Here is a 126,488-nt window from a genome sequence, read left to right on the forward strand (position 1 = left end):
AATACCGGAGCTTTGAGACCGGGGCTTTGAGACCGGGGCTTTGAGACCGGGGCTTTGAGACCGGGGCTTTGAGACCAGGGCTTTGAGACCGGGGCTTTGAGACCGGGGCTTTGAGACCGGAGCTTTGAGACCGGGGCTTTCATACCGGAGCTTTGAGACCGGAGCTTTCATACCGGAGCTTTGAGACCGGAGCTTTCATACCGGAGCTTTGAGACCGGAGCTTTAAGACCGGAGCTTTGAGACCGGAGCTTTAAGACCGGGGCTTTCATACCAGAGCTTTGAGACCGGAGCTTTAAGACCGGAGCTTTAAGACCGGAGCTTTAAGACCGGAGCTTTCAGACCGGAGCTTTCAGACCGGAGCTTTGAGACCGGAGCTTTAATACCGGAGCTTTGAGACCGGAGCTTTAATACCGGAGCTTTAATACCGGAGCTTTGAGACCGGAGCTTTGAGACCGGAGCTTTGAGACCGGAGCTTTAATACCGGAGCTTTGAGACCGGAGCTTTAATACCGGAGCTTTGAGACCGGAGCTTTAATACCGGAGCTTTGAGACCGGAGCTTTAATACCGGAGCTTTGAGACCGGAGCTTTCATACCGGAGCTTTGAGACCGGAGCTTTAATACCGGAGCTTTGAGACCGGAGCTTTAATACCGGGGCTTTGAGACCGGGGCTTTGAGACCGGGGCTTTGAGACCGGGGCTTTGAGACCGGAGCTTTGAGACCGGGGCTTTAATACCGGAGCTTTGCACCATGGATCCGATGAGAGAGGTTGTATCTGGACTATGGTCTTTGTAGGGTTAAATTAGTCTTCTCTTATGTCCTCCACATGTAGTGTTGAGGTCTTACATCCCTCCCTCAGCTGTGCTGCTGTTGGCTCTGCCTTGAATCTCTGTTTTTCATTCCCAGCATCCACCTGTCGGCTCAGAGGTTAGGGTTCAGGTCAGGGCTGTATCTGCGCAGCATTAATGCTGTAAGAGAGCATGGTATCTCTAAAATCAGCTTCTATAGAACTATTCATAGTCTGCAGCTTTTAGCGTCACATTTACTCTCATTTTAACTGGAGAAACCAAAACCATGCTGGAGACAACGATGCCGTTACATCATGGCGCTAACATTGGCGAGCGTCAGCAGCCAGCATGGCTCTGAATGGTCCTCCTTTGTCTGAAACTAAAGCCTTTGTTTCAATAAAAGGGTGAATTTTAAACAATAAATCAGTGAACCCAGAGAGGCGGATCGTTCTAGACCATTTAGGGCAAGCAGACTGTAATAACGGCGTAGTGACATATCACAGAAACAAAGGAGCAGACTCAGCATGGAGCTTCATTTTACATCAGGAATCATCTCACACGGCGTTTTTATGACGTCTAAACCATCTGTGGCCGTTTTCTGAGCAGAGCTGCACGCCGGGCTCAGCGTGGCGCTCACGTTCAATTATAAGACGGAGGCGTTTGAGTGTGGAAACACAAACAGCTGATGGATGTGGAGATCCTGGACTAGAAAGACTGTCAGTGATGTGAGAGAGCGCCATGAGGGCCATCTCTGCCAGCGCCATGAAGACGGTGATGGGAAGGTAAACACAGACGGAAGAGAAGGTTGAGGCTGAAACTGTGAGATAAAAATCAGAATTATGATTCAAAGTCTAAATGATGAGGTCCTGGTCAGCATGGTGAGAGCAAATGTTATTCTGGGATGATAATCAGTCTGATTTCCGCTCCATAGTCAGGATCTGAGGTTTTGGGTCCATCCGGTCTTACGTGGTCTGCTTCAGTCCTGAGAGGTCCACTTCTATGACTCCAGGGGTTTTATTCAAACGGTACATTGTTGTCCACTCTGATTCAGGACGGTTGAATATCTGTTTATATCAAAACTATTCCTTTATTATCTGAAATCATTGACAAGTATTTCACATGAATGACTTTTTCCTCATTATCACAGTTTCACCTTTATATCCTAACTATGGGCGGGGTCATTCCCCACTGTGGGCTGGTGACATCACCAGTCCATATATTAGCCCCGCCCACGTGAAACCCAGCCAGGAAAGAGGTGAAAAACAGTCTAAATCAGGGCTCATCAAGTCCATCTGCACAAGGGCCAGATCTATTCTCCGCAGAGACCCTGGGGGCCGGACTTTCAAATCCACAAAAATCAAAGAAATATTTGGGTCTGGTGAAATATTATTGTAGTAGTATTTGTAATGTCCAAAACTCAGGACATTTTAGTCATTACCAGTGAGCTCTATCCCATAATGCAGCAGGCCACAGACAGTCCTGACAGCAGAATAGGCGGGCCGCTGAGAATCCCAGAGAAAGGGTCTGTAGTAGTATTAACTCATGTTTGACACTTTAACCCCTTTTTGATACTTTTTGCCCCTTGTTGTCTCCTTCACCAATTTTTGCTAGATTTGAACCCTTTTGAACAACTTTTCCTGCAGGTTTCATCTCCTTTGTGCCACTCTGATCCATGTTTGCAACTTTTATTCTATTTTTGCCACTTTTTTACCCCTTTGAATTAAATTTTTTTTTTACATTTTTGCAACTTCAAAACCAATTTTGCCACTTTTAACCTATTTTTGATACTTTTGCCTCTTTTACACAATTTTTGCCATTCTTTAACCCATTCATACCACTTTTTCTGCATGTTTTATCCCCTTTGTGCCACACTTTTATCCATTTATGCCACTTTTTAACTCCTTTTCATGACGTTTTTTGCACTTTCTTTCTTTTGTAACTAATTTTTGATACTTTTGCCACTTTTTTTTCCTATTTTACCATATTTTGCCATATCTTAACCTCTTTTCACCACTTTTTCTACCATTTTTTTGTCCCTTTGTGCCGCTCCACAACCCATTTCGCCACTCATCAGCCATTTTTGCTGCTCTCTAACCCATTTTTCACCACTTTATCTGGCCATTTTATCAGCACTTCTGCCAACATTAACCCTTTTTAAATCTCTAATTATGACAGTACGTTTCTGTAAAACAGATCAAATGTTGAGTCTAAAACTATTTCATATTAATAGTTTTGGGATGATTTAACAGCTGCAGACATTTAAAGCCAGAGGATTCTCTTTAAACCACAACATCTTCTTTTCCTCCTTTTCTGAATTTAATGATCTTTCGGGGGCCGGACAGGAAGCTTTGGGGGGGCCTGATATGGTCCCCAAGCCGCCAGTTGATGATCAGTGGTCTGAATCCAGAATCCAGTCACATGTAGATCTCAGTGTTTTCACATGTTTACAGCGGCCAGATTCACACATTTCTAGAGTGTTAGGACACAAACTTTGGATTTCACTTCACAGGGACTTTAATGGTCCCCAGCACCAGTCATCTTTAACCCTGGGGCAACTGCTTATTCTCATGAAATATAATCCAGAGATATTACTGGCAATGCTTATGTGACCTTAGACTTTCAAACACACTAGAAGAAACACAAGGAGACGCTCTCAGTACCTCTGATGGTGAGATCATGAGTCAGCACAGAGAGCTGCAGGCCAGGAGGAGATATAAGTTTACCACACCTGACCCAGTCAGCCACACACACCTGACCCAGTCAGCCACACTCACCTGACCCAGTCAGCCACACACACCTGACCCAGTCAGCCACACACACCTGACCCAGTCAGCCACACACACCTGACCCAGTCAGCCACACACACCTGACCCAATCAGCCACACACACCTGACCCAGTCAGCCACACACACCTGACCCAGTCAGCCACACACACCTGACCCAGTCAGTTACACACACCTGACCCAGTCAGTTACACACACCTGACCCAGTCAGCCACACACACCTGACCCAGTCAGCCACACACACCTGACCCAATCAGCCACACACACACACCTGGCTGTGCACTGATTGATCACACTCAGTGAGTCAGCAGGCTGATCCTCCTCAGCTTTCGATTTCGGGCTTTTCAAGTGTGTGAGAGTGAGCCTCCCCTAAGAAGAGCTGATCCATTCGATGGACCCCGACCCACAAAAATGATTCGAATTTTAATAAAAAATTAAACAACATTTCAAACATTTATGTCTAATCTTTAAACATTTTTAACATTAATATGTTTTGGATATTTTGGTTTGTAAATGTCCTTTAACATCTGCCTTTCCCTCTTATTCAGTTAAAATGCCATTAAATACCCGTTTTCATTTTTTTGGGGCCATTTAAAAACTTCTTTTTGCTTCTTTTTCTCCATTTTTTTCACTTTTATCCCATTTTGCCCTTTTAAATTACTTTTCATTATTAAATATCCATTTTTTTCAAAATTTTTTAGCTCATATTTGCATATATGAGCTTCAGGGGAGGCGTGAAAAAAGAACCGTGACGTTTTTTTCTCAGATTTCAAACCTTTTATACAACATCACTGCCTGAGGATCTAAATGATCCAGGATAACAAACCCTCATAATTATGAACTCATATCTTAAAATGTTGACTTTTTACCTCTTAATTGTCATTTTTTTGTCCTTGTACGAGGTCATTTTGATCTTTTATTTCATCATTTGTATAAAGAATCATTCAGTTCACTAGATAATTCGCTTCTATATTCCTATTTTTCTCCCTGGCATGAACGGTCTTCCATAGTGCTGCCGTGGAAACCCCTAGAGCTCTGAGTCGTATTTTCAGCCCTGAGCGCGGTCTGCAGGCGCGCCCCTGAGGATCCCTCAACATGGCCCCCCCTCCGGTCTGAAAACACACCGGGCAGAATCACACAAAGCAACAGCCTCCTATTATCCCCTCCACATCCTCGGTGGAGCCGCCTTCCAATTAAGCCCAGGGCCGCTGCTGAGGCGAGATAACAATGAAGAACATGTTTCCCCTAAAGAGCTCACTAGAGGACCTTTATTACCGTATTGATATCTCGTACATGTCACCGCTGCCCTCAGCCGCCTGGCAGCACGCCGGCGCCGCTCCTATCAGCAGAGCGGCTGTAACTCAACACAAGAAAAGCAGCAGGACGCAGCGTCAGCTTTAATGGGACATGCTGTAATTAGTGAAGAGCTGCAAGGAATAAATATGAAATATGGTGCAGGACTCAGGCTGCACAGACAATTAAAACACATGGAGTACAAAAATGTTTCTCACAATAAGAGGAATGGACCAGAACGTCTACAATAACATAAAAACACTTCATCATCATCATCATCATCATCAGTGGTAGATTAAATAAATGTAGAAAAACAAACAGCAGTTACACATTTCCTTCATGAAACAATCTGTGAGACATTCTTAAACCAGCAAACATTTCAGGCGAAAAATAAACTTCAGATTGGATTTTTCACACGCAGAGAAAAAAATAAAGTGTTCAAGTTAGCTCACGTTCTGTAGCACCACACAGTTATTTCATCAACAAAGTGACACGCAGAAGTCTGGTCAAACAGAAAACAGAGTGGTTAAATCATGCAAATGTTCAGTTTTAGTCCAAGATTTAGAAAGATGGAGACTAAAACAGGATTTATACTTCTGCACTGAATCTACACAGCCTACAAGTCTGCACACGTGTCTGCGTAGCTCTGCAATACTCCACCTCAACACTAGGGGGCTGTATTCATCCCAAACCTCCACTGTTTGGAGGTCAAGGTTCAGTGTGTGCAGTCACACCACAAACACGCCTCCACATGGTAGCCACAGCCCTACTAATTATTACTAATTATTATATTCTGTCATTTTAAGATTATTAGTAACTTGGGACCCCCTTTAGGTCCCTTACTGACCCCTGACAGTCCCTGGACCCCACTTTGAGAATCGTTTAAATTCAGGATAATCCTCAATGAGTCTTAGGATAGTAAAAACATATGTTTGATCCAAAATAGAGGCATGGCTCACCAAGACGACTGCTTTCTGGATATTTCTCTTAACAGTGTCCAGTCCTGTCACAGACTAGAGAAAAGTCCTTACATAATGAGTCTATGGAGCATGCCTGGTTACCATGGTGACCAGGCATGCTCCATAGAGGAAGTTCAGCTCTGTGTTGCACCTGTGAGTGTGGTACATCTGATGCTTCTGTCTTGCTGGATTTTTAGTCTTCTATTGTTTTCTATGTCACAAACATCAGTATTTCTATTTGTTAGTGGGACTTTCTGCAGCAGCATGCTTCGTTCTGTCATGCTCACCTCCACGGCGTTTAAAAATCCTGATGCCACAAAGTACAGAAAGCTTTCAGCGAGGCATCAGTGACTGGTGTTTTGCTGATTTCTGCTACCTATCGAAATGTGCTTCTTTGCATTTGTGCACATGGGTAAACAGGGTGAGGGATAGACTCTGATATGGATTCACATCATCAGAACACCAGCTTATTGAGCCACGTCTCTGTTGCTTCCTATTCCTTGTTGTTTCTTTTGGAGAGTTTATTTTTAATCCACAGACCAAAGAAAACCATCCAAAAAGTCCAAAAACTTCTCTCAGTGGGGTTTGTGGCTTTTAGTGCTGCAGGTATCACTGATGTATGACATGGCTATGATTGAGGCTACGTTTACGCGACAACGTTTTGCTTCGTTTTCCGTTTTCGTTTCCAAAAAGTTCCACGTTCATACAGCATCATGTTCAAAATAATCTCCGTTTACATGAGACTGCAGGAAACACCAGAAATGATGTAGTATACATGCCAGGCCAGTAGATGGCGGTGTGATTTTTGTGCCTGCACCAGCGACGGCGTATGGGTCAAGTCAGAATCTGGTGCAGGCACGAAATACGTCTCCGCTGATCCAAGTAATGGTGAGGTAAATCAACACTTTGTTGAAGTACAGTTAAATTCAAAAGAGTGAGGAGCATGAACAGTACACTGGTGTCGGCCATCTTTGTTTTGTTCTGGGCTTCCCATCCGCGCGTGCGTTAAAAGCCTACTCGCATATGGATATTTACTGCAGTCGCAGTGCGCATGTCCATTTCAAGAAAGTGCCGGTTTCCCTGTTTACACGGAGACAGAGACGGGGGCGTTTTGAAAAACATCCACTCTGGAGCCCATTTTAGAAAAGTTCAGTTTTCAGGCATCAAAACGCTACAAAACTTTTGCGTTTTCACTCTAAACATTGTCGTGTAAATGGGGCATGAGTAACAGGAGTCACATGACATGTGGGTATGGGATACTTGCTGAGAACAGAGAATTAACATCAATACACAGGACAAGGGGCGTCCCAGCTAATACGGGACATCAGTATTCAACAATACCTGCCTACATGTGGACTGGGCTCAGATTCAGTGCAGCAGTATAAAGGAATATTAATCCATGATTATCGTCTCCAGGACTCTTATCCATGTTTTCCTCTAAAGAAACTCAGAGTAGTTTAATATTTTACAGTGAAAACAGGATAAAACAGGAATTATTGCAACTTAAAGGGGTTTTTTTCCCAACTTTTAAACTTTTTTGCAATTACAGAAGTTTTCCTGTGAAATCTCAAACTTCTGTGCAGAAGATTGAAGGATGTGTGATAGTGGTTGCCCTCAGCTCCGTCTGACAGGTGGTCCAGACTCTGGCTGCAGGTCAGGAGAACAAAACAGAATTAAAGCACACTTACACGATTCATAAAGTGTTTTAGTAGCTGTGTAACATTTCTGACTGCAGTCTGAAAAGTTCTTTTTCTTTTCTGAGAGCTTCAGTAAGACTCAAAGTTGAACAGACACTCAAAGGCACCTTTAAATAACGGCTGGCCAGATTTACAGAGACCAAAGGAGAATTAAAGGGACACTGAGTGCATTTACATGGATCTGAGATTTTAAACATCCTGTTTTGTGTCCTGGGGCGTGCAAATATAAACCAGATTTAGGAAACCTGGTTTTGCTTCTTGGAGAACTCAGAAAATAACAGGATACTGTGGCATGTAAACGCTGACTACCTGTGCCAGGTACGGCCTCAGCAAAATGACGTCTCGGCGAAACAAACATGGTAGCAGCAGTGGAAACTTCTGGAGCCATGGAGGAACAGAGTTTCATCTTTTGGTTGTTAAAGATAAACTGAAACTGTAAGCTTAGATGGGATATCCCATGTTCAAGTTTTCCTGTTGTTCTCTTCTGTCTCGATTCTTTAGCCCAGTGGTTCTCAACGTTGGGGTCGGGACCCCCGACACCGGGAAGGGGTCGCCACACGCCTTTTAGGAAACTAAGAATATTTTTTGCACAACTTGAGCCCATTTTTGCTTCTTTTTTGCCACTTTAAGCCAAATTTGCCAAATTTAAACCTGTTTTCATCACTTGTTCTTGCCAAATTTTGCCCCTTTAAATACATTTTGTGCCACATTACTCCTATTTCTGCTGCTTCTTAATCATATTTTAATGCCTTTTCTGCATATTTTTTCCATTTTAAGACATTTTCATCACTTGTAAACCCTTTCCATTACTTTTCCCACCTAATTTTGCTTTTGTTGACCGATTATTGTCACTTTTAACCCCTTGTCACCTAATTTTATGCCTATTTTGCCAATTTAACTGTATTTGTCATGCCCATTTGCCAATTTTTAATCAGTTTAAAAACACAATTTTGCTTTTATAACACTGGCTATTATTCAAGTAAACAAATGAAATGTGGTTATCACAAATTTGATAAAATTAGACCATATTTTTGCTGACTTCATGGTCGCTCCCCCCTCATGGACGACCTTGTCTGCAGATCATTATTCTTGATTGTGTATGGCTGTGTTCAACCCCCTTCAGGTGTGGGGGGGGGGGGGGTCTCTGGCACCTCTATTTTGGGGGTCACAGGCTGAAAAGGTTGAGAACCCCTGCTTTAGGAGGATGCACCAGATCTGCAGCCATGTTGGCTAACTAGGATTGAACTGAGCGAGTGTATGAGCAGGTTTCTGTGTGTGCATGAATATGATCAAACCTAGATAAGGCTGGTGGCCATGTAAATGCACTCCTCATGTCCCCGTCTGTGGACGGATAAAAAGGTTTTTCTAGAAGCTCTGCAGAGAAACTGAGCGGACCCTCAGAGGTTCGCTGTCTCGCTCTGTGAGTGAAGGTTTACAGTAAATGGATGCGGGGTCACTCCTGCAGAGACGGGGTCAGACAGACGTCCATTTCAGATTCCCCAGCTGTCACTGAAGTACTGATCCTCCTCTTCATCCTCCTCTTCATCCTCTTCTTCTTCAGTCCCGTTTTTCATCAGGTCATCATCCTGTAACTCCTCCTCCTCTTCCTCCTCTTCGTCCTCTTTGAGCTGGGCAAGCATGCTCTGTAAAGTGGCTTTAACGTCCTGAACTTCCTTCTCTAGAGACAGTAGGAGAGAGTTAAGGAGGAATCTGCAGACAAACACATGAAAACATCAGAGGTCACAGCATCAGATCTCTGAATCTGGATATGATGTAGATTATTTCATCCCTGAATCACAGAAACCAAAAACTGATCATTTAGTTTGATCTGAAATCATCAATAAACCAGAAGAAGAGTCAGCAGTGAGTCTGGAGGTCAAGGAGGTCATGTGATCGGGGGGGTTTGTTGGTTTGTTGGTTTGTTTTTTTAGTTTTTTGGTTTGTTCGCAACATAACTCAAAAAGTTGTGGACAGATTTTGATGAAATTTTCAGGAAATGTCAGAAATGGCATAAGGAAGAACTGACTAGATTTTGGGACTGATCCAGATCACCGTCTGGATCCAGGAACTTTTTAAATGATTCTGTACTATAGGGCTAAAACCTGATTTATGCTCCTGCGCCGTGTCAACGGCGTCACGACCATTCGAAATTCTGCATCGAGGGAACGCGTCGCTCTGTAATTCACTGCCATGTCGCCAGGGGGTGTGGCTGTGTGTGTGGGTGTGTGTGTGTGTGTGGGGGGGGGTTTGTGTGTGTGTGTGTGTGGTTTCACACCCGAGTCCTTGTTTACCTTCTGGTCATGGCGACCGAGGTGGAGCAGGTGTTTGCAGTTGGAGCTCATCAATATCGACGTAGAAATTCTTTAGTTGCGCAGGCGACAGGGAAGACGTTTGCGGAGGCGGTCTGTGTGACCACTAAACGAGTCGAGGCTGAGAACGGGTGAATCTACCTCACTGGTTCAACCACTGAGGGGCCTGGATGGAGAAATGACGTTTTGAGCAGACCAATCACAGCCCTTGCAGTCCGCGTCGCAGCGCTGCGTAGTTAGGATTTTTGGAGGTGCGCGTCAGACTACGGTGTAGGGGTCTGCGTCGACGCAGAGGGCTAAATCAGGCTTAATGGTGGAGGTCTGCGCTGTTACCACTTTACACCAGGAGATGGCAGACATGAGTGACTTCAATCCCAGCAGCATTTTTGGGTGTTTCTATTCAAAGTTTTGGAGTTTATAGAGTTTAAAAGACGCACGCCCGGTCGAGGAGAGGAGTCTGAGCGTAACAGAGAGAAAGACAGCGAACTGTAGCGAGAATACTCACAATGTTTAGACGACCAAAGACGAGCATAAAATGTGCGTTGGTTCGAATCCAGCGGTCTTGTTATAATGACAGAGTTGATAAAGGAATGTTTTCAGAGGATTTTTAAAATTTGATCCAGACCACCCCCCTCTCTCAGGGCGTCCCGCTCCTGCTGATTACAGTAATGACTTTACAGAGAAGATTCCAGAGATAGGAGATCTCACAGATGTGTGATCAAATGTGACTCTGGGAGGAAAATAAGAAATTGTAGGATGGCCGGCTTCAGTCCTGGTGTATTTCTGCTGGAAATAAAGGAAGAATTCGTTGGCTGAGAGGACAGAAAAGTGTACAGGACTCGAACACGAGTGCCCCCTATTTTGACCTGCACAGCTTCTCTTACCTTTATGGTAGCTACACCTGATGCTTTTCAGCCAATCAGCTGCCAGGAAACTGAGTCAGGGCAAAGTAGAGAGAGAAGAAGACTAATGTAGACTAGATGCAGTGTTTTATGTTCATTCTCCCCATGTGTGGTTTAAACCAGCATGGATCATCTGTTTTAATACGCTCACAGCTAAATGCAGTAATGTCAGAATGATTTCAGGAGTAAAGTAGACTTCATTCATGTGGCGATGCTTCCCAATCCAATGACAATTCAGATTATAATTCCAGGCATGATGTGGACGTTCCATAGCGGAGCAGGGTCTGGGACTGTTTGGCAAACGTGAATGAAAAGCGAGCAGCAGACAGACATGAGGGGAACTCTGACACGCCGTGGTTGATGGAAACCACACAGGGCAGCTCCATCCTGATGGAGTCATCAATCCTCCAATTTGGCCTCCAAATGGATTAGAGGGACCGATCATGGAGTCATACCTGATTTAACCCCGTCTGATTCACTATTCATGAGCTCATCCAGCCTGTGGAGGTGGAGCGGGGACCAAAGACGGCAGGCCGCCCCGCTAAATAATTCATAGAGCGGGGATGAAACGGGCCGGAGGCCGTCATCAGTAGGGGGATTGTTTAACCTGCTTAGAAACTCAGATTAATCGTGCGAGTGTCCGGTCTAAGCGGCGAATCAGAGAGACGGCAGATGGGACCTGATGGCTGGTTTTCCTGTCTGAATGGACACAGATTGTCCTCATTCATAATTAAGCGGCTGTTAAAGAGAGAGCCATGAATACTGCAGAAGGTTCCAGACCGCTCCAAATGGGACAATCATGACAATGAGGTTCTGAGTTATGCTCCAGACCTTCGACGCTGGGCTCGGACTACAGAGGAGGGTGGCTTTGGATCCAAACGCCTTCAGACCGTCTGGGAGGAATCTGCTCCTAGTGGTCAGATTTTAGAGTCCTGACAGCTAAACGTCTCCTCCAGAAGGGCCTCTGTTTCATTTTGACATGTTATTTTGTTATCATCTATTTTATAAGGATCTATAGCAGGGCTTTTCAAATGTGTGAGAGTGAGCCTCCCCTAAGAAGAACTGATCCATTCGGTGGACCCCCACCCACAAAAAGGATTCAAATTTTTAAAAAATGAAACAACATTTCAAACATTTATGTCTAATCTTTAACCATTTAATCCAGTTATGATGCCATTAAAAACCCCTTTTCATATTTTTTTGGGCCATTTTACAACTTCTTTTTTCCTCTTTTCCCCATTTTTTTCCCAATTTTATCCCATTTTTGCCCCTTTTCACATTTTTGCCCATTTAAGCTACCTTCCATCATTAAATATCCCTTGTTTCCCACAGTTTTTTTTTTGCTCATTTTTGCGATGTCTTTTTGCCACTTTTTCCCAATTTTTGCCACTTTTATCCCATTTTTTGTCCGTTTAAACAACCCTTTGCCATTACATACCACTTGTTTCCTCTTTTTCATACCAGTTTTGCCACTCTTGACTGCTTTTTGCCCATTTTAGTCACTTTCCACTCATTTTTTTTCACTTCTCACAAATTTCTGCTACTTTCTGACCATTTTTCCACATTTCTCCCCATTTTCACCCATTTTTTTGCTGCTTTTTGACCATTTTTGCCACCTTTAACTTATGTTTATTGCTACTTCAAGCTCTTCTTTCCTCTATTTACCTCTTAGATTGTGGCTCTTGCAAAGGTATAGTCAGTAATGTGGCTCTTTGGTTGAGTAACACTGCTCTACAGCATAGTCCCTATAGTAACTATAAGTCTATCCATTTAGCTCCATGCACAGCAGAGGTTAGGAGAGAAAATCACCTTTTCTCTGGATTATGGTTCCACGCCTCCCCTGAAGCTCAGTGGCGCCCCCCAGGGGAGGCCCGCCTCACACTTGGAAAACCGCTGATCTATACGACTAAACGCAGATCTTCAGTCATGACTCACCAAGAGCAGAAGAGGCGGCGCCGTTTAGATCTCACTGAACATTCTGGCACCGAAGCAGAAACCAGCCAATGAGAGCAAGGCTTTCCTTCTTTGCGTGGTTATTGGACCAGGATGAGGGCGAGTAATCCGGTACTGAATGCAGCATCATCCCACGCCGTTTCAGATCAGTGGTTCCCAAAGTGGGGGCCGAGACCCCTCAGGGGTTAACAAAGCTAGGTAACAATTACAGTGTAGGATTTATCGTACGTATTCTGTTTACGATACGACTTTACTCTGGTGATAATTGAGCTCAGGAGTTAGAGGAGGTTAAAAAAGAGCTGAGAAAAATGAAACAATGGTTTGATGTCAACGAATGATCTATGAATCTAAATAAAACATAATGACGACTTTCAGCAACAGAAAAGTATAAATGATGAATTTACCTGGAGGCTACTGACATTCATGGAGTAAAGGAAACTAAAGGTTTAGGTGTTGAGGTTGATGTTATAGACCCTGCGTCCACGTATGAGGACGCTACATTCTGGCTTTCCTATATTATAGCAATCATTTTTAGAATTAGAATTGATGTCATAATTGTCTTAAACGTCTGTTCAGGTTTGAGGACTTTGATTGAAATGCTGGGATAATTTGCTGTTTGGATATTTTAGGAAGTTATCAAAATATTTTTATGGAAATTAACAGGATATGTTTGTATAGTTTGGAGGGTTTTGTGGCTCTGAATTTATTTAGATTTTTTTAATGCATTTTCATGGGAATATGGGAAATTATTCCCAAATGTTGGGGGAATTGGATCGGGAATTTGGGGTTCATAATTGTCATTAGAAATTTTCAGCATTTTCCTTAGAAAACTGTCAGGGGTTTGGGTCTTTCCATCATTTTCAATGGAATTTTGGAGAATGTTTTTGGAAATTTCTAGAATTTGCCAATAAATTTAAGGGGGAATTTACCTCAATATTTGGGATATTTGCTTGCAATTTTTAGGGATTAACTTCTTTAAACCACTTTTTTGCCTGTCTTATCCCTTTAGTGCCACTCTTTTATCCATTTTTGCCACTTTTTGTCCATTTTTGCTGCTTTTCATCACTTTTTCACAATTCTTGCCACTTTTAGCCCATTTTTGATTTACTTTTTGCCCCTTTTTCCTCTTGCACTAATGGTTTGCCACATCTTAACCTCTTTACACCACTTTCTCTGGCCTTTTTTGCTAGTTTTAACACATTTTTTAATATTTACTATTAATGGCTGAGTAAAAACAGATCAAATGTGAAGTCATTCTAAATTTGGATATGAGTTGCTTTTGGGGAACGATACTCTTTAAACTACATTTTCTTTTCCTGCTGTTCTGAATTTAATGATCTTCTGGGAGCCAGACAGGGAGCTTTGGGGGGCCTGATTTGGCCCCCGGGCCGCCAGTTGATGATCAGTGGTGTAGAGCATCATTGGGACGACTCTATAGTGTAGCCTTTAGTAACTATAAATCAGTTTACCCCATGCACAGCAGATGCTAGCCAGCTCAGCCTCACACAAACGTTACAGATTGACGTGATTTTGCAGCTCTTGCTCAGTTCCAGCCTCCTTGCATGGAGGGCAGGGACTCATTACGACCCTCAGAGACAGGATGTTTGATCTCTCCTCGCCATGGCAACAGCAGCATCATCCCTGCCCTTGTTTCTGTTCGATTTCCTGAAAACAACAATCCTGTCGTCTCTTCAGCGTCCTCGAGTGTCCGCGCTGCTTCTTATGAGCGTATTGACTTCACAGAGAGATGGATGATGGGTAGGAAGCAGATCGGCCCGCTCTGATATAACGTAGACAGCCGGGGGCTGGACTGACCCCTGACAGCACGGCGGGCGGACGGCGTGAATCTCTAATCAGATGAGAGAAACCGTCACGCTGCTCTTCAGAGCGAAGGACGCTGGGTTTAATTCAAACTAAATAAACATCTTCATCAGATTAGGAGCGGATTTCTGGACGACTGCGTCCACAGAAGACAAATGAGGCGCGACACTAAAGAAATGAATAAAAATCCAGCAGGTTAGGGGACACGTTTCCTCTCGCCAGTGCTGAATATTGTCCTCTCTGTTGGTCTCAATAAGCCGGCAATGTGGAGCAGAAAAGTGGAGCGAGAAAAACACACTAATCTATTTCCAATCAGCTTTCTAATTAGTGCGGAAACTGATGTATTGTGACCTGTAATCAGCCTCAGCACTTTCATTTGAGTCATTATCATGGATATTGTAATTTCCTCCAAGTGGAAGTGGGCAGACGGAGGAGGAGGAGGGGTGAGGAAGGGTGAGGAGAGGGAGGGTCAGCAGCTGTATGGACCTAAGATATGACAGGAGCCGAGTCATTACAGCCACATTCCTCTATCTGCCCCCCTCCCGCTCTAATCTCAGGCGGCGCTGACTGGCAGGCGGCGCCAAGCGGCCTCTAATAACCTGGCATGGACTTTTACCATTTCATTTTCCAGCCGGCACGTCCCACCTGTCAAGGAAAAACCCTCTGATCCCACTTTATCTTCAATTCCCGCTCTGAGCGGAACCATAATGTCAGATCAGACGGGTTGATTTTTTTATTCCTTGAAAGGTAAAGTCACAGGAAGCGAGCATCCGTCAGAACGAAGGTGGTTATGGCGCTTAGGGAAAACTAGGTCCTGAAGACGGATGAACACAGACATAAACACAAAGGCAGAGAGAGCAGTTTGTATGATGTATGTTCCTCTTACAGAGCAGTGAAAGGATATGGGTGAGGGCCTGGTCCTGGTTCAGGATGGCCGTCTGTAATTCATCTTCCAAGGTCATGAGTCTGTCGCTGATCAGCTCGCAGCGCTCCGTCAGGTCTGCAGCCTCCGACTCTCTGCAGACGTCCTGAAAGGGAAGGAAATGGGGTAAATGATGGGTAAGAAGGCAGGGTCACAGCCGGAGCTGGGTTTGGTTCCAGTCTGCCATTAGATTTCTCTGTCTAACTTCTGATTGGTTCATTATGTCAGTGAATGCACCAATGAAATCAGTATATACTCCAGTGTTACTCAACCCTGCACAACCAGAGAGCCAAATTAGTGAAAAATACCTCTGCAAGGGCCACAATCTAAGTGGTGAAAGTGGCAAAAACAGCTTAAAGAAACAACAGAAATAAGTTAAAGGTGGCAAAAAGCAGCAAAAATTAGGAGGAAAAGTGGAAAAAGGGTCAGAAAGTATAAAAATGGGTGAAAAGTGACAGAAATGAGTTACAGGTGGCGAAAATGGTCCACAGTTGGAAAAAATGTGGCAAAAAAATGAGTGAAAAAGACAAAATAGGCAAAGAGCAGTCTGGCAAAAATGGGCAAAAAACAGGAAACAAGTCGTAGTTAATGGCAAAAGGACGCTTAAATGGGCAAAAAATGTTATAAAAGTGGCAAAAAAGGGTTGAAAAAGTGGTATTTAATGGCAAGAGGTAGCTTTACTGGGGAAAACTGGCAAAAAAATTGTGAAAAAGGGAAAAAATGGGTAAAAAAATGGAAAAAAGGGGTATTTAATGGCAAAAAGTAGCTCAAATGGGCAAAATATTGTGAAAAAGGGCAAAAATGGGATAAAAGTTGCAAAATGGGTGGAAAAAATAAGCAAAAAAGTAAGAAAAAAGCGGTATTTAATGTCAATGCTTAAATGGACAAAAAATGTTATAAAAGGGGCAAAAGGTAGCTCAAAAAACTGGGATATTTAAAAAAAGGGATATTTTAAGTGGAAAATTAGGGAAAAGTGGCAAAAATGTGTGAAAAAATGAGCAAAAAAAAGTAAAAAGTGGTATTTAATGGCAAAAGGTAGCTTTAATGAGCAAAACATGTTATAAAAGTGGCAAAAAAGGGTTGAATCAGTGGTATTCAGTGGCAAAAGGTAGCTTAAATGGGTGAAAAGTGGCAAAAAATTGTGAAAAAGGGAAAAAGTTTCCCTTTTTTAAGGTTTTCTGGGGGAATAATATTTAAAATGAAGACATAAAAGAGCCACAGGTTGAGTATCGCTGCTATTTACCCTCACACAGATAAAGTAGGACATCTCAAACCTTTAGGAATAAGTCTAAATCATCACGTTTCATGTTTTCAGGTCTTCTTGAGCTGCGATGATTAATGAATGAGCAGAACGGGAGCAAAAGTGCAGAAACTTTTCTTCAACACTTCTTATCTCCAGTGTTTTTCCTCTGCTTTTTAAATTTTAATCCCAGTGAAGCTCAGTCTCAGTCTCCATCATTAGAGCTTTTTATTTACTATGAATTTTTGACGCTGATTCAGCACAGGTCGAGACGAGAGGAGGTCAAAGGTTATGTCAGGAGTCACGGTGTCGATAATCTGTAGAAGAGCGTCCCTGCTCTGGTTTAAAGGTCACATATTTGACCCTTTAAGCCGAGTTTATATCGGTCTCAGAGGTCCAAAATCATGCCTGTGAAGTCTGTTCATGTCTAAAACCCCTCTGATTCAGCTGTTTCTGTGTCTGTGGCTTTAAATGTTACCGAGCTGTCTGACTCCGCCCCTGACCACGCCCTCCCAGGAAATGAATGTGGCTCAATGGATGTGGCTCTCCTGATCCTCCTCCCAGCTGGCAGCTGAGGCAGGAGGAGAACTTTCTTCCAAGTGGAGAGGGCCAACCCAACCTGGGGGCGGGGCTAACTCCCCACATGGCATCACGAGGGGAAAATCCGAGAACGGATTGTTTCAGGACACATTTACTGAAAAGTGGAGATTTTTGTTAGAAAAGCCTGAAAAGTGATTTTTGCAGAACATGTGACCTTTAAAGCCGACATAGCTTCGCTAGCCAAATAGTTAACGTTACGTTAGCTTTAGCTTGCTCTGACAGATAACAGGGTTTGGTGCCGAAGTCTAAAGCAGGCTGGAGGATGGTGTGAGGCTGACTGTGTGAGGACGGTGGAGATGCTGAATGATGGAGGAGCAGGGTGCAGTGGGGCCATAATTAGAACAGGCCCCTGTGCAGACATGGTGTCCCAGTTTCTTCACACTTATCAAGCAAAGAGAACACAAACACACCCAAGAGTACAGACTCATTCACAGCAAACAGACACGGGTGTGTGTGAACGCAGACCCAATGTTCTGATCAGAGTCTGACTCAGAGCTGCAGGTAGAAAATATCAACTCCCTGCAGCTCTGAGGTGTCAGAACAATCACTGGAAAGCACTGTGGCTGCTCTCTGTCCTTAATAACACTCCTCCTCCTCCTCCTCCTCCTCCTCCTCCTCCTCAGGATGATGTAACTGCCAGAAAGAAATGTACAACAACAAAAAGGCCTGAGGCACAATGAAATGTTGGACTTCTCCCTAATGCAGTTAATGAATTAAGTAAGACTGGAAGGCAGAGCAGCCCCAAAGATGAAAGATTTAAAGCAAACATGTCTGCGCTCCTAAAGACAGTAGATCCTCTGAGCTGTTTGTTTCTCTGTTTGTGGAGGTGAGCAGCGTCTTTAGCAGATAAGAGCTGCGTGTTTGTGGAGCTGATTGATTCTTTGCTTTTCAGCCTCCGGTCAGCGTCTGCAGAGTCGATACACCCGCAGGACTGAAAACAAACGCTCACAGTGGCGACAGGCGCTTTAAAATAACCACAGGCAGGACTTTTCTTTGTGTGCTCCATGTTTTCAAATGTCAGAACCCTTTTAGACGCCGTCTGCTTCCTCTGAAAACACAGCTTTACATTTAAACATCATGTCGGATCACATAAAACTGTCATGCATGCAGGCTGGAGGTGTCTGAGTCAGATTCTGCCCGTAGTAAAAAGTAAAAGTATTAACAAGATAACAGAAAAACCACATCATTACACTAGATTTGGAATAAAAGTGGATTTCAGGATGGGATCCTTCTCACAAAGGCAATCAGTGCCATGCACGAGCACATTTAGACCTAAAGTCCCGTCTGACTGACCGGTGTGAGCGCTCCATGTAGGACACTTCCACAGCCCTGGCACAGATGGAAGGCTTGGACTTCAGCACAGTAAAGGCTCATTATGCTTCAGCACAGACGGCCACACGGACAAAAACTGATGCAGAATCATCCGGTGCATTTATACCTGGCGCTGGCTTCCTCTTCACCACAAACTGATGTTCTCCCAAAAGCTAGGGGGCAGTGTCTTCAAGAAACACATCTGTAGCGTGTTTAATGCCATTTTCACGTCTGCCACGTCTGTAAAAATTTCAGGGATATGCGCGGCCACATGAAAATTGGTGTTTCTTAATATTTGACATCACGTTCAACGCGGGGACACACGCGACCTCGCGGATGCGTCAAGTATAAAACAGCCTTAATATGCAGGGAGAAGGGGTTTAACATGCATGTAACGTATCACTGATACCACAGTTCTTCTCAACAGTCATTCTAAATGAACAAAAAGCTGTAAAAAGGAGGGAAAATGGGGAAAAGTGGCGTTTAATGGCAAAAGGGAGCTGAAATGGGTGAAAAATAGCAAAGAAGCAGGAGAAAAAGTGGCTGAAACTGATGAAAAGTGTCTAAAGGAAGTGGTAAAATGGGCAAAAAAATGTAAAAAAGAGAAAAATAAAGGTAGACAATTAAATTTTACCATTAAAACCTACTGTACACGTGTGGGAAACAAACAGGCTAATGTGACTCAATGGTAAAATTTCTGAGGTCAAAGTTTAAAGAATAATATTTTAAATTAGGACATAAAAGAGCCACAAATCATCACAAAGGAGCCACATGTTGAATATCACTGGTCTAACAGTTACCAGGGAGGACATGGCCTCTATAGGACCATCTCAGGAGGACTCTGGCCTCTGTAGGACCGTCTCAGGAGGGCTCTGGCCTCTATAGGACCGTCTCAGGAGGACTCTGGCCTCTATAGGACCGTCTCAGGAGGACTCTGGCCTCTATAGGACCATCTCAGGAGGACTCTGGCCTCTGTAGGACCATCTCAGGAGGACTCTGGCCTCTATAGGACCATCTCAGGAGGACTCTGGCCTCTGTAGGACCGTCTCAGGAGGGCTCTGGCCTCTATAGGACCATCTCAGGAGGACTCTGGCCTCTATAGGACCATCTCAGGAGGACTCTGGCCTCTATAGGACCATCTCAGGAGGACTCTGGCCTCTGTAGGACCGTCTCAGGAGGACTCTGGCCTCTGTAGGACCATCTCAGGAGGACTCTGGCCTCTGTAGGACCATCTCAGGAGGACTCTGGCCTCTGTAGGACCATCTCAGGAGGACTCTGGCCTCTATAGGACCGTCTCAGGAGGACTCTGGCCTCTGTAGGACCATCTCAGGAGGGCTCTGGCCTCTGTAGGACCATCTCAGGAGGACTCTGGCCTCTGTAGGACCATCTCAGGAGGACTCTAGCCTCTATAGGACCATCTCAGGAGGACTCTGGCCTCTATAGGACCGTCTCAGGAGGACTCTGGCCTCTGTAGGACCGTCTCAGGAGGACTCTGGCCTCTATAGGACCGTCTCAGGAGGACTCTGGCCTCTGTAGGACCATCTCAGGAGGACTCTGGCCTCTGTAGGACCGTCTCAGGAGGACTCTGGCCTCTGTAGGACCATCTCAGGAGGACTCTGGCCTCTATAGGACCATCTCAGGAGGGCTCTGGCCTCTATAGGACCATCTCAGGAGGACTCTGGCCTCTATAGGACCATCTCAGGAGGGCTCTGGCCTCTATAGGACCATCTCAGGAGGACTCTGGCCTCTATAGGACCGTCTCAGGAGGATCCTGGACTTTCAGAAGGACCTTTATCTACCCAGTGAAACCCTCATGTCAGCAGCACTGATGCTGGTCATGGACTTGGACATTTTCTGCACTCTTGATAATCGTTTATCCGGTCGCCCACAGATTAATAAAGAGGCTTTAGTTCAGCCCGTCTGAATGGGTGTGTGGTTTTTCCCTCTTCTGTTTTTAAAGCTCACCTCCCAGCAGGTCGAGCTTTCTGTCTACATTTGTGAGTTTCCTCTGTGAGGGTTTGGGGTTAGATTCTCTTCAGGAAGGTTCGGTGAGTTTTCAGGGTGATTCAGGGATAACAAACAAATCTAGTGTGGTGCCCTGGCTGAAAGAGAACAATCAGAGAGATCTCAACATCTCTTCCAAATGTCCTCCTCCATCTTTTCACTCATTTTTCAGCGCTGTCCTCCACCGTCCCTCCTCTATTATTTATTCAAATGTTTTACATCTCATTGTTAAAATGCTTCCATCAACAAATAAATGAAGAGTTTTTATCCGCTCTGACAGTTTAAGTGTGCATAATTTGTCACTAAGTGTGAAGTGGAGTGGAGAGTGGTCCGTCTATACTTCTGTCCCTGAATGCATCATCCTCCTCTTCATCCACAGAGTCTGTAAAAACACCAGGATGGCTTTAGTTAGAGTCTGAGTTTATCCAGGCTCTATGGTTTTACACACACTCGGAGAAACCTGATCATTCTTATCCTTGTAAACATGATCAATAATTCTATCTTATCCTTGTGCAGATGGCCTTTATTTTTGATCAAACAAACATGCTGATTTAAAATCTGAGAAAAACAGATCACTGGGTTGTCTACATGCACACTGATGAATCATTTTATGATTTACCTGATTATTCAGGTCGTCGTTTAAAAAGTAAAATGTGATATGGTTTATCAGGTATGTGGTAAAAAGCAGCAAAAGAAGAGAGAACAGAAATCCTGCAGATGTATAAGTGCAGAGAGAAGCAGCCTTTTTAAAATGAAGCCCAGACAAGTTTTCTATAACCTGAAACGCTCAAGCTGCTTCATATCTCCATTGCATGAATGTGTTTCACATTCATCTGGGAAAGCTCCCATAGAAAAAGTTTGGAAAGGCCAGGATTAAAAACAAAGAAACAAACAAAAAAAAAAGGAAGGTGATTGGACGGTCACATTCACTGCAGGCCAATCAGATCGAGGGGACTAAATGAGGTAGACATGCACAGCTGCAGGACTAACCTGAGCTCTGCAGACAGGCATGGCTGTAGTTTATGAATAGTGGAGGTTGTTGATGGATAAAATTAATGCTGAAGCCAGAGGGAGACGTGCAAAAACATCTTTAAGAAAAAGAATCTTTCAGTGTGGTTCTCTGCTCATACATGAAAACATAAACTAGGGCTGGAAAATTTATCACAAATTAGATTAAACTGCACCACGGCCTGCTGTAATTTTCAAATCACAGAAGTTGTAATATTTCTTTAACTTGAAATGTGTCAAAATACCAGTTTAATAAATCACTTTTTGCAGCAGTAGAGATTTTATGCAGAGTATGCAAACATTTAAGTGTGATTTTTTAAATAATGGTTTAGAAAAATCCTCCGTTTTGTGTTTATGGATGTTTTTCTTAATCAAAATGAGTGACATGAAATTTATAACATAAAGCTCCACCTCCTCCACCCCAGCCTCCTCCTCTATAGACTGAAGCTCCACCTCCTCCACCCCAGCCTCCTCCTCTATAGACTGAAGCTCCACCCCCCCCCCCACCTCCTCCTTTATAGACTAAAGCTCCACCTCCCCCCCCCACCTCCTCCTTTATAGACTGAAGCTCCACCTCCTCCACCCCAGCCTCCTCTTTTTAACTAACTGTTATACTGACAGTTATTGTGTAGACAGGAAGTTCAACTAGACTCTTCCTGTAATGATCACAAACTCACGCTGAAGCAGGCTGGCATGAGAGCAAACACACATTTCCCGTCTTGAAAAGCTTTCAGTGCTATTCTTTGCTCTTTATTTCATGAAAGTGTGGTCCAGATCTGATGAAACTACTCCTATACTTTAGCTACATCATAGCTAATCACTCTACCGGAGGCAGCCATTGCTACTAGCTTCCAGTGCCATGAAACCCCGACTGCCGCTACTGCCTCGCTCTCCTAAAATGACGCCGATTGGTCAGGTCCAGGTTTTCAGACCAGGTTCATTCATTTCAAACTGGAGCTCTAGGAGGAGGATTTGCCCGAGGACAGAGACAGAGTCTGACCAGTCTATCAGCTGTGCAAGGTTAGTTTACATACTCAGCAAAACAATGGATATTCTTGGCAAAATACCTCAGAAAGAGTCCATAAAAATGGTCGAGGTGGGGTTAACAAAAAGTAATAACAGGATGAAGCATAGAGACTAAGAAACTAGTGGGTCTGATCCACAGAGATGAGCAGATTTCAGTGTTTTCTGAATGCACTTGTTTAGAAAACACCAACAGAAGGTCGTATGTGAACATGTCAGATCAGACATATCAGATTTATTAATGCCATAAAGAAGGAAATATGTTTATCTGGTACTCCACAGCTAGCTCATCCCCTGTGATATCAATGAGGCAGCTAATGTAAAGACTAAAAGGATTTATTAGAAGTTTCCTCTCGGCTCAGACTGATTCAGCGTTAATGATAGCCTATATCCATAAAATATGAGGTTAAGGAAGTCCACCAGGATCTAATGTTATTAATGTCTGTGTTCTTATTTAGTGAGGGTCGGTGTGACGAGGGAAACGTGAGGACACGGAGAGGATAGAGGAATAATTAGTGGAGATTTAAAGGAAAAGGAGCGAGGTTAAAACTCACTCATCAATCCCCTCTGAGTGGACGGAGCAGCAGCTAAGTGGAAATCATTTACTTAAAGTCATTACAGAGAGGAGAAAAGGGTCAGACGCTGAGAGGACGACATTCAGGAGGAGATTTAACAAAAATCAACCCGAGGATACCGACAGCATTTTAGAGCCACCATCAGTGAGACACTAAAGGCCATGTACGAACATGTACGTCCTTTTCAAACGATGTTACCGTCACTGCTCATGTACTTCCACGTGTCCTTTACGTTGGCATGGATGATAACCAGTACATGCACGGGGGGGGGGGATGACAACAACAAACTCAAAAACAAACATGACGACTGTGGAGGAGGTATTGATAATGTACCTCTGCATAAAAGACAAAAATGGAGGCAGCGTTTCTAACCAACTCACACACCTTTTCCTCAAAAAGTTCCTCCACTGTTATTTCTTCTTCGTGTATTTCATTATTAGCCAGAAAATGATTTAGTTATAAATCTTTAGGAAGAACACGACTACTCTACATCCACTTTCAGAAGTTTCAAAAACTGCACTGGTGGTGTTTTAGAACCGGGTAGGAGTGCAGACCTCTAATGTAAAGCTAATATTAGGAACATCTGATCATGAATATCTTAGCTGGGAGGGGTTTGTAGATTTGGGTTATTAGAGGCTTTAAAGCCTGGGGTCCAAACTGGTTGGTCGAGACCCAAAAGTGGGTCACAAGGCCATTTTCAGTGGGTCGCAGATGTGCCTGGAAAAAACATATGACAGAAATCTATGAGGGGCTTTTATTTTGAAGGACCTGTCTCCATCTCTATCCTTCAGATCTTTTGGTCCAGCTCAGAAGAAATATTCTCTAAAAACATTCAGTTATGATTGAGGAATATGGATTTTGGACTCTGATCTGCCTTTAGAAGGCCGTGGTGAGTCCTGATGCTAGAGACCCACTGATTTAAAAGAATCTGCTAAACTCTACGTAATACTTCTAACTCCCTAACCTTTTATACAGCGCTGAAAAATGAGGATTAATGAGCCCAAAGAAATGTCAATTCCATTATCAGACAGGTTATTTTACCCTGGGACCTTTCCTGTAGAAACAGGAGCTTTGTCATGTTCTGTTTCCAGGTATAAATGTGTACAAGCATGAATTTAAAGCAGGAGTGTTGTACGGGGACAATCCTGTATGAATACAGCGAGTTAAAAGGCTGTCAGACCGCAGATCTCTTCATGTAGATGAGTATTGATCAGACACTCAGAGAGGCGGCAGAGGTCGTGTTTAAGTTAAGGTCAGATGATGGATTCTCGCGGATGTAAGCAACACTTTAATTACAGCAGAAACATTCAATAACAGACAGAGAGAGTTACCTCAGGCTGATTCTCCTCCATGCAGAACAAAAACTCCTCCAGCTTCTGCAACAGAAAGAGAAAACAGTCACAAACCTGCTCATGAATTATTGAAAGTACAATTATGTCGGCTGTGTTTGTGGCCATAATGAGAAGAGGCTGTAATTATTCATCAGCAAACTGACGAGGAGGAGATAAATGAACAACGCTGCACGTTTCTTTGTTAGCATCCAAAGTGTTTAATTGTACTTTTTTAACTGGGTAATTACTGCACCTATGGGAGGAGAACGTATTGTCTGCATCTGCAGGGTAAATACATCAGACGGCACAGGAACAACGGAAATGATCAGCAGAGTTTTAATTATTCTAAATCAGAACTGCTGCAGACGTGAACACAGCCGACCATCTCTGACCCCAGATATCAGAGCGTTTAAACATGCATGTCCAGTTAAAATAGTTCACACTGGATTTTAAAACCGCCTCGTCAGCAAACTTAGATTTTAAACTGTGGATGAGATTCCAGTAAAAATGCAGCAACAGTTCTCAAACTATGGCAATAAAAAATAAAAAATTAGTCTTAGTCACACTACAGGCAGTCTAACCCAAAACACCAGAAATATGTCAGGACCAAAATGGTGTTTGTGTGTGATTTAGACCGTGTTTATCTGGTGCTGTCATACTAAGCCCTGAGCTTTTTTAACCATTTAGTCTCTCCTAGACTTTTTGTCTTAAAACATCGACTCTGTGGTGCACAGTCAAGCTCTGAGCATCCTTCTCTTCAGGACGACTCGGGCTTTAAGAATATGTGTGCTGCAGTAATGTCACTGGAATTTTAAAAAAGTTATTGGACTATAAAGACAGAATAAAAAAATAAAAGGCAATTAAAAAGGCAGAGAAAAGCAGAGAAAGGCACAGTAAACTATAATGACTACGACTTTTTTGCATAAAATTGCTCTCCCATCTCCAAAAAGTTAGAAAATAATCATTCTGAGGTAAAAAACAACTTTAAAATATCCACATATTTACAGAAAAAGTCCTTGTGCTTCTCTGTATTCACGTTATTTGTGCCATTATTCAAAGCAGGTCCTGTCTGCAGAGACACAGAGGGACACATCACAGGCTCTCTGACTCTGTCTCTCCATTGTGAGCTCTTCAGGCTGTCTCCACCAGGAGTAGAAGTGTAAAGATATGCATAGTTTGACAAAGCATGATGCAATGGCGTGACAGACCATCACAAAGCATTGTGGGAAAAAAAATGGTGGTTCTGGGCGCAGATGGCTTTGTGGTTTAAGGCTTGCCCCGTGTACAGAGGCAGCCAGGGTTCGGGTTTCCCACTCTATTCACTGCTCTCCTCTATAAACAAAGGCATAAAAGCCAAATGATATACCTTAATTAGCATGCTAAACTAGCAGCAAAAGCGATCAGACATGGATTAAAAACGGATAAAAACATTTTCAATATCAGATTTACGGGTGTAGGTAAAATCTCTGTAAAACCCTCAGTAGGTCACCAGAGTTCCAGGCTCACTAGAGAAGCCCCCATAAGGACTACAAAGGCGTGGATCACTTCATTAGGACGGCACAATGGCTGGCTGCAAGAGGACAAACAAGTAAGAGGCTAGGACTACGGGTCCTTTAAATAACCTCTGTCTCTATGGCAACGTCAGTCTCAGAGGGTTAAAGGTCATCTGCAAAAAGCTGACATTTTAGTGCAACTCAAGCAATTATCAATGGATCCATCCATCCATCCATCCGTCCAGCCATCCATCATCCATCCATCCAACCATCCATCCAACCATCCATCCATCCATCCATCCGTCCATCCATCCATCATCCATCCATCCAACCATCCATCCATGCATCCATCCATCCATCCATGCATCCATCCATCCGTCCATCCATCCATCCATCCATCCATCCAACCATCAATCCATCCATCATCCATCCATCCAACCATCCATCCATCCATCCATCCGTCCATCCATCCATCCAACCATCCATCCAACCATCCATCCATCCATCCATCCGTCCATCCATCATCCATCCATCCAACCATCCATCCAACCATCCATCCATCCGTCCATCCATCCATCCATCCATCCATCCATCCATCCAACCATCCATCCATGCATCCATCCATCCATCCATCCATCCATCCGTCCATCCATCCATCATCCATCCATCCAACCATCCATCCATGCATCCATCCATCCATCCATGCATCCATCCATCCATGCATCCAACCATCCATCCATGCATCCATCCATCCATGCATCCAACCATCCATCCATGCATCCAACCATCCATGCGTCTATACATAAAAAACACAAATGTATCTGCACAGAGCAGTGTGTATTTTTGTTGATAAAAACATATTAGACGTTAACATAAAATACATTTATGTAAAGTTGTGCCACTAGGGGGCTCCAAATCAGAACAATAACACACCATGACCAGTCCAGACCAGCGCTGCCCATCTCTGCTGTTTACTTCTAAACAGGACTGTCTGATATAACACAGTAAAAGAGATCTTTGTATCTCAGTGGGAATATTCCTGGTTAAATAAATAAAGACATAAATAAATGAACATAGAACACAAAGAGAACCTTTAGGTTACTGACAACCTGACTGCAGTTCACCCCTACGAGTGAATAGAACCATGGTTTTGTAGTCTTAAAGCTCCTGTTAGCTGGTGAGTATGAGTATCTTTATGTTATTATATTTCACAAATAACTGTAAAGCAAAATTACAGCTCATTTCCATGGATATATATTTCTAATTTTAGGATATTTTAAGGATATTAAACAAGGAAACTATTTGTGCAGCCTTTAGAGCAGGTGATTTCAGAGAGAAGGTTACTACATTAACCTGGAGGGTTTCTGTCTTAAAAGAAACAGAAGAAGGAGAGCACAGGATGGAGACTACAGAGAGAAGAGGTCAACAGTCTCACCTTTTAGTTCCTGCAGAAATGTTAGGAGGGGCCGGGCTTTAGGAGGAGACAGAGAAACAAAGGGAAAGCAGAAAAAAGATTCATGCAGGTTTAAAATCTGTCAGACAAAGGAGATAACAGTGACCAGTTCAGGTTTATGAGGTTACACATGGAGCATTTAAAAATGGAGCATTTAAAGATGGAGCATTTAGAGATGGAGCATTTAGAGATGGAGCATTTAAAGATGGAGCATTTAGAGATGGAGCATTTAGAGATGGAGCATTTAGAGATGGAGCATTTAGAGATGGAGCATTTAGAGATGGAGCATTTAAAGATGGAGCATTTAGAGATGGAGCATTTAAAGATGGAGCATTTAAAGATGGAGCATTTAGAGATGGAGCATTTAAAGATGGAGCATTTAAAGATGGAGCATTTAGAGATGGAGCATTTAAAGATGGAGCATTTAAAGATGGAGCATTTAGAGATGGAGCATTTAGAGATGGAGCATTTAAAGATGGAGCATTTAAAGATGGAGCATTTAGAGATGGAGCATTTAGAGATGGAGCATTTAAAGATGGAGCATTTAAAGATGGAGCATTTAGAGATGGAGCATTTAAAGATGGAGCATTTAGAGATGGAGCATTTAAAGATGGAGCATTTAAAGATGGAGCATTTAGAGATGGAGCATTTAAAGATGGAGCATTTAAAGATGGAGCATTTAGAGATGGAGCATTTAAAGATGGAGCATTTAAAGATGGAGCATTTAGAGATGGAGCATTTAGAGATGGAGCATTTAGAGATGGAGCATTTAAAGATGGAGCATTTAAAGATGGAGCATTTAGAGATGGAGCATTTAAAGATGGAGCGACAGGAGGAGAGGGAGACAATCAAAGATTCAGTGATAAAAATTCTGCCAGCAGCACCGGTAATAATCAGTGCAGTCAACCCAAAATCGGCTATTTAGACATGTGAAGTATCCCCCTAATGTTTAAAACATCAAATATTTCACCTCAAATCCAGAGCCAGACTAAACATAGTTGCTCAAAATGCCTGTAAATGTTGGTATTTGCTCCGATCTTGGAAGACTCTGAGAGATGGCGTGGGCGGAGGGAAGTGTGAGGAGACGAGAGAATGAGTCGGACCATGCCCGGAGGCGGCGGACCTCCACTCACTGTGGGATAGACCAGCACTCACAGACTCCTACTAAACACATGTAATGGTGCAGAAACTCACGCTCACATCTGTGCTCCTCACAGTGAATCTCCTCACGCCCACGCTTTCCTCGTTTAGAAAAACCTCCGAGCAGAAATACTAATAAACTCCTGCTCAAATCACAGCTGTCTACTTAGGGCTGGGCAACAGACGGGAGCACCGTATAAATCTGGATATTTCTCATCAAGGGTTAGAAGAAATTAGAAACAAGACAGAATCATACGGTCTTACCCACTGACTCACTTGAAAATCTATAGTTGTATTTTAGACCTCTATATTTCCCAGATGTAGGTTGACAAATCTGAGGACAGGTTCTGGCAGGGCGCTCTATCTAAGGTCACATTTTACTCCAGAGTGTTAGAAAAGAAAAAGCCAGTGAATGTGAGATCAGGCTGCTCCTATCTGACCTTTCTCTGCTAAAGTGGAGAAGGAATAAAAGATGGCGGTCTCAGAGGGACTCTCCTTCATGGCAGATCCTCACACATGCAGTCTGAATGCGTTCTCATGAATAAAATATGGCGTGTTGTTAACACGCAGCGTGTGTTACCTTCGTGAACTCCGAGTTCTGCAAGTTTGCCTCAGGACACCAGCGCCCACCCAACGCCGTCAGCATGGCGCAGTCTTCTTCTTCTTTGGTGCTAGGTGGGGTGGCGGGGTAAGCTGCTGCAGAGGCGAGGTCCTCCACGTCGGCTCCGCCGCAGCTCGGGGTCCTCAACTGGAGACCCCGCAGGAAGAGGTGGCACGCCTCCAGGTCGGCCTCCCAGATCCGCTCCAGACCAGGACAGCCACAGCTAGGCACGGGACGACAGCAGCATGGTTAGCAATAACTCGCTATAGGCTGAATATTATCTCACCACGCCCCTAAATATACAGACATATCAGTGTTTAAACACGCCCCTAAATATACAGACATACCAGTGTTTAAACACGCCCCTAAGTATATAGAGATATCAGTGTTTAAACACGCCCCTAAATATACAGACATACCAGTGTTTAAACACGCCCCTAAATATACAGACATATCAGTGTTGAAACACGCCCCTAAATATACAGACATATCAGTGTTTAAACACGCCCCTAAATATACAGACATACCAGTGTTTAAACACGCCCCTAAATATACAGACATATCAGTGTTTAAACACGCCCCTAAATATACAGACATACCAGTGTTTAAACACGCCCCTAAATATACAGACATACCAGTGTTTAAACACGCCCCTAAATATACAGACATACCAGTGTTTAAACACGCCCCTAAATATACAGACATATCAGTGTTTAAACACGCCCCTAAATATACAGACATACCAGTGTTTAAACACGCCCCTAAATATACAGACATACCAGTGTTTAAACACGCCCCTAAATATACAGACATACCAGTGTTTAAACACGCCCCTAAATATACAGACATACCAGTGTTTAAACACGCCCCTAAATATACAGACATACCAGTGTTTAAACACGCCCCTAAATATACAGACATATCAGTGTTTAAACACGCCCCTAAATATACAGACATACCAGTGTTTAAACACGCCCCTAAATATACAGACATATCAGTGTTTAAACACGCCCCTAAATATACAGACATACCAGTGTTTAAACACGCCCCTAAATATACAGACATATCAGTGTTTAAACACGCCCCTAATTTAACAAAAAATTAGCCTCAATGTCATTTCAACACACCCTGATTTCTAGATCCTTTTACACCTTAATGTCATGTAAACACAACCCTGATTCTTCAGTTATATCCTGTTAAGCCCCCTTACTCTGCATCACTAATCCTTGATAAGGTGTTTACACATCCCTCATTCTGTTAACCCTCTAGAACCCAGCATAGCGCCAGCGCTACAAAAAGCATATTGATTTTTGATTGGCGGTAGATTTGAAACTGGATAACATAGATCGATCATTCTTTTTGCATATAACATCTGGGGAGTTACACCAACATTTCACACATTCTCCATGTTTCAGAGCACTTTTTCTTTGCAGTGATGGGTTTGTAAAAATACACAATAAAATGCACATAACAAGAATCTTTATAAACCAGACCACGGCTGTTTGCAGCACTTCCTACGTTGAAATAAACGTCATCATGTTGTGGGCGTGACCTGTCACATGATTCTTAAGTGTCCCTACCTCATAGGCTCCCCACCCCAACAACAGGAAGTGGCGTATTATTAGAGTTGTAGTTTTTCTGCGGAATACACTGAAGAACTTAGCCTGCACACATACTCGCCCTCGCTCTCGTTTCACCCCTACTTTTTTACAAAAACACACAGACACACAACCCACACACACCAGACATCCATCACACACACCTTTACCAAACTTCCACAAATATGCAGTTATGGATTCGCAAAACCCTTGTTGTGCCAAACAGTTTAAGCTGGCGTGAAGCTTTTGAACTAATTACAGCGTCAGATGAAGAGTCCAACTACTCACCTGGCTCGTTTTTTTTACATGTTACAAACCTGACTCTATCTCAAAAAGCAAGTTATGTACAGACTCCAAATAAATTTCCTGTGGTTCCAAAGGATATTGTGCAACTTTTTTACATTTACAAATCTGAGGGATACAGCTGTGCAATTTCTGTATTTTGAAATATATGTGAAAAACCAAAAACGGTTTTCATTTTTTTTTAGGTTTATTGCACTTTTAAGCAATCTATTGAAGTAGTTAAGACAAAAATTAATACATATTATTAAAACTTGGGATATAAGGGTTATATTGATGTAAAGCAAATAAAAATACTCCCAAAAATGGCACTACAGCACTACAGTATGTAAGAATATGTCCTGGCGGACTTGCACAGCGGCGGTTTTAAAGCACAGGTGTCAAACTCAAGGCCCGGGGGCCAAATCCGGCCTGTTGAACCATTATATCCGGCCCACAAGATCAGATCATATTTGTATTCCAGCTGGTCCACCAGTCTGAGGTCTGCAGATTTCCTCCAGTATAAAAATGTAAACTTCAACTTGATTATTTATAAAAACCTTGTTATGTCATAAAAACCTGAAAAAGAGTAAGAAAGATTTCATACAAAGTCAAGAACATGGTGAAAGAAATTAATTTGTGTTTTTATTTCATATTATCAATTTTGCATCTCAAGATCACGTCTCAAACTTATGATTTTGACTTTTCATTTCATGCTTCTACCTTTTCAACTCATAATTTGGACTTTATATGTCACATTTTTATCTTTTACATTCACAATTTTAAATTTTAAGTCATATTTTGACATTTTCAACTCCTTACTTTGGCTTTTTAATCCCATAATTTGACTTTTAAAAACATGATTTCAATTTGTTTTTCTTATATTTTGACATTTTAAATGACTAATTTTTACTTTTTCTATCATATTTTGACCTTTTAGGCTCCCAATTTTGAATTTAAATCATATTTTTAACTTTTTAAGTCATCATTTTGAATTCTAGCTCATATTTTTACATTTTCGACTCCTAATTTTAGCTTTTTAATCCCATATTTTGAACTATCAGACTCAATATTTAAAATTTTAAGTCATATTTTGACTTTTAAACTCATGATTTCAAAATTGATCTGATATTTTCACCTTTCAAACTTATGATTTCAACTTTCTCCTCATATATTTGCTCTTTAAAAACATTATTTTTCCATTTTTAACATCATGTTCTGATCTTTTGAACTAATAAATTGGAACTTTTATTTCAGATTTGAGCCTTTAAATTTATCATTTTTACTTTTTTGAATTTCCAGATTATTTATCATCAGTGCTGTTTTTTTTTCATATTTTATTACTGGTGAAAATGAGGATGACAGTTTTGGTTTCATGTTGACCCTGTTAGGCCCTCAGGTTAGTCCTGAATCAGAATCCAGCCCCTGCTGTGATTGAGTTTGACAGCCCTGTTTTAAAGGGTTAAATGTAAAGCTAAATATCATGTATCATGTGGATTGTATGAAAATTCAGCTGTACAGTTTCATGAGTTGAAAAAAGAGTGACAGAGACCAAAAACTTGTTTTTCTGTACGGGGCTGTAAACGTGTTTATTGCTGATGTTAAGTTCCACGTTTTTACATGGTGGTCTATGGGGACTGACTCGCTGCAGGAAACAGCCTCTAGTGGACACTAGGAAGTACTGCAGGTCGCTCTGCTTCCTCTGAATGACTCCAAACTTTTTTTTTTTTTGTTAAAGTGCAGCAGAACATCAGCTGGAGTTGGCTGCTTGTTTCTCACTAGAAAGCATAAATATTTGAAAAGTCAGAAAGAATCCTCCGGAACAACCTTGCTTGCAGGAACGTGTTTGTGCAGAAAAACAAACTGAAGCTGACAGATATCTCAGAGGTAGACTCAGACTGTCGATGTCTAACCCAGGAGGAGTTTCTGTCTCCGTCACAAACTCTTTCACTTTCTTCGCCGACTCACTGAGAATGATAAAAAGTCCAAGCAGAAATTTAAACTTCTATCTGAGCTCCAATAATGTATTCAGTATTTTCAGCTCCCTGCAGCGGCAGAGGTAGATGTAAAAATGGAGAAATTGCTCGTTCTCCATGATGCATAAACAAACGGAGAGGCAGAAGCACCCAGACAATGCTGTTTAATCTCCCTCTGTTCCCTCTCTCTCTCTGTGCTGAAAAATTGAATGCCACTTGTTTTCCAGCCCATCTCCTGCCTGAAAAGGCTGCCAACCTCTGCACCCTGCCAACGCATGCCTCTCAGCCTCGCGCTAACCTTCATTTGGCACACAGACAATAGAAAAATTGCTCGGCCCAGCCCCCCTGCCCTCGCCAATTCACCACTCAACGCCGCTGCCTCTGAATTCTGCCATAGCGGCGGCGCAGCCAGCCAGCCGAGCCATTGTTATTTGTCTCCTCTGAAGTGGAGAAACACACATGTGTGTTAACTTCCACACACACATAAATCACTCTCTGTGGGGATTCAGAGCTCAACAATCAAATATTTCTCTACAAGTCGCCTCATCGATCACAGACGTCTCATTCCTCAGCGTAAACCCAGACAACACGTCAGCTGTTAGAGCTCGCGGTGATGTCAGCATCCTGTTGCCCGTCCGTATGAACTCCTCGCCTGGAGGTTAATTGGTGGCGGCCGCTCAGCTGGGTGTGGGCGTGCTGCCCCGCTGATGGCACGGTAATAAGACGGAGGGAAGGACAGGCATGATCTGTCCTGGAGTCGCCGGGCCCCCCTGTGGGACGTCTGACTGACAGGACTGCTCTTTCTCCTCAGGGCGATACACACGGAGACATGCAGACAGAGGAGGATTATATTTATGACTGCAGAATGAAGGAGCAGCTGTCTGCTCAGGCTGGTGCCACCACGTCCTGCTAGACGTCAGCAGAGTGAAGCCAGGAACCACGGGGGTTCTGCTCTCTTTCTACCATTAAACCTTGCTGAGATATCATTTAAAAGTTTAGTTTTCTGGTTTACTGTGCGCTGTAAAATCTGGCCTGTATTGTCAGACTGGCTGCAGCACGCCTCTGCAGCTCAGGTCATCACGGCCTTTATAGCAGGTCTGCTGCCTCCGCCCTGTTTCTCTTAATTAATCTTCCTGCAAATGACCTGAGTCATGCCTGTATTTTTGCAGATATGCAGATATTTACCCACTTACTTTAGCTGATACTGATATCTGACACTGCAAAGCAGATGGACTGTCTAGCTTCCATGTCTGTCATCAGGTAGATCCATCTTGCAAAGCTCCAATCTTGAGCTGTGCCAGGTCTGAGAACAGACCTGACCAATCAGTGTCATCTTAGGAGAAAGAGGTTGCTACAGTGGGGGTTAGCTGTTCTGCCAGCCAGTACGCTGCTGGTGGAGCGATTAGCTGCAGCTTTTAGCAGGTGTGGACAGCATGTTTTTATTAAACGAGGAGCAAAGAGCCACACTGAAAGCATTTCTGTGTGTTTGCACTTCTCCTGACCAGCCACAGCATGAGTTTGATCCACCAACATGCTCCACTGTTCATAATCTACAACAGTGGCTGCCTGCCAAACTCGTTTTCCTTACTGGACATGTCTGTGCATGTTGCCTCGTTTTGCCTTGTTGCTCTGATTGGCCAGTAATTAATGCAACAGGGAGTTTGCCAAACCAGCTTCCGAGTATTTTTGGAGGGTTTCACAGATAAATGTGAAATATGTCCATAAATAGGTATATGAAACACTCTAGCTTGTGTGTCAGGTTAGCTAAAATTGATACTGATATTCATAAATGTAGATCAGACCAACAATTTTAGTCCTTGAAGCCCCAATAAAGTGATATAAATCTGTATTTAGGTTTGTTGAATGGCAGGCTGCTGTGTTCTGAACCAGCGGGCTAAATATTGGTCAAATCAAACATCTCTAAGTTTGTAAAATTAAGCTTAGAAATCATGAAAAATGAGGTAGTAGAATCTGGTCCAGGATGGTGTGGGCGTGTCTGTTGAATGAGCTGAAGCCACGCCCACTCATAAAGCTGCAACCTGACTGCAGAAATCATCAGTCAGCTCTCTGTGTCAGCTGACAGTTCTGTCATCACAGTTTAGAGCTAAAAGTCTCACTTTCATTTTCTCGTCCTGTCTTTAACTCTTCAGGTTTTCCTTAGATCTCATTCTCTGAGTCATATGAAGTTCTCTCTGGATCCTCTGAGCCTGTGAGACGTAGCGCCCTCTGATAGCCTGATACAGCAGGCTGAAATGAAAATGTGGCCGTCTGGTACGGATCAAACAGCCACAGGGTGAATATGCACAAACTCTCCACCGATGTAAGCAAAGCTAACGTTTAAGGCTGGCGGTAGAACGAACAAAGATCCAGCAATACCAGCAGCCATCTTTGTCGGCGGTATTGTAAAGATGACTGCTTCACCTTTAGCCTCTGACGTTTAGGCTCCATAAACACAATTCACACATGAGGACACAGAGATGATGAGGTTTCATCTAATCAGGCAGCGATATCTCACATAACAGCGGCTGAGGAGAGGTGTTAATATGTCTGGATGAGGTGTGACAGACGCTGCATGAAGTCAACTGTGTGTTTGCTGAGAGGCTGAGCTCACGTCTCTTTGTCTCATTATTTTCCTCCTATGAGGTTTAAAAGCGTGTTTCTCGATGTTTCTGGTGATAATGGAGTTTTATCTGACGCTGGTGCTCGGAGCATCCTCACGGTGAATGACATGAGCACAACCGTCACAACTAATCACTAATAAACGTATTAGTGCAGCGCTCATCAAGACCATCTGCACCAGGACCAGATCTGTTCTCCACAGAGACCCTGGGGGCCGGACTTTCAAATCCACAAAAATTAAAGAAATATTTTGGTCTGATTGAAATATTATTGTAGTAGTATTTGTATTTCTTTCAAACTCAGGACATTTTTAGTCATTACCAGTGAGATCTATCCCTATCTATCCCCATTTTTGCCACTTTTAACCCACTTTTGATACTTTTTGCCCCCTTTTTCCTCATTTACCAATTTTTGCATGATTTTGACCCCTCTTAACCCCTTTTCCTGCATGTTTTACCCACTTTTATACTTTTTTGCTACTTTTTAGCCCCTTTTTTATTACAATTTTTTCAACATTTAAATCAATGTTTGCCACTTTTCACCCATTTTGCCACTCTTTAATCCCTTTTTCCAGCTTTGCCAGGCTATTTGTGCTGTTTTTACCATTTTTAACCCATCTTTGATACTTTTTGCCTCTTTAATCCATTTTTTTTCCATTCTTAACTCCTTTTAAACCACTTTTCCAGCAGGTTTTATCCTCTTGGTTCCACTTTTCTTCATACTTTGACACTTTTTAACCCCTTTCCATTACTTTTTTTGCACTATTTTTGACACTTTTAACCCACTTTTGATACTTTCAACCCTTTTTTCCTGTTTTCTCCACTTGCTCACCAGTGTTTGTCCCTTTGTGCCACTCATCAACCCATTTTACCATTTATCACCCATTATTTTTCAAACTCTTGCCAACCTTACCCCTTTAAGTGTGACTGACAGTAAATTTCTGTAGAAACAGATGAATGTTGAGTCATTCTAAAACTATTTCATATTAGTTGTTTGTGGGATGATTTAACAGCTGCAGACATTTAAAGCCAGAGGATACTCTTTAAACCACAACATCTTCTTTTCCTCCTTTTCTGAAGGTAGTGATCTTTCGCGGGCCGCACAGGAAGTTTTGGGGGGCCTGATATGGCCCCCAGGCCGCCAGTTGATGATCAGTGTATTAGTGGCTCTGCTTTGGCTCAGTTAGTAAAGCAGGTGCCTTTATACCGAGGCTGCAGTCCTCCACGTACTGGTTGCAGGATCTATTCCTAACCCTGACACGGTGTGGTCCCAGTCTTCCCTGTATTTCCTGTCTCTGGTCAGTCTCTGAGGGTTTAGCGGGGCTGTGAGGCTGTCATTAGTCTGCAGGTCGGGAGGTAAAGAGAAACTTTTATGAACCAGGAGCCATGGCAGTCTCTCTCTCTGTCTGTCAAACACACTAACATTAGCAGGTGCATCTTTATGAGACACTACAGAGGCTTACTGCTGACCAGTAAATCAACCAGTAAGAGGGAAAGACAGAGGCTGTGACAGAGTGGAGAAATCTTATATCTATATTCATAACTACATTCATGGCAGCCAGTCATGTACACACAGAAAAGGCTTCCCTGCTAGCATCCCTGCAGACTAATGCTGAGTTAAAAATTATCTCTGCACATAAGGAGTTCTCTCACACAGGAAGCGTTCTCTCTCACATCAATGAAAAGTCGTGCTAACTATCCCGCGCTTCAGTTTCACCGATTATAAATCTCAGGTTTCTAACGCTTCAGCACAGAGAGATAAATCACGTTAAATAAACCGCGCTGTTATTGGACACTGTTAGATAATTTCCCTTCTCATCAGTCATTACTAATCGATCGTCTCTGCAGCCGTCAGTCAGCGCCGATCACCAGAGGCGTTTAGATCCAATCACAGTTATTCTGCCGTGCTTGGAGCAGCTTCAACACTCCCTGTCTGGCACAGTGACACATACTCAGGCGCTCCCCTTCACCCACCATATATTTCATCAGTCAGCTCTCATGTACATTACTGTTGATGGAGCTCCGTGTTGATGGGAGGTGAGGAAGAGGAGGAGGAGGGGGGAGGCGGATGAGGACTGGTGAGACGTCTGGTCTCCGTGGAGACGGATGGTGCTGAAAAAAGCAATTATCTCTTCCTTGCTAAAGACGGGAACAGGATGTTAGAGCAGCACAGATGCTGTAAGTGTGTCACCAGAACAAAAAAACATTTGATTCAGATTAGCAGCAGTTGTTTAATACATGATGAAGATGATTCATTAGGAAATGCCTCTCCTTGGTTTCTGCATTCATCAGCTCTTGTTGCTGAGGTTTGGAGGGAATTTCTCATTCTTAATGCACACAATGAAGCTCTGTGTGAGCCATTGAAATGCTCAGAAAACACGTGTTTATGAAGGTTTTTCTACTGGGGGTGTTACTGTTCACAGAGGTCAGAGGTCGCAGTTTGGTTGATACATCGGTCTGGGGGTCAGAGTTCGGTACGGGTTTGGTTCCACTGGAAAAGAGCACCAAAGAGTCCTGGATGTGTATTTCCGGATTATTCTTATTGATGGTTTTGTTCATCCTGTGCAGCTCAGAGCTCTCTGTGACTCTCAACGTTCAACATTCAACAACAGAAAGATGCACAGAAAAGAACATCTCCTGATCTGAACTTAGAAAAATGCATGCAACAGACAAAAAAATGAAATAAATCTGTGCATGCTGGATCATATTTATCAAATCTATGATTTATATTCATAATTCTATTTGCCTTTAACGATGCATGGCTGTACCTGCATCCATGTGGACTTTCAGCGCTTTGCTGCTCTTCCAGATGTTGTTGGTTCTCGTCTAGATCTTTGCTTGGTTGTTCTTGCTCTTGAATGTGTGTCACTTTGGATAAAAGCATCTGCTAAATGACATTATAAAGAGTGTGGTCCTGTTATTGTGAAAGAGCTAACTCATGCTACATCTAGAGGGCTGTGGCTGCAGCTTCATCAGATCTTTAGCTGTGTTAAAATCTTTTTTCTCTTAGCATGTACGTTGGCTATCAAAGGTCTGATTGTGAAGTTTTGCAGGTGAGGTTTCTAACTTTTGGTGTTAAAACCAATGTTTCAATTCTTGGTTATTATGGAAAGTTCAGAGAATAATGATAGTTTAGAAATGTGGATTTCTCTACTTAATTCATACAAATTTCAAGTAAACCTGAAGTTTGTTGCTGTTTTTTTCCTTTAAAATCAAGATACTTCTACAAAGTTCAACAATGGCACTACTGTAAACTTAAAGGCCTTTCTGCAGGCACTCTTATAAACCTTTGTAAGTTCTACCTTTTATAATTGTGCTGATAATATCCTGCATCCCTCATCCAGGCGTATTCACCGACCCATAATGCTAAACTATAACAGCTCAGGTAGAATAAAATAGTGACACACTCCTACCTTTCACACCTGAAACCTTAGCATTTTTAAGAAAATATCTGAGCATTCAGGACCTGAAACATCTGGAACAGACTTCCACACATGCTGGACTCGTTCTCATGATGAGGTGAGAGCGATGGGATTTAAACAAACCGAGTATAGTATCTCATTTTTACCAGGATAGAGAGACGTGTAGCTCTCCTTTGGCCGGGACAGAGAAAGAGTGAGGAAACACACATACAGAGGAGCAGATGAGAAATAAACTTTTAAAAGTTTACTGTTGAGGCCTTACATCACTGTCACTGGTGTTTCCTGCAGCAGCCTGCATTATGGTAGTAGCTACTGATCACCATCATCTCTGCAGTACTGGCTTTTTTCTATTCTGCCCTAATGTGATCATCTGAGTAGAGGTGAGTGCTTCTAGAATGTGCATGTAAAGAAAGCTGCAGGTTGGTCAAAGCATTTTGCAAAGTCAAGGAAAGGAAAAATATCCATTACTGAGCAGCTGGTGGTTGTTGAAGGAAGGCCTGGTATCACTACAGCCCTAGTTTGCAGTCTGTATATCATGCTGATCATCATACATACAGGTGTTTTCCATTATAAGTACCCAGGTGAGCTTTTTATTGTAATGTACTAAACGTCTACAGGCCGTCACTTTGCAACAGTTTTTTAAAACCATCTTTAAAATGCTTCTGTAAGTCAGTCAGTTCCTGTTGCTAAGTCTTTTTCCCATCAGCCTCACGGCTCAGACAGGTACCCTCCCTCTGTAAAAAACCTCCACACTAAAATCACACGAAGCGACCATCTGCCCTATTGACAGGACGGGTCCAGAGGCGCGCTCCCCACTGGGCGCTGAGATGGCAGCCATGTTGCTCCTTGACCACGCACAGCCACGGCCCGAGGATCCTTCAACAACAAACAGCCGGCAGCGTGTGACTGAGAGCTGGCTCCCATCCAGAAAGGTGACCCTGGCTCTCCATGGAGGAAACTCAGAGAAGGATCCGCACACAGGCAGAGGTCAACACAAACACAGCGACTCTGACAATACCAGCTTCTGCTGGTGCTGAGTGAGACCCAGGAGGCCTCACCTTCCCCTTAAACACTCCAGAGAGACACTGAGTGAAAAACAGCTCATATGAGTTTGACTGAGTCAAACCAGCTCCATTCAGCACATTTAGACAGTCAGACAGGGGAATTCATCCAGGCTCAACAGCTGAGAGAGGCATGGATGAGGAAATGCACACCAGATATTTCAGCAGATTTGACAGTTACTATCTCACTCTGCAGAACACTAAACATGCAGACATTACTGGAACCAGCGGACCAATCACAGGGCACAGAGGTCTGTGTTGTTTTTGATGCATAGTTATATTTTTGAGGAGGCGTGTCAGCTGTGTAGACATCTGTGTAAGGCTCAGGGTTACACAGACTGATGGCGAATGATACGGCGTAGATTCAGCACAGAAGCACGAATCAGGCTCTAGGGAAGGATGCTCAAATCTTACGATACTGTGGTGTGCAGCCTGCATCTCACCCCATCCAGAGTTCCCTGCTGGTGTTCTACGAACCTTCCTCAACGTTCTGAAGCTGAATTTGACAAACAGACAGAGCTCATTGGATAGTTTCATTAATCAAAGCTAGAGACAGAGGAGCATTTAAGGAAGGCTCCTTCAGATCCAGGGAAGACTACAGAGTTAGGCCCTCCGCCCAACACGCCACCTTTAGGAGACGTAGGACTACTAAGTTGGAAGGAGGTGCAGGCTGTGCCCAGATGGAGTCCCCTAGCAGGTCTATAAAAGTGTTCCTGATCTCCTTAGAGTTCTGTGTCATTTATTTTGGTTAGTATGGCAGAAACAATCCATCCTAAAAGTCTGGTGGACAGCAGAGGGAATCCTCATTCCCAAGGAGAAGGAGTCCTCTGATCTAAACCAGTTTAGAGCCGTTTCAGTGTTAAATGTAGAGGAAAAGGCGATGTACAGTGGTGCAGGGGTTAGCACTGTTGCCTCACAGCAAGAAGGTTCCTGGTCCGCATCCTGGTCAGGGCCCTTCTGTGCAGTTTGCATGTTCTCCCCATGCATGCGTGGGTTCTCTCCGTGTACTCCGGCTTCCTCCCACCACCAAAAACATGCTCGTTAGGCTGATTGGTGACTTTAAATTGGCCGTAGGTGTGAGTGAGAGCGTGCCTGATTGTCTGTCTCTATATGTCAGCCATGTGATTGACTGGCGACCAGTCCAGGGTGTACCCCGCCTCTCATCCAATGACAGCTGGGATAGCCCCCCCCCCAACAGGATGAGCGGTATAGAAGATAGATGGACATAGAGGAAAAGACTTTCTTCAGTAGTAGATCTTAGCTAGGAATAGTTTAATAGACACAACGGTGCAGAAACAGTGCATCGCTGCCAAACCGCGTCAATACCCACCAATCAGAAAGCTCCAAAAAGGAAGTCACGAGCATAGAACATCCGGTTCTTTCAAAATAAAACACAGTGCACAGACTCCTGATCCTAAATCATCACTATATCAACATTACATCTCATCCTGCAGCGAGAACAAAGGGTCACCGAGAGGTCTACCGAGCTGAAGGAGCTTTGACGTTTAAACGTGAGATCATAATATGTCAACGCTTTGTCCACAAATTACACACACCCCTCACTGCTACCTGTCAGAGAACAAAGGTGCTCTCATACAGGAACAGGTGAAGGATGTCAGAGCTGGCTCGGTCCAACAGCTTCTGTTTAAACATTTACCCACAGATCATCAGGATGCTGCTGAGTGACCAAACAACACAACAGCCTCATCCTCAGAGAGCCAGGAGCTCCAGACAAAGACAGATCCAGGAAATATGTTGTTCTGTTCTTTGGTAGGAGGTGGGAGAAGGTGTGAAGATAAAACAATAGAAAATATGAGCGAGGAGGAGGAAGGGTGTGAGACGGTGAAATATGAGAAGAGCTCTGGGTAAGAACAGGGGTGATGGGGAGAATCCTGGGAGGGTGCTGGAGTCTTTACGTCTGCAGACAAACAGCAGGCTTACCTGTGCAGTCTGTCCTCCAGCAGCTTCATGTACTGGCTCGTGTTTTCCTTCAGGCGGCTTTCTGCAGAGAGAGAGAGACGGACGTTACTTTCACTTTATTTACCGACTTTAGCTCAGTGTATCCATGAACAACCAGAGTTTTGATTCAGTTAAGTCTGACTTCTTAATCCAGGGGTGTCCAAACTATGGCCCGGGGGCCAAATGTAGCACACAGCCCATTTTTGATCATCCAACCAAAAATTATTAAAAAAAAAAGAAATATGGCCTTCAACAGAACATGAAGCTAGTGCTTGACGGCATTGTTGCTCTTAGTTTGGCTCTAAGCAGAGCTACCATGCTACTACTGTACGTTTGTTTTTTTCAGGACTAAACTGAGACAACACTATAAACCAGGGCTCATCAAGTCCATCTGCACAAGGACCAGACCTATTCTCCACAGAGACCCTGGGGGCCGGACTTTCAAATCCACAAAAATCAAAGAAATATTTTGGTCTGATTGAAATATTATTGTAGTAGTATTTGTATTTTCTTTCAAAACTCAGTTTTAGTCATTACTAGTGAGATCTATCCCTGTCTATCCCCATTTTTGACACTTTTAACCAATTTTTGATATTTTTTGCCTCTTCACTCTTTTTTTCAATTCTTTAGCCCATTATAAACCACTTTTTCTGCTTGTTTTATTCTCTTTGGGCCACTCTTTTATCCATTTTTGTCACTTTTCTTCTATTTTACATTTTTTAACCCCTTGTCATTAATTCTTTGCATTGTTTTTGACACTTTTAGCCCCTTTTTTATTACAATTTTTCAACATTTAAATCAATGTTTGCCACTTTTCACCCATTTTGCCACTTTTAACCCATCTTTGATACATTTTGCCTCTTTAACCCATTTTTTCCATTCTTAGTTCCTTTTAAATCACTTTTCCAGCAGGTTTTATTCTCTTGGTTCCACTTTTCTTCTATTTTGACACTTTTTAACCCCTTTTCATTACTTTTTGCACTATTTTTGACACTTTTAACCCATTTTTCCTGTTTTCTTCACTCTTTCACCAACGTTTGTCCCTTTGTGCCACTCATCAACCCATTTTACCATTTATCACCCATTATTTTTCTAACTCTTTCCAACCTTACCCCTTTAAGTGTGACTGAAAGTAAATTTCTGTAGAAACAGATGAATGTTGAGTCATTCTAAAACTATTTCATATTAGTTGTTTGTGGGATGATTTAACAGCTGCAGACATTTAAAGCCAGAGGATACTCTTTAAACTTCAGTCACTCTAATACTTGACTTGTTCCCAGGTATTATCCACCATGAGAGCTTGATACCGTTACATCCCTGCACACAGCTTAAACTCGGCCTTCTTCCTGTTATTAACTACAGTTATAAATAACATTTATGCATATTCTGGGTTTGAAAGAGCATCGTCTAATTTAAAAGCTAACAGCTGGACAAACCATGAAGTAACTGCAAAATATGTGTCAGAATTGTCCATAAATCATTTCATGAATCAATGACTGTCTTAACGGACCATCTGGAGTTTCAGTCCTTCATAACTAACGAACCAAACAGCAGAAGAACGGCATTCTGGGTGCAGAGGGCGAGCACAGACCACCAACCCTGACTTTTACAGCATTACATTCCCCCCATCCTGCATGCAAACATCATTAGTCTTTTAAAAAGTCCCTCTGTCTGTCATCCATCTCCTAAAATCCCTCTGGTTATTTCATGTTGTTGCATCAGTCTGTGCACATTTATTCATCATTACTTTGCTGCAGCTAGAGCATCTTTATCTCCAGAAGATCCAGTTCCTCCATGTCCTGATGCTTTTCTTTGCACATCCTCCGTTTACAGCAAGAAAGCGGTCCGTCATCAGCACGCTCAAAATCCTCCAACTGAGTCTGCTTTCACTTCTGGGGCTTCATTCAAATGTTGGGGTTTAGGTCTGCCCCCTAAACAAGCGCTGATACCTGATGGTGATGTGATCTGCTCCTTCATGCTTTAAGGGATTTTTACGTCTGTATTCTGTCTTTTTAGCGCTGACTTTCTTTTGCACTGTCTTGTTTGTTTGGTTGTGGATTTTAAAGTGTTCATTGGCCGGTCAAAGGAAGAGCTTTGTCAGGGTCAGATGAAATGCTTCAGTTTTCTGGAACTGGGTTACACAGCTCATCAGAAATAACTCTGAAAAACAAATCCAGTAATTCAGAATAAGCCTCAGCTCCACTGTTTTAGAGCCATTATGAAACCCACTAATCATCAGTGATTCTCTGCCTTGGCTCAGTTATAAAAGGTAGCCGTCCTCACAGCTGGTGGCGGCTTTGTGCAGAAAAGTGAAACAGTACAGTTCAGTACAGTCGCCCAGCTGGCTCTCTCTTCAGTCAGAGGAAAGACCGTTCCCACTGCTGGAAGACAGGATGAAACGGAGAAGGCCCGAGGATAAAAAGGATTCTTTTATGGCGCTGGTCCTCCAATCGAGCCAGATTTTCTGTGGGGTGTAAAGTCGGATAGATAGTGCCCTCTGCCAGCAGCGGGCGGTGCCTGAGGAGACGAGCGAGCGAGAGAGAGAGAGAGACGCAGGCGGAGAGGAGTGAAGGAGAGGAGGGCAGTCTGAACGCTGCTAATGAGCTCATGTATGAAACATGAGGAGATGCCCCCCTGCAGCTGCAGATCTCTGAACACAATAGGATGCACTTATATCAAATCATGCAGCATCTATATGTGCACAAGAGCCGCAGCGTTTATTTCAGACGCCCTCACATATCTGCACACAGCCACACATCAGCCAGAGCCAAAGCATTCAGCTCAGGAGGAATGAAAGAATATGTAGGGTTTTCTTCTGCAGAAAGAGTCTAAACATGGAGAAGAGTTCAGTTTAAAGCAGTGATACTCAACGCGTGGCTCTACAGCTGCATGTGGCTCTTTTGTGTCTTAACCCTTTCAACGCCAAAGTCGCAAAATTGCGACAAGATTGCTGTATTAAACAGGCTCTAGCTGCAAATATGGTGCCTAATGTTGTTACCACTTTACACCAGGAGATGGCGGACATGAGTAACTTCAATCCCAGCAGCATTTTTGGGTTTGTTTCTATTCAAAGTTTTGGAGTTTATAGAGTTTGAAAGACGAGTTATGAGCGTAACAGAAAGGCAGCCAATTGTAGCGAGAATACTCACAATGCTGGGAGGAATAGAGGAGTATTCACCCTCTGACATGACTTCCAGTCAAACCAGTGAGACCATGGGTGAGACTGTCAGTGCATCTGTTGGCACCAGCAGGCAATGCTTCCACCATGACAGTCCACACGTAGCGGAGCCAATGCTTTGCCTCCCCTGGCCCCCCCTCCCCCTCACCGGGGAGGGAGAAATCGGTGAATGTCGGGGGGGGGGGTCGGGTCAAAAACACAGTGAATAATGACGGAGATCAGGATTAAGGACTGGCTCTGAACCAGCCCTGAAGCTGCTTGATGGAGAACGGGTAACAGGAGACCAAATGTGCACTAAAAAGTCTGTGTGCTGCCCTCTAAGGGCATTGTTTGACTTTTTGGCCTTTCATGGCTACCGTAGTTCAGTTCATAGAGAAGCAGTAGTCTGCTAGGTGGCAGACTGGAGTCAGCTAATGTTAGCTTGAGCTAGCAGTTTTAAGTTCTCTTTTAAAGAGTGTTGGAAACATATTCCTGTTAGTTAGAAAATAACCGCGATTGCAATGCTAATTTTCGTTAGTCTGTAAATGGGATTTTCCATTATGCGTTAGCATTAAGCTAACCGACCTTTTTTGACTTTGTGTGAGAAGAGTGCAGATGGTATGCTAGCTTTACAGAGCATCGTGTTAAGACGTTTAACACAGTTTGGTCACAGTGAAAATGCTATTTTAAGTCTGTATAGTGACAAACTATATTCTCTGTTATTTTACAGTTTTACTAAAGAAAGAGCCTCTGTGTCTGTGTGAGGTCTAAAAAACAGCCAAACCAAGAAACGGCCTCTACTTTCACAGAGAAATGTTTATCTGCCAGACTAGACCAGAACATTGAGGGAGGGCAGAATAGTCCGAACAACTCTAACTCACCTCCAGCGCCTCATAATAAACTCCAGGTGTCTTTGTTGAGTTTCTGATGGAAGGTTAAAGAAGATTTTTATCAAAGAATCTGATGCAGATCCACTCGTCCTCTGGACATGACAGTGGTGTCACAGTTTTTATTCTACAGCCTTTATGCTCCACGTGTGGCTCATCTGTGATGATCCGTGGCTCTTTATGTCTTCATTTGAAATATTTTTCCCCCAGAAAACCTTTAAAAGGAGATTTTGAACTCAGGAATGATCCATTATGGGGAGCAGGTGACCTAGTGGTTAAAGGCGCTCTCCATGTACCGGGGTTTGTATCCAGCCTGAGGCCCTTTACCGCATGTCTCTCCCCCACTCTGGACCCTGTTTCTGACTCTATCCACTGTCCTCCCCTGTCTAATAAAGGCACAAAAATGCCCAAAAATAAATCTTAAAAAAAAGAAAGAGAAATGCTCCATTATCAGTCCCACTCTGACACAGCAGGCTTTAACTGTCAACCTCTATTGTTTGTCTGCATATTTCCATCGCCCTTATTTATAATTTTTTGACGATACTTGAATTCAATTTTTACTGCTTTAGCCCAGTTTTGACATTTTTATCCAGCTTTTTGTCATTTGTCCCCTTTTTTTGCCACTTTTCACCCATTTAAGCTCCCTTTTGCAACTAAATGCCACTAATTTCCCATTTTGCCACTCTGTCAGCTTTTTGCTCACCTGTTTTCTTACTTTTGCCCATTTTAGTCACTTTTCACTCATTTTTCTTCATGTTTTTACCACTTTAGGACCATTTTTTGCCCCTTTTTTTTGCCATTTTTCACCCATTTAAGCTGCCTTTTGCAACTAAATGCCACTTATTGCCAATTTTTCCTACCTTTTTTTATTTTTACCTGTTTCAGTCACTTTTCACTCATTTTTGCAACGTTTTTGCCACTTTTAACTCATTATTTGGTCACTTCCCACCCATTTTTGCCACTTTTCTCCCAGTGTTTGCCGCTTTTTGACCACTTTACCACCTTTAACTTATTTTAATTGCCACTTTTCACCACTTAGATTTTGGCTCTTGCAAATGTGTTTTCAATAATTTGTCTCTGGTGGAGCAGGGCTGAGTAACACAGTTCTAAAGTGAAGTCAGGTCAGAAAAGGGACTAAAATATTTCTCAAATGAAGGCATTAAAAGAGAAAATTCAAAGTGAAAGCCCATGACAGAGCATCACTGGTAGAAAGTGTTTCTTTTTTAGGGAACAAATCTGAAATGTACCGAGACTTCTGGAGTGTAACACCGCTTTCCTCGCTCTCAGACCTCACACAGAGAGAAAGTGGTCTAATTGGCTGCTCTGACTCCCTCTGAAGTTGGAAATATCATTTGAATCATTGTCTTGATGGCGGTTATTAAACAGAATCAGCTCCAGGACGAGATGAGCTGCAGGCCTGCACAGCAGGGGGGAGAGGGAAACGCTGCGGACTGAGTGGCTGTGGCACAACCACACATATTGTCGTCCACACTTTGGCGACAAACCCAGAGAGTCGGTCTGTGGGCGGTTTGCATGTGTGTGACAGAAAGTGAGATGTTGCCTGAGAGCGGTTTTTGTTCTGAGATCTGCTCACTGAGGAGCGAAGAGGCGGCTGTAGAGACGATGGTATATCTGAGGAGCAGATCAGCTGAACGAAGACCAGACAGCTCACTTACCACCCCTCTAATTGCTCTGTGAGATGCTATCGTCCCCGACAGAGTTTCCCTTGTCAACTTCCATTCATGCCGGCTCTTTAAGCAGCGTGCAAGCAGATACCTTCTGAATAATACATGTGGGGGCATTCAGCCTGACTTCAGATGGCAAAGAGCATGTACAGATATGAGATGACAAAGGAGGCTTCAGCTCATGCTAAAGCTAAATTTAGCAACAATGCAGTGGGGGGGGGGGGGGTCTGTACATTTTTAACAGAGAGGAGGGCCCAATGGCAGTGAAACGCCTCTGTGACCACGCTAACTGATGCTGCTGTTCTGATCTACGTCTCTGATTCTGTTAGTCTACAGCACTGGTCATCAACCAGCGGCCCAGGGGCCATATCAGGCCCCCCAAAGCTTCCTGTCCGGCCCCCGAAAGATCATTAAATTCACAAAAGGAGGAAAAGAAGATGTTGTGGTTTAAAGAGTATCCTCTGGCTTTAAATGTCTGCAGCTGTTAAATCATCCCAAAACTATTAATATGAAATAGTTTTAGAATGACTCAACATTCATCTGTTTCACAGAAATTTACTGTCAGTCACACTTAAAGGGGTAAGGTTGGCAAGAGTTAGAAAAATAATGGGTGATAAATGGTAAAATGGGTTGATGAGTGGCACAAAGGGACAAACACTGGTGAGCAAGTGGTAAAAACAGGAAAAAATGGTTCAAAGTGTCAAAAATAGTGCAAAAAAGTAATGAAAAGGGTTAAAAAGTGTCAAAATATGAAGAAAAGTGGAACCAAGAGGATAAAACCTGCTGGAAAAGTGGTTTAAAAGAATGGAAAAAATGGGTTAAAGAGGCAAAAAGTATCAAAGATGGGTTAAAAGTGGTAAAAAGAGCACAAATAGCCTGGCAAAGTTGGAAAAGGGGATTAAAGAGTGGCAAAATGGGTGAAAAGTGGCAAACATTGATTTAAATGTTGAAAAAATGTAATGAAAAGGGGCTAAAAAGTGGCAAAAATTGATAAAAGTTGGTAAAACATGCAGGAAAAGGGGTTAAGAGGGGTTACAATCTTGCAACAATTGGTAAATGAGGAAAAAAGTGGCAAAAAATTATCAAAAATGGGTTAAAAGAGGCAAAAATAGCAGAAATAGCCTGGCAAAGCTGCAAACAGGGGTTAAAGAGTGGCAAACATTGATTTACATGATAAAAAGTAATGAAAATGGATAAAAGAGTGAAGGGGGTAAAACATGTAGGAAAAGTGGTTTAAGAGGGGTTAAAAATTGGTAAAAGAGGAAAAAAGGGGCTAAAAGTATCAAAAAGGGTTAAAAGTGTCTAAAATTGGGGACAGATAGGGACAGATCTCACTGGTAATGACTAAAAACGTCCTGAGTTTAGAAAGAAAATACAAATACTACTACAATAATACTTCAATCAGACCAAAATATTTCAGCAACCTTTGACCTCCAACATCCAATCCTCCAGTCTAAGTCTGAGTTTCTGCCTAATCCCTCTGTGCATCACTGAATCATTGCCTGCACAAGACACTTGACTTTTGTGCAAAATTTAAAAATCCTTGAAATTTTGCATTGAGGAGAATCATCAGATAGACAAACAACCAGGAAACAGACGTCCTCCAGCCCTGAGTCGCTGCTGCAGGTTGAAAATGCAGACAGACGCAGAAACTGCTGTGCACCCCTGAGTTTAGACAGCACGCTGTCAAAATGGGAGTTATCATTCAGAAGAGACTACAGCCAGGACTGGGCAGTAATGCAGTGATGCTCATTTAAAAATAGCCACTGTTGCTTTATTAGCATCATAGAGGCAGTGCTGTTAATGTAATCGTAATAATCGCCTCAATGATGTGGATTTGCCTGTGTGTGAGGACGCTTTACAAGAACAGGAAGAGGCTTTTTAAATAAGGACAAAGGAAGGAAAGTGGCTCTCACACAGGAGCTAGCCACCATGGCTAACACTAAAGAGCTGGCTCTATGTGAACAGCATTTCATTTCTCAGCGGCTCACCTCACAAGGTTCAATAAAATAAGAGAATTGTTTTATGTTAGAGGGGCTCAGCGAGCCTCTTAGCTCAGGACTAGACTCCTCTAGACCCTGGTCTCCCTCCGTTAGGCTAGACCACTGGTTCCTAACCTGGGGTCCGGGACCCCCCAGGGGGGCACCAAAGATCTTGGGGGGGGTGTGAGGCTTTGTGTGCTCTGAGGCTGCCAAAATTAGCTTTGCAAATACTGACTAAGACCGTGATAAAGCAGTTATTCAGTAGTTTATACAGAGGTCTTTGATGAGAAAAGCATGCAGAGGCCTTTTTTAGGGTGTTACCAGTGAAACCATTAAAATCTTTGTTGATTTTTGGCAGCAGAGTGTCATTTGTTCTTCTCTCTTGGGTCCTGGGGGGCTCCACTGGGTATAGAGGGGGCTCAGTGGGAAAATGGCTGGGGAACACTGGGCTAGATGACGCTAGAGGTCTCCAGGACTGAGTAGGTTGTGATATTGATCGCCTCCACACCAGGTTAAGTCAGTTAAACTGTGGGGAAAATCTTTTTTTGTAAAGTGTAGGGATCATACTCGGTGTATGTGCTCTGATGATAGCTGCAGTATTCTGATCCATGTAGAGCTTTAACGTTAGAACTTCCCTCTGTGTCCATCTAGCCTCCCTCACTGTGATGACCAGTCTGTCTCTTTTTAGAGATCTGGATCTTCTGGCTCAGCTCATTCAGAGCCGGTCTTTCAGGGGTGTCTGCAGGCGTTCTGTAAACATGGGGGGGGGGGGGGATTAAAACATCTTCATGTAAGGAAATGAAGCTGTCAGATATTAGACATTAAAGTTTGGGTTGTTGCTGAGAGGAGTGGCTGTTTTATCTGGTCTCTCTACCAGCCGGAGCTCTCTGCAGCGTGACGGATCAAAATCATCTTCCCTTTATAAACCGGGACGAGACATCAAGCAGCACAGCTCCTCTGCCTCCAGTGGATCCGGGTGATTTAACCACTTCCTGTTAGACTGCGGGGGGCGCTGTCATTGGCAGGCCATGTGAATAAAATAAGCACCAAAAAAGCTCCTAAAAGCGGACGCTCTGTTAGCGGCTGATTGTCCTGTTTGGTGTTGAATGAAGCTCTCAGACTTCACAGAGCCCTCATTGGAAAATTCATGAGCTCAGCCTCCGTCACAGCAGAGAGCCCAGCAGGAGCGCCACGTCCTCGATGACTGCCAAAGACCCCGGGCAAACCGAAGAGGACATTCAGCCAAACACTAAATACTGGGAGAGATTACAAGCTCAACCTGATCAAGATATTAATGAGAATAAAGGAATAATTACAGCAGCCAGCTGATAATGATTTTAAAGCTTCTGATTACAATCAGAGCAGACAGCCATGATGAAGTTCTCCTCTCTAATGAGCCTGCAGAAGAACCACGGCTGCATTCTCATCATTGGAGCTGCTCTCTAATTGAAAGTGAATAATGCAGCCATTTCTCCTCCGCCTTGTAACAATAAAAGCAGCCAACGTTTGTGCGGCCTTCCTGTTGTCAAACAAATTACCGGCGCCTCTGTGCTAACGCAGCAACGAGCGATCTGCGTGTTACAAAAGCCCGAGGATAATAAGGCAGAAGAGAAATAGTGCGTCTTTGTAATGGAGTGGAGGCTCCTGACTGTGATTAATGCCTTTAAAGTCGGATCGGCTCTGCAGGTAACACAGAATCTGCAACCAAGACAAAAAGACACAGAAGCATATCTCAGACACACACTCAATAACCCATGATGCTTTGAGGCTGCTGGAATGAAGAAACATACTGCAAAGGAATGCATGAACACAAGAAAAGGGATCATTTGAAGAAAAACTGGCTGGGTGTGCAGAATCAGAGCATGTGTGTCGCTCACTCTCAGAGCAGGTAAACGCGGCGTGTTTGGAGGAGATGGTGAACTTGTGCTGCTGCAGAATGATGGCTTAATAATGAAACCAATGACGTCTGAATGAAAAGAAACTACAGGACATGGAGCGCTAAAAGCCTGGAAACACTCCACGACTCTGCAGCTCCTGCTCCATTAAACTTCCATCTTATTATTTCCTCTGGATAATTGGGAAAACTCAGTTAGCGCCAGGATAAGTTCCCAAATAATACATATTTGTTTCTGTTTCGTCGTTCCCCAGTTCCCCAGGGATGGAAAACAGCTAAAGCAGAGGACAACGCAAGATCATTGCAGCAATTCTGGTCCAAATATCACCTTCAAAGGTCTGATGATGATCTTGCTGGACTTTTCAGTGGAGTGTGGCGTGCTAAGAGGGACTTCACCCCACCGAGGACAGCTGGACAGGCATGAGCACGATCGTTACATGGAACAGAACGACAGCCAATCAGGAGGCAAGAAGGAGGAAGCACAACAAACACAGCCATGGTGGCGAGACTAGATGATTCATGGAGGTCAGAAATGGAGGAGCAACCTGCTGATTTGTGGCTTCAATGTGAATGTTTATACAACATGTCCAATAAAATATCCCACAATCCACCTGACTGGGACAGGAGCTAGACCAGTGATACTCAACGTGTGGCTCTGGAGCCACATGAGGCTCTTTAGTGTCTAAATTTGAAATATTCCCCCAGAAAACCTTTATACAGGGAAACTATGACCTCAGAAATTATCCATTACAAGTCACATTAATCAGTTTAAATCCCCATGTTAGGACAGTTGGCTTTACTTTTCAACCTTTATTTTTGGTCTGTATATTTCCATTGCTATTATTGCAATTATTTGCCAGTTTTTGCCACTTTTAATCCATTTTTACTGCTTTAAGCCCAGTTTTGCCAGTTTTTGTTCCCCAGTTTTACTACTTCTATCCCATTTTAGCCACCAGTTTTTGCCTCTTTTATCCTGCTGTTTGCTATTTGCATTTTTTTTGCTTTTTTTTGTCAATTTACTCTGCAATTTGAAATTAAATGCCATGTTTTCAGCATTCTTGCCACTCTTTGCTGCTTTTTGAAAAATGTTCCCACATTTTTGCCCATTTTAGTCAGTTTTATACAACAGAGAATAAGGGCCACACGAAGAGAAAAAATATATAATTAAAACATTTTTTAGGGTTATTACAAGAAAAAAGTCTTCATATTGAGAGAATAAAGTCGTAATATTACGAGAAAAAAGTTGTTATATCACGAGAATAAAATATTACAAGAAAGACAGTCTGCTGCAGCGCAGATCTATGACGGAGTATTGTCCTGATTCTGATAATAATTTGACGCTGATGTGCCAAAAGATGAAGTATTTCCTTATTTGTGAAACCGATACTAAAGTATAGCTTCACAAGATGCTCAACGTTGCTCATTTTAACGGAGACTTTCTTTCTTGTAGCCTAATATTTTATTCTTGTAATATTACGATTTTTTTCCTCAGACGACTTTATTCTATGTCTAAAAAATATAAATATATTAGTATTTTTTTCTCTCTTCAGTTGCCCTTATACCCCGTTGCACTTTACACTCATTTTTCCATGTTTGCTGTTTTTTGGCCATTTCTTGCCACCTGAAACTCATTTTTTAGTAACTTCTCACCCATTTTTGCCATTTTTTGCCTACTTTGTTCCTTTTTGCCACTGTTTGACCACTATTTGCCACCTTTAACTTATTTTTATTGCCACTTTAAGCAGTTTTTGCCACTTTTCACCACTTACATTGGGGCTCTTGCAAAGGCATTTTTCAACAATTTGGCTCTTTGGTTGAGAAACGGTGAGCTAGACTGACACTGCTACTGCAGATGTAGCAGGTAGCTAGCTAGCTACATTAGCTTGAAGTCTTGTTTACGATACGATACGATACGATACGATACGATACACTTTACTGTCCCCTTAGGGAATTTTGTCTTGGACTCTAAGAGCTGCACAGATGAAGCTGCCAATTAATAACACTGAAGTAACAGACTAGAACAAAGATGCGATCACATAACCCACACATGCTGCACAAGACTCTTCAAGGTCAAGGTCTTCTAGGTCAAACATTTGACCTTGTGAGGTTTCTCATTCTGTGAGAGGAGACCCTGATTGTTGGCGAATGACTCTGTTAGTGATCTTAAAAATCTTCCAGGCTTTGGCACAGCCAAACATCCTGCAAAATAACAACCAACAGTCATGCAGTCATGCTACATATGCTACATAGGAGGGCTACTGTTAAGGCAGCGTATGCTGCATACTGCATCTAACATTAGTGTGGTAGGCTGTTACAGAATACCTGATCATGGTGCTAAACACAGGAGCAACACTGAGCCATTAAAGCAGCGATACTCAACCTATGGCTCTGGAGCTTCATGTGGCTCTTCTGTGTCTAAATGTGAAATATTTTTCCCCCAGAAAACCATAAAAAAGGGAAAATTTGACTCCAGAATTATCATTGTAATTTGTTTCCCACACTTCTACATTTCTACATCAGGCTTTAATTGTCAAACTTAATGATCAACTTTTATGTTTTGTCTGTACATTTCCATTACTCTTATTTGCAGTTTTTGCCTCTTTTATCCTGCTTTTCATGTCTACAGTTGCCATGGTTACCGTTATGCAGTTCTCTATGGAGTTTATTCCTCGGTAGCAGCTACGTCACGTGCTTTGTTGCTCTGATTGGCCCGTAAACATGTGACGGACAGAACGCTGATCCAATCACAGAGGTTTTTTTTTAATCCTCTGCCCTTTCCCAAACGCTGTCTATGGGAGGTTTTCCAGAAAGATGTTTGAAACAAATCCATCTGGTGTGTCAGGTTAAATTTTAGTCAATTTTCACTCATTTTTTCCGCCACATTTTTGCCGCTTTTCTACCTTAACTTATTTTTATTGCCACCTCTTAGAGTTTGTCTTTTTGGTTGAGCAGGGTTGAGTAACGCTGCGTTCAGGGCTTCTGGACTGATTTTAAATGTTATTTCTTAGCACTGCTGAAAACAAAAGTAAATTTAGAGTTTATTAGGTTTACGGTGCAGGTGGAGGAGACAAACTCCAGCAGAAATCCTCTTCCATGTCAGCAGTGTTTGTTAAAGAAGGCACTGATGGATGCACTGATGGTAGCTGTTGTTGTTGTTGTTGTACTTCTATCAGCTCCCCTTTGTTTTTCCTCTATTTCTTACAAGCGGACTCTATAATCCTCTTGACAAATTCACAGAGGAAACACATCCTCTACAGAACCACAGGAAAAAAATGAATCCTGCCAAAAGTTGAGAGACAAAGAGCAGAAACGTTCTCCAGAGTCCACTTAACCAGCTCGCCGCTCTCAATCACTCAGACGCTCTTCAGGAGGAGAGCTGTCACACGTTCCATCATGTTCTCCACAGAAGAGCCACCAGCATGAATAAATCATCAACGCCCCGGCCTTCACCACACACACTCCTTTAGGAGAAAAGTCACCTGTTTGTTAACACAAAGAGACGTATTTGATGAACATAAAGCATCTGGAAGTATGCACGGCTGACTTTATCACCACTGTGCTTCTAAGTTCTGCAGAGACTGAAGATGAAGAAACCTCAGACCAAAGATCTGCATCACACCAGAGCGGCCGACAGCAGTTGCATCTATGTGAACTGAGCCGAGACGCTCGGTCGGATTATCTGAGGATGTTTCCTGTAAATCACAGAGCTGGTTTCAGGACGCTGCAACAAACAGACAGGAAAATGGGAATAGAAGTCTGAGGCCCGTCCACACGGAAACGAATTCAGGAGTATACGCAAACGTTTTTAGTCGTATCGGCGTGACATCCACACAGAAACGGCGTTTCGGCTGACTGTAAACGATACTCTTTGAAAACGGGTCCCAGAGTGCATAACTCTGTAAACGACTACCGTTTCGTCTCCGTGTGGACGGCTGCCCGCATCTTTCTTGAAACGATTACGTCACACAGCGTAGCTCCCTTAAGGCGCCTGCAGGGGTCTGACCAAAACATTAATGGCGGACTACAGGGTTGTGTTGGTACTGCAGAAGCAACTGAGCTTGTTGTAGCTTTTTTAGCAAATCTGATGCTCCTTTACCGCCACCGCGAAACGCACACAGATGTTTTTAAATCCAACATGGAGAACAACCAGAAGGACAACTAGAAGAAAGTTTGTGTCAGTTTTCTGTGATCTTCTTCTTCTCCTTGGCAGCGTTACAGCGCCACGTACAGCCTTGGCATATGTACTACAGCGTTGTGAGTCGTTTCAGAGGTTCCTGAAACAACTCCGTCTTTACTGAAAACTTTTTCAAAACTAAATGGCAATACGTCGTTTCGTCTTCGTGTGGACAGCGTCTTATTTTGAAAGGCCATAAACACCAACAAGTATTTCTTCAAATTAGAATCTTTCATTAGATAAAATCAGAACATAATCACAGAAATGATTGGAGTAAATCTTTTTTTTTGTCCACACAGAAACTTCAGCCGGTAAACACCAACGTCCCTCCAGCAGACATGCGACACTTCAACAGCTAGCTGATGAGAAATCCAAGGCTGCAGGAGCCGTGCAAAATAATAATTCTCAGCAGATATCATAGTTATGATGTGGTCAAATTTAAATACTTTGAGACATTTCTAAGTTTTTAAATGAAAACCTGGAGACTTTAAAGAGATAAATGAAGAGGATCCAGCAGAAGACAAAGAACACTGCAGTGCTCCAGTGTCTAAGAACGGCTTCATTACCTTCATGCTGCAGCATTTAGCGTCTGCATGCTAACAGCAGCCTTAAATTAGCATTACTAGAATACTCGTGTAAATGAAGAGCGGCTCACGCTGACACACGTTTGGATGTCCTCACTCCAGGGGGCCATTTACTCCATCCTCATCTCTTTAATTATTTATTTGTAAATTCAGAATCACTCCACATCTCTCAGGGACAAAATTACACCCTCAGCAGGGAATCAAACCTGCGGCTATAATGGCCTCGTGTTCATCTCTGCTCGTGCCAATGGTAATTAAGGACATAATGGCTGCCAGGCCAGAAACCCCCATACCATGAGGGGGGCAGAGGGATCAACAACAGGAGCTAGATGTAGATAGATGTGAGTTATTTTAGAGCTGCACCTTCACGATGAACCCAAAAATCACATCAAGAAGCAAAAATACAGAATTTCATCACTAATACTCAGCATATGAGAATCACACGATAATAAAGAACATGCTGGTGAGTTTCAAAGAGAGATCTGCTGAGTAAGCAAGAGTGCTACAAAATAACCTGACGTTTATGTGCAGTTATTTTACATTTCAATGATCTTTAAAGCAGTGGTTCTCAACTGGTCCGGCACCAGGACCCACCAGTCTGCCTTAGAACAAACCGCAACTAGGGCTGGGCAATTTAATCGCAAATTAGATTAAATCGTAATATGGCCTGCTGCGATTTCCAAACTGCAGAAGTTGTAATATTTCTTTAACTAGAAATGTGTCAAAATACCAGTTTAAAAAATTATTTTTTGCAGCAGCAGCAGAGATTTTATGCAAACATTCAAGTGTCAATTTTTTATAATGGTTTACAAAAATCCTCCTTTTCATGTTAAATGTATGTTTTTCTTAATCAAAATAAATGATATAAAAATGATAAAAACCTTAAACAAAAGAAAATGTCATCAAATTTGCAATACGAGCATAAAATAGTTCACCCATTCTTTCTAAAACTGATGAGATAAGTCATACTCCAGCTGTGATCAGCTGGTAAGCCAGCCTCACCTCCTCCACCCCAGCCTCCACCTTTATGGACTAAAGCTCCACCTCCTCCACCCCAGCCTCCTCCTTTATAGACTAAAGCTCCACCTCCTCCACCCCAGCCTCCACCTTTATAGACTAAAGCTCCACCTCCTCCACCCCAGCCTCCTCCTCTATAGACTAAAGCTCCACCTCCTCCACCCCAGCCTCCACCTTTATAGACTAAAGCTCCACCTCCTCCACCCCAGCCTCCTCCTTTATAGACTAAAGCTCCACCTCCTCCACCCCAGCCTCCTCCTCTATAGACTAAAGCTCTACATCCTCCAACCCCAGCCTCCACCTCTATAGACTAAAGCTCCACCTCCTCCACCTCAGCCTCCTCCTCTATAGACTAAAGCTCTACATCCTCCAACCCCAGCCTCCTCCTCTATAGACTAAAGCTCCACCTCCTCCACCCCAGCCTCCTCCTCTATAGACTAAAGCTCCACCTTCTCCAACCCCAGCCTCCACCTCTATAGACTAAAGCTCCACCTCCTCCAACCCCAGCCTCCACCTCTATAGACTAAAGCTCCACCTCCTCCACCCCAGCCTCCTCCTTTATAGACTAAAGCTCCACCTCCTCCACCCCAGCCTCCTCCTTTATAGACTAAAGCTCCACCTCCTCCACCCCAGCCTCCTCCTTTATAGACTAAAGCTTGTTGCATCCCCTTATTCAGATTCATGCTACTATGGATTAATTGCTTCTGAATATTTTCATTGTTTTCAATACACAAGGTCTAATTTATGGAATTATTTATTACTTTAATCTGTCAAATAATACACAGGATTAACCCAAGAATAATCGCATATTAAATCGCAGTTGGAATATTTGGGAAAAAAAATTGCAATTAGATTATTTTTGCCAGCGGTTCAGGCCTAACTGCAAACCAAGTTTTAAAAAATTTCAACAGAGCATGCTTAGTTAACTGAATATGTTGCTGTCTAAAACATGATTGGACCAAAATACATATGAAAAAGAAAAGACTTTTTCCCCATTATTGTGTGAAAATTTTTGCCAATTTTTGAGAGATCTTGAAAAGTTACTTTATTATCATGGGAAAGCTTTTTTTTTATTGCAAATAAGGAGAAAAAATATTTGAAATATTAATCAAATATTTAAATTTACCCAGTTTTTCAGTAAAACAGGGTAAAACAAAAGGTATCGATGCATGACCAATAAGGACCTCAGGACTTTTACCAACACTTTTTTATACAGACACTTGGTCGTGACCCACTTTTGGGTCCCGACCCACCAGTTGAGAGCCACTGCTTTAAAGCTCTAAACAGTCCTCACAGCAACAACCAGTAACTTCTGTGCATTTAAATATTTGAAACATGAAATGCAATGTCATGCACATCACATTCTCCAGGGGACGCTGTCTTCATGTGTTCTATCCAGACTGTTAACCAGAGTTCATAACAGACAACATGTGGCAGTGTTTATAAACAGGTATTACATTTTTTAGATCTAAATAAAGCTCTCCAGAACCAATAAGCTAGTGATTAATCTCCCAGGCTCTACTACTAGGCATTGAGGTTATGTCCCTCACCTGAGCATCTCTGCAGCTGATCAGACAGCGAGGAAGAGGAGGAAAGGTGAGCATCCCTGCCATCATTCTGCGAGCGTGTGGGACATCTTTAACCTGGCACGCCAGGTTAAATGTTACTGAGCTGTCTGACTCCGCCCCTGACCACGCCCCTCACAGGAAATTGATATGGCATGATGGATGTGGCTCTCCTGATCAGGAGAGGAGGGCGGAATTTTTCCTCCAAGTGGGGAGGGCCAACCGCACCTGAGGGCGGGGCTAACTCCCCACATGACATCATGAGGGGAAAATCTGAGAACGGCTTGTTTCAGTACACATTTTCTGAAAGGTGGGGGGGGTTCTGGTATTTGGGGGGATTGTGGACAAGTGTGGGGCACACTTTTCAGAAAAGCCTGAAAAAGTGATTTTTGCATAATACGTCCCCTTTAAGAGGACTGTGGTCGTGTGTTCTGACTCTGAATTTTAATAGTAATACTAGTATTAATAGTCTGAGGTTTTTAGATGCACCTGTAGAAGCATTCTGGGCTGTATGGTCTGGCTGGTGGTTGACCTTCTGTATGCAAATGTCTGCAGGCTGCTGCAAAGCCCTGACATGCAGAGGAGCAGATCTAAAATCAACATCGTTTTCTCATATGTGACAGTTTTAATACACACATCTACCCTCCATGTGGCCCATCATCCTCTAAAATTTACTCACCACGTAGGAAATCTATCTGCATTATTGTGCTTGGCTGGATTGAAGATTTTCAGTGATGAGTTTGCTGCTGGGAGGAGAATTCAGAAAAAAATACAAGCTAATGCATGTTAGCAACAACCTAGAGGAGCGTGTTGACCCGTGGACGCTGTAACTAAAGGTGCAATAATAAGGAAATGTGTGCCAACACGCCCTATCTTGAATGTGATCAGTGGTATACGGCTCATAATCTGGACTCTGAAGTCCTCTGAATTGCCAATGATATCATGGAAAGGTTCATGTGTGAAGTCATGTGAGCCATAAGTTGCTGTATTTTCTTCTCTGGATATTTAACGTGAATGTTGACCACACTGTTGTGAGATCTGCTGCCAGAGTCTGTTCTTCTCTCTACTAAAAACATCAGACATGATGTAGGGAAAGTTTGTCTGATTGAAATTCAGATCTTTCCAGAGCTTTTAAACCACAACAAAAGTCCTTTTCAGCAGCAGCTGCGTGTTTTTCTCGTCATAATCTGACACTAGCTTCATTAGCATGTGCTAAAAGACGCCTCAGAAACCAAAAGGGTGGCCATCTTGACTTTGAAGTAGACTATAATTTCTAATCCCCTCCAGCTAAAGAAATGCTAATGTGCTGTTTGTGAGCTATCGCTTTCCAGCCCCTTATTACCAAATAGGATGACAGTTTAATGAGACCCTGCTCGGTGTCACTAACGCACGCTGCTGCCATATTGTGAGCACCCACTTGAGCATTAGAGCTGCAGAACCAATCATTAACTGGCTGCTCCTTCCCACCATGACGTTCCTCACACCTGACTCCGGCGTCTTTGTTAGGCGCTGCATTATTCTGTGTGAAGCTGGAGTGTTTTTAGGATGCTGAGGTGAACTTGAACGTGCCTTTGCTCATCTTCAGAGAGGAGATTTATGGCATCACCTGCTTCAGCAAATCAAGGTGTTCAGGACGGGGATTTTGGCCACAAACTGAGCAGGTTTAATCCTCACAAGTGGAAAAAAGGAAACCAATCCTATTTTTAAAACAAAGAGGCTGGTTTCTGCTCAAACAGTGTGGAATAATGCACCTTTCATGAACAAAAGTCCATGCATTACTGAAGGCATCAGAAAGGCTCAATGAATTTCTCTGCAGCGATGGAAGGGTGCCCCCTAGTGACAAGAGAGGGTCCATTTAACACAAGACAATGGGTCCATTCAAAAATCCAACAAAAGAAGTCCTCTCCTCTTCACTCAGTGATGGAGGAAAAATGTCAGTGAAGGTGTGAATGAGAGGTGATAGAGGAATGACAGCTCTGAGGAGAAGGACTAGAAAGCATCCATCAACGGTTCAGTCCGTTTAATGCAGCCAAAAAAACACCTGGTGATGAATAAGAGCCCCGTGGGCCTCATTTACCAACCACCCTACAGAAGGATTTCCTCATGCAGGTTTGCAGAAGATTCTGAAACTTGAACTTATGAGTCATCAGATATGCTAGATGTCCAAAGACACCACAACATTACATTTACAATGATGTTTTGCTGCAAAATTTCATTTGCTCGTTTTCATTACTAGATAACGCACAAATGCATGACTTAAATATGGTCAACTTTGATTTAATCCTGCATGCAATGTGCTGTAATACCTTTGTGATGTGTATAAACTATATGGACAAAAGTATTCAGCCACACCTGTTAATGATTCAATCCAGGTATTTCAGTCAGAGCCACAGGTGTATACAATCCTTACCAGTCTTAAACATCTGAGATCTTAAACGGGTCGTTCTGAAGAACTCAGAGACTTCCAGTGTGGTTCTGTGATGATGCCACCTTTGATATCCTGCTGGATATTCCACAGTCAGCTGTCAGTGATATTATTAGAGAGTGGAAGAGTTTAGGAACAACAGCAGCTCAGCCATGAAGAGGAAGACCAGAGAGGTTAAACAACTGCTAAGGATCATGAGTAAAAGTCTCCAAAGCCGTGTTTCCATCAGGGGGTCCGGTTTGATTCAGTTCAGTTTGGTATGGTTTGGTACACTAAACCCCAAAATAATTAGCGTTTCCACAGACACCCGTGCTCTCGCTTGGTGGGCGGGGCTGTAAAGGCGATGAATGTGAAGTCACAGACAGCGTGAGTCAGCTGTTGCAGCAGCAGAGTTATAGAAAGGATGAGTGACAGAAATCAGTAGAGAATAAGCAGTAAACAGCTTTATTTCAGCTGAGAGTGCTTTTTAAAAAATAACTACATCTGAATGATGTTAACTGCTGTCAGTACAGATCCTCAGCTGATGAATACGTGTACAGAGACGGTTTGAGTCGTAACGCTGCGTTAATATGTGAATATATCTAGTCTAGAACAGTTTATGTGACTAAATATGAAAGTTCAGAGCCGTACTGTGAGAATTCACCACATTAAAAATAAAGTAAAAGTTCAGCTGGTGTTAAAATCAAGCTAGATTAAGTCAGAAACCCGGGATGCACTGATCTGGTTTTGAAATAGTCTGCAGCCTGAAGTTTTACAAACACGTCCAACAACCACAGAGCGATGTTTTCACAGGTTACCTAACGTAAGACGTAGATTAATAACGAGTTAGAGAAGAGAATGAACTCATCTAAGGCTTCATATTCACAAAACTTCAGCATTAATTTAGTTTCTCATCCATCGTGGATGGATCAGGCTGATGTGAGCCTTCAGGCTCTGCTTTGTGTTCTTGAAATCATCCAGATAAACATCAGGAAACTGGATTTGTGGTCAGATACCAACATCCACAGACTAGGAAACAGTTTGGATCTCCGTCAAGTCCAAATATTTCCCATTTCGGCAGATATTAGTCCGTTTTTCTCCCATTTTCACCCGCTTCTCACAGCGCAGACTTCCTTGTTTGAAGCCCGGAGGCGAGCAGCTGAGTTGCGCGCTGACGTGACGTCAGTACAGCCCCTATTGTTGTGTGTAGCTCCGCCTTTTAGGTACGGCTAGGTAAGACTGGCACCCCTACGGAAGGGTGCCGAAAAGTGGGACGGTACGGGTCGGTTTCTCGGGACCCTTTCCAACTTTTGCTCTATGGAAATGCAAAAAAAGCGTGCTGTACCGCGCCGAACTGAGCCGGACTGCTTGGTGGAAACAACTTACAAGTCTCTGCTGATTCCATCGCTGAAGAGTTCTGAACTTCCTCTGGCATTAATGTAAACACTAAAACTGCAGCAGGAGCTTCATGAACGGGTTTCCATGGCAACAGCTGCATGTAAGCCTGGGTGAGTCTGGGTCTGGAGGATGCTGGGAGAACGTTACCTGTCAGACTGTTAAGTTTGGTGGATGAGGGATAATGATATGGGGCTGGTCATTAAGGCCAATCTTAATGCTTCAGCAGACCAAGACATTCTGGACAATGCTATGCTTCCAACTGTGTGGCAACAGTTTGGGGAAGGCCCTTTTCTATCCTTTTCTACTCCTAGTCAAACTGCTGCTTACAGGTCTGCAGCTGCTTCAACTAAACCATGCTTGTAATTACTGCCAGCATGAAGCTTTGCACAATGGATCCGCCTAAAGATAGACATGGAATCTTGACAATCCTTCAGCTCTGCAAAGTTAGCCCCACTAGGATTCTCCCTAACCCAAAAGGCTGTTCAAACGCTCACCAAGCATCTGAGGCTGCAGCTACAGAGATGCTCAGTCTGGTCTCAGAGCCTCAGAGAAGGAACTGACCTTTTACAACCTTTTAAAGGAGCTCAGCAGGTGGCCCCTTCGTAATCCACTGATCTCTGCAGAGAGACCAAACTACTGCAACCCTCCTTAAGAGAAAGTGAGCCACTTTTCTAAGCAGACTTGCTCCGTTTAAAAGTGAGAGCTCTGATATTTCATGTCTGTGTGGAGCAGCTCAGAGCTAATTGGCTACTTCAATCTAAACCTCATCCCTCCTCCTCCTCCTCCTCCTGCTGCTGGCTCCTCATTTGACGCCGCAGACAGACGATCACTTCTCCTTCATTTGGGAGAAAAGTCATCGTCCATTGATGTCCTCGCAGCGTGCAGCCACATCAAGAGACGGCTCGTCTTTCAAAGAGCGCTCATCGTTCACTTTAATGCTGATTTTTAAAAGGTGCATTCAAAGAGAAACTGAGACACAGCCTTCATCTGCTATAATTACCACCTTGTGGGTGTTTGCCTCTGCCAGCCAATCAGATCACACGTTACATCCATTAGTGTTTCCCAAAGAAAGACTGAAGCTGTGGCCAGGATAAGGGGCAAAATCAAGCATCAGTATTCAACAGGAGGCAGCAGTAGAGTCCTACTGTAGACGGTCTAAACTAAAGCAGATAGCAGTGAGGGGGGAAGCCCAGCAGGGAACCAGGGATGCTATTCTTCTAGAAATGTTTGTTCCAAATACTGTGCAGAAAGTTTTCAGGGAGTGATTCTGGAAGAACAAGTGTGAAAAAGTCAGCATGGGCTTTAACGCTTTGTTTCAGTAATGAGGTTGATTTGTAGCTGCTGGTTTTCCTCAGCAGCTCCGTTCCTCCACTGGCTGTGTGCTTAAACTCATCCCCGTCTCTCTTTGCAGACTGACTCACCGTGCACGGCCTCCCTCTGCTCCAGCTCCTGCCTCAGCTGCTGCCTCTGCTCCTTCATCCTGCTCAGCTCCCCGCTGCTCCCGGCGCTCAGGCTGTGCAGACGCTTGGCCAGCGCCTCCAGCCGGTCCCGCTCCAGGTACACCGCCTTCATCTCCGCCTTCAGCTCCTTGGCACTGCTGAAGTCATTACCTGCACCGACGCACGCAGGAGCACATTAAGCTTACACCGGCCATTAATGAGCGCCTCAGTCATTAATAGCATCATTAGAGGAGGATGATGGTGGGCCACTGGACTAAATGAGCTAAAGAGAAGACGACAGCACTGCAAAAACTCAAATCCTAACAAGTGGTTTTGTCTTACTTCTTTCCTTTCACTGATTATAAGTCACATTCACCTGAAAAGTCTTAGTGATCATCTTATTTAAAGATGAAAAAAAAATCTGCCTAAGCTGCAATAAAATAATATAACTATATAAGCCAGGCCTGTAAGCCTCCTAAAGACCGTGTTTTTAGCAATCTTAGACGAAGGAGGTGGTGCCAGACTTCTGTCAGCTATGTGATACCTATTTTTTTGTTTTTACAGGTACCACACAAGTTCAGAAGCACATGGCAAGAGAATTCCAGATCATATCCCCGCCATTTAGCCCCGCCCATGTTTTGCAACATTCAAATCTAGATGTAGGCTGTCCTGAGTCCTGGGGTAGAGCTGCATGGTCCCTCATTCAAGCATATAAGGTTAGTTCAGGCCGGCCATGGAGTCGAGTGGACCCTCCTCCACCCCAGCTCCTCCTTTATGCTGTATCTGACTTCATCAGCGCCGCTCTGTTGTCACTGGCGCCTGCTCTGCTCTGGGTTTATGCTGTTTCTCTCTCTACTTCAGAGTTTCCTTGTAGGGAAACAGAAACATGTCGGCTCGTGGAAGGGTGGGGTGGGGGGGGGTCCCAGAACAGCCACACCCCCAAATTTAAATAATTTAAATAAGGACAAAAATGTCCACTTCCAAAAAAAACTGCTATAAAACTTGACAGATTAATATTTTTTTCTGCTTTATTTGCATAAATTTCTTAAAACAACTGCTCAACACTTTTGAGGATTTTAACCCTTTAAATGCCAGTTTGATTACTTAAAGTCGATGTTTTTTATGGAAAAGTGAAAAATGTGAAATCTACCTCAAAACAAATGTTGGATGGCTGGGGCATTATTTCTAAATCCAGCTTGGACATGACAACAATTAACCAAAATATTGACTTTGATGCATTTTTAGTTTTTGTGTAGCATCAGATTTAAAATTTACTACCCTCTCAATCATTAAGGACAAAAACGTCCACTTCCAAAACGCCAATAAAAAAGATATACATTCATATTTTTTCTGCTTTTTTTGGTGGAATCTTTTGATGAACTTCAGTTCTGATCAAAAAAATCAAATAATGAATAATTTTCAGGTTTTTAACTTTTTAAATGCCAGTCTGATTACAGGATGCTCATATTTTTCCAAAAAAACCCACAAAAAACAGGAATTATATTCCAGATAACTAATGAAGGGGGGGTGAGGGGTGTTTTTTGTTAAATCAGTCTTGGATATGTTAATGATCAGCCAAAATATTGACTTTGATGTATTTTTAGTTTTTGTGCAGCATCAGATTTAAAATTTACTACCCTTTCAATCATTAAGGACAAAAACGTCCACTTCCAAAAATGACAATAAAAAAAATAATAATATAATATACATGATATACATTAATATTTTCCTTCCAAAATGTTGAGCAGAGAAAGAGGAAAAATTTGCCCAAATGGACAAAATGTCTCTAGAGATGCCTGAGGGTTAAATCTGTTATGGGAATCTCCCAGAATGCCTTGGGAGTTACTGGAAAGATCTAAAAGCAATAACAACAATCTGATATTGTGATTTAATGTTGTTTCAATGCATTATGGTCCCAGTAAAAATTGCTAACAGTCTTGATGTCCTGATGATGGTTGCATAAATGCTGTCTGCAAATACTGATGGGACGAGGAAGCTGAGGGGACGTCCCGCTGTGAAGGGGAAGATTTCACTGCTGCTCCCTTTAAAGCCTGATTTATGCTTCTGCGCTGCGTCGAAGGCGTAGCTACGCGTAGCCCTCTGCGTCGGCGCGGATCCCTACGCCGTAGCCTGACGCGCACCTCCAGAAAATCCTAACTACGAGTCGCAGCGATGCGGACCTTAAGGGCTGTGATTGGTCCACTCAAAACGTCATTTCCAGCATTTGTTTTTTCTGGTCTTTCTTCCTGCAACACCATTTTTAAAGTTTCTGTGGAGTGGTGCGAGTGTTTCAACGATGGATCAAGTCGAAGAGAGAATAATCGAGGAGGTTAGGAAATACGACCACCTTTACAACTCCTCCTCGAATCACTACAAGGACTACCAAATGACGAATAACTCCTGGCGAGAAATTTCCAGGAACACGGGGCTGGAGGTCGCTGACGGCATGGAGAGGTGAAAGAACCTCTGCGACAAATATGTCCAGCTCCGTAAAAAAAATTGCCACAAGAAGTGGCCACACCCCCCCAGCAGCATGGCGGTGAATTGCAGAGTGACGCGTTCCCTCGACGCAGAACTTTGAATGGTCAACGACACCGTCAACGTGACGCAGAAGCATAAATCAGACTTCACTCTGTTTATAAGGACTATGGGAGGCTTGAAATCTGAATCTGACCTCCATGATTTCTCAGCCACTTGCCAGTCTCTATAAAACCAGAACATTTCAGGCTCAGGATTCTCTTTCCTGCTTTACACCCTGATCGTAATGAGACAGATTAGTATCTGTGGGATTGGAGATCCTGCAGTGAAGGGGGCGTGGCTGAGCAGGTTTTACCTGAGATGGCTGCCAGCTTCGCTTCATGCAGCGTTAAAAGCTGCGTCTCCGTCTCGCTCACTTTCCTCCTCAGGCTGCTGCCCAGCCTCTGACTCATGACCACCTGGGGAAAAGGAGAGAAAAAGGCAGAGGAGGGGGAGAGAGGGGGAGGAGGTGACTAACAAAAACCTCTGCAGACTCACAGATATCCCACAGGAAGCACGGCTCATTTCCAATTCTGCTTTCATTTTCTTTTTGACACTCATTCTTACAAGACCTTACAGATTCATTTCCGTCCTCCTGCGCTCGCCCTGCTCTGAATACACGGTGGAGCATCAGCGTGGACGCGTTACCTCGTCGGTAACCTTTAGAGAGACAGGGAGGGCGCCGTCTTTCCCGTGGACAGACAGGGAAATGTGAAATCTCCATAAAAGATGCCATTAGAATGTCAGAGAGGGAAAAGGCCTTGAATGTCACGGCCTGACGGGGCAGCACCTCAGCTCGCCGGCGTTCACAGAGGAGCTGATGGCTTTAGATACAGCCGTCTGCCCCTTCTCTGCCCTTTAATCCTCTCTTCTTTCAGAGCTTTCACTTTGAAATACACACACACAGTCCCCACCATGCACCCCCTTCTTTTGAGGAACTATTTTCATCGCTCAAAGGGACGAGGAGGCGCATTTTCTGACGCATTTTCTTCTCGGATCTGACACAGTTTTGTGCCACACTTTGAAAAGGCTGTCGAGAACGTCTCCGGGGAGTTTTTCCATCCAAAGAAATAGAGAAATATTTCCTCAAACAGGCTTGCATAATTTCATTTCACGCATTACATCAACTGGAGACTGCTCTGAAGTGCTTCTGCAGCTGCAGAAATTCTCACATCGCCGGTTTAATTTCCCAACATCAGGACATTTGTCGACTTTGAAAAAGTCAAAATGGAAAGTGAGAGTTACTTTCATGCCTGCAATCAGTTTGTCACAGCAGGTGAGCCTTTTTCTGAAAAAGTCTCTGTTTCAACCCAACAATGGGCAATCATGTCGCTCTGTAAAAGCTGGAGAGGCTTGTGTGAATATGAGAGTTTTTATTTAATTCTACCACCAGGGGGCTCCAAACCAAATCAGTAACAGAAGATGCCGGACCAGTGTTTAGTTTCATGGATTAATGAGGGAGAAAAGCGGTTCATAGTGGACATTCAGCCGTGATTATTGGTCCATATCACTCAGCCCAGCAGTGGACAGCCTTGTTATTCTGCCGGAGGCGGACAGGCCCGTATGTGCCTCTATTCCTCTGAGGTGCAGCTGCAGCATCAGTCAGGTATTTGATAGCAGCTTTCTAAAGGACACAGCAGCAGTAAAGAGGTCTTTGCTGAGCCCTCTGCCCCCCGCTGAGCCTCTCTCCCTCTCTCCTTAAGCCAACACTTCTTTAGATTTCTGCTGCTACCTGCATTTTCCTGCTGCACCAATCCATGAGATTGAAAAGGGTAGGTGAAATAAGCGAAGGCTTCAGCCTACACCTTTTCAGTCCCGTTTTCTTATTTGTTTTGTTGGTTTTATTTTTTTGTTGTTGATTGGTGTTAATGCAGAAATAGCATTAACCCAGCGTTTGTTCACTTGTAAATTTTCACTTTATGTTGTGCAACTGAGTCTTCATGTTTAAGTGACCGAAATAAACTAAACTAGACTAAGATCAGTGAGAGGGGGAGAAAGCCACCAGAGGCAAAACAAAGATACAGAATACTCAGAGAAAGCATGCAAAGCCATTCACTCACCAGTGTGTAGTCATAAACATAGATTTATGATTTATAATGCATCTAAACATGTTAGTCCGACTGAATCAGTCAGAGCTGCAAACCTAAATCCTGGGTTTGGAGATCGATTTAGTGACTAATCAGCAACTAGAGCTGCTGTCCCATCAGGGGGTCCAGTACGGCTCCTAATGAGGAGAAAGCTGCACAAAGGTAAACCTGAACCCTTCAGGCATGAGGAATGAGGATGCACGCTCACACTGAAGACAGGGGTGTAACCATCACAGCTTTAAATGGCTCAGGCAAATAAAAACAAAGAATACTTCTGAGTAATCTGAGTGAATAAGAATCCCATGTTAGGAGGTGTGAGTCTCTCATGGTTGACCTATCAGAGCTTACCTTAGCAGTGGCTTCTTTGATGGACAGATTCAGCGCCTGCTCCTGCTCCTGGAGTCTGCAGAGAAACACATGCTGCTGTTTACATCCTCAATCAAGAAAAGCTGCAGGAATCCAAGAAACAAACACGTCTGTCAGAGGAGTTATTTCTTAATGCTGACATAAATTCATAAAAAATGGTCTGAGAATTCTTTAAAACCTGTTCATCCTCTTTTATGAGGCTACTGCTCTAAATCTCCAGCCCATCTTTAAATGAGTTTAAACTGTAACTACAAGGTCTGTTTGAATGATCAAGGCACAATGATGAGGAGGACACTTGTGACATTTGTTCAGAAATGTAAATGTGTGTATTTATTTTACTGGATCACAGAGAATCAAGTTGGCAAATGAAAAATTTCATTTTCACTTAATTTTTTTGTGCAATTTTAGCATAAATATCTCCTAGAAATAATGCAGTTGAAATCCAAAATCTCCAGTAGGCCAAAGCACCACATCTTAACATTACCTCTCTCAACTTTCATGCCACTGGAGGGTTATCAGGACAAAATAAGAGAGATTTTAGTTATTTCATTTAGTTATTTTAGTTGCCATTTGAGCACAATTTGGCACATTCTCTGCCATTTGAAAAATCTCAGGTATTAAACTTTTTTTACTCATATTCCATTATACAGTCACGGACGAAAGTATTGGCACCCCTGGAATTGTTCCAGAAAATTCACCATTTCTCCCAGAAATTGTTGTAATTACAGATTTTTTTTGGTTTACACATGTTTATTTCCTTTATGTGCATTGGAACAACACAAAAAAAACAGAAAAAAAGACAAAATTGACATAATTTTACACAAAACTCAAAAATGGGCCAGACAAAATGATTGTCCCCCTTTTAAAACTGTGGGTAAATCATTTTATTTCCAGCATGTGATGCTCATTTAAACTCACCTGTGGCAGTAACAGGTGCTGCAATCTAGAAATCACACCTGAAGCCAGTTAGGAAGTCTAAAAGTTGACTCAATCTTTGTGTTGTGTGTCTGTGTGTGTCACACCAAGCATGGAGAAGAGAAAGAAGAGCCCAGAACTGTCTGAGGACTTAAGAAGCAAAATAGAGTAAAAATATGAACAATCTCAAGGTTAAAGACCATCTCCAGAGACCCTGAGATTCCTCTGTCCACTGTGTGTAATATAATCAAGAAGTTTATAACCATGGAGCTGTGGCTAATCTCCCTGGACGTGGACGGAAGAGAAAAACTGACAAAAGAATGCAACGTAGGATAGTTGGAATGGTGGATAAACATCCTCAGTCAACTTCCACACAGATTCAGGCTGTCCTGCAGACTCAGGGTGCTAAAGTGTCAGCTGGGACCATACGTTGTCATCTGAATGAGATGAAGCGCTATGGCAGGAGACCCAGGAGAACCCCACTGCTGACAAAGAGACATAAAAAAGCCTCACTGGAGTTTGCAAAAATGTACCTGAGTAAGCCTCAATCCTTCTGGGAGAACATTTTGTGGACAGATGAGACTAAGGTAGAGCTTTTTGGAAAAGCACGTCATTCTACTGTTTACAGAAAACAGAATGAGGCCTACAAAGAAAAGAACACAGTACCTACAGTCAAACATGGAGGAGCTTCAAGGATGTTTTGGGCTTGTTTTGCTGCCTCTGGCACTGGGTGCCTTGACTGTGTGCAAGGAATCATGAAATCTGGAGACTATCAAAAGATTTTGGGCCGCAATGTAGGGCCTAGTGTCAGAAAGCTGGGTCTGGGTCAGAGGTCATGGGTGTTCCAGCAGGACAATGACCCCAAACATACCTCAGAAAGCACCAAGGAATGGTTGGAGACAAAGCTGGAGAGTTCTGAAGTGGCCAGCAATGAGTCCAGATCTAAATCCCATTAAACACCTATGGAGAGATCTCAGAACTGCTGTTGAAGAAGCACCCTTCAAATCTGAGAGACCTGGAGCAGTTTGGAGAAGAAGAGTGGTCCAAAATTCCAGCTGAGAGGAGTAAGAAGCTTGTAGATGGTTAGAGGAAGTGATTGGTTTCAGTTATTTTTTCCCAAGGATGTGAAACCAAATATTAAGTTGAGGGTGACTATAATTTTGTCTGGCCCATTTTTTGAGTTTTGTGTAAAATTATGTCTATTTTTTCTTTTTTCTTCTGTTTTTTTGTGTTTCTCCAATGCACAGAAAGGAAATAAAGACGTGTATACCAAAAACATTTGTGATTGAAACAATTTCTGGGAGAATTTTCTGGAAAAATTCCAGGGGTGCCAATACTTCTGTCCATGACTGTAGGTGCTCACTGCCTCATGGAATTCTTTTTTCCCCTTAAATCACCCAGACCTCCATACAGTTCCCTTTCAGAGGAAGTCTGACAAAGGAACTAAAGTTTGACACCGAGAGGAGCAGATTTATTTTCACAAAAATGCTACGCTTCCAACAGTTTGGGAAGGCCCTTTTCTATTCCAGCAGGACTGTGGCCCAGAGACCAGAGAAGGACTAGAAAGACCTGGTGCCTGACCTCCTAAATGCTCTACAGAATGAATGGACACACATTCCCATAGAATGTCATTACAGTCCCTTCATGCAGCTGAAATAAACCTCTATGTGGACCTGGTGTTAAAATCCTTAAACCCCTTGATATTGTGTCTCTGGTCTGTGTTAAATTTAGTGAATTTTCACGAATGTTGAGGCTGAAAATATTTAATCGAACTATAAAAAAACCAATAATGCTGTCTTACATCTGAACAGAGCCTTAACGCCATGTTGGCACGCCAGCTCCATGAAATCAGACTTTCTGTTAGAGATGCCGTGTTTCTGGACTTCTTATCACCGACATTAAAAAGGGAAAACTGACTCTGATATGAGAAAGAAATGTGCCTTCTGTCTGTAAAAGGAGCTGCAGCACAATCACAGTGATGACCCCAAACATGGCACCAGGAGCCGAGCAGCTGAATATCCAATCAGAGGTGGCACTTTCAATCAGTAGCCAGAATAAATGCGTTCCGGTCGAGGTGAAAACATGTCACATATCAAATTATCCCCGTGATGGAGGGTCACGCCACTGAGAAGGTGATAAGTACAATTTACATGTCTTCCCTCTAACGAGCAGCCAGACGGAGAGGCTTTCCAGCGAACCCTCCTGTGAGCCGTTAGCTTCAGAGGAGACGATGCACCGTGATCATTTACACCCAGAAAAACGGTTCAAATTCAAAGCAGGTTCACAAAGGGGAGAGGAGGAGATCGAGGGCACGGATCAAAATAAATAGATCTGTATCTGAGAGAGCTGACGCTTACAGAGCCTTACTCTGTGGATTTATGAAGCAGCTGCTTTCCTCTACAGTGACATGGGCTAATACCATCAGAAACATTACAACAGGAGCACAGCGAGTGAAATCTAGCTGTGTCTGCATGAAGGAATTACACCTTCATCTCCTTCTTTAGCCCTAAAGCTCTCCTGTGCCATTAATTTTCCTGTTTTCTGTGTTTTTACTGAGGTTTGGAGACTTCAGGACCAGAGGCTGCTGCTGTGAGATTTACTGGACGTGTTTGTCAGAGGCTGAACGATGCAGGCAGGGAGCAAAAACGCTCATTCAAGGATAAAAATAAACCTGACATGATAAAGAGACAGGCAACCAGACCGCAGCTCTCTAGCAGCCCCACCTGGTGACTGTCGGTACTGCAGGGACAGCAGCTCAAATCTGACATGAAAGTTTGCTGAACTCTTTAAGAGTCTGCAGAGAAAAGGCAGCATTCCTGAGTCTCTGAGTCTCATTGGCTCCATAATAACTACAGAAAATATAAAAAACATTTACAAGTGCTTCTAAAACAACAGAATATCATCAAAAAGTTTGGATTTTCCCTGTGATTTAATTCAAAAGTGAAACTTCTCTATATTCTAGATTTTCTACAGCTCACACAAATCTAAAACCTTTAAAAAGGATTAAAACAGAAATGTTGACCTCCTGTTGAGTTCTGCTCATTCATCTCAGACTTTGTTCCTTTTGCTGCCTCAGTATGAAGAGAGCTGGTCAGTCCGTGGTCCTGCTGGGGGGTTAGGAAGTCCAGGTCTGATAGCAGCCTTCAGCTGGTCTGGATTGTTGAGTCTGGGGTTCTCATCTTCCAGAGATCCTCTATGGGGTTCAGGTCAGAACCAAACCCAGTAACACCAGGGTCAGTAAACCAGTTGGGACAGTGGAAATGAAATCAGGATCTCCATAAAGCTTCATGAAGGGCTCTGGGTGGACTCTGGACTTGATAGACCAGAGGACCAGCATGGACCCCAAACCATCACTGACTCTGGAGACTGGAAACACTGGACGACAAGCACCTCAAACTCTGGAACCTTGATTCAGAAATGAAATTTGAGACTCTGACGTTGTCTCTGGTTCAGGATTGGTTCCAAACTAAGACCACCACACTTGTAGTCCATCTCCTGGACCTGTCTGCGTGGTGGTTCCTGATCCTCTGACTCCAGTCTCAGTCCAGTCCTTGTGAACCCCCCTAAGTTCTTGGATCTGCTTTGTCTGACAGTCCTCTGAAGGCTGAGCTCATCCCAGTTGGTTGGTCTCCTTTCTCACCACGTTTCCCTTCAGTCAGCTTTCATGAATCTGCTCTGACCCAGACTCTGAGAACAGCCTGACCTTTCACCTTTAACCTTCTGGGGCTTACCCTCCTCATGGAGGGTGTCAGTGATTGTCTTCTGTCAGTAGTCCAGTCAGCAGTCTTCCTCATGACTGTGGTTGTGTGAAGTGAACCAGAGAAGATGAAGGATCAGGAAACCTCTGCAGGGGTTCAGAGATCTTTCAGGGCTTTAATAATTGATGAGAAATTGGACTTTTGCACAACATTATCATATTCTGAGATGGTGCATTTTTGATTTACGTGAGCTGTGAGCCGTAATCATCCAGATTAGAACAATTATTGTAATTCTAGTGATGCTCCTGCACATGGCTTCATCAGGAACTGGCTGCATGAAAATGTTAGGCTTCCAGTCAAGGTCTAACTTCATTCACCTTTTACCAAAAAGACACAATATAGCCACAGATCTGCTCTAAATATTCTTTATACTCAGTTTTTATATGAATGTAGCAGTCAGATAAAATGGTAGCTGAGGATTTTGATAAAAAGTCTGCCAGGAAGCTCTAATTTTTGTTATTTCTTATTCATTATGACTAACAGGCATCTATTTCTATTTATAAAGCCCTTCCCATCAGCTTGTCATGGTTTTTACTTCCTCATTAAACTCGTCCTACTTTACTTGACACTACATTTGGGAGGATTTCCTGATTTATGCTGATCATATCTCAGACGATGCAAAAAGCTCAGATCAGTTTCTAAAAGAGTACTCAGATCCATGTTACTGCATTTAAACCTGCCATTTCTCTGCATCTCTGTGCTCTCGTCACTTACGTTATTTTATTTTTTCTCTATGATTTTTCTCAAGGCTCGTTTTCTGTCTTTATTCTGTCTTACAGAACTCTGAAGACCATCACAGACATGGCCTGTAGGTTAATGTCTCAGACAGACTCTCTGGGGTTCAAATGTTTATGCGGTCAGAAGAGAATGAAGGGAACCCTCAGGAAAGATGCACATCATGGTTCTGTAAGCATGTGAGAAAGTACCGGTGGAGAAACTTGGAGAAAGTTTAGCGTGTCTCTGACCTGATGATGGACGGAGGCGGAGAGACGGAGATCTGCGTGCGGCTCTCCGCAGAGACGAGCTCCTGCAGGGTCCGGCTCACGTCTCGGAGCTGCTCCACGCCGCAGCTCCTCAGCACCGAGCCCTCCAGCTCCTCGGCCTCCGCTCTCTGCTCCTCCTGCTGGATCTGCTGCTCCAGCCGCAAACGACGGTCCTTCAGCTCCGCCAGGCGCTGCTGCAGCTCCAACATCTCCTCCTGCACAGGACACGGGGGTTAAATCCTTTTAAAGATCCTTAGATCCTTTTAAAACAGCATCTAAAGAGGTTTTACTTATAAAGGACTTGAACTCTGATTGCATGGATCTTCATATAAAAATCCGTTCTGCACTAGTCCGTATATGATACAGTCTGGCTGCACGGTGGTGCAGAGGTTAGCACTGTTGCTCCACAGCTAGAAGGTTCCTGGTCATGCAGAGTTTGCATGTTCTCCCCGTGCACACACGGGGGTTCTCCAGCTTCCTCTCACCACTACAGACATGCTCGTTAGGTTAATTGGTGACTCTAAATTGCCCGCAGGTGTGAGTGTGAGCCTTTCTGTCAGCCCCGTGACTGACTGGTGACCAGTCAGTCAGTCATGGAACAAACAGTCTAGAAAATGCATGGATGGACATCATGCAGTTTCTTTTTTCATTTACCTTTTTAGTGCTATTCTTTGTTTTTTTTAGAAAATTACAAAAAATAAAACTACATAAATTAGAGCACCTTAGTTAACTGCTTTTGTGTTAAAGGAGCTCAATGACTCCAGCTCTCATCTTCTTACAGGAAGCACAGTTAGATTTAATAATGAGTCTAACCAGTAAAACCAGCTCCAGCTTTCAGTGGCAGCATAACTCACAGCAGAACCAACCTTCAAAACTGTACAGTTCACTTGAATCAGCGCTGCAAACATCTGGATCCATGAGTCTCTCCAGGATCCTGGTCTTTAGTGGGTGAATTTTTCTCTCTCAGGAGTCATCAGGAACTTTAGTCTAGGACTGAAAACAGAATCGTCGGAGCAGACTCACCTCCAGCAGCCGTTTCTCCTGAATCAGATGATCTCGTCGATGAAGTGGAGCCTGCAGAGAGTCACACGGCTCCGCTGGACCAGGATCTACAGCATCCCTGAAAACCAGCCACAAAAACAGAAGACAGTCCCTGAAATAGTTCAGCTCTCATGTCTGACTGGATTTACTCTTCTGCAGTTAATCTGTGATGACTCTTTATTTAGCAGTTAATCTACTCTACATCCTTCCATTATTTATACTCCTTATTCATCAGAACAACCAGCAGGGACTGACCAAACACTGCTGGCCCCGCCCCTTTAGAGGTGCAGTGTTAATTTTGGCAGCTTTTTAAATTTTAGTCTAGTTTTAGTCATCACAGATCTATTTTTGTTAGTCTTAGTCTAGTTTTAGTCATGAAAAAAAGGCTGTCAATGAACAGTTTTAGTCATAGTTTTAGTCAAAGATATAAGATATAAAGGTGAAAACATTCTACCAGAATGAACGGCAGTGGAACGACGACGTCTTTAGAGATTTAAAAGCTTAAAACATGAAAACCACAAAGGGTTTTTTTTTCGCTTTGTCAAACAGGACATTAGTAACGTATGCTCCAATGACAGTAAAGTTTTTTCAGCTCTGTTCCCTCTCTCTCTCCAGCTCGCTGTGCTGTTTTAAACGTTTTTATAGAACAATAACACATTTTTAACACATTTCTTTGTGAGCTTTGGTTTTATTTGTTCAGGACGCCCCGCTGAGAGAGACGCCCCACCTGATGTCCTTCCTGTTTTAACCCTATTTCTGACTTTCCTGCCTGACTGCTCTGACCTGATGTATGGAAATGATGATTAAAACAAAGAAACAAGCGTCTAACTTCAGTCTCAGCGCTTAAATCCTAAAACACATCCACATTTCTGCAAGAGCGTACATCAGTTCACTTTAAGATTTTAGACGTTTTACTGATAAAAATAAGACCTTTAGACATTTTATAGCAGAACCAGTTTAAGAATGAAAATGTCTGATTGTAGAAGTTTACTGTCTAGATCCATTAACCCCTTAAAGCCTGAAAATTCCCATTTTTTTGAAACTGAAACGTTTATTTAACCTTCTGGCCAAATCCCCCAAAATAAAAAAAGGCCATGAAATTTCACATATTTCTTTTTTGTATCACATTTGGTAAATCAGGCATTTCTGTCAACTGATGATCGACTGGAAGGAAATATTTATCTTTTATCTGATTGTGTTCAAAAGCTTTTAAGTAAATTATTGATCCCGTTGATTAGATAGAGGTCTCATAAAAGTGTGTTTTAAATATGATATTATAGGTTTTTAAGGGCTAAAGACCAACAAATTATAAAGTCTGATATAAAACAGAATCCATCTTTTTACTGAGTTTAAGCCAAAATTCTTCTTCTTTATCTTTACAGCAGAAAACTTCTATCAACAAAAACTCTAAATTCAGCTCTAAACCTCATCATGAAGTTCTACAGCTGATCACAGGAGTCTCAGTCTAATAAATAAAATAAATGATAACATCAGTGATGGTCGTTCCTGCTGCTGGTGACGCTGATCACTGCTGTTACCAACCTGCAGTAGCTGGCGTCCGTCCTCTGGAGGGCGCTGTGCACCACATGTGTGAGTCTCTGCAGGAACAGAGCCACGCTGGGCTGGGTGGACGGTAGGCCGAGCTTCAGCGCTCCTCTCTCTCTGCACAGCTCCTCCAGCTTCTTCCCAAAACGCTCAGCTGACCGACACAAACACAGAGTTAGCATCACGCTGCATCATGGGATTGAAACATCTCTATCACGCTGTTTACCGTAGCTGTAACACACAAGTTCCTCCTTAACAACTCTTTAAAACCTGCAGGATCGCCCCCATTAGCATATCTAGTTTTAACCTCAGGTAGAACTGTAACCAAAGGAGACAGAGCAATTATTCTTTTTGCATGTTAAACCAGAGGAGTAACACTAACATAATCCCAGTCAGCCAGTGTGTCCCAGAGCTCTGTTTCCTTCTAGAAAGATCCTTCCTTCTTTTGCAGTAACGTAGAATAAAGCGCACACATCAGAAACAATAGAATATAATGTAATCCTGGATATAAATGTGCTGTTTTCTTGCAGGTCAGAGTTGCACTTATTGTTTCAGCATGCTCTACTGCAAACACATGTATGCTCTAAAGTATCCGGCACACTGATTTCACTACTGTAAAAAGTTTATTTCTTATAAAGATGCTGTCTTTTTACTAACTGAGCACAATTTCTTTTTACTTTCGTTTTTTTCCACAGTTTATAAAGATGAGTGTATTTCAAAAATGAAGTTATGAACAAACTCTAAATAATGTTTTATAATAATAATGATCTTGTGCAACTTTTAACAATCACAGTTTTGAGGAATAATGCTGTGACATCTCCGTATTCAGGAAAATATGGAAAATAAAAATAAACACTTTTCATTTTTCTTGTGTTTTTTTTTTTTTTTTTTCTTTGCACTTTTGAGCTATTTAATTTGTTACCATGGACTTATCACATACATAGCATTAAAATTTGTGTTCTAAGGGTTCTATTGATAGAAAATTCAAATACTCCAAAAATGTCACCACAGTGTGTGAAAATGTAAAGATATGCTCTGGCAGACTGGTTCTATGGTCATGAATCATAAAAATGGAGCATTTGAGTTTAACCCATTAGGACCCACCGTAACACAGGTGTCACATGACCTTTAAACGTCCTGTAAGAGACCTTGCAGAGCTTTTCTCTGGACTTAAACTAATGAAGTCCCTGATTGAAACACGCTGAACAGTCTGATGTGGTCATGTGATCGGTTGAATAATTTAAAAGTGGAAAAAATGAAGTAGGTGTCAAAAAAGTGGCACAATTTGTGAAAGCAGTGGTGAAAACGGCTCAAAAGAGGCAACGATGGCAAAAAAAATTATTAAAGGAAATACAACAAGAGAAAAAATGTGAAGAAAATTGTTAAAAGTGGTTAAAAGTGACAAAAATGGATTAGAGAGGCAAAAAAAGCCAGATATACTTGAACAAACAGGTCAAAAACTGGCAAAAATGAGTTGAATGAGTGGGAACAAATGGCTAAAAGTAAAATGTAGTTGCAGATTTCTTTAGCTAGGCAAAAATGGTTACAGAAATGCATAAAGGGTGCCAAAATGGGTGCAAAATGGTGAAAAGCTGTTAAAAAAGAGGCAAAAGGGTATAAAGTGGAAAAAGTAGCAAAAATTGTCTGGATGAAGAGGAAAATGTGGTTCAAAAGTGAATTAAAAGTGGAAAAAATGAGCACAGAGTGGGAGAAAGTGGCATAAATGAACAGAAACAGGGGTGAAAAGGGGTTAAAAAGCTCCTATTCTGATGATCCAGCATACATGTATTAATGTCATCATAAATCATGACTGTGGAGGAACATTCACCGGGTTTTTGTGTTGAAAAAAGCCCTGATAACGACTTTTGTTGATAAATCTAATTGATAGTGTCCCCATGTTTGGGCTTTCAGGTGGTTTTACACTTGTTCTGGTTGGAGGAGATTTAAGATGGATGTTTTTGGCCTCATGGAGCCTCGGCCACGTTTCTCTGTCCGTGTTTTTACTCTGGATCCAGCAGCACCACATCAAACCGAGGCGTCGTCTAATCAGACTAATTTAATCTGCTCTTGATTCGATTTGCAGTCACGGCGTTGACGTCCGGCCCCGTTTGACCTCCGTATGTCTCACACTGGTTTATTTTCTGAAGAGGACTCGCTCTGACCCGTTTCTTGGACCTTGTGACAGAAATAATTCCAACATCTGCTGTCTCCATCCTGCAGCCGCAAACTCTCTAAGAGCAGCCAATATCTGGGTCAGTAGGTCCTCTGAGTGTCTGCAGCTCCTCTGCTGGATCTCACTCCTCTCTGTCACCTTAAACTGTCTTTAACTCCACTTCAGTCTGGGATTCTCTGACAGTGGAAGGTTAAAAAGCTCCCAGAACTGCTCACAGGGATAAAACACTCTGACTAAAGAGAGTCAAAGCTGTTCATCATTCAGGGTCAATTAGATCCTCAAACATGAGTCCACATATTTGAATACTTATCAGGGGATGTGCAGCCAAAAGTCCAGAAAGCATGCAGAGTTTCAAGTAGAATGTGTGTCAGAGTCTAGAACAGGTCTTTATCTCTGACTAAAGAGCATCCATCTGCTCTCACGTGCTTCATCCCTCATACCACCACCATCATCATCATCATCATCTAATTCATTTAGAGAGAAATCAGGTTAAAGCGGCCAGAGGACGCTCCTTCATTCCTACTCTTAGACAGGAAACCGAGCAGCGACAGAGGCCGCTGAGACCTGGAGCCAGAGAAAAAGCCCCGTTCATTTTAGTTCATTTTAGTTTATTTTAGTTTGTTTTAGTTCGTTTTAGTTCGTTTTAGTTTGTTTTAGTTTGTTTTAGTTTGTTTTAGTTTATTTTAGTTTATTTTAGTTCATTTTAGTTCATTTAGTTCTATTTTTTAGAGAGAGGGGATCAGAGAAATATACTGACGCCTAAAGCTGGGGGTTTAGTCCACTTCTATCATCTCAACACTGATGGATCGGTCAGAGTCCAGGTCTGAAAAACCCTTCTTCCTGTCAGAGAATGAGCCGACCAATCAGGGTCATCGAAGGAGAGGGAGGCGGGAGCTGCAGGCCAGAGTTTATTCTGTGCATCACCTTTGTCCTGTGAGGCGGACTGGACCCAGACTAGATCAAATAGATCTTAGATGATAAAAGCTTTGACCAAAACTCAGTCTAGTTTTCACTAAGACTAAAACATCAGTGCTGGACTCTATTCTGGCGCTCTGGGTCCCTCCTTTACCGTCTGAATCTTAGTCACTGAGGTAGTTTCTATGTGTACCTCTACTCTGAAGCTCACCTTTGACTGCTTTCTGGTCCCAGGTATTTCCCTCTTCTGTCTAAAACTGTGCATTGATATAAGTGCAGAGATGCCAAACACAGTTTTTTTGATGATTTTCAAACATGCAGATGTTCCCAAACTCATTTTAGTCAGAGCAGATCCAGAGCAGAGTACTGTGCAGAACTCTTAGGCCTGTTGGGCTGAAAACTGAGGCTGAAGTAAGTACGCCACCTGGGGGCACCGCTGGGTATAAGGGAGGATTGATGGTCCTCCAGAGGACGTTCATGCTCTGGTTGTCTTTGCACATTATTAGCAGCATGGAGAGACAGTCCACACCTTTAGGGCGGAGTAAGGGGTGGATGTGGTCAGTCAGCTGCCTACAGTAGTGTTTGGGAGAACAGTAAGGTTTCCATGAGTCCTTGGTTGTGCTGTAGATGTCAGAAAGCCCCATCAACCACCAGTGGTCTCCTGGGATGTTAATGAGGGTAAAAAGGGCAGACAAATGAGACGCTGTTAAGCTTGACCATGACTTTGGCCGCCCTCCCTCTCCCTCTCCAACCCTAGGCTGTGACCCATGGGCCCTGGGATTGATCCTTAGTGCCCTACTTGCCTGAAACCTGCACAGGACTGAATACACACCATCATTCTTACTGTGAAGAACACCGAGTGTCTCCTGAGCAGAGATATTTCATCTGTAAAATATGGGCAGAAATGCTCACATCTGCTGATTTGGATATTTAACAAATAAAACTTTTATCTGCTGGGTGCACAGATGGTCGAGTGCTTAAAGGCGTGCACCGTGTACGTGGGCGGCCCAGGTTTGAATCCGGCCCATGGCCCTTTGCCACATGTCTCTCCCTGACTCTCATCCGTGTTTCTGAGTCTATCCACTGTCCTCCGCTATCTAATCAAGGCATGAAAAGGCCCAAAAGTAAATCTAGAAAAAAATATATATATCTGCTGATGCAGATACCATGACAGTTAGATCCTGCATTCCTCAGTAATTTTTGATGACGTGCACAGCCGACCATTAGTGCTACACCATCGGGTTATAATAACTGCAATTACAATATAACAATGATGGTTATGAAGAGTGAGTTTATCAACTTAAAACACAAATATAAGTAGCATAAAAATACAAAAAACTGTTTTGACAGAGCTGCTATTAAAATTACTTTATGTTCTCCAAACCTGTATTATTATTTGTAATAAAGGTTCCCCTATGAAGTGCAACAGTGGCACAATTGTAAACTTGGAGGCCTTTCTGCAGACATTTTTGTAAACCTTTAAAGAAATACTGAACATTAACATAGCTGCAGGTTTTTATGTGATCATGTGATTGCACAGCTCGATATCTGGATAAATGGTTCAGCAGTAGCAGCCAGCATGCAGACACAGAAGTGAACTAAAGAGCACGTCTATCTCTGGTTTACTTCAGTCTGAGCTCAACCTCTGAGCCTTTAGCAGAAATATCAGACCAATCCTCAGTCTAGCTGTGTTCTTTCTGGTTCTAACAGACACTGGATCTGAAAACGATGAGTCTACAGCAGAAAAGCAGAACATGAAGCTTCACAGAGAGAAACTGACGTGTGACTGCAGCTGCATCTATTACTCAAACAGACCAGGTTAAAAAGCTAACGTCTGAATCCCGACTAAAACGCTGACAAACACCGTCATATAAATTTCATTCTAGCTTCCTTTCAGAGTCGTTCTGATGTTAGCCTCCTCTCTCCAATGTCCTCAATTTAAATTCAACTCCATTAAAACTAATTTATCTAAAGAGAAGCATTAAAGCCTCATGTGGTTCTCTCTGGAGTCGAACCCCGACGACAGAATCTACCAGGACATTTCTGCTGCAGCAGCAGCTTCATGTGAAGCCTCGGCTCACCTGCATCATAGTCATCATCCAGAATGGCTTTCTGCTGGAGCCTCTGCAGCTTCAACATCATCGCCTCGATCTAGAGACACAGAGAGGAGAAAGAAGCGATTATCACACAGGACAGAGGGCAGCGGTCTTTAAACAAGCGTTAGAAAGTCTGGGTGCAACGGCCGCTGGTTCAAAGTGAGACTAACTCAGCAGGTTTAAAAGCTCGTCGTCATCATGAAGGGTTTCTTTGACATCTTTACAGACTTCATGTTATTTCCTGAATTCAGACGAAATTTAGACCTCAGAGACTCATTTTTCCAGGGTTTGGTGTGCTAAAGCAGGAAACGAGCTGGCTGTCTAATTTCTAATTTGCATGTATCATAAAAAATATTTCATTTTTTTATGTTTTTTTTTTATTACAAACAATCGTTAGACTTTTAACAAAATCAGAGATGTCAGCACTTTTAACTACTCCATGTTTTGCTGTAATTTTATGTAAGAGTTGAAGTAAAATAGTAGTAAATAGTCATAGTAAAAAAGTAGGAAAATAGTAGTTAATAGTAGTAAAATAGTAGTAAATAGTCTTAGTAAAATAGTAGTAAATATTTGTAAAAAGTCAGTAAAATAGTAAATAGTCGTAGTAAAATAGTAGTAAATAATCATAGTAAAACAGTAGTTAACTAGTAGTAAACAGTGGAGTAAAATGGTAAAATAGTAGTAAATAGTCAAAGAAAAATAGTAGTAAAATAGTAGTAGTCATAGTAAAATAGCAGTTATATAGTAGTAAAATAGTAAAATATAAAAATAGTAGTAGTCGTAGTAAAATAGTAGTAAATAGTTGTAGTCAAATAGCAGTAATATAGCATTCAAACAGTAGTAAACAGTAGTAAATAGTCATAGTAAAATAGCAGTAATATAGTAGGAAAATAGTAGTAGTCACATAGTAGTAAAAGAGTAGAAAGTAGTCGTAGTAAAACAGCAGAAATATGGTAGTAAAATAGTAGCAAATATTTGTAGTAAATAGTAGTAAAATAGTAGTAAATAGTTGTTGTATAATAATAGTAAATATGGTAGTAAAATAGTAAAACAGTAGTAAATAGTAGTAAATAGTCGTTGTATAATAATAGTAAATATGGTAGTAAAATAGTAAAATAGTAGTAAATAGTAGTAAATAGTCGTTGTATAATAATAGTAAATATGGTAGTAAAATAGTAAAATAGTAGTAAATAGTAGTAAATAGTCGTTGTATAATAATAGTAAATATGGTAGTAAAATAGTAAAACAGTAAAACAGTAGTAAATAGTAGTAGATAGTCGTTGTATAATAATAGTAAATATGGTAGTAAAATAGTAAAACAGTAGTAAATAGTAGTAAATAGTCGTTGTATAATAATAGTAAATATGGTAGTAAAATAGTAAAATAGTAGTAAATAGTAGTAAATAGTCGTATAATAATAGTAAATATGGTAGTAAAATAGTAAAATAGTAGTAAATAGTAGTAAACAGTCGTTGTATAATAATAGTAAATATGGTAGTAAAATAGTAAAATAGTAGTAAATAGTAGTAAATAGTCGTTGTATAATAATAGTAAATATGGTAGTAAAATAGTAAAATAGTAGTAAATAGTAGTAAATAGTCGTTGTATAATAATAGTAAATATGGTAGTAAAATAGTGAAATAGTAGTAAACTAGAAATCTCACTGCTCGCTGACTACGCCCTAACCGCTCCTTCAGGTCAGCCTCCTGACCTCCTGTCAGGAGCCAATCAGACTCACCTTGGTGTGCGTCCTGTTGTTCTGCAGACACTCCTGCAGCACGCCCTCGTACTTCTTCACCAGGTTGTCCACGCCGTGGTCACAGGCAGGCGTGGCGCTCTCATACCCGGAGGTGACGGAGGAGGCGGAGGCGGTGTCTGAGTCCACAGACAGCGAGGAGGTGATCTCTATGTCCACAGAGTGAGAGTCACAGTCCGGCAGGTCGGGCGCCTCCCTGTTTGCCCAGAGAGATTCCCGCCATAACTTCCCGCCCGATGTCAGCTCGTCTCTCTCCGACGGCTCTAATTGGACGGGAGTGGACTGCCTTGAGACGCCATGCAGGGCGTCTAAGGATGCTGGTGTAGTGGGAGGATCTTTAGTGGAATGGTTTAGTGGTTTCTGTCCCTGTGATGGCGTGGAGGAGGAGTTTAAAGACTCTTGTATGAAACTAAAACTGGAGTTAAAGGATTCCTGCGTGGACGCTGCAGGACTCGGGTTTAACCTGAGTTCATTCTGGCTGGACGTACCGTTGATTTCCCAGCATGCTTTGGGGGAATGAGGACTGGTTACAGAGCAGAGAGGAGCCTTACTCCTCCAGGTGCTACATGAGAGTTGACCAGGCTTTTCCTGATTGGCTGACGACGCTTTGACAGCAGTGATGTCAGCATGACGTCCAGGTTTTCTGATGCCAGCGGCGTTCCCTTCTTCTTCCTCTTCCTCCTCCCCGTGAGACGAGCTCTGCGGTCTGGACGGCTCTCCTCTCATGTACCCCAGTCGTCGGTGGAACCTCTTGCGCCCGGAGCTGCCAGCTGTCCCCGACGCCCGGCCACCTGTCGATGCAGAGATTAGCCATTAATCTGAACAACACGCTCATGAGGGAGACAACCGGTGAGCTCAAAGAGACGGCAGGATTAACGGAGTTAATCAGAGCAGAGCAGCTAAAATGTGACACTGAGTGGGCCGATTACACCAGAACGCACAACAACAGAAACTCTGAGTGTGATTTAACCACGGACCCCCACCCTCACGCCTTTAAGCTGACTGAACGAGAAACAGCTTTGGCAGCTGGGTGACATTTCCCACAGATTTACTCCAGCTGTTGGGAAATACCAAAACCAAACAGTCATTCTGAGCTAAGGCCGGCCTCTCAGCCGAGGAGCGAACACGACGACACTTCCTGAAGTTAAATATGAGCTTGTTTATCTTTAAACACACTGCCGTGGTTCTCTGAATGTGGGCCAGGATGTGCAGATATAAACCTGAATAAATCAAACACATGTTAGACAGAAAACAGGACAAACGAAGAGGAAAAAGACAAGAGACGAGGCAAAAAAGAGAGATGTAGGGAGCAGAATTAGCTCCAGTAAAGGCTGCTTCATCAGGATAAATACAGATAATACATTTAAAAAAAAGAAACAAGCATCAAACATTCAATCAGTCAGGAACATTTATGAAAACAAGCTTCAGATAAAACTTTGGTGGTTTACTCTATCACCCTGTAAAGCTAATGAGAGTAACTTGTTAGCAAATTCTTACTAAGGCTGTCATTGGCTGTTAGAAGTCACATGATTCTGATGAAAGTCCAGTGTTGGTCAGGAAGTGTGGGATAGCCGTTAGGGATGAATTTGGAATGAGGAAAGTTAGATTAATATCCGTGACAGTGAAATTTTCAAAAAGGAGAGTGATCGGGATTAACCCCAGAAAACCTGAGAATAACTATGATTACAAATTTCTGATCATTGACAGCTTTAGTGACAGCTACAACACACCAAAACACATTTACAACTGATACACAGGTTTTATCAGTAAAAAGAGTTATTAATGACCTTCTAACTCATAGAGAAGGGTGGGATCAAATAGGATATATGTGTCATCTAATTCAGTACGGTTTCTTGTTTTGTGGTCTTTTTTCTTTTTTGTATTTTTGTCTCTGGATTGGTTTGATTTTCCTACATCTGGAATCCTGATAATTCTGGGGTGGAAGTGAAGTTACATCAGTCTCTTTAAAGTGAACTTTTCTAAATTTGAAAACTCTTGGTTTCTCAGCGTTTGGTTTCATGGCTTTGCTTTCAAACAACGCTCCGTGTGAGAACTTGCCCTGCAGAAACAGAAAAGTTGATCTTTTTGCCCTTTCCTCTGCTGCTGAAGCTGAGCTAAGATTTTAGCTGATTCCTGGGATTTCAAACAGATACGGAGCAGAAAATCACACTTTACACAGATGATGCAGTCTTATTTTCATCTAGACAGACCAGCGCAGATAGCAGAGTAATTATCCATGGTCAGGTTTACGTCAGACTGATGAATGCAGATCTGTCCGTGGGCTGTTAAAGGAAATACACGGCTCTCTATTGGCTAAAGGATCGACTGTGAAGGAGATCACTGTGTACGAACAGAAATATCTGAGTCTGAGAATAACCGGTTTAACTTCTCTTTGCAGAAGCATCATTTACTAGCCTCATCTCAACAATGATGTTTAAAATCTACCCATCGCTGGATTGTGTCGTCAGGGTCATGTGGAGGGTTCAGCTGACGGTGTAGCTGTTCCATTCCTCCTGCTTGACAGTCAGAGGTCAGGGAAAAGGGCAGAAGTGTTTGTGGTAGAAATATTATCAGATAGTGCTGACCTTTGACCTCTCGAATCTAATCAGTTCATCCTCAATTCATGGTGAACATATCTGCAGAGTTTGAAGAAAATCTCTCAAAGCGTTCCTGAGAAATCGTCTCCACAAACACGGGACACCCGTGAGCTCTGAGAGGCCTTCTGCCCTACACACCAGTCTAAAGAGCCAAATCTGTTAAAGCTGACTTTTATATTTACCGCAGAGAAGAGCAGAGCCTGTAGGACTGTTGCTCAACCCTGCTCCACCAAACAGCCAAACTGTTGAAAAATATCTTCACAAGAGCCACAATCTAAGAGGTGAAAAGTGGCAAAAATGGTCAGAAGAATGGCAGACATGTCAAAAATGAGTGCAAAGTGGCATTAAATGGCAAAAGAGCATTCTGGGTCCACCACCAACCACCACAGATACATTGTAATATTGGTAATATTGGTTTTGTGAGTACAGGCCTAAGCCCCATGACCTTTACCCTAGATCTGCTGCCTCCAAAATCGAATCAGTTCATCCTTGGATCAGGTTGAACATTTGCTCAAAGTTTGGTAAAAACCAGCAAAAGCATTCTTCAGATCTCACATTCCAAACGGAGACAATCCGGCCTAGGCTAGAACCAGCAGGGGGCACAAAAGAGCAAGTCTGTGGCTCCCTCTGCTCCTCACTTAAACTACAGGGAGAGCTGTTTTGGTGGAGGGGCAGAAGTGTAAAGGAGGAAGGGTACGCTCCATTTACCTCTTTAGAATGCAAAGCATTTTTATTTTAATTGAAAGTCCATTAATGGTGACGCTCTCCTGCCGGGTTGGTTCATGAGGCTTTATTACAGGATGGACAAACATGGCTGACATCAGCAGGACTAAGTGATGAAACATCCACGTTAACATTATTGGGGTCTGAGTTTGGAGCTGAGCACCTGCTGCAGCTTCACATGAAGAAACATGGAGGATTCACAGAGAGGCTGGATGTGTGGATCAACAGGGTCTTTGTGTCCAGCTGCAGGGTTCTCTCTCTCTCTCTCTCACTGCTGGCTCTCAATTTTCTCTTCCCACACACACACACACACACACACTCTCACACTAACACTGACTGTTGTAGTAGAAACAGTGGAAGCATTCACGCTGGAGTCGTAGTAAAACCCTCTAAGACTTTGTTCCTCTTTATAAAGGACGCTAACAGCCTCAGCAGAACTCAGACACATCTGTACCTAACTGAGACGTAGAGTTTTATCATCAGAAGCTTGAATCTGTTTATTCCACAGTGGGAGAACTTTTAAAGAAATTTCATGTCCATATATCAGGACAGGAATGCAGGAAACAACCATGACCGCTACAGAGGAACCACAGCTCTCTGCTCAACCCGCCACGACCTCCAGTGATGTCACTGCCAAAACATGCCATGTGACTGCAGAGGAAGGCGCACATGCACAAAGAAAAACACTAAGGGGGGGTTGAGATGCAGCGGGAACATCCCGGGCTGAGGAATGAAGGGTAGGCAGAGGGTTGGAGAGCTGCAGACTTCCTGGTGTCCTCTGCTAGTGAGTCCATCCCCACAGAGGAAGGCTGTCATTCTCATTACCACACACTCTAGATGATTCAACGTCCATTATTTTCATGTTCAATGGAACCTAACACTGCAGAGTCTTGGAGAAACAATCCTATAGTCTTCAACCTGCAGCTGAGAGACAGAACAGGACCGGATGGTCATCTGAAAGCAGGCAGCAGCAGCTAAAACAAAGCCACGAGTTTAGACAGACTGATTGTCCCACAGCTGAAGAACCCTCCAACTCCTCTGCACAGCTGTGGAGGAAGACTGAGGATGAGTCTGATGGATGCTGAAGACTGTCTCTGTCTGCTGCTGCTTACCTCTGTCCACCTTAGCCTCCTTCACAGCATCCTCTGCCACTAACTCTGAGAACCACTGGTCAGCAAGCTGAGTCCCTTTAGAGTCTGCTAAAGACCTGAACCCCAGAGTTTCTGTTACAGGATTTTAAAAATGCCTCCATCCGTCCTGCTGTCCCTGATCAGCCTCAACATCATTCAGAATACACTGCTTTTAGATGTGACCAATTAGTGCTGTACTCAAGACCACACTATACACGACCAAGACCGAGACCAAGACCAAGACCGAGACTTTTGGAGGTCGAGACTGAGTCAAGACCGAGACCAAGACAAGACAAGGCCGAGACTTTTGGGGGTTGAGACCGTTTCAAGAGTTAGACCGAGACAAGACCAAGACCAAAACAGAGACAAGACTGAGACTTTTGGGGGTTGAGACTGAGTCAAGACCAGGCTGAGACAAGTCCAAGACCAAGACCACGAAACCCTCCAAAATATGCAAGCGTATTCTCTTAATTTCAATAAAAATACTTTAATAACTTCCAAAAAAATTCCCTAAAATATCCAAACAGTAAATTTTCCCAGCAATTCAAGCAAATACTTTAAACTGGAACTTTGAACAATTATTACATCAATTCTAATTCCAAAAATGATTGATCTAATGTAGGAAAGCCAAAATGTCATGTCCTCATATGTGGATGCAGGGTCTTAGGAGGTTAACCCACATTTAAAAAGACAAACTGGACCCAGATGAGAAGAAACCAGCTCTACTGAGCTGAGCCACATGAACAGGATCTCTAAAGAGAGACAGGTTTCCCGTCACAACGAGAGAGACTGGACGAACGTCAGCTGAGGAAACACGGGTAAGACGGGCTGAACGATTCTGGAAAATAATCTAATTGCAATATTTTTCTCAAATATTGTGATCTGGGCCAGACTGGACTGGATCACACTGGACCTCTTTGTGGAAGCTGACTGTACATGAGCGTTGTGTGAAACCATCTGTCCAAGCTTCAGACCGAGGCTTTTTTCATTTCTGCTCTCTTTTCAAACTTTTTTCTGAATGAATATTTCACTTTTATTTTTCACACTCTGAGCACCTGTCATGGTCATAAACCGCTCCACGGCCTTTCCTGCAGTGCTTCTCCATGCAGAAATCACTTCCTGCCCCCCAGCAGGATTCTCTGCTGCTGCATGGCGTCATCTGCAAAACGAAGCATTTTCTAGCCACTCGTTCCTCTCTTGTTCCTCCTTTTCGTCCAAATAGCTCACTTTAGGGTCCAGAACCACCGTGGTAACGACCACAATTCTGAATATAATCAGGGTGTCGATAAAGTTAAAGGTGACATCACGGTGGCCTTGTCCATTATTTATACCATCAGTGGAAGAGACACCACTTAAGGGAGAGTCTGGGTCTTATGGGACGGATGTCAGTGAGAGTAGCACAGAGGGGTCTCCTTTGTCTGAGCCGTCCGTCCGCTGGGACCACCTCACTAAAGCTCGGGTTACACACGGCTCCATTAACGTTTCTTAGCAGACAAGGCCACTGTTCCATAACCGATCTCAGAAACCCAACACTCTCTGAAGGTATACCAACAGCAGAACACCGTTCACCATCTGCTGTGGTCAGAGTTAACACGGAGCGTCTCTAAAGGACTCGCTGATGGAGAGAGTTACCGTATCCTCGCTCTGCTTCGATTACACAAAGACGGCTCTTCAGGGAAAGGAAGGAAATGCCTCAGGGCTCATTGTGAATGGGTTTAAGAGTGAGTGCTGGGGGCATCTACGTCAGAGCTGAAGCCCTCGGAGGTCGCTCATTTGCTGCTTCCTGCAGAGTTTTGCCCTGAAATAGTTTTAAAAGAATTCAGGAGGAAACAGCAGAAGAATGCACGAGGCTTCAGCCAGAGCTGTGATATAACACGACTAACATTTGGAACATGTTCTGGGCATTCAGAACCTGAGTGAATACAAAATTTATGAGTTTGACCAGCAGATATTAGGACTGGGCAATTAATGCTGCAATTAATGCCCTGACCCCAACCCTATGCTGCAATACCCAAGAAGGTGCAATATTTTCTAAACTTGAAATATGTCAAAATAGCAGTTTTAACATTGAAGCCTAACCTCCTCCACCCCAGCCTCCTCCTCTATAGACTAAAGCTCCACCTCCTCCACCCCAGCCTCCTCCTTTATAGACTAAAGCTCCACCTCCTCCACCCCAGCCTCCTCCTCTATAGACTAAAGCTCCACCTCCTCCACCCCAGCCTCCTCCTTTATAGACTAAAGCTCCACCTCCTCCACCCCAGCCTCCTCCTTTATAGACTAAAGCTCCACCTCCTCCACCCCAGCCTCCTCCTTTATAGACTAAAGCTCCACCTCCTCCACCCCAGCCTCCTCCTCTATAGACTAAAGCTCCACCTCCTCCACCCCAGCCTCCTCCTTTATAGACTAAAGCTCCACCTCCTCCACCCCAGCCTCCTCCTCTATAGACTAAAGCTCCACCTCCTCCACCCCAGCCTCCTCCTTTATAGACTAAAGCTCCACCTCCTCCACCCCAGCCTCCTCCTCTATAGACTAAAGCTCCACCTCCTCCACCCCAGCCTCCTCCTCTATAGACTAAAGCTCCACCTCCTCCACCCCAGCCTCCTCCTCTATAGACTAAAGCTCCACCTCCTCCACCCCAGCCTCCTCCTCTATAGACTAAAGCTTGTTGCATCCTCATATTCAGATTCATGCTACTATGGATTCATTGCTTCTGAAATAATTTCATTTTTTTCAGTACACATTGTCATTTATGTCCATTCTTATGGGGGTTTCTAGCCATGCATTCTCTGAAATTTAGCAGCTGGTTGTCTAACCAGGGAGCTTCTTTAGAGCAGATCCCTCTTCACCAAGTAAAACTGTTGGCTTTATCAATCATGCAATGGAATGACAAAACGTCTGATGAGTGTTCCTAACTGAATGTAGGTTATAATAATGATTTATTGCTTCAATATGTTGGAAAATGCACAAGTTGAGTAATCTATTAATGATTGCATATTAAATCACAGTTGCATTATCAGGGGAAAAATTGTATTAGATATAATAATTGTAGATATCTTGTCTTTCTGCTGTGCTCTGTTGAATATGTTGAAAATTATTTGTTAATCACAGTTATGATTGTATTGATATTTTCCATGGCGCCCCAACTTTGTGATAGTTTGATTTTTTTAGTTCGTCCAAAAGAAAGCAACAACTCTCTTCATGATTTAGGTTGCTGACTACATTTCATTGCACAAACACCACAAGGAAGTCGTTCAGGTCATTTCTTTCTCCATAAGTTGATAAAAATAATTCATGCAGATGATGGAATTCTTCCTAATCAGGAGGATTTGCAGCTTTTTGTTAAGTTTGAAAGAAAATCTGTGCATTTTGAGCTGCCGGTTAGTCAAAACATGAATTCTAAATATGAGACTGCGCTGCAGGATAATGTGTTCAGCACTTTTTAGATCTGTATGCCTCTATTCTGAGCGTGCAGGATGTCTAAGATGATACTTGTTGCTGTGGCACAAACATTGTTAGATTTTTGCTGCAACCATATCAAAGTTTAACCACACGTCTCCTCCAGACAAGCCGGCATTATTTACCTTTGCAGATTAGAGAGGCCTCTGGTTTAAACACTGCAGCTGATTGGCTGCTCAGAGTGCTTCAGCCAAAGACGGGAGGAATGCAGAGGATCTCATAAAAACACAAACGTTTGAGAGAGAGCTCACAGAGCGAGTGAGAGCAGCAGATCTGCTGTCAGCAGGAGCAGACGAGCCGCTTGTGACCGGCAGAAAACCAGAAGTGAAAGTCAGCCGTGAGTGTTAAAATGGTGACAAACAGCGAAGCAGAAGTGAGTTCATGAGGAGAAACCAGAACAGCTGACAGGAAACTTTATGACAATCAGCTTTATATCTCAGTGGGACTTTTATAAGAAAACAGCTCCTCACTTCCTGTCTGCCCACATGACCACCATAAGTCCCATTTTAGGGGCCACAGCTGTCGAAGCGTGCATTGGAAGATTGATGGCATCACAGTGAGGCGTCGACGCTCCACTAAACTCCGCCTTCTTACAACATCCATCCAAGGATTCATCTGGGGAATCCTCCATAATCCAACATTTCCCAAGATTCTGTGTGCCATTTTTCCTCCCTTTCTACGTTAATCACAGTCTGACCTTAGAATCACACATCGATTATGGACTAAAGAAGAGTTAGTACGAGAACAACGGCGCTTTAACTATGAAAAAAACAACTAAAGAAGAAGCCAAGAGTCTGATCAGGACTCAGTCTAGTTCTCCTGTAGCCCTGTTCTCCCCTAATTCATCTATGCGTGGACTAAATGTTTGGTAGTTCTGTAAAATCAGCTGATATCCTCAGCTGCTGAGTCACTCAGTGACACGGATGGATCTGAGTGACGACGATGAAGGCGAGGCGGGTCCTGACTCAAACGGTGAGTCCTCCACAGACCGGGTGCACTAGTCTGAGGCTGCAGAAGCTGATTCTTCCTAACATAGATCCTTCCAAGGCTGGATCCATCCTAGGCTGGATCCTTCCTAGGCTGGATCACTCTAGGCTGCATCCTTCCTAGGCTGGATCCCTCTAGGCTCAATCCTTCCTAGACTGGATCCTTCCTAGGCTGGATCCTTCCTAGGCTGGATCCCTCTAGGCTGGATCCCTCTAGGCTGGATCCTTCCTAGGCTGGATCCCTCTAGGCTGGATCCTTCCTAGGCTGGATCCCTCTAGGCTGGATCCCTCTAGGCTGGATCCTTCCTAGGCTGGATCCTTCCTAGTCTGGATCCTTCCTAGGCTGGATCCTTCCTAGTCTGGATCCTTCCTAGTCTGGATCCTTCCTAGGCTGGATCCTTCCTAGGCTGGATCCTTCCTAGTCTGGATCCTTCCTAGTCTGGATCCTTCCTAGTCTGGATCCTTCCTAGTCTGGATCCTTCCTAGGCTGGATCCTTCCTAGGCTGGATCCTTCCTAGGCTGGATCCCTCTAGGCTGGATCCTTCCTAGGCTGGATCCCTCTAGGCTGAATCCTTCCTAGACTGGATCCTTCCTAGGCTGGATCCTTCCTAGGCTGGATCCCTCTAGGCTGGATCCTTCCTAGGCTGGATCCTTCCTAGGCTGGATCCCTCTAGGCTCAATCCTTCCTAGACTGGATCCTTCCTAGGCTGGATCCTTCCTAGGCTGGATCCCTCTAGTCTGGATACTTCCTAGTCTGGATCCTTCCTAGTCTGGATCCTTCCTAGGCTGGATCCTTCCTAGTCTGGATCCTTCCTAGGCTGGATCCTTCCTAGGCTGGATCCTTCCTAGGCTGGATCCTTCCTAGGCTGGATCCCTCTAGTCTGGATACTTCCTAGTCTGGATCCTTCCTAGGCTGGATCCTTCCTAGTCTGGATCCTTCCTAGGCTGGATCCTTCCTAGTCTGGATCCTTCCTAGGCTCATGTTATGAGAGTAACTGGCTGAGGTGCAGATTTAGTTGTGTTTATGTCTGTGATCAGTTAAAGTCGTGTTCAGCTGGTGATGGAACCTGCTGGAAATCTGTCCTAAATATCAGAAGCACTGCGTGGCCAGCCTGGTCCCATCTGTCCGTGTTCACATTCCAGGGATGCAGCAGCGGGAGCAGATCGAGGTTAGGTGTCTGGCTCAACATGTGACTGAGGAGCTGGGGATCAAACCCTCAACCTTCTGGGTAAGAAACAGCCAGCTCCACCCGCTGGGCCAGAGTCGGCCTGTATCCCAGCAGAGTAATAGTTCCGGTTAGTTCCTGTCTGTGCACCAAAACATCTGTGCTGTCTTTGGTTAAACCTGATCTGGTGACTAATCCGGTGAAAACCCGATTAAATGATCTCTGTGCTGCACGCCGCCTTTTACCCGTTTAACCATGAGCCACGACGTAAACAGGAGAGCAGACCCTCACGTTACTGCACAGGCTGTTCTCTGCCCCTCCCACCAAAACAGCTCTCACTTTGATTTAAGTGAGGAGCAGAGGGAGCCACTAAACAAAGCATGTTATTGTCCCTGTGGTGAATTTGTCTCGTGGGCTGCACAGATTCAGCTGCCTCCAACATAAATTATAATCAGTCCATGTCTGGACTGTTTTTCTGAGCTGTTTAAATCTTAGGAAACGGAGAAGCATCAGTGAATGTTCCTCCAGGCTGAGCTGATGATTCCTCACATTCAGCAGCAGAGCAGTGTGTGAACCTGCAGGTGTGTTCAGGATCACCTGGACTGTTGACTCAGAGAAGTCAGACCTTAAAGCCCCTAAATTCTTCTTTAACTCTCATCACTATCATTTAAACCAGCTCTGAGTTCCTTACAGGACCAGGACCAGCACCAGGACCAGTGAGACCTGTTGGTTTAAGGCTACCATCAGCTGTTAGTTAAAGCAGAGACTCTCTTACCCTCCATGAGCTCACAGCGGTGCAGCAGAGAGCTGCTGGGACACTCAAACCCCAGCAGTCCTGCAAACATCTTCACTCCGATGAAATCAAACTCTAAGATCCAGAACTCTCAGATCCCGGAGGTGGTTCTTCTTCTCGGAGTCTCATCGAGCATGTTTCAGGTCCAGACTGGAGCTGATCTCATTTCCGCTCTGGAAAAACCTCCACAGTCTGGTTTAGAGGCTTCTTTTAGACTTACAGCAGAAACAGGGGTCCTATGAGAGCTCCTGGGTCCGGGTCTGACGGTTTAGCCTCAAAGTTTGGGGTCCAGGTTTAAACATTTCTGCTCGGAGGAAAACAAGCGAGACCAGCTGAGACTCCAGTCCGTCTGAGGGAGAGGAGGGCTGGACTTCACGGAGGACTCTTCAGGAGGAAACCTTCAAAACAGCCCGAGACTTCCTCCACAGACAGGCCGAGAGTTACGATCAATCTGGAGTCATCGATGAGTGATCAGGAACCGTTACGCTGCGTCCTGCGTCGTGTCAGTGCGCGAGGAGAGAGAGAGAGAGGGAGGGAGAGGGAGGGAGAGAGAGAGAGAGAGGGAGGGAGGGAGAGAGAGAGAGAGGGAGGGAGGGAGAGGGAGGGAGAGAGAGAGAGAGAGAGGGAGGGAGAGAGAGGGAGGGAGAGAGAGAGAGAGAGAGAGAGAGAGAGGGAGAGAGAGAGAGAGAGAGGAGGGGAGAGAGAGAGAGAGAGAGAGAGGGAGGGAGAGGGAGGGAGAGAGAGAGAGAGAGAGGGAGGGAGAGAGAGGGAGGGAGAGAGAGAGAGAGAGAGGGAGGGAGAGGGAGGGAGAGAGAGAGAGAGAGAGGGAGGGAGAGAGAGAGAGAGAGGGAGAGGGAGGGAGAGAGGAGCTGCTTCCTACGTGTTCAGGAATCTGACTCCACAGAGAGAGAGGTCAGACCGTTATGTCTGATTAACATGACCCTACAAAATAAAAGAACCACCCTACAAAATAAAAGAACCAATCAGAACAAGAACTTAACCCTACAAAATAAAAGAACCAATCAGAACAGGAACTTAACCCTACAAAATAAAAGAACCAATCAGAACAGGAACTTAACCCTACAAAATAAAAGAACCAATCAGAACAGGAACTTAACCCTACAAAATAAAAGAACCATCAGAACAGGAACTTAACCCTACAAAATAAAACTAGGCTGAATAAAGTAACCATGGAGTTAGAGAGAAAATCTTATTCTGCTTTAAACAGGATCAGAATCACTATTAGTGTTAGAAAAGGAACATTCAATCACTTTTACACCTATAAAACACCAAAATCAGGAAAGACATCACTTTCAAATTAATATTTCTGTTTTATTTATTAAGAAAAAAAGATACAAGTTATTTTTAGAGTGTTTAAGTGATGTATTTATGGTTGATGGTTTTTTAGTTCTATTTATTCAATAATTTAGTTGGTTATTTATCTTATCTTATTTTGGCAAACTTCATTTATTCATTGATTTAGTCACTAAGTACTGAGGTAATTATAGTGAGGTAATGTCTGTGTTCACTACTGCAGAGATGGAGGAGTACCTCTGCCTTACGCTCTCGTTCAGGCTGTCACTGAAATGTGCCCAGAGTCAGAACTGATTTTGGAAGAAGAGCTTTTTGTTATGCTGGCCCACCGCCTGGACCACAGACTGAACTGGAAATGGCTGAACTGGTTTCATTCACAGCTTTTCGTTCCTCTGAACAATGCTTGTGTTCTTCATTGTAACTGTCCTCAAAAATGATTGCTCTTCCATTGTCAAGTTGTTGTTTTTTGATATTTTTACTGGTTGTAATTTTATTGCCTAAACCTTTTTAATTCTGTGTTGATATCTGACGAGTGCTGCTGACCTCTTGGCCAGGTCGCCATTGTGAATGAGATCCTGATCTCAACAGGATTTATCTGGTTAAATAAAGGCTAAATAAAAAAATAATAAATAAAATTATTAAATTGATAAATTAATTAATTATTTGAATTTCTTTACTTATTTATTTATATATGTTTTGATGTATTAGATTATGTACATTATTATGTATTTATAACTTAATTAATCTGCTCGTTTATTGTTTGTTTGTTTTCTTTCTTATTTATATTTTCATTTCATAATGTATTTATTTATGTTTATATATTTATTTACTCTATTACTCATGTTTTATTTATTTATGTATTTAAATTTTGTTTAAATAATTAATACATAGTTTATTTCCCATATATCTATTCATTTGTTTATTCATTGTATGTCTGATTGGTTTTTATATGTTAATCAGTATTTTATTCTGATTAGATTTTATTTTTTTAGTTTATTTAGTTTCGTTTTCATGTTTGTCTTTGTTCATTTTCTTTAAATATTTTGATGCTACATTTTTTAAATTTTATCCATTTATTCATTTATTTCTTATTATTGTTAATCCCTTTGTAAACATTGTACTTTTGTGTTTTTACATTCATGCCAATAAAGCTTTTTTGTGTTTTTACATTCTTTTAATTTGTTTTTGTTCTTAGTTTTTTTGTCTTTTATTATTCCTTTTGCATTTTAAAGGCTTTATCTGACAAAAGTGAAGGTACGATTAAAGTTATCGTGTCTTAGATTCCAACCTGAACAAAAACTTTTTTTTATTATTTATCAGAGGAAGGTAAGTTTTCAGGGCCCACAGTCATTATAGGTGTAAATCTTAATATGAACTGTATTTCTAAATTAATTAGAAGGATTCTTACATTTGTTTCAAATGTAAAAAAGGAGTCAGGAGTGAAACAAACGGAATTTGATGTCAGGATCGTTGGTCCAAACAGTGAAGTCCTAGCTTTAAAAAAGTCCCACAATGCTTCATGCAGTACAAACCTTAAATATGCAAGAGTGACCCTTGTTACCATGGCAACGACAGTTTAAAATAATCACAGAAGGAACAGTGAGAGACTTTTGTTTACTCTTCTGTTGTTTCCTTGTTGATGCTCTTCACCACTAGGTGGCAGGCTTCATCCAGATAAATGCATTAAAATGGTTCCACCTGCTGATCTCTATCACATCTTTATAACACCTTCATAATGTCTTTATAACACCTTTATAACACCTTTATAATGTCTTTATAACGTCTTTATAACACCTTTATAATGTCTTTATAACACCTTTATAACACCTTTATAACACCTTTATAATGTCTTTATAACGTCTTTATAACACCTTTATAATGTCTTTATAACACCTTTATAACACCTTTATAATGTCTTTATAACACCTTTATAACACCTTTATAACACCTTTATAATGTCTTTATAACACCTTTATAACACCTTTATAATGTCTTTATAACACCTTTATAACACCTTTATAACACCTTTATAATGTCTTTATAACGTCTTTATAACACCTTTATAATGTCTTTATAACGTCTTTATAACACCTTTATAATGTCTTTATAACGTCTTTATAACACCTTTATAATGTCTTTATAACACCTTTATAACACCTTTATAACATCTTTATAACACCTTTATAACACCTTTATAACGTCTTTATAACACCTTTATAACACCTTTATAACATCTTTATAATGTCTTTATAACGTCTTTATAACACCTTTATAACATCTTTATAACACCTTTATAACACCTTTATAACACCTTTATAACACCTTTATAATGTCTTTATAACGTCTTTATAACACCTTTATAACACCTTTATAATGTCTTTATAACGTCTTTATAACACCTTTATAATGTCTTTATAACGTCTTTATAACACCTTTATAATGTCTTTATAACGTCTTTATAACACCTTTATAATGTCTTTATAACATCTTTATAACACCTTTATAACACCTTTATAACGTCTTTATAACACCTTTATAACACCTTTATAACATCTTTATAATGTCTTTATAACGTCTTTATAACACCTTTATAATGTCTTTATAACGTCTTTATAACACCTTTATAATGTCTTTATAACGTCTTTATAACACCTTTATAATGTCTTTATAACACCTTTATAACGTCTTTATAACATCTTTATAACACCTTTATAACACCTTTATAACGTCTTTATAACACCTTTATAACACCTTTATAACATCTTTATAATGTCTTTATAACGTCTTTATAACACCTTTATAACATCTTTATAACACCTTTATAACACCTTTATAACACCTTTATAATGTCTTTATAACGTCTTTATAACACCTTTATAACATCTTTATAACACCTTTATAACACCTTTATAACATCTTTATAACACCTTTATAACACCTTTATAACGTCTTTATAACACCTTTATAACACCTTTATAATGTCTTTATAACGTCTTTATAACACCTTTATAATGTCTTTATAACGTCTTTATAACACCTTTATAATGTCTTTATAACACCTTTATAACGTCTTTATAACACCTTTATAACACCTTTATAACACCTTTATAAAGTCTTTATAACACCTTCATAATGTCTTTATAACACCTTTATAACACCTTTATAACACCTTTATAACACCTTTATAATGTTTTATAACGTCTTTATAACACCTTTATAACGTCTTTATAACACCTTTATAACACCTTTATAACGTCTTTTTAACGTCTTTTCTACCTGCACAAGCTTTGTTTGAAAAGGCTTCTGAATAATCACACTTACTGTATATTTAATAAGAAGATTCTGCATATTCATGTACAAACAAGAGAAAAGAGGTTGCGTGAAACATTTAAATTCATTTATCTGTGAAACTTAGTTTGCTCTCTCAAAGAGAAGACGGTTCAGGGTGGAGTGTTTTTATTGTGACTTTAAAGGAATGATGTAGACACCTAGAGATGAGGACCAGGGACCAAGGTTAAAACAACAACAGCAAAGACAAGAAGATAATCACACATAAATATAAATAACCTCAAGGAAAACATAAGAATAAAACAGAGTGTAAGTAATTTAAATAACTGGGTGATTAGTGGGGGATGCCTATGAGGAAAAAGGAAGATGGGCATGAATAACTGAGTACATGTGTTTACTGCTATCCCCCACTAGGTGGCAGACTTTAACCACATGTCCATCTTTTTTCCTCTGTCCACAGACTGAGCTGCTGTTCTGCAGAAATATTTTGTAAATGTAGAGGCTCAAAATTTAATCCAAGAGCTTCTAATGAGGTTTATCAGGGAGGTACATCCAACTCAGATCTACACTCAGTAACTCATCATGACAGTCAAAAAAGAAGTTTAGGCATTTACAGACATTTATTAAAAAAATCATCATCAGGATTCAGAGCCCTTAGTAAATGTAGCTAAGGTTCCTCCATGTCTCTGCTGAGATGTTTCTACTCCTTTACTGGAGCCCACCTGTGCTAAATTAACCTGATTGGACATGAATCTAAAGCCCCGCCCCTCTCTATGGAAGACATCACAGCTGATGATGATATCAGAGCAGAAACCAAGGGTCAAAGGTCAGAGGAGCTCAGAGACAGGATTGTTGACAGGCACAGATCTGGGGAAGACTACAGAAGCATTTCTGCTGCTCTGAAGGTTCCAGAGAGACCAGTGGCCTCCAGAATTCTGGACCAACCAGGACTCTTCTAGAGCTGGTCACCATCAGGGGAGAAGGACCTTAGTGAGAACCTGATGGTCCCTCTGACTGAGCTCCAGAGATCCTGGAGGAGATGGGACAAAGTTCTAGAAGGAGAACCATCACTGCAGCCTCCACGGATCTGGACTTTAAGGAGGAGAGGAGAGATGAAGACTCCTCTGTGCAAAAAAAAAAAAAAAAAAAAGAACTCATAAAAGACTGCTTGGCTTTTTATGTGGAATTCTTTGCTATTTCAAAGTTAGTCACTCATTCATTCCCCTGGTTAACTAGCAGTTAGTGACTCCTTCATTACCGGGAATATGTGCTAAATTCTGAATTACCTTCAGAGTAAACAAACATCAGCCTCTGCTTCCTCTAACAGTTTGCTCCTGTTATCCCTGATCACTGCTGATTTAGCCTCTCTGGTATCAGCTGTATTTATCAGAATGCTGTTAGCATGTGTGTGACTGCAGTGTGGTGAGGATTGTTTAAAAACAGCTCAGAGAGGAGGCTGGTGCCAGCAGCCTGCCAGTGAACGCAGAATAGGCACGTACAATGTACAAAGGTCACATGTTTGTGTCTGCAGGCAGCCTGCGGTTCTACCTGAGATTATCTGTGAGTGATAGAGAGAGAGAGGGAAATAAAATAAACACACACTCATTTCAAAGCAGCTTAAAGACCAGCGAGCACAGCAGATTTGGCACTGAAGCTTTATTTATGCAGAACAGCTGAAGTCATCAGATCTTTATCAAAGGTACGGTAACAGAGCTCTGATTGTAATAAAGAGAAAAATTAGCCAACATGTGAGGAACAAATCCAACATTAAAACACAGAGAGAACAGAGACGAGCTGCAGGGATCAGACCACGCCCTCCTCGGGGTCGATGAGCGTGCTCCGGCTGGTGAACACGTCAGCCAGCATGTGTTTGGGGATCTCAGAGCCGCGGACCTTCAGTGTGTAGCAGGCGTCCTCCACCTTCCCCAGGCTCTGCCGCAGCGTGTGGAGCTTCTTGGAGACCTCGTAGGGCCCCGTGTTCCCGATGTAGGAGAAGCCGTCGTGGATCTGACGCAGGAACTGGCTCAGCTGGAAGGGGGTGTCGATGTCGCCGTTTCCTACGCTGCTGATGCACATCCGCATCAGCTCCCCGGTCAGGTCGGCCACGCCCAGCAGGTAGTCTGAAGGCGTCACGTGGAAGGTCAGCACCTGGGCGCCCGCTGGAAGGACTTCAGATGAACCCTGAGGGGAAATACGGCGAAGGGAAGAAAAGACGAGATTATTTATATACATAAAATCATTTATAGAGCTTCACAGAGATAAAATAAAACATTGACAGCATTCTGAGCTAGGGCTGGGCAATCAATCGCACATTAGATTAAATTGCAATTCGGCATGCTGCAATTTTCAAATCCCAGACAGTGCAATATTTCTTTAACCTGAAAAGTGTTAAAATATCATTTTGATACAATCTTTTTTCTTTCTTTATGCTTTATACCAGTGTAACTCAACCCCGCTCAACCAAAGAGCCAAAAAGTTGAAAAATACCTTTGCAAGAGCCACAATCTAAGTGATGAAAAGTGGCAAAAACAGCCTAAGTTGAAATAAAAATAAGTTAAAGGTGGCAAAAACGGTCAAAAAGCAACAAAAGTGAGTGAAAATGGGTAGAAAAGTTGGAAAAAGGGTCAGAAAGTAGCAAAACATGGGTGAGAAGTGACAAAAAATGAGTCACTGTTGGCATAAAATGGTCCAAAAGTGGCAAAACCGTGAAAAAAATGAGTGAAAAGTGGCTAAAATGGGCAAAAACTAGGGAAAAAGTGGTATTTAATGACAATAAGTAGCTTAAATGGGTGAAAATGCAGAGAAAAAGGGCCGAAAAGGGCCAAAAATGGGATAAAAGTGGCAAAAATGGGCAAAAAAGTAGGAAAAATTGGTATTCAATGGCAAAAGGTAGCTCGAATGGGTGAAAAGTGAAAAAAATGGATGAAAAAGTGCAAAAAAGTTTCCCTTTTTTAAGGTTTTCTGGGGAATAATATTCAAAATTCAGACATAAAAGAGCCACGCATTGAGTATCACTGCTTTATACGTTATTCAAACCTTCAAGTATCATTTTTTTTATTTTTTAGGAAAATCTTACTTTTCTTGCTCTTGCATTCAGAAAACACCACTCTCTGTTTTTAAATAATTTCATTATTACTTATCTAGTTGTTTTGTACATTTGCACAATAGGTAAGCAAATATGCTTCCTTTTTCCATTTAAACCTGAGTATAATAGCAATTATTGATCCGTCAACAATTCATAGGTTAAATTATTGCACTGTAATTGTTCTAAACTCAACAGCAGCAATATTCAGCACACAGACAGAAGGCATGAACGTTATTACATCCAGCTCTACCTTCTCTGCTCTCATGAACACCAGTCTGGCGTTGATCTCCTCCAGGCTGATGAGGCTGCGGTGACGGATGTAGTGAAGGAAAGAGACGGCCTCCACGTACTCCTGGATCCCTGGTTCATTAAAAAAAAAAAACAGACACAAATCACCTCCAGATATTCCACTGATCTAGCTGCATCACCATCATTCACCCTCCTGGATGTTTCATCCTTTATTTGATTTTATAAATCAATCAATCATGTTTAATATGATTTGGAAGGTCCAGTTATGGGTTAGTCAGTATTCCTGGCTACCATTACACCATGAAGACAAAAGAACACTCAGAGAAAAGGTTATTGAAAAGTCAAAGTCAGAAACATCTCCAAGTCTCTGAACATCCCCCAGAGTTCAGTTAAGTCCATCAGAAATGAAGGAATATGTCACATGTGTAAATCTGCCTAGATCAGACCGTCCTCACACACTGAGTGGGCGTGCAAGAAGGAGACTAGTGAGAGAGGACACCAAGACACCTATGACTACTCTGAAGGAGCTCCAAGCTTCAGCAGCTGAGATGGAGAGACTCTGCAGACAACAACTGTTGGCCGGGTTCTTCACCAGTCAGAGCTTTATGGGAGAGTGGCAAAGAGAAAGACACTGTTGAAGAAAACTCAGATTCAATCTGGACTAGAGTTCACCAGAAGGACTGTGGGAGACTCCATGGTCAAGAGGAAAAAAGGTCTTTGGTCTGATGAGACCAGAATGGAGCTTTGAGACCATCAGACAAGACGCCAAACACTGACATCACCACAAACACACCATCCCCACTGTGGAGCACAGGGGTGGCATCATCATGCTGTGGGGATGCTTCTCAGCAGCATCATGCCGTGGGGATGCTTCTCAGCAGCATCATGCTGACATGATTCAGTCTGACAGGGAACTATGGCTTTGGAGTAGGGATGCACAATATTGGATTTTTGCCGATATCCGATATGCCGATATTTATAGATTCATTTTAGCTGACACCGATATTGATCCTTATATTTAAATATTCTTGTCAGAGAAAAATTGTCAGTCCTTTTGGACACTTTAAGGTTTAAGGATGACCAAGGAAACAAACTTTAGCCCTTAAAAACACTTTCAAATTTAAAGAATAAGGATAAATAAAAAGACCACACCTGACATAGGTCTGTTAGTTCAGACCAAATCTCCACTAATTTATTACTACATATGGACAAAATTTACCGTCGATAAATGCTGAAATACACAGGCAAAATATCAGATTTAAATATCAGCAGGAATTTTGATATCTGCTAATACCGATACCAGACCAATAATATCGTGCATCCCTACTCTGGAGATTTACGCTAACCCTCAGTAAAAGCAAAGATCACACTATTTTTGAAGCCAAACATGGGATTTAAAAAGTAGACTCATCCTTGCACATTCATAAAAATAACCTTTAAAATAACTATGTGTAAGAAAAAGAGCTGAGAGCACTAACTACTGAGCTTGTGTGCACTCTTCTTGGCTTTAGTAAACAGCTCTGATGAAATGAGCTCCAGCCTTAAGAATAGTAACAGCGTGTATAAACAGTCCCTGGTATCTGCTCCGTATAGATCACAGCTACAGATAATGATTCAAATAAAACCTGTTTCCTCTCTCTGTCTTCTGAGCAGCCATTTTTTCTGTGTTGGGCTCAGATGACCCCTGGTTTGTTTTGTGGCCCTGAGCAAACAACAATCAAATAATCACAGGACGGAAGACTTTGTGTCTGAAGTTTACTTTCTGAGCAGCACTCGGACTTCAAAGAGGCTCCTATCTCTGCAGAGGGGACGACAGAGAGCTGCAGAGAGCTGCACAGAGCACGCTCCAGCTCTGCACTGACCTCACTGACTTTCAGTTTCTAACTGCACCAGGATTTACATCAGACTCAACCAGCAGAGAGAGCAGATTCACTGGGATTTAAATTGATGCTTGGTTTACATTTATTCATTTCTGTGTGATGCATATCTGCCTTCAATCTCAGCTTTGGTTTCATGATTTTATGGAGCTTTAAAGGTACAATATGCAGAATTTTTGCACATAAATGTTTAAATGAACAAAAAGAAATGTTTTTTGATTAAAATGAGTTCTTACATTTTCTTTAACATTTTCAACAGTTTTTAAAACCAGAGAAATGTTTGATGTTTAAAGTTAGAACAGTCTATGTCCTGTCATTAACTTTGCAAAGCTGATGGATTGTCCAGATTCCAGTCTGTCATCAGGTACTGTTGATCCATCCTGTAAAGCTTAAAGCTGATACCCTTGTTCCTGATCAAAGAATGACCAGACCAATCAGCATCTAATCAGAGGGAGAAATCTGGCCTAAAGTCAGGGTTAAAATCATGAAGTGTGTGGCCAGCTTTAAGTGGACATACATCTCTTTACTTTTTTTTCCTACGATAACACAAAAGTTTTACGTTTTCTTAAGTTTTCAGCTCGAGAGTGACGCTGCTTTCCCATGACATAAAATAAAACGTCCGTCCTCTCAGGGAATCTGTAAAGTTTTCATTAAATAGATTCAAAAGGTTGAACATGTTTGCAAATGTTGGTCCTGATGTCTCATGAAGAAGGGGGTAGTGAGACCAGAACAGTACAGAGGGACTGGTTTTTGGGTTGTTACCCAGATGATGTTAAATACATCATCCCACTGATGTGTGAAGCAGTCTATGAGGCATGTTGGCTTGTCTTGTTATGGTGGTTATCCATCTTTATATTCTAAACAAACAAATATTGAAATAAAAGGCAACAAAATAAAAAAAGTCTTCTTGCTGTTAGTAATGTTTTTAAATAGGGCTGAACGATTTGGGAACATAATCAAACTGCCATTCTTTTACCCAATATTGCGATTGAGTTAGCGATTATTTCTTAACCCTTTACCTACTGAGCCGGCACCGGCGCTGTGTTATATATGTCCGGAGTATTATTACCGTAACTCTGTCAAAGTTTGTCCGATCAGAAAAATTCCAATGGCGTTGGAAAGCTGAGAATTGTGGGCATGCGCACATATATGGTTCATTACGGTATTCACAACCATATGACGTGGGCATTCATAGCAAAACACCAGAAGTATTGCGAGACCACCACACGGATTCTCAACACTGTAACTCCTCGAAAGTTTGCTCAATCTAAAAATTTCCAACGCTGACAGAGAGCTGAGAATCTGAGCTTTCCACCAATATATGATGTGTGGTATATATATTATGGTAATGTGGAACAGCACTGTGAAAACGGCAGCTTTGGCAGAAGACGAGTGAGAAAGGAGAGTGAGGGAAGAGAGTAAAAGGAGAGCGAGTGAGAGTGGTGTTTAGTTTTCTAAAAATAGTGTTAGATAGTGGCATTTGTGCGTGTCTGTCATGTGCAATAACAATATGTTACTGAGAATGCTGAGAATGCATTTTTCCACCTTTATTTGCACTAATTGTGGCCTATGTATATAGTTATCTTTTGCACTGTGTTTTGCACACCCAGAGTCCTAGACTCCAAAAATGACTGCTGATTGTTCTAAACATGTATAGGTTCACATTTCTAATGTCAAATCTAAACTTCATGAGCAATAACAACATTTCTACTGATAAAAGCCATGAAAAACAAATCTGTTTTTGTGTTTTTCTTCTTTTAAACTGCTGACAATTCCATATAATGTGCAATAATCATTAACCAGATGTTGAAAAGTCAAGTTCAAGTACTCCTGGGAAAAGGGAGCAAAGCTCTCAGACTTAGGGCATTTCCTGACTATTTTACAGCCAGAATAACAAAATATGTCCAAATTGACATTTTTAGACTCAGTAGGTAAAAGATTAATAAGAAAAACATACAAAAATGAAGAAAATAGGATTTTGTGTACACTATTGTAAAAATATGGCACTAGAATGGCTGCATGATATGAGTGCATAACATCTCTGCTGCAGAGATAAGTTCTAAACAGGGGTTTTGACACAAATTTCAGGTTAAAAGAAATATTGCACCTTCTGCGACTTTGAAATTGCAGCTGGCCATATTGCGATTTAATCTAATTTGTGATTAATTGCCCAGCCCTAGTTTTGAAATTTTAAAATCTCTATCAGTGAGTCACAGAATGAGCTGATAAAACTGGAATCAGTTCTCCTCTGGTGCTCACTGATTAACACCAAAGAATGTTCGAAATATGTGGAAACCTGCAGGAGAATAAATCATATTCTGTTTGTAGTGAGCAGCGGCTGTCACACATGTAATGCCCAGCGATAAATCAAGTAAAAACACCAGCAGCTGTGACACAGTTTCACAGAGAATACAGCGGCAGCGTTTGAGGTGGACAGGATATGACATGAAAAGGTTATACAGGCGGAGTTCAGTTCCTGAGTTTACTGCCAGGAGTGGCTCGTGTTTACTCTGCAGCAGAAGCCACCTTTGGTCAGCGAGAGCCAGAAAAATACTGTACATCCGAACAATGACTCAAGGAAAACCTGCTGGAAAAAGGGACGATACGGGGACAGCAGCTGGAAGAGATGTGGGGCGAGAGAGGGACTGGGTGATGTGGAACGGATCAAATGTATTATTGTTTTAGCTGAATGGTGATGCAGCACATACAGCAGATTCAGAAAGTATTCAGACCCCCTTCACTTGTTGCAATTTTCTTATGTTGCAGCTTGATACTGCAGCAAAAAAAACATTTTTATTCTAAATAATCTACACTCAGTACCACATCAATAAAAAGTGTGATGCAAAATTTTATAAATGTACAAGTTATGAAAAATAAAAACCCAAAAATAGCACATTTACACCAGGATTCAGAGCCTTTCCAACAACTCTGCAAATGTAGCTCAGGTTCCTCCATGTCTCTGGTCTTTGCTGAGATGTTTCTACTCCTTGACTGGAGTCCACCTGTGCTAAATGAACCTGATTGGACATGATTCTAAAGCCACGCCCCTCTCTATAGAAGGCCTCACAGCTGTAGGAGTAAAACCATCTCAGCAGAGATCAGAGAAATGGAAGAACCTGAGCTTCATTTACATAACTTTTGCAGAGTCTGAATACTTAAATCAGTGTTACTCAATCCTGCTCAACCAAAGAGCCAAATTGTTGAAAAATACCTTTGCAAGAGCTGCAATCTAACTGGTGAAAAGAGGCAGAAACAGCTTGAGGTAGCAATAAAAATAAGTTAAAGTTGGCAAAAATGGTCAAAAAGCGGCAAAAAATGGGAGAAAAGGGGCGAAAAAATGGACAAATGGTCAGAGAGTAGCAAAAACGGGTGGGAAGTGACTAAAAAAATGAGTTTTAGCTGATATACAACGGTCCAAATGTGGCAAAAAATGAGTGAAAAGTGACTAAAATGGGCAAAAAGCAGTCAAGAGTGGCAAAATGGGCAAAAAATAGGTGGAATTTAGTAGCATAAGGTAGCTGAAATGGGTGAAAAGTGCTGAAAAGGGGCAAAAATGGTATATAAGAGGCAAAAAATGGGTAAAAGTTGAAAAAAAAAGTCAAAATGGGCAAAAAAGTAGGAAAAAGTGCTATTTAATGGCAAAAGGTAGCTGAAATGGGTGAAAAGTGGCAAAAACTGTAAAAAAAAAAAAAGGGCAGAAAAGTTGTCTTTTTACGGTTTTCTGGGGAAATAATATTCAAAATTAAGACATAAAAGAGCCACAGATAATCACAAAAGAGCCACACGTTGAAAAATTCCTGAAATTCTGTTTTCATTTGGTCATGATGGGGTCCTCAGTGTAGATTAAAAAGAATAAAAATGACTTTAAATTGCTGCAGAATCAGGCTGCAAAATAACAAAACTGAAATAAGTGAAGTGGGTCTGAATACTTTCTGATGTTTAAAACTTAGTTTATTGCCTAGCCCTGGTTTAGAGCATCTACATAACCTGAAATTAAACAAACATGCATGAATAGTTGTGGATTATTTGCAGATAACTGGCTTAATGTTTGACCATGCAGCGGTTCACTGAGTTGCAGGTGAACCCTGAGAAAAGCCTCACTAGCACATTGTGTTTGTTCTGTCTGGTAGCAGCTCGCTCTGAGAGCTTTTCAAAGAGCCGCACCGCTCTGTTATCAGCCGCAATTACGTTCAGATTCAGTCCCCAGTATCTTTAATGCTTTTATAAAAAAGAGCAGAGCCATTACACATGCCTGGAGACTTCACGTCCAGCCGAGTTTATCTGCAGAGCCTGAGCAGTCTCAGGCCCGGTCTCAATCTAATAAAGACGATAAAAATGGACAAAAATGAAGCGTCTAATTGTTGGGAACTGCCACTGGTCACGTCGCGGAGGATGCAGCAGTGATTCCTGAGTGACCACAATCTAAAAATGACTTCCCCAGCTGCCAGATAACGGCTCAGCCTCGCTCCCACTAATGTTTTCCTCCAAACGCTGCAGACATTTTGGCTACGCTAACAAACACTGATAGAGATGCTGGAGGGAAAACATGTTTATCAGAGGGTGTGTCTATCAGATGATGGCCTGCATCAAGGTCACGCTCTCACACCAACAGGGACTTTACCAAACATCTGAAGCACCAGCAACAACATTAGGGACATAAACACAAACTAAAATAGCTTATTTAAACACAAATAGATTCACAACATGTAAATATAATCAGAATATACAGTATGAAAATAGTTTTTACAGGAAATATCTTTATACTGAGGCTGTCAAAATCTCCAGTGGGTCTTGGATATTTTTCACACTTAAATATTTCAGATTATCAAACACATTTCAATATTAGTTAAAGATAAACAGAGTTAATACAAAAGTCAGTTCTTTAATGATGATTTCATTTATTAAGGGAGGAAAGCCATCCAAGCCTACCTGGCCCTATGTGGACCCCCTAACCCTGGTAACTGGTTGTTCCACCTTTGGTGTTTGTAATAACTGTCAGTGAGTCTTTCGCATCTCTGTGGAGGAATGCTGTCCCATTCTTTTCTGCAGAATAGTTCTAATTCAGCCTCATTGGAGGGTTTTCCAGCATGAACCGCCCGTTTAGGGCAATGCCACAGCATCTCAGTCAGATCTAAGTCCAGACTTTGACTAGACCACTCCAGAACCTTCATGTAGTCTTTAGTCCATTCAGAGGTGGACTTGCTGGTGTGTTTGGGATCATGGTCCTGCTCCATAACCCAAGTGGTCTTGAGCTTGAGGTCATGAACTGATGGTCGGACATTCTCCTTCAGGATTTTCTGCTAGAGAGCAGAATTCATGGTTCTAGTGGTCCAGGTCCTGGTCCAGACCATCACACTACCACCACCATGTCTGACTGTTGGTCTGATGTTCTTCTGTGTTAGTTTGACTCCAGATGGGATGCACACCTTCCAGAAAGTTCCTCTTCTGTCAAGGGCTGACAGCTTGAATTCGATTGGTCGATTAATTGGTTGAAAAGCTTTAGTTTGATCAAGATCACCCTGGTTGGCGAATCGCCCTGTCCCCCCTCAAGATGTTTGTCTGTGGGCAAAAGCGCGTGAGCAGCTGACAGAGAGAGACGTGCTGCTGCGGACAGGAGCAATGCAGCTCTAGGAATTACAGGTAGAGAAGCACACAAAGCTACCAGAGTGGGATATTTTCTGATATTTTACGGCATTAACGCTCAGAAACAAAACATCAACTCATCACAAAGATGCAGGCTGTTTGTATTGAAGTGGCGCTGCTGAGTGTCTCTGCTCTGCCCTCCCTCACTGCATCAACTCCCACGGTCAGTTTAATTCACCTGTCGGAAAATAGGCTGCATAGTATCATCTCTTTATATAATCCCCTTTAAAGTGTTCACGTTAGCGTTAGCTTCTCTTACAGACACACAGAAAGGAGAGGTGACAAAAGGCGATGTCTGCTGGTCTTAAGTCCCGACGAGCGAACTTTTTTCCTCTCACCTCCGTAAATAAACGCTGCATGCTGTCTGCTTTATGCTCATAAATGACACAGCATGGGCTGGATCAAGTGATCCTGTTAATAGTTACTGTTATAAATGGATGAAAAGCGATGATCTGAGGTTATTTTGTAGGCTGTATGAGACAGAAGAGTTACTGCGCTGGGATCACGGAGATCAGAGGCAGGTGCACACTGATCGTCTCTCAGTTAATTATATTATATATTAAGATGTGATGAGCCGAGCAGATGTATTAATGCTGCAAAAGGCTTGTTACGTTCGTTTAGGGATCATTTAGAGTACCAAGCAGGTGCAGTGAGGAGCCTGGATGGATTGAATTAGTCCCCAACGAGGTAATTTTTTTTAATTAATGAATTTTTTTTTACTTGAACAATTAATCGATTAATTGGTGCCTGGGTGTGATTTTGGTCGACCAAGTTTTTCTTTGGTTGACTACAGCCCTACTTCTGTCTGCTCAGTCCTCAGAATATTTCCCAGAAGTCTTGGGGATCATCAGGATGTTTTTAGTCAACTGTGAGACGAGCCTTTGTGTTCTTTTTTTTGCCAGCAGTGGTTTTGGCCTTGGAACTCTCCCATGATGCCGTTGTTCCCCAGTCTCTTTCTGATTGTTGGGTCATGAACTCTAAACTTACCTGAGTCAGTGAGGCCTGCAGGTCTTCAGATGTTGTTCTGGGTGCTTCTGGGACCTCCTGGATGAGTCGTCCACGTTCTCTTGGAGTCATGTTGGTAGGCCGGCCACTGCTGGGAAGGTTCACCACTGTTCACAGTTTTTCCATTTGTGGATAATGGCTCTCAGGGTGGTTGTCTGGAGTCCCAAAGCCTTAAAAATGTCTTTACCTTTCCAGACTGATAGATGTCAGTGACTTTGCTTCTCATCTGTCCAACAAATGTGGTTAATCACAGTCAAACTGTGATAGAACAAGAGGAGGGAATGACTCTTTCAGATAGGGCCAGCTAGGTTTGGATGGCTGTTTTCCATTAATAAATGAAATCATCATTTAAAATATGCATGTTTTAATTACTCTAGTTATCTTTGTCCTTTATTAAAATTTATTTGATGATCTGAAACATAATGTGACAAATGTGCCAAAAAGAAGGAATCAGGAAGGGGCAAATACTTTTGAACAGCGCTGTATTTGTGAGCATGGTTGTCAGAGAACTGTGCTGCCATCCAGGATAAGCCTCACAGTGCCATTTAAAAACATGATGTCTTATGTTCTGGCTTCACTATGAATGTTTCGGAGGTATGTTTGGAGGTAGTAACAGGCACACTGAATTCAAACATTATTAGATACCACAGCGCTGAAGAATCAAAAGGAATGTCTGTAGATGTGACGGCAGCCCTTTGGCTGAAACGCTCTGTGAAAACACCTGGAGACTCACCTGGTGTAAAAGCTCTGTGGAACTGATGGATGTCCTCTCCTCTCAGCTCTTCAGCAATCAGACCGATCTTCTGCCGAACTCCGTCCAGTTTTACGTCCGCCTCGTTCAGAATCTCCTCTACATCTGGGACACTTTAAAATCCAGAGAAAACATGCAGAATTCCAGTGGAAAAGCTAGTCAGTAATCATTTTAGAATCATCTTTAAAACTAAACATAAAATGTGTTATAACAGAGTCAGTAGGTCCTGACAGAAACAGCCTTTACTGAAACTGGACGCTCCAAAATAATGTGCTGATAATATGGTAACAAAAGGAGATCCTGTTGGAGTTGGTTAACTGACACAAACCTAACTTTTTCTTAGTATCTTTGCTTAATTTTCTTAATAAACTGTGAGGCCCTGTACAAAAAATATCAAAATACGATGCTTACTCTTTACCCATAAATAGAGGAAGAAAAGATTCCTAAAAATAAAGCTACTGAGACAACATATGTTGTAAATGAATGAATGAAGTAAATACACAGAAAAACTCACCTTGTCACTCTGTGTAGAAGAAAAATGGTCCTCTTGCTCTCGATGGTGACGTCTCGGCTGATCTTAACAAGGCGCTCATATTTGTCGTGTCTGGTGTCCAACTCCTGCTGGAAAACTTTAGAAGACAAACAGTGAGACTCTGATTAAATCAACTTTAAAGGTGAAAAATGAGCCCAAACACTGAGGTGGCCGTTACTTTTGAAAGCAGCGAAGATGGGCGAGGACGGGTTGGCGCTCACATCACGGTCCTGTGCTGCATCGGTGTTTTTCCGGGAACTTCCTTCACCTGACATGAGAAAAAACACTCTTATGATGCCACAGCTTTTAGGTTTTAGATTAGGGAGCTCCAATCTAAGGCCACGGGCCGTTTTAATTGGTCTGCATCAATTCTTAACAGAAAATAAAAATCGGCCCTCATTAGAACATGAAGCCTTTCCTTTACTGCTGTGGGGTAATCCAGTAAACAAACATTCGCCCCGCCCCCAGGGTTTGGTTGGCCCTCCCTGCTTGGAAGAAAGTCCCACCCTCCTCTCCTGATCCTCCGCTCAGCTGGCCAGAAGAGCCCAGTAATACCCAACTGCAGCCGCGGCCAACGTACAAACCACGCCCCATACAAAACACGCCCACTTCTGTGGGTACGGTATAAGCCACGCCCCCTACAAAAGACGCTCCCTACAAAACACGCCCACTTCTGTGGGTACGGTACAAGCCACGCCCCCCACAAAACACGCTCCCTACAAAACACGCCCACTTGTGCTATTAGCTGAGCTTTGGCATTTTAGTTTCCACTGGTTAGGTTTAGGGGGTAGCTCATTGGGGTAGGCGTGTTTTGTAGGGGGCGTGGTTTATAGCAGCTGCTACCCTTCTCAGAGAGCCACATCCATTTCCTGAGAGGGGTGTGGTCAGGGGCGGAGTTAGACAGCTCAGTAACATTTAAAGCCACAGACAGAGAAACAGCTGGTTCTTAGCAGGGCTGAAACAGAGGAGTTTTTAGACATGCAGACATCAAAACTGGAGTGTTTTTACAGCAACAAACTTCACAGGCATGTTCTGGGGACCTCTGAGACCGATATACACTAGTCTTAAAGTGTAAATATGTCCCCTTTACAGCATAGGGCTGATGATAGACATGTTAGTGTAGGGTTGAAAAAGTGACATTGCAATATCGATCCTCTCTGGTGGGAGTTATTCCACCTAAATGCAGTCTAGATAACCTCTTTCAGGGGCGTCTGCTTATTTCAGTGAGACAGAGCTAAGCCACACTCTGCAAGAGTTACAACAGCAAAAAGCAGAGGGTAGTGCCTGCATGTAGTCCAGACCTGTCTCCAATTACAAATACACAGAAACAGCTGCAAATTTTGGCATGTGCAAGCATCAAATTCAGAATGTGGTAATTCAAAAATAATTAACAAGGTTAATCAGTTTGAACATTACTTTCTGCTGTGTACAGCTGAATACAGGTCAACTAAACATTTGGAAATCACAGTATTCTGTCTTTGTTCACATTTTTGGCAGTGTCCCAACTTTTATGGAATTGAGGTTGGTATTTGTAGATGAAGTCAGGGGTTCTCAACCCTTTCAGCCTGCGACCCCCAAAGTAAAGGTGCCAGAGACCGGGGGAAGGTCGGCTGAACACAGCCAGGAACATTCTAGACAGTCATGTGGAGACAAGGCCGCCCATGATGGGGAGGTTTGTGGGATCCAGCCAAACTGGGAGCCAGCAAAATCATGGTCCACTGTAAAGTTAAGCTGTTAAAACCATGTTTTATATTTGACCTATTCATTAGTGTAGTAAACAACCATCTTAAAATGACAATAACTTTTACCAAAAACATTTAAAATGGGTGAAAATTTGCTTAAATTACTTAATAATGGCCAAAAATGTGGAAAAGATGTTAAAATTGGATTTTTAAAGAACATAAATGGGTTAAAAGTGGCAAACATTAGATATAAGGGGCAAAACATAACCAAAAAATTGACTAAATTGGCAAAAGCGGGCTCAAATAGTGGTAAAAGGGGATTAAAAGGTGGCTAAAATGGATTTAAAATGCAATAAACTGGGACAAATTAGGTGGACTGGGATAAAAAAAAAAGTTGATATAAACTAGAAAAAATGGGTTAACTGGTTAAAATGGGCAAATAGGGGGGCAAAAAGTGGTTAACCCTTTACCGACTGGGGCAGTGCCGGCCCTGTGTTTTATATGTCCGGAGTATTATTACTGTAACTCTGTCAAAGTTTGTCCGATCAGAAAAATTCCAACGGCGTTGGAAAGCTGAGAATTGTGGGCATGCGCACATATATGGTTCATTATGGTACTCACAACCATATGACGTGGGCATTCATAGCAAAACACCAGAAGTATCGTGAGACCGCTACACAGATTCTCAACACTGTAACTCCTCCAAAGTTTGCTCAATCTAAAAATCCAACGCTGACAGAGAGCTGAGAATCTGAGCTTTCCACCAATATATGATGTGTGGTATATATATTACAGTAATGTGGAACAGCACCGCGAAAACGGCAGCTTTGGCAGAAGACGAGTGAGAAAGGAGAGTGAAGGAAGAGAGTTTTCTTAAAATAGTGTTAGATAGTGGCATGTGTGCGTGTCTGTCATGTGCAATAACAATATGTTACTGAGAATGCTGAGAATGCATTTTTCCACCTTTATTTGCACTAATTGTCTCCTATGTATATAGTTATCTTTTGCACTGTGTTTTGCACACCCAGAGTCCTAGACTCCAAAAATGACTGCTGATTGTTCTAAACATGTATAGGTTCACATTTCAAATGTCAAATCTAAACTTCATGAGCAATAACAACATTTCTGCTCATAAAAGCCATGAAAAACAAATCTGTTTTTCTGTTTTTCTCCTTTTAAACTGTTGACAATTCCATATAATGAGCAATAATCATTAACCAGATGTTGAAAAGTCAAGTTCAAGTACTCCTGGGAAAAGGGAGCAAAGCTCTCAGACTTAGGGCATTTCCTGACTATTTTACAGCCAGAATAACAAAATATGTCCAAATAGACATGTTTAGACTCAGGAGGTAAAGGGTTAATATGGCAAATATGAGGCAACAAAATGCAGAAAAAGGCAAGAATTGGTTTAAAAGTGACAAAAACAGGCAGAAAAAAAGGTTAAAATTGATTTTAAAAAAAGGGTTTGAAGTGGCAAAAATGTGCTAAAATTGTCAAAATTGGTGCTAAAAGGTCATGAAAAAGGGTTAAAATCTGGTAAAACTGGTGTACAGTGGCAACAGTGTAATCTAAAAAATAGTCTTTGTTTTTTCGGGCATCGTGAGACCCCCTCTCAGTGTCTCGCTGCCCCCAACGGGGTCCCGACCCCAAGGTTGAGAACCACTGGATTAAGTGATGCAGCAGTATTTGTCTTTCTTTTTTCCCATAATATGCATTTTGAATTGAGTCAGAACAGAAGCAGATGAGAGGAACATGTTACTTCAGAGGTGAGATCTCTCACATCTTTGGAAAACTGGGAATAAAACCTTGTTTAAACTGTGATCTAGACCCAGACATGAATCCCTGTGCTGTCTCTTTACAACCCCACTTTTAATTATCATCTAAATCTGTTTCATGAAACATAAAATAAAAACAAGATGTACAGGCACACTGTTTAAAGGTACATTTCCACAAAAAAAGCTTATCTTTTTATTTTTAAAAATGGTGGGATATATTTGAAAGGAAGTTGGGTGAATGCAACTGCTGCTGTTTTTAAAATTACTTTCACCAAAAGCTCAAAAAACAAAGCAGTGTATGGAGCAGTCTCTTTTCATCCGCACAGCTTTAAATGTATTTTATCTTCAGTATTTTAACATCAGGTAGCTCGTTGTTGCTGCATGTCTTTGCTATGTTGACTACCTCAGCTTGAATTTGAACGCTGTTGTTCTAAATTTCAGATAAAATGGTACTTACCTTCTCGCTTACTCATGCCTTCAGTGTTGTGGATTTTATCTTGTAATAAATTAAACTAGCTAAAACACGTTTTTGTTTTTATTTTGTTGTTTCAGCCTCTGAAGTCTGTGCTGTTGACCAAATATAGCGATGTAGAGTATTTTACATTTACCAGGGATTATCGACGTAAAATAAGAAAACAGCTCACTTTAGGAGCAAAAATTATCATCTCCGTTTATTATAAAATAACCGGATAAAGTCTAAATAACCTAAAATGCGGAAAAAGTCGAGTTTACTTGGTTTAAATGACAGGCGTTCTCGCGGTGCTCCTCATTCAAAGAGGGCTTTCGCGCAACTTACACGCGCAACCGGGAATGAGGAGAAGTGCATCATGGGAGATGTAGTATAATGATAAAACGAAGGGTTTCAACATTTGCAGACATATTTGGGGGTTTTAAACAGATCTTCAGGTCTGATAATCCCATGTTTGGCTCTTTAGCTACAGCCATATATTTCTAATAAGCCATTTATGTTAAAACAAGGAACTACTGGACAAATATCGGCCCAAATACCGGTAAGCACAAAACCACATCTACTGGATCGTTTAGTTGTCTTTAAAAATAATCCTACCAGGGTAGACTGACTGTAGCAAATCTCATGATATAATGTCAGATAGCTTTTGACTGTAATAAAGGGCATATCAATTATTTTAAGCTTACAGCCATTAAAATTGAGTTTTTTTTCTGCTTTGCATCAGTTTAGATTTTTGGTTTAAATGTTCAAATGAAACAAAAAAAATTCTCTGAAGACATCCTTCTGTCTTTGTGAAATTTTCATGAAACTGTCAATCCTGTGGTCTTTTTATAGAATAAGCTATTATGTGTAAATGATCTAAACCAGGGCTGAACGATATGCAAAAATAGTCTAATTGCAATGTTTTCCTGCAACATTGGAATTTGAAATGCGATTATTTATGTTCCTCATTTTTTCTGTTGTTCAACAAACATCAGCAATAAATCACTCTATATTATAACAAGAACAGTATTAGATCAGTTAAACTAGGGATAGCTTTAGAAAAGAATATCTCACCTCCATTTTGGCTCAAATAGCAAATCTGATATCAGTTGCTTTATTGAAGGGGATGATCATTTCTCATATTATTCACATTTTGATGAAGAAAAATAAATGCATGAGCATGAAAAGTAAGATTTTCATTTAAAAAATTAAAAGGATACCTGAAGGTTTGAAGGCTTTTTTTGCACATTTTGCCTCTTTTTTGCCACTTTTATCCTTTTTTGCCCTTTTTTCTCCCCACTTTCACCCATTTAAGCTACCTTTTGTCATTAAATATCATTTTTTCCTAGTTCTTGCCCATTTTAGCCACTCCTTTTTACCACTCTTATCCCATTTTTGCCTTTTTTACCATTCTTTCCCCACTTTTCACCCATTTCATCTCCCTTATGCCATTAAACACCGCTTTCTGGGTGTCCATTTTGCCACTACTGGCTGCATTTTGCCCATTTTAGTCACTTTTCACTCATTTTTTTGCCACAGTTTTGCCACTTTTGGACCATTTTATGCCAACTCTAACTTATATTTTGTCACTTCTCACCCTTTTTTGCTGCTTTCTGACCATTTTTGCCACCTTTAACTTATTGTCATTGCAACTTAGGCTGTTTTTGCCACTTTTCACCTCTTAGATTGTGGCTTTTTGTGGCTCTTGCAAAGGTATTTTCGACATTTTGGCTCTTTGGTTGAGCAGGGTTGAGTAACACTGGTATAAAGCATAAAAAAAGAAAAACGATTGTATCAAACTGATATTTTGACACTTTTCTGGTTAAAGAAATATTACACTGTCTGTGATTTGAAAATTGCATCATGCCATATTGTGATTTAATCTGATTTGTGATGAGTTGCCCAGCCCTCATGTAAAAATTACACTAAAGATATTTTGAATCTCTAGCTTCAGGATCCCAGGATGTTAAACGTTTTTAAGTAATTGCCTTTTTTGTTCCACACTTTTCCATAGCTGGGGTCAAAGATGACCCCAAGCATTTTCTATGGAAGTTCAAAGGTTAACCCTAGGAACCTTTGATTTTTATCAACCCTGACTGTCAGGTTTACATTTACTGTCCATCCTCACATCTAACTCCATAAAACCAGGATTTTCAAAGGTAAAATAAAATTCTGAATCAAGGTTTATAATGGTCAGAATATTAGATTAGATTTGAAATCATGAGTTTAAAAATGTAAGATAACATTTAAAAGTTAATGGGTGAAATATGATTAAAAGTGAAAGTAAGGATTTAAAGGTCAAACTATGACATAGTATTTAAAACTGAGACTCTATAAGTTCAGATTATGACATAAAAACTTTAAATTATGAGTTAAAAAGTCCAAATTTGAGATAAAATTCAAAATCATGAATTGAAAAGGTCAAAATATGACTTAATATTTAAAGTTGTGAAATTTAAAGGTCAATATATGAAATAAAAAGCCAAAATCATGAATTTATGCCTTGGACATAAAATTATTTTTTTCCACATTCCTGACTTTTTATCTAATTATTTTGACTTTTTCTACATCGTATGACAAGGATGTTTGAAATAATCCAGGCTAGGTTTAGGTTTTTATACCAGAGGAAATCTGCAGACCTTACTGGGCCAGGTAGACCTGGACCAGGTCTAGAGTTTGACCTCTCTGTTCTAGAGAGGCAGCCTCTAGTTAATGACATTTATGGACCTTGTTCTGATCAGTGATCAATAATCAGTGATCAATAACATGCATCACTGGTGGTTCAACAGCCTGAAATCCCTCTGAACATCCCATCATTTCCTCTGGTTTATGAAAATGATCCAATCATGTAGAATCAGACCAGATCTTCTTATTTTTACTGATCGTTCTCCTGTTGGGGTCAGTTTTAAATGTTTACCTTTTTTACCTTTCTCAAAGCTGTTTCAGGATAAAATGTTGATAAAAGTGATAAATGAACACGTCAAACATGAAATCATTCTTTTGTTACTAACATGTAATAAAAATAATCATCTTTAACCAAAATGAAAGACATTTCCTAAATGTCACTCATTCTAATGGGGTGATTTTTGAGCCGCTCATGGAGGAGTGGAGGTGTCGGTGGGTCAGGAAGCGAAGGGTTAAATCCATCAGAGCATGGAATAATCTCCCAACCAGTCTGGAACTTTGCTCAGACTTCCACATTTTCTCTGGAGAAGTGAAGACGTGGATTTAAGGAGTCGGTCTTGTCAGCATTAAAATGACATCATTGTTTTGTGAGAACTATCACCTCTAGATTTTCACCTCCTAAGACCCAGCGTGCACATATGTGGACGTCACATTCTGGCTGCGCCTCCAGCCACAGAAATACTTCCTACTGCTGGAGTTTCTCAGAGGATTGTCTCCACTGCCCTCTTTGTTAGTAATTCACTTGAAATACACGGGAATTATAGAAGCAGTTTCAGGGGTTTCCATGAATAATTTTGGATTATTTCTTGGAAATTTTCATGGAATTTTTTGTGTACTTTTTTGTATTTTTTTTTTTAACAGTTTTGTTGTAAATTTTTATTTGCATGAAAATTTGTTTTTGTGTTAATTTGTGAAATGTGTTTGATTGAATTTTATTTGATTTTTTTTGGGAACAATTTGCTTCTAAATTTTTAGGTTTGCTCACAGAAACTTGAGAATTTTATTTTTTAATTTTGGGAATTTGACTGGGAATCAGGATAATATCCTTTGATGTTGCTAGAATGTCATGGAATTTACGGAAGAATCCGCCGGCATGTTTGGGGGAATTTTCCTTCTTCTCATGAAACCTTGGGGATGTATTTGTTTTGGGGAATTTTCTTCAGAATTTTTTGGAAAAATTCCAGAGAATTAAATGGAATTTTAAATTAAAATTTAGGCTTTATAATAAAGTTTAGCTGAAACATTTGAGAAATACTTGAAAGAAATTGGAGTACTTTTATGGGAAATTTTGAAAATATGACGAAGAATTTTGCACAGAAATTTTGTAAGCTTCTTTAGAATTTGGGGGAATATTTGTTGATATTGGACATCATTTTTTGTCAAGATTAATTCCTGTTAAAATAAAAGACTGATTTTCAAACGTATCAGGTCCTGATTATCCGAGTAAGTGGGAGAAACCAAATATGACGTCCAAACAACAGCTTAGGTCTCAGGAGGTTAAAATATGTATTTTCCTCTTTTGCTATGAAATATGTACTGAGGCTGCCTGAATACAGGTGTGTGCATAAATGCACGTTTGTATGGATCAGGGGGGTCAGACTCAGTCACAGCAGGGCCGAACTCTGAATCTGGGTCTACCCTGAGGGACTAACAGGGTCAGGGTTTTACAGAGACGATTTCTGAGCTTACGAGGCCAACATGATAGGTTAAAAACTTAAAATCTGAGATAAAAAGTCAAACTTATCAGTTTAAAAGGTAAAAACATGAAAGTAAAAGTCAAATAATGTTTTTAAAAGGAAAAATGTGAGAAAGAAAACTGAAACCATGATTTTAACAGGCAAAAAATGAGACGAAAGTCCAAATCATGAGTTTTAAACATCAAAACATGAAATAAAATTCAAAATCATGAGCTTTAAAAGCCAAACAACATTAAAAATCATTAAAAAGTCAGGAATGTAGGAGAAATTTGTAATTTATAAGTCATATTTTGACTTATAAAACTCATTACTTTGACTTTTATCCCATGTTTTGGCTGTTAAAAACAATTATTTTCACTCTTATTTCATATTTTCCCTTTTAAAACTCATAAATTTGAATTTTATCTCATAATTTCCATCTTTAAAACTCATGATTTTGAATTTTAATTCATATTTCAATGTTTAAAACTCATGATTTTTAATTTTAATTCATATTTCAATGTTTAAAACTCATGATTTTGAATTTTGATTCATATTTCAATGTTTAAAACTCATGATTTTGAATTTTAATTCATATTTCAATGTTTAAAACTCATGATTTTGAATTTAAATTCATCTTTCAATGTTTAAAACTCATTATTTTGAATTTTAATTCATATTTCAATGTTTAAAACTCATTATTTTGAATTTTAATTCATCTTTCAATGTTTAAAACTCATTATTTTGAATTTTAATTCATATTTCAATGTTTAAAACTCATGATTTTGAATTTTAATTCATATTTCAATGTTTAAAACTCATGATTTTGAATTTTAATTCATATTTCAATGTTTAAAACTCATGATTTTGAATTTTAATTCATATTTCAATGTTTAAAACTCATGATTTTGAATTTTGATTCATATTTCAATGTTTAAAACTCATGATTTTGAATTTTAATTCATCTTTCAATGTTTAAAACTCATGATTTTGAATTTAAATTCATCTTTCAATGTTTAAAACTCATTATTTTGAATTTTAATTCATATTTCAATGTTTAAAACTCATGATTTTGAATTTTAATTCATATTTCAATGTTTAAAACTCATTATTTTGAATTTTAATTCATATTTCAATGTTTAAAACTCATAAATTTGAATTTTATCTCATAATTTCCATCTTTAAAACTCATGATTTTGAATTTTAATTCATATTTCAATGTTTAAAACTCATGATTTTGAATTTTAATTCATATTTCAATGTTTAAAACTCATGATTTTGAATTTTAATTCATATTTCAATGTTTAAAACTCATGATTTGGACTTTCAGCTCATGTTTGACTGTTAAAATCATGGTTTCAGTATTCTTCATCACATTTTGCCTTTTAAAAACATTATTTGACTTTTACTTTCATGTTTTTACCTTTTAAACTGATAAGTTTGACTTAAATCTCAGATTTTAAGTTTTTAACCTATCATGTTGGCCTCGTAAGCTCAGAAATCGTCTCTGTAAAACCCTGACCCTGTTAGTCCCTCAGGGTAGACCCAGATTCAGAGTTCGGCCCTGCTGTGACTGAGTCTGACCCCCCTGCTTTAGACTTTGGTTGGACTGAGGAGTCTGGTCCAGCATGGGCACATTCATCCTGTAGTTTAGTGAGTCCTCACTCATTCATAAAGACAGCCAAAGCTCCAGCCCTACTATCTGTGCGTCTTTATAACCCAGTGTGTCCCAGACATGGGAGCTGTGTTTGCTAAGAACTCTGTTTCTGCTGTGTTTGGTGGACTCTGGAAGTCCTGCTGAAGCTCCTGGTCCTTGCAGCCAAAACCCCCTTCTGTTTGACTGACACCGTCTCCAAGACCCCGTTCTTCTGCAGGCTGTTTATCTAAAGTGCCCCAGTCATTTGTTGCTATTAAAGTGTGTTTCATTTCAGACCTTTGTTGATCAGATTAGCCGCTGCTCCTCACTAACTCCTCCTCCTGGGACTCCTGCAGACTGTGTACGTGCCACACGACTGGTGCCAGCTTCAGCTGCTGGTCTGCATCTGCACAGTCAAACAGCAGCTTCATCTATTAATGGGATGAGCGCCTGAACGCATCAGTGCAGTGGCAGATTCATGCTGGCACAAGTGTGCCAAATTTTAGTCAGATTTCTGCTCAAACCCTGACCTGATGGTGCAGTTATGTCCTCAGATACCACACCCAGAGCTTCACAGACTCCCCTGCTCTCTCATCATGACAGTCAGAGGCTCTTTATTGAAAATATTCTTTGTTGTGTGGAAGGAATTTCACACATGCAGGCCAGGAATGAGAGCAAAACACTGACGTAGACGTTGACGGTGCTGCGTTCAGGTGCACTCTTCAGGCTCGTACATCCTGAGCTGTCGAGCTCCAGAGCTTCCAATCACCTAAATACAAAGATAGATAAATAAATACATTATAAGAGAAAATGTCCTTTCTATGACTGGTTTTCACTGCTTGTCTCAGATTAAATCTGGTGTGTAACACCACTGCAATAGACTGTAAAATAATCTCCATATTACCCCATAAATCCTGCTTTTTATATATATTCATACAGTTTTTAGAAGAAAATTAAGCCTCTGACTTTATTTTCACTTTTTTTTTCATTTTAGTGAAAGCTCAACCTCAGTAAAATGGTAAGATCCAAGAGAAAAATACATTTATTTATTGTTAAATATATAAAACTAGTCTTTTAATTTTAAAAGAAGGAAATAGGAAATAAAAAAGGAAAAACATTTACAATGTAGTTCACATATAACACCTTGATTCATTTTAAAAACACGCTGGCAGTGTGAATTATTAGAAAACTATACTAACATTAAACCCTGACTTTACTCTGTTCCACAGGAAAATGAAATTAAAGTCTTTCTCAGGGCTTCCGTGGGCTTTTTATGATTCACTCATTTTCAGACAAAAATCATTTTGATGTTTCCCGGCTAAAACCGCGGCCTCCCAGCTGGGATCGTTGGTGGGAAAGAGGTGATGGGCGTGGAAAGACTGATGGCGAGATCGCAGCTTAAACTGAAGAAATTTGAAGAGTTATGGTCACCTGTAAGGAGACAAAAAACCGATATATACCCCACAATATTTATTCTTATTATTATTTTTAGTTGAACTCTTATTATTGTCATCAGTATTATTATTACTAACACTCTTGTTTAATGGTGGAGGGTCAGTGAAAAAAACAAAACAATGTACAAGAAATACTGAACCAGAATATATATGTATGCATATATGTGTGTGTGTTAATAATAGAATAGAGCTGAATGTAACTGATGTTCATAACTGTGCATAAAATAACAATGGTATTCATAGTCCATATGTGTCTGCTGCTCTCGTATTCGTCTGTGTATGGAAAAATGGACAATGTTACAAATAGGGACGCACAATATTATCGGCCTGATATCAAAATTTCTGCCGATATTTGCTTCTGATATTTTGTCCATGGATATCAGCGTATATTAGCTATAAAATGTGTCCATATATTCTAATAAACCAGTGCAGTTTTAGGCTGGACCAACAGACCAATGTAAGTCCAGATCTTTTTCTGTATTTATCCTCATTCTTTAAACTTTAAAGTGTGTTTAAAAAAACTGTTTGTTTCTTTTTTCATCCTCAAACCTTAAATTATGTTAAAAGGACTCAGTTTTTGTCATGTCAAACATTTTAAATATCAGATATCTGCAAAAATTCAATATCGTGCATCCCTAGTTACAAAGTTAAATAATCATCTATAATGGAACTGTACAATAAATATATAAATTAAAAAAAAAACATTTTGAATAAATAAATAAATAAAATAAAATAGAAATAACTTTTTTATATGAAAATGAATCTTCTGCCTTTGTTTTCCTTTAATTTGTAAGTTTCTTAAAAGCTTCAAACTAAATAAAATCATGAATAATGTTTAATTGTAGTATGCATTTAAATAAATAAATAAATAAAACAAGCTATTTAATTTTAAAATTAACTGGGCAAAAATGTATACACTAACTTAGCTTGTTATACCTTATTCTTCTGAAAAAGAAATGGGTTAATGGCAGCAAAAAGAAATTTCATAAATGGGCTAAATGGTAAAAATGAGCAGAGTGGCAAACATGGGTTAGGAGGATGGAAAAATACTCAAGAAAGATCAATAATATGTTAAATGTGGCAAAAAGTGGTAGAAACTAATCAAAAGCTGCAAAAGGTGTTTACATTTGGTAAGAAGAGAGGTAAAAATGGGTGAAAAGTGGCTAAAAAGTAGTGAAAATGGCAAAAAAAGAGCAAAATTCTGTAAAGGGAAGTGGAAAAAATGGGTGAAAAGCAAATAAATAAAACAAATTTAAGTGGTAAAAAAAGGCAAAAATTGCAAAAAGATTTTAAAAAAGTGGCAAAAGGTTGAAGAAAGACGTGAAACGGGTTTAAACGTAGCATGAATGAACATTTCTTACATCAGAACCCAATAATAGCTCCAAAATAAAGAAACTGCTAGGCTGTCAGCAGCGCTGCTGGTCCAACACACATGCAGCGGTATTTATCATCAGTTCATCTAAACCAGTGTTACTCAACCCTGCTCAACCAAAGAGCCACACTGCTGAAAAATACCCGTGCAAGAGCCACAGTCTAAGAATTAAAGTGGCAAAAACAGCTTGAGGTGGCAATGAAAATAAGCTAAAGGTGGCAAAAAATGGTCAAAAAGCAACAAAATGGGCAAAAATGGGGAGGAAAAAGTGGAAAAGGGTCAGAAAGTAGCAAAAATGGGCAAGAAGTAGCAAAAAAAGGTCCAAGAGTGGCAAAAAAACATGACCAAAAAAAGAGTGAAAAGTGACTAAAATGGGCAAAAAAAAAACAGTTGAGTGGTAAAAATGGGCAACAAATAGGAAACAAGTGGTATTTAACGGCCTAAGGAAGCTTAAATGGGTGAAAAGTGGTGGAAAAATGGTGAAAGGGGCAAAAATGGGGTAAAAGTGGCAAAATTAAGTGGCTAAAATGGGAAACAACGAGGAAAACAGTATTTAATGACAAACGGAAGCTTAAACGGGTGAAAATATGGAGAAAAGTGTGAAAAAGGGCAGAAATAGGAAAAAAGTTGAAAAAATTGGCAAAAATGGGCAAAAAAGTAGGAAAAAAATGGTATTTAGCGGTTTAAGATAGCTTAGATGGGCATAAA

General features: G+C 41.7%; 2 protein-coding genes across 4 annotated transcripts; both read right to left on the reverse strand.

The window, feature by feature from the left end:
• Positions 1–4,959: 4,959 nt before the first annotated feature.
• Positions 4,960–95,843, reverse strand: disc1 (DISC1 scaffold protein). 3 transcript variants are annotated; one of them, XR_005991993.1, is made up of 15 exons: positions 95,288–95,843; positions 84,437–85,245; positions 82,684–82,753; positions 77,512–77,668; positions 75,952–76,048; positions 74,911–75,143; positions 69,255–69,309; positions 67,136–67,238; positions 64,285–64,473; positions 42,099–42,159; positions 29,183–29,426; positions 24,517–24,561; positions 15,407–15,530; positions 8,954–9,204; positions 4,960–7,467 (listed from the first exon to the last, which is right to left on the reverse strand). XR_005991993.1 is itself a non-coding variant. In XM_041789089.1 (14 exons), the coding sequence occupies exons 1-14, from the start codon at positions 95,355–95,357 to the stop codon at positions 9,008–9,010; spliced, it is 2,454 nt and encodes an 817-aa protein (XP_041645023.1). In that variant the 5' UTR covers positions 95,358–95,843; the 3' UTR covers positions 4,960–9,007. The 3 variants fall into 3 exon arrangements, 2 of the variants coding, with proteins under 2 accessions (XP_041645023.1, XP_041645024.1); XM_041789089.1 differs by having other exon boundaries at positions 4,960–9,204; XM_041789090.1 differs by lacking the exon at positions 4,960–7,467 and having other exon boundaries at positions 9,167–9,227; positions 15,389–15,530.
• A 5,705-nt stretch (positions 95,844–101,548) lies between these two features.
• tsnax (translin-associated factor X) lies at positions 101,549–117,301 on the reverse strand. The gene is made up of 6 exons (XM_041788891.1): positions 116,964–117,301; positions 113,228–113,317; positions 113,032–113,146; positions 112,500–112,630; positions 103,243–103,352; positions 101,549–102,088 (listed from the first exon to the last, which is right to left on the reverse strand). The coding sequence occupies exons 1-6, from the start codon at positions 116,977–116,979 to the stop codon at positions 101,711–101,713; spliced, it is 840 nt and encodes a 279-aa protein (XP_041644825.1). The 5' UTR covers positions 116,980–117,301; the 3' UTR covers positions 101,549–101,710.
• Positions 117,302–126,488: the final 9,187 nt, after the last annotated feature.

Source organism: Cheilinus undulatus, linkage group 6 (genome assembly GCF_018320785.1).
Source record: "Cheilinus undulatus linkage group 6, ASM1832078v1, whole genome shotgun sequence".
NCBI classification, from domain to species: Eukaryota; Metazoa; Chordata; class Actinopteri; order Labriformes; family Labridae; genus Cheilinus; species Cheilinus undulatus.

Bases quoted from the DNA above. Each gene is read 5' to 3' on its own strand.
- disc1 (XM_041789089.1), bottom strand. From the start codon at position 95,357: ATGTTTGCAGGACTGCTGGGGTTTGAGTGTCCCAGCAGCTCTCTGCTG. The intron at 82,754-84,436 runs GTGAGTCTGATT...CTGTGTCTCTAG, and splicing joins ACAACAGGACGCACACCAAG to ATCGAGGCGATGATGTTGAA. The intron at 64,474-67,135 runs GTAAAACCTGCT...GCGTCGGTGCAG, and splicing joins GAAGCTGGCAGCCATCTCAG to GTAATGACTTCAGCAGTGCC.
- tsnax (XM_041788891.1), bottom strand. The intron at 113,147-113,227 runs GTAACGGCCACC...TGTCTTCTAAAG, and splicing joins CATCTTCGCTGCTTTCAAAA to TTTTCCAGCAGGAGTTGGAC. The intron at 103,353-112,499 runs GTGAGTCTCCAG...TTAATGAACCAG, and splicing joins CCACAGAGCTTTTACACCAG to GGATCCAGGAGTACGTGGAG.